The sequence below is a fragment of the Oreochromis aureus genome, linkage group 7 (genome assembly GCF_013358895.1).
Source record: "Oreochromis aureus strain Israel breed Guangdong linkage group 7, ZZ_aureus, whole genome shotgun sequence".
NCBI classification, from domain to species: domain Eukaryota; kingdom Metazoa; phylum Chordata; class Actinopteri; order Cichliformes; family Cichlidae; genus Oreochromis; species Oreochromis aureus.
This window is the reverse complement of record NC_052948.1, coordinates 16,600,357-16,734,253: the sequence shown is the minus strand read 5'-3', so window position 1 is coordinate 16,734,253 and position 133,897 is coordinate 16,600,357. Positions and strand designations below refer to the sequence as shown.

The 133,897-nt window shown below is 40.6% G+C and overlaps 2 protein-coding genes across 4 annotated transcripts; both read right to left on the bottom strand.

Moving 5' to 3' along the window:
* Window positions 1-25,383: 25,383 nt before the first annotated feature.
* On the bottom strand, window positions 25,384-47,454 carry LOC116332625 (zinc finger protein aebp2). The gene is made up of 9 exons (XM_031755636.2): window positions 46,811-47,454; window positions 46,028-46,238; window positions 44,712-44,819; window positions 44,403-44,589; window positions 42,905-43,029; window positions 36,418-36,485; window positions 29,235-29,348; window positions 27,893-27,922; window positions 25,384-26,894 (listed from the first exon to the last, which is right to left on the bottom strand). Exons 1-9 carry the CDS (start codon window positions 47,350-47,352, stop codon window positions 26,888-26,890), a joined length of 1,392 nt encoding a protein of 463 aa, XP_031611496.1. The 5' UTR covers window positions 47,353-47,454; the 3' UTR covers window positions 25,384-26,887.
* Window positions 47,455-48,722: 1,268 nt separating this feature from the next.
* Window positions 48,723-132,288, bottom strand: LOC116332631 (pleckstrin homology domain-containing family A member 5-like). 3 transcript variants are annotated; one of them, XM_031755646.2, is made up of 25 exons: window positions 132,145-132,288; window positions 131,944-132,020; window positions 129,726-129,783; window positions 85,208-85,291; window positions 76,749-76,869; window positions 76,501-76,605; window positions 74,594-74,666; window positions 72,887-72,987; window positions 71,538-71,653; window positions 69,076-69,570; window positions 67,379-67,859; window positions 66,138-66,221; window positions 60,998-61,060; window positions 60,830-60,910; window positions 60,075-60,224; window positions 59,847-59,948; window positions 57,678-57,836; window positions 55,482-55,602; window positions 54,704-54,819; window positions 52,061-52,276; window positions 51,784-51,945; window positions 51,020-51,153; window positions 50,496-50,638; window positions 50,095-50,197; window positions 48,723-49,876 (listed from the first exon to the last, which is right to left on the bottom strand). In XM_031755646.2, the coding sequence occupies exons 1-24, from the start codon at window positions 132,234-132,236 to the stop codon at window positions 50,103-50,105; spliced, it is 3,429 nt and encodes a 1,142-aa protein (XP_031611506.1). In that variant the 5' UTR covers window positions 132,237-132,288; the 3' UTR covers window positions 48,723-49,876; window positions 50,095-50,102. The 3 variants fall into 3 exon arrangements, with proteins under 3 accessions (XP_031611506.1, XP_031611505.1, XP_031611507.1); XM_031755645.2 differs by having other exon boundaries at window positions 50,113-50,197; XM_031755647.2 differs by lacking the exons at window positions 129,726-129,783; window positions 131,944-132,020; window positions 132,145-132,288 and adding an exon at window positions 96,198-96,702 and having other exon boundaries at window positions 50,113-50,197.
* Between the last annotated feature and the right edge of the window lie 1,609 nt (window positions 132,289-133,897).

Sequence of the window (133,897 nt, the reverse complement as noted above, 5' to 3'; positions counted from 1 at the left end):
GACATGCTGTAAATGTCAGATCACTATCACATAGAGTTCATGTTCAAAGTGGTATGCTGCAGCAGTACAGTGTCTACTGTGACCCTCTCCTCCTCAGTCACGTTGCATCACGGCTGGCTGATGTAAGCCGGTGAACACAAAGCAAAGCACAGTGGCGGCATCCATCCCAGTCCTCTCCTCTTGTACCCAGCATCATTAGCTAGGAGAAGTGTGTCCTGCTGTTTTTGTTGTCCTCTAACATTTTTCACGGAGACAACCAGACACCACTCCAAACATCTGCCTGCATCTGGCTGCGCCATTTCTGGTAAGATCGGGGCTCCATGCAGCCAAGTGGCGGACAGGATGTTGATGACAGTCTAGAGCGAAACTCAATGCAATATGAGAAAAGTATTAAAACATTCTTTCATTACTCTAAAAAGAAAACAATAACAAATGTGGTGAAAAAGAGGAATCCATACATGATTGTAAAGAACAAGAAGATCAAAATTTGGGTGGTTGAGTCTCCCAGTTCTACCGGAGGTCGACGCTATTCAACACAGCTGTCTCTGCATAAAGTTACGACTGCCAAATTCTGCGACACATCTAAGAGTTGGCATCACGTCCTCATCTGAGTTCAATGAAATGGAAAAAAGTGGGCCTTCCAATTTTATTCATATGAATCCCACCCAAACCCACTGAACTTCACCATTGCCTGATTTTCTACTTCAAAGGAATATTGAAAGAGTGGCCCTTTTTTGTGCTTGGCCGTAAAGGTTCCAATCAGTTTGGGGCTTGGACAAGGTTTACTCTAAGACTGACTGTGAATGTGAAATCAGGCATTGAAAATTTCTATTAGAAAAAATGCTCTCTGTTCCAGTGCAGCTCTCTGTGGATGTGGTGTACTCTTGACAGTACCTCAGGGATAAATGCTGTCATAAAAACCAAAAACCAGAAAAAGCTTAACTTTGTATTAGAAGTAATGCATATTAGGAAAGTTTCAAACTGACCTGCTGACTTATTTGACCTATTTTAAAAGCCTCTACAGCTAGTATAATTATACATAATATTTCAAAATCAAAAAAAGAACCAGCAAATAAGACGCAAAACAAAAAAAGCAACAGAAAAAGTTACAAATGAGCTAGCTTTACCGGAGGCACCCACCCATCTATCTATCTATCTATCTATCGAAATCTGCAAAGGTTGGATGCTAGTACACATCTAAGAAGGAAATATTGTGGGCACGTGCATTGCAAATATCTTCACTACATTGGTGTATATTGTGTGTAGAGCACTCTTATCTTCATGTAAACAGGATTTTTTTTTTACCAGTGATAGACTGATGACCTGTCAAATATGTGTGTTCCCCTATGCTGGCTGGGATATTCACCCCCATACCGCGATCTTGAACTGGATAAGGCCACAGAAAATGGAGAGACTGATGGATGGATGTTTTTCGTTAAATACTGGTCACTTACAATTACCATTAGGAGGTGGTATGACTATAAATGCAGTTCTGATACATGGATGTGTAACTCCAGGAATACACTGAGCATGATGGATATGAGGGGTGGGGGCTGATTTTAATGCATGCAAAGTTCCAGCCGCTTGGAAATATGGTTCATTTGGAAATTTGGAAGAACCTCGTGCATTTGATTTTGGTCCTAAAAATGATAAAAGCATTCTGAGCTTGTAGGCTCACTAATACGCAGTATAAATATAACCACCATCACAAGTTAAGAGTCTTGATCAAACAGCTGTCCGGGGGTTGGTACCTCCATATTCATCCATCATCCACACTCTGGGTCTACTGCCCACCTGTGAAAACATGCCACAGCCAAGCTCGCCTCTCCCTTCATTACTGGAGGAGGTGGTGCAGCAATGGAGCTCACTGGTTCCAAATTAACCTCACTAATGGTTTGACAGCAGGGATATTTTCCCATTATCAGTACTTAAATTTTTTTTTTCAACTAATGGCACAACTGTATCACAGACTGGTGAGTTTCAGTTTCATTTATTGCTCCCATTTGATTTTATTCTTATTCTGTTTGCAAAAGTAGAACTTTCTAATTATACTTACAAAGTCATTACATTTATTTTAATTCTAATTAGCACATTTGAAAAAAAGTTGTGAAATTTTTTGCATGACAATGTGAATTGAAATGGCTGCAATAAAAGTAGGAACAATTTAAAGCCAGACAAAAATACCAAACATTTGCTGGTACTCGTGAATAAAATGTTGTGTAACTTCCTCCCACTAATTATTAAATATCTTTTTTGGGGGATTTTTGGAAATTAGTTGCACTGAACAAGACAGGTGACAGTGTCAAATGGGGTTCTGGATAACTGATGGGCATTTGGCACTATTTTCAAAGCTACTATGAGTTACTGATTGAAATGACTGTATGAAATATTAAAGGCTGGAAAGAAAGGCAGCAATGTGTCCCAATGTGTATCCTCAGCTCATGTTGCACATCCCTACTCAAATATTCCGCTTTAAGATCTCATTAATTGATATTTTGTAGTATAAAGTAGGACGCACTCATTTGTGCACATGCAGCAAGTCTGATCCGAGCGTAGGAGAAGAGAAGAGAAGATGTATTAATGAGTGGTTGCTTGTTATAAGTAAAAAGAAAAGTGAGCACGTAAATAACCGATGTAGTGTAGCGTGTAGTGTGGCACTAAGGCATGTGCCCTGATAACTGATGTGCAGTTTTTGGAGGTGTGAAACATGAGAGCATTGCAGAGGCGCTGTAATCTCGACAGCTGTGCTTCTGCAACAGCTAAACACTACACATGCAAGTTCATGTGTGTGTATTTGAAGCCGGTCTGAGTACCGCATGAGAACAGCTTGGAATAACCTGGTGACGTCACAGGAACAGCCAGGTCTGCTATCTCACCCCAGCAGCAGCACCGTGCGTCATTCTTTACACGTCCAGCCAGCGAGGGAGAGCTGGAAGGAGAGAGGCAGGACGGGGAGGAGTCGAAGTCCCCTGGAGGATGCCTTGGATCATTTGGTAGAGCAAAATGGGACCTGGGCCAGAGCAACACTAAAGTGGAAGAGTTTTTAATAAGAAAAAGGAGGGACAGAGGGAGGAGAGGGGATGGAGGGGGGATTATGGAAAGGACTCTGATACAGTAAGTGGTAATCAGCAAGAGTGAGTGAGCGGGAGGACACAGAAAGAGCAGGGTAAACCTCTTTAGCAGAATAGAAATGCATTAAAAGAAGAAAGAGAAATAAAAGAAAATAATGAGAGATGGGTGCAGAAAGAGGTACTTACACTTACACTCGTAACGAGTATTGTTGCAACACATAGGAGCATGATTTGAAGAATCTGGAATAAGTTGTCATTGTGCTAAAGTGCACCAGCGTGTACTCTTCTAATTAAAGGCACTGTTGTACAATAATTAGCTTAGATTCGTGCTTATGTTTATGTTTGCAGAGGAAAATCTCTCCCTATAGGTTGCTTTCATCACATTGCTGCTTCTCATTTATGCTTTTGGAGATTATAGGCTTACATAAAATGAGATGATGAAAGAAAGTGGTGTGAAATGGGAATTAGAATGAAAGAGTGCAAGGTTGATATAGATTTTCAGGCAGTTACTTGGGTGCATTTAATAGTTGCTTGTGTGATCATTTCTGGGCTTTTAACCATTAATGCATATCTACCTCCATTAGATGCAAAACGGCAGACTGTGGGGTTCATTTGGTCAACATTACAGGAATGCGTGTGCTGGGGAAGCAGCTCCTGCCCTCAGTTCCCTCTCCATATCAATGAGCTTGCAGTGGGTTGTGCGTCATCAAAACAGATCACGCTGTTTACAGTGAACTTCACTGTCTGTCAGCGCAAGCTCATGTGAAAACTGCATCTAGCTGTTGCAACAATCCATCCGTGGCTGTTAAGAAAATGATATCAACGGTAAACACTATGGGTTTAAAAATGGTAATTGACTCTAGCTGACTAATTTTTTTTTAAAGCTAATTATATCCAGAATGTGTGCAAACAGAGCAATATGACAAATAAGCTCCCTAAGTTTCTACCTTACCTCTCTGAAAAGAATACAAAGGTTTTCAAAGAGCACTCCCTCATTAAGTAAAATTACTATTTCCGCACATGAATAAAGATACTTGATACCGAAATTGAACCTCTGGAGTCATTATCCACTATTATGACATTTTAAACCTCACTATTTAACTAGTAATATCAAAGGAGCATTTAACTAGCAATTTGCTCAACATTATTAGCCTTAGCCAGTTGTTAGCATGAGGTGTTACTAGCATAACACTCCTCTGCAGCACTTACCTGGTGCAAGTGATGCCTGGGCATGTTACATGCTAGGCCATGTCCTGCCCTCCTAGCTGCTATTTTTAGAATAGGCTACATAGCAATTTGAAATAAAATCCAAAACCTTTGATTTCTCCATTTTATGCTGTCAGGCTGTAACACTGCTTAACTAATACATTAATGCTAAGCTAGGTTTGAATAGTTAACATGTCAGAGCCCTTTGTCATTCACTGTGTAAATAAGATTTCTAGCATTACTGGTTCAGTGCAGACAGAAGTAGTGGACACATCTGGGTGTCATGTGGGTTATTTTTGACACTTGCAACTCAGTTACAGCATTGGCTAATGTAATATGTTGACCTGTGAGTCAAGGCTATCATTGAAGGCCATATGTAGCCCCCATAAAAACTGCAGATGTGTGCCACATTTGATGTGATGCAGTTTCCTACATCACTAATAAGGTCAGAGAAATGAGAAGAGAAAGAATGCTCAGCAGAAATTTACGAAAGAGTCCTGCACCAACCAAAGATGGCGGTAATCTCACAATTACCCCCAAAGGGCTAACCTTGAAACAAGACATTGTGTTGCTCTACAGGGAGGTTCATGACAGGTTCAGCTGCAGCAAAATGTACATTATTGTAATAAATATATAGGTAATATTTATACGTAGAATACTATGGCCAAGTGCACGATATGGTATTTGTTCGAGTGCGCTGGTGAGGTAAAATACAAAACAACAGATGTTGAGTTTGCACTCTTTTTGTGGTGAACTAAGTTGTACTGTTGTGTGACAGTATAATAAGCTTTGCGTTTTACAAAAAGCTTATCAAATTTCACTGGTGATTATTTACATACATTTTTTATACACAGTGACAAGTTGCAGCTTTTGCTAATTTTTAACATAAGGTTTTTATAATAACTGCATAGAGGCAAAACAAAAAAAGGGATGTGATTGGCAAGAGTTTGCACAAGTCCAAGTAGTTACTGAAAAAGTGCAATCAGATGTCTAAATGTGCTGATGAAGACCAAACTAGTGGTGGAAACTTTTGATATCAACAATATGGATAAAATGTTTTTCTTACACTGTTTTTTTGTTAGATTCCTTGTGAAAAACCATGAATCTTTGCTAGGCCTGGAGTGCATTACAATCACACAGTTTTCACATGTGCAATGCATTTGATGGTGAAGGCGGTTGGTTCTGTGGTCAAACACAGCAAAAACATGAGAAGGTCAGGTACATTGTAGGAGAAACAGTACGCCGTTGCCCTCAATCGGACCAGATGAATGATGAGTGATGAAAGATGAGAGGGAGGGGAAGAAGCAAACGGAGGAAAAGCAGGGGTGGGGAAAAGAAGAGACGCAGAATAAGAGAACAAGTGTGGAGAAGGAGCGTTTATTTGGCGAAGGGCGATTACAATCAGACAAGGTGAAGCAAGCACTTTTGTCAAGGGTGCAACTCCTGAAGAGAGGAAAACACTGAAAGGAAGAAGCCAGGAGAATACGTGAGAGGAGGGATAGGGAGACAGGGGGTATGAAGAGAACAAATACAGAGAGAGTGTCTGCTTTAAAAACATCTGGGAACCATCAGCGAGTGGAGAGAAAAACGCTGGACTCAGCTGAAACGCTTCGCTCCCATTGCTACGCTGCTTGCCTGCTCGTCTGCTTCATATCCAACTAACACCTTCCCCCAAAAGACACAAAGTAGAGGGAGGGTGAGTGCAGTCTATCAGGGAACCGAGAGAGTTCAGAGCTCTGCAAGCTCTCACTCCCGTCAGATTACAGGGACTGCTGTAAAAGTAGATCATGCATTGTTAACAAATGTGATTCATCTGAACAAAACACGTTGCAAAATGTTAGCGGTAAATGACATTCAGACACGCAACTTACCATGTCTGCGAATCAACTAAACCTGTAGCAAGAAGCACTGAAAACCTTCCACATGTGCAGCCATGTGAGGTCCCAGCGTACAACGTGCTTGCCTCCGTGTTGACCCCTGCACTCATTGATCATTTGAATAATTCAGCATTTGAGATTTAAGGACTCAGCGTAGTTCCACAGAAGGCTTCAGAAACTTCCAAAGGCTTTCGGTTGAAAACAGAGCGAGACATGGAGTTTCCTGTGTGGTCAGGGTGGTGTGGGCACAGGGTGGCATCTGTCCATGTCTTCATTGAAATGGCACGGCTCATATGATGACATTACCAGAAATGTCAGTCACCTAGTCTCAGAGGTTGTGTAAAGGGCAGACGTTCTTTCGCCATGCCACTAATGATGCCTTTCACTGAACCATCAGATTCCCTAACCATTCCTCTATTTCATATTTAAAGGATGAACCAGATATCAATGATTTATGCATATACACGATTATTGGGCAAAAATAAATAAATAAATAAAAATATTAATGAGCCTTCGACTGTCTGTGGCGTCAGTAGATTCAAGAGAAAGAAAATTTAAACGCAAAAGTTCCTTAAGGAAGTGATATAGCAATCAGGAGGTGTACCCTGGCAAGGCATTTTAGAAAAAAATCTTTAGAGTTCACCCAGGAACAACCGCGAGTATCTATAATAAAAAAAACTAGACAACCGTTTCAGCAGATTGAAAAGTTTGCCCAGCCACCTGTCCTCCAGTTGAAAGAGGTGCCAACTCATAACTTAGGGTTAATAATTTAACAATATTGGCTCCTCTCATCATCGCTGGTATTTGGGTGGTTACACAGTTTTGGTCCTTCAGGCGCTGTGCTTCAGCATAGTATTTGAAATAAAGTAATAAAACAATATCAATGGAACAAAATGACCGTCTCAGAAACAAAAGGAACAAGGAACCTAACATCAGGAGTACTTATTTTTCTTTCTTCATTGCAAGAAAGAAAAATAAGTAGTTTCTGCTTTTGTCCAAAAATCCTTGAACAATTTATAGTGAGCCCATATGGGGCATTTAGGTGACCCTCTTCTCACTCAAATGCATTCACGTCAAAAAGTATACATCTGCTGGAAGTTTGAAGTAGAAATTGTTTGAAAGAAGACAGAATATAAAGCTATGCTTGTAGAGTGAATATTATGGGACGGTAAGAGGTTAGAGAGAAAGTTTTCAGAATAATTTTTCTGCTTCTCACAATCTTGAACTAACTCTATTAGTTTGCCCACTCTGGCCTTCTTATTCACTTGATAGGAGAGATATTTGGGGGATTTTCTTGTGATATTACATAATTCAAAATTATAGCAGCCACTCGGCCACTATATTAAGTCTAAAAACATCATACCAGTGATTGACCTGAAATTCAGAATTGAATCAGTAAAAAGGCTTTTACATACACTGGTTACTGTGGAGTCCATTATTAAGGAGTGAGAGAATTAGTGTTTTAGTGAACGTGAGTGTTTTTAATGTTGCTCTTAATGATCTCACTTGTTTGTATGGAATATTGTATTTGTTTTTTACTTGCTGTGTTTTTATATGTGTAGTATTTGTCACTGGCCAGGCCTCTCTTGGAAATGTCAAAAGTCAATTCCAATGAGACTTATTATCTATCTTAATAAATAAAAGAGAATTAAGTAATTTATTAATTAAGGCAAATTCAGATTAATGTGAAGTTCTTGAGTTGTCTTGATAGACTGTAATCCATTTCTACTTATAGACCATTATCAAAATATTTCAACTTTGGAAACGACTGACTGCGGGGACAGCTCGCTTTAAAACGTTAAGACAATTAGTTTAAAAATTTTAAACTTTTTTTAAGGAAATATGACGACTTTTGTTCCAGAAGAAAAAAAACCCAAACATCCAAATACTGAGGAGTGTAGTTTTAGAGCCAATGTCAGGTATTGTTTATACCCCACAACTGACACATGCCATGTTACAAGGCTGAATTGCAGATTATGTTTTAATTTGCAAACAAATTGCAGTCATCGTGTAAGCTTTATTTTCTGTACATTTAGAGCAATTTTCCCTTCTCTCACAAAGGTCCATCTGGCACTGAAAAGAGGCTTTAATGTGTGGATGTGTATTTCATTTAATGATTAAACATGTATATACACATAAGCTCACAAGCACACATCCTCATTTTCCAACGTTACCTTCATTCATTAACTGCGGCGGGGGGATTAACATTCACCTCTCAAAGCTCAGTCAATCCTTGACAGTTTTGTCCTAGAAAGTTTAAACATGGCCAAGTTATCTCCCGGCACTATGATGGTAGCTTAACATCAGCATTCAGGAAGCTTTCCTTTATAAGCCATTTGTAGAACGCTTTTTTCCCCCCATCAAATCTGTAACAAGTCCAATTTCTGCTGGTAATCCCTCTCAGAAGGATCACATTGATATGTAAATTGTTGTCTCAGAATGGCAGAGTAGTTATTAAAAAGAGGAGACAGACTGAAAATGACTCAGGGGCGAACTCAGTAATTCATTCATACACTGCTGTCCTAACGTTCCTGATGTTACACATGCAATCGCAGGCCCTTTGATCGCAATCATGACAATATTCTGCTTGATACAGTTTCACTAGAGCGGCGTTATAACTGTTTAAATGTATCAGGGCACTCAGTTAAACATCCTTCGATCATAGACTCTGCGGAAGCGCCTGAGACTGAAAATAGATATTCGTGAAGCACAGTAAACTGTGAAAGGTGTTTCCTTGCTCAGTTTTCTAATGGCAGCTCCGTCTCGTCACCTCACACTGCGTCCTATGTGACCTGGGCATATATTGACATTTTTTTCTTCTCCTGCCTCTAACCTGTGAGCATTCACATCAATCTCAGTCACTAGATGGGATCAGCAGGAGGAGCAGTAAAGGTCGTAACCCCAGTGGTGTACTGGGACAACAATGACAGATACGTGAAGTGAGGATCTTCCAATGTAATAACTATCCAATCAAACCGTGGGCTTCAAAGGCTTATGTTAAACCAAATCCTGGTGACTCTGGCTGACCTCACCATGATGGAAGAATTCCTGAGGGAAGATGTACCTTTAAACATCCCGTATGGCCAAAGTGCTTCTATTTCCTGAGAGTGAAATGTGAGGAGAATGAGGATGGCAAGATTATCCGTGAGAATCTTTTCTGCCTGCTGAGTTCATAGGCTACGATTGCCAAAGATTTAGTCTACCAGAATGCACATGTAATTTCCAGCTTCTTATATGTATGATTTAAAACTTTCCTTCTGCAATGATCGATTTGTTCTCAAACCAAATTCCGGTCTTATTTGCATTTCATCATTTCTTTTGTACAAATTTCTCCACTTCCAAGCTGTTTCTCTCTTACTTCATCTTCCCTCCACATGCCATCCAGAAAAGGTAGTAGTGAGCATGACGATAATGGTGATGCACAGTCCAAACACAGTCCACGAAGGAGTCATGGAAGAAACAGGAGCATCATCATCACCATCATTGTCATCATCAGCCAGATGAGGAGAGCCAAACTTGAGCTCTGTCTGTCCCCATCAGGGTGGCTGACAGTCACAAACTCATCCCTCATTCACTCCACTCATCAATTATACACAGGCCAAAGGAGCCCTGTGAGGCAGGAGGCTGTAAAGGCCCCTCTTCACGTGTCTTCGTCCCGAGAACTGCAGTGCAAATACATCGTTCAGCGCTCATCGTCAGTGACCTTCTTTGTTCTCTCTGAAAGCAGGAGACAGCTTGTCATCATGCCTTCAACAACTGCTGCTACATGTGGATGTTATGTATCTCATTGTGAGGTTCGTTTTAAATCTAAGGCTGGCGTGATGATGGCACAGTATAGACCTGATTTTTCTGATTAATATTTCCTTTTGTTTTCAAGCTGAGATTTGCTGATGCACCCAGTCATCATTCAAGTTTTTTTTCTTTTTAAAGTACGATATTTATGTCAGCTTAAGCTCCTTTAATTTGGAATCAGAGGCTCCAGAATATGTGTCAGTGATTAGAACCTTTTTAAGAGACAGGTGGAACCTGATTTATTTAAATCTGACATCTGGTGTTCACTTTGCCACTGAAATGTGTGGTCTCATCATTCCAAGATCTAAAGAGCTCCTTCAGATCTTCAGGGGGGAAAAAACCCCAAAACGTTTATGCCTAAGAGTCTGGCAAAAGATTTAAAAAGATCTCCAAATGATAGCAAATAAATCACTCCGCTGCAGGGAACATCATCTGGCGTTCATTTCAAATGGCTGCAAGTTTAAGACTGACATCCCCAGCAAATTCACCATTAAGATCAGGTTATGTGATAAAAAAATTAAAAAAAAGCTCATCTAAAACACCCCAAATTTCATTACAGCATGCAGGTAAGTTTTGCAATTTTCGATGTCAAAGTGCATCTACAGCCAGAAAGAGACTGGATAGATCTGTGTTACACTGGAGAAGTGCCAGGAAAAAGTTACTGCTGTCCAAAAAGGAACTGTCTTCATTGTAAAAGTTTACTTTTACTCTAAAGGCCAGCACTTTAGCTGTGATAGTCAAATCAAAGAGGCAGAAACAGCAGACATGTTTCTCACAGACCAAAAGCAGCTTTTGAGGAGAAAAACCTCGTAATAACTGCAAACCACAGTGGTGGAAATGTTATTGTTTGGGGTTGCCTCGCTCCCTTGGGGACTTGGAAGTTAGCAGTAATTGAATCAGCCATGAATTCTGCATCATATCAAGGAGCGCTTGAAGGTATTGTGAAGGTGTCTGTTCAAAGGTTTACACTGAACCAGAAACAGATCTTTTAGCAGCAAAATGAACCAAAGCACACATGCAAATCCACCAGGACACAGATCAAAAATAACAAATGAAGTGTTATTTAATGGGCAGGTAAACGAATGCCACTGAAATGCTTTCGACTGAAGATCTGAAGCAGGTAGTTCATGTAAATGCATGCAGAGGGGATCAAAACCCTCAAACACCTTGAAACGACATTAATTTTAAAATGAAAGGGTTCAGTAGGCTAATATGGTAGACTGACGACAGTTATCCATAAGTTATTTCTCCTAAATTGGACATACTACTGTTCCCTATGAGGCCAAAGGTGTACTGGGGCGATCGTGGCTCAAGAGTTGGCAGTTCGTCTATCGGAAGGTTGCCGGTTCGAGCCCCGGCGCTGACAGTCTCGGTCGTTGTGTCCTTGGGCAAGACACTTCACCCGTTGCCTGCTGGTGGTGGTCAGAGGGCCCGGTGGCGCCAGTGTCCGGCAGCCTCGCCTCTGTCAGTGCGCCCCAGGGCAGCTGTGGCTACAATGTAGCTTGCCATCACCAGTGTGTGAATGCGTGTGTGAATGGGTGGATGACTGAATGTGTAAAGCGCTTTGGGGTCCTTAGGGACTAGTAAAGCGCTATACAAATACAGGCCATTTACCTGTTTATATTCTTGTTGAACGAGTTTAAGTGTTTAATGTTTGCTTGTTCCAGCGTACCAGAAAAGGAAGCAATTTCCACACGTGACGTCTCTCAAATATAATCAGCAATCTGCTGTCATGTGCAAAAGTCTTGAGCTGCCCTTCATTTCTTTATATTTTGCTTGGAAAATGAGAAACGTGTAAACAGACAAGGAAATACAGTCGAGAAAGGAAAAAACTAAGAAGAAAAAAGTTTGTACAATTTTAATAAGCTTAAAATGAATGTGAATATTTTGTCATGGCCGCCTTTATTATTCAAAACAACACAAACTCTCTTAAACAAGCTTTTTTATGCCTGCCTTTTGTTCTGTTCTCACACTGCTGCCATAATATTGTTGCTCTGGGGAGGCCAATCCATGACTCACAGTGTTCAGTTGTTTCGTCTTCTCGTTTGCATTTACTTTTACACAGTCTTCACTTCTTGTAGATATTTTTCAGGCTTTTAACTTGTTTCTTTTGTCCTCCACTTGTTCAGTTTCCTCAAATTATTTAATGGCACACCATGCTGAGATGTGTCACATTTTCACCTAAAAGGACTTAAGGAATCACCTTGTTGGTGCAAAATATTATTTTATGTCTGTCACCTTTGGCATTTTTCACACATTTAACCAACCAAATATTAAGACATTATGTGTTTTAGTGACTGGTTGCTAGTAACGGTGCTAAGCGCTCAAAGATACAATTTAAAATGTGTTCCTTGCTAAGTTGCCTGTTATGTGTAGACATGACACTGGTTCATATCTTGAGTTTGGTGCCATTTTTAATGCTTGAATGATTCTTGGGTCAGTGTTAAGTGGTTTAATAAACAAACAAACAGACAGACTTTCCTCTCAGAGGGACTGGACTTGAAATGAGTGAAAAAGCAGCCAAAGTCCAAAGAAAACCTTTGAAAGGCCTTCAGAAAACCTGGAGAACTATTGCTTAAGACCACTTTTTTAAAAATTACAACAAAGTCTGGCTTCTTGGAAGGAAAATATAAAGAAATGAGGGGTGACTCAGGACTTTTACACAGTACTGTAATTGTTCTTTGGATTTAAATCGACTGACAAAACAAAACAGCTGGAATAGCCAAAATTAACCCTGCTCAGGAATTTGTATGAGGCTTATTTTCTCTGTCCACATGCTAAAATATTATTTCCTCAGCTTTGATTTACCACACTAGTGGGGCCAATAACAACTAGAACACATGAAATATCGTCCTGGAAAATAGGTTTTGAAAAGAAAAGGAACTTTTAATATTTGAGGCAGTCCATCAGAATCTGTATGTTGAGGTTATATGAGCAACGTGTTGTCTTAAAGGGGGTTCAGATAGTTTTTCGTCATGGTGTTCAAGGGAAGAGCTTAAATATAAGAATAGCTAAGCCGCCTGATGTCATCTGGGCTTTCAGTTGGTCACTCCTAGCAATAAAGATGAGAGGCTAATGGTCAGGCTAGCAATTACCCGTGTGCAAACACTGCTAATTCAAACACATACCTACTATTTGGCAACATATCAGCTCTCACATTGTCTAGGGCTTGATGATCTTATTTCTAAAAATAGTTTAACAATAGTTTGTTGGTGTAAAAAACGTGTCAGCTCATACGCACAAACGCTTGTGTTACAGTCACTAGTTATTTCCATATCAGGCAATGCAGCTGGCCTCAGGGAGTTTATTCAAAGAAGTGGGCTGGCGCTTAGACGAACGGGTAGCATCCATGCCAGAGTTTGCGTGACATGCCCATTTCTTCTGTGTGTGTGTGTCTGTGTGTCTGGGAGAGAGATTGGTCACCACTCTATTAAGTAACGTGTCCTCAGCAGACAGCTAAACATTAACCTTACAAGTCAGTCACATCTAACCAGAAAAGTGGGATTGACAGAACTTTTTTTTGTCCACCTTGACTTCTTTTTGCTGTTTTTGACTTGTGATTTAGTGGATTGAGTGTTTTTCACACTATTTTGTTAGAGAGGCCTTTACTATTCTGTAATGATCAAATACTTCAACCTGCTTACTTTAGCACATTCATTTTCAGTTATGCGGTTGGTAACCACCTCATTAACAAATGCATTTGTATTTTACGCTTATTTGGCAACTTTATTAGGTACATCTTTCTAGTACCTTCAGAACTGCCTTGGTCTTCATGATATAGACTGAACATGGAGCTGGAGTAATTCATCAGAGGTTTTCACCCATAAATGATGGCACGCTGTGCCTGTAGATCTGTCGGCTGCGCATCTATGCTGCTCCACCATGTCCCAAAGGTGAATCGAAATCTGGTGACTGTGGAGGTCATTTGAGTACAATGAACTCATTGTCATGTTCAAAAAGGTGGTTTAAGCTTCGTGACGCAACGTATTGCCCTGCTGGAAGCAGCCATCAAAAAGTGGTCATGGTCATTTTATGCAGTAATGGACATGGTCAGCAACAGTACTCAGGGAGGCTGTGGTGTTCAATCTATGCTCAAGTGCTAGAGACACAAAACGCCAAGAAAATATCCCCTACAACATTTTACCAGCCTGAACTGCTGATACAAGGCAGGATGGATCCATGCTTTGAGACGCATCACAACAGGCCATGTTGTCTGATTTTGGTGAGCCCGTCCAAATTGCAGGCTAAGTTTCCTGCTCTTACTTGACAGGCACCACACCTGGTGTGACGTGTTGTTTCTTTGTTGTTTGCTTTGTTTGGTCTGCATACCTTGGCTCTAACCAGTGTTGGAGCCATTACTCAGAAAAAGTAACGTATTACACATTATTTTATACTTTTATTAAAAATAATTCAATACATTACTTGGTGGAGAAACTGTCTTCGGTACTCCACCAGGCAGGTGGGTGGCGTGGACACCCAAGGTTTTGAATGTGATAACCCAGGAACAAGAAGACGTATGATTTTCAAACTGATAGCACTGGTGCATCAACTAAAAATCTCGGAAAAAGTGTCACCTTTGCACAAAAATGTAGACAAGGCCCAATTTTATCACACATAATGTGGTATTATAGATCAGAGTTCAGAGAAATTCTGACCTGAGCTGTGTTACTTATGCACAATCAGCGATCCATTTATTAACTACCAAATCTTCAATATACAGAAGCATATTTTGGGGGTTTTCAATGCATAAAATGGCAAAAACATGCTGTACAGCAAAAGATTAAGTCACACTCTTAAATCATACTCCATTTACTGTTGGCAGATCTGCTAAAGCCATATGGGACTGTTGGGCTTTCATCTTATTCTAAGATATTGCTTAATGTTAGGAGGAAATAGAGTTGTAGTTGTCAGAGCGTAATACTTGATATCACAAGATAATGAAGGGAGGAGAGAGGAGACAGACATGAAAAAAAAGACCACATAGAAAACTGGGCACAGACTCTGACAAATCACTGAAGCCTGGAAAATGGGAGGCCGCAAGAGAAGAGGTAGCAGGCCAATCATAGTTCAATGACAAATGTATTAAATCATCAGAGAAAAAAGGGAGGCGAGTGGGGGGATCCAGCTGGGAAAAAAGGGAAAATTCAACACAACCATAAAGCCTCATGTGCTTAACTGATGGTAATCATGAAGATGGGAGAGATGTAAATGTCGTGATGATTATTGTATAACTTGATGTCCCGTGAGTAATTTCTTTTGACATTATCTTGCGTTATCATTGTCACAGAGGGGTGTGTTTTTCGTTCTGTCTATGGCTAAGGATGATCTAAAGCAATCTGACGAGGGGGAATTGGTTGAGCTGATATGGCAACCTCAGTCATTCACACTTCCGTTCCCGGAGAGACCTACTGCATGTATGGGAAATATGGCACAGCACCCTAAGGACTGTAAAAGACTTATTTCACATGCAGTCTAAGAAAAGCTGATGCTCGGCATGGTTAATGTACCTATACTAATTGGTTTCCCCCTAGGCCTCAGTTCAGAATACAGAAAACATCCCAAAAGCTATACTTCTGCCTCTGTCTCCACTATATCATCCAGTCTGTTGACCTTGACCATCACGGATCAGCTCGTCAACCTGTCTGATGTGCTGCTGCCAGTTAGTCACACTGGGTCCAAAATAACTTCACGCTCTAATTTCTTCCTGTGTTTTTGCTGTAAATGTCTCATTTGCTGGCAAAATTCACAAATACATATCAGAAATATAAATCACAGGCCGGGGCCAGAGGCATAATTTAATGCCAGTCTAAAAGCAGCAAACTATTGCTCGGAGTTTATATTGGTGATTATTTGTCACATGATGATGACCAGCTGGAGGTCATACAGTTTTATGTCTGCACAATCTAGTCCCAGCAGATCCTGCCAAATTCCCACAAGAAGCAGAAAATAAACATGAAAGGAGAAACTGTATGATAAATGAACACATTCTTACAAACGAATCCAAAGACAGAGCATAACTCTGGGCTGAAAACAGGAACATCCTCAATCATATACGCTGCGACTCTTCCACTCCCCGTTGTTGCCGCTTTTTTCCTCCCAGTGCCTATGACATGCCGTGGAACTGATGAAATGTTATCAACTATAAATAAAAGCCGTTACTATTGTCTCGCTACGCAGTCTGCTGGGAAAGTGGAGCGTGAGGGCGGGTAAATGGCCAAAGGGCTACTGCGGTCGAGTCTGAATGTTGAAAGAGCAGTGACTGAGTCTTGGGCAAGCACAAAGGCAGGGCTTGATATTAACTCATTAATGCAGGCCTTCCCAGCGCTTCCAGGTCATCTGTAATGATGACTTATGTAATCTCTACATTCTGACTTTCCCCACTTTGAAGGGCTGTGATTGGACAATTCCAAGTCAACGGAGTCGACCGGGTTGGTTTAAGGAACAGTCATGTAGCTCTTTGGGAACATTCACATTGGTCACATTTGCTCTATAATTAAGGCAGAAAGATCAAAACCTCTCAAATACAAGCCACTTTATTAGGTACAGTATTAGTATTAGTACTGGGGGGCGATCGTGGCTCAAGAGTTGGGAGTTCGCCTTGTAATTGGAAGGTTGTCGGTTCGAGCCCCAGCTTGGACAGTCTCGGTCGTTGTGTCCTTGGGCAAGACACTTCACCCGTTGCCTACTGGTGGTGGTCAGAGGGCCCGGTGGCGCCAGTGTTCGGCAGCCTCGCCTCTGTCAGTGCGCCCCAGGGTGGCTGTGGCTACAATGTAGCTTGCCATCACCAGTGTGTGAATGGGTGGATGTCTGGATATGTAAAGCGCTTTGGGGTCCTTAGGGACTAGAAAGCGCTATATAAATACAGGCCATTTACCATTACTGTGTTAGACTCCATTTGTCTTCTGAATTAACTCTTTATGGCATCGATTCAACAAGGTGCTGGAAACATTCCTCAGATATTTTGGTTTCGTGTTGATGTGACAGCAGCACACAGTTCATGATGCAAGTCTTCCGTCCCACCACATCACAAGGGTGCTCTGTTGGATTGCGATCTGATGACTGCGGAGGCCATCCGAGTACAATGAACTCAAACCAGTGTGAGGTGATTTGAGCTTTGTGACTGAAGATGGGTGCACTGTGGTCATGAAGGGATGGACATGGTTAGCAACAATACCCATGTAGGCTGCGTATTTTAACCAATTTTCATTTGGTACTGAGAGGTCCAAAGTGTGCCAAGAAAATACCCCCCACACCAATACACCAGCAGCAGCCTGAACCAGTGTTACAAAGCAGGATGGATCCAATTCTGATACCAAATTCAGACCCTGCCATCCAAATGGCACGGCAGAAATTGAGACGCATCAGACCAGGCAATGTTTTCCGCAGTTTCCTGCTCAGTATGGTCTTTTCATGCTGTAGCCCATCTGCCTCATGGTTCAACATGTTGTGGATTCAGAGATGCTCTTTTGCATACTTTGGTTGTAATGAGTGGTTAGTTGAATTACTCTTGCTTTGCTATCAGCCCAAAGCAGTCTGCCCATTCTCCTCTGACTTGTGGGAGCATTTTGGCCCAGAGAACTGCCACTCACTGGATTTTTTCTCTTTTTCAGACCATTCTCCGTAAACCCCAAGAGATGCCTGTGTTTGGAAAATCCCCAGTGATCAGCAATTTCTGAAATACTCGGCTCATCTGGCACAAACAACCATGCAGTGTTCAAAGTCACTTAAATCACCTTTCTTCCCTGCTAGGTTGCTCAGTTTGAACTTCAGCAGCTCATCTTGACCATGTCTACCTGCTTAAATGCACTGGGGTTACTGCCATGCGATTGGTTGATTAGATAAAAGTGGAAAGGGGGCTTTTGAGTGTTTGCATTGGGTATTAAACTGCAGCCAGGATATGATTGGTTCCGGTTAGTACAGACAAAATGCAATATAAAAAACAGCAACAACAATTTTGGTTTTCATAAGTAGCTAATTTCAGAAAAACAACTACATAGCATGTTGTTTATGACTATGCATTTGGGGCGTTAAATGTAAATTTGGAGACCAGTCAGACTCCTAACATTATAAGGACACGTAAAAGCCTTAAAGACATACAGGTATTCACCTTCTTTGGAAATGTGTTATGAACAGTTTATACCATATTTCAATAAACTAAGATATATACACATCTTTACAAAGGAAAGAAGAAACAGCAATCAGGACAATAGTGATAAAAGTTTGTAGAGTTTGCAGAAAAAAAAGTTTCTTCTGTTTTTTAAAGCAGAGCTATGAAAAACTGAAGAAAGGGAAATTAGTAAAATGGAAAACTACGACACAAGAAGCATAATTTATACCCACAATACAATAAATGTGGAGGCTGTATTTGAGTAAAGATGGATGTTACATGATTGGAAACTATTTCTACATCACTGTTATGAAATGTTTCAACATTACATTATTATTATTGTTTCAAATGTTCATAGTGATGGTAAAAGTTATAAGACGCTCACCGTGCCAGCTAATTGGTAGAGCTTAAAGTGGATATTGATCTCTTTTTATGTTTGACAGAAAAATAGCCAAACAAAATTATGTTAAAGGTGCTTGTTGTAGTTCTTATGCAAAATGTAACTAAACCCTTCATCAGGTTGAAAGTGCTGTTCCCTGAAAACTCTGGGTTTTCTTATCCACATAGAGAGCTAATTTAAACCATGAGTTAGTTACCTCGGTAACAGACTCTTGAGTAAGACAGAGTCCTGTCAGTGGGGGGTCAGAATTCGGGGTCACCACATGGATCATGTAGACTTAGTGCTTAGCAGGCAGCTGGAATGTGTGTTGATCACAGACAGACTTGCTTTTTAACTTCTTACCTTTTAAAAATGCATCTCAAATTTCTGTGCTGCTATATCTCTATGGTATAGCTAGCGTATGTTGCTAACTTTTGGAACTATTGCAAGGCACCATGATCCAAAAAAATTGGCCACTGGAGTGAACAGCGATGGCACGACTCACAGAGCACAGAAATCTTTACAAACATTATGATCCCATTTACATTTCTTATATTTAACATGAGCGTCAGGCAGTGTAAAACTCAAACTTGACCCAGTAATTTTAAATAACCTAATCTGTATGGAGCTTTATGCAGATAAAACAATAATCAGTGAATAATCATTTATCATGCTATAAATGCCCCACAGTTTCTTAATCCAAGCTGCTGAGACATTCTTTTCAAACACAAATGACCAAAATCAGTCGTGCTGACCAAAAGTCAAAGTTTGTGGGCGATCGTGGCTCAAGAGTTGGCAGTTCGCCTTGTAATCGGAAGGTTGCCGGTTCGAGCCCCGGCTCAGACAGTCTTGGTCGTTGTGTCCTTGGGCGAGACACTTCACCTACCGCTTACTGGTGATGGCCAGAGGGGCCGATGGCGCGATATGACAGCCTCGCTTCTGTCAGTCTGCCCCAGGGCAGCCGTGGCTACAACTGTAGCTTGCCTCCACCAGTGTGTGAATGAATATTGGAATTGTAAAGCGCTTCGAGGGTCTCGAAAAGCCCTAAATTAATGCAATCCATTATTATTAAAGTCTACATATGTACAGTCTTATTTGCAGTAGCTACCATCTGTATTTTGTCCCTGTCAAATTACAGCTAACAGCTAAGTTAACATGTTCGGCGAGATTCCAGCTCGACCCGTTGAGTAAAAGTAAGACAAACATGAGGGTCCAGATTGAAAGACATTCATATTCCTCCATTCATCGGATTAAAAAGGAGATTCTGCTCTTTAGTTACCTGTTGCCATGGTGAATCATTACATCAGAGCTCTTCTGATGAGTGCTTTCTTTCACTAGTAAACAACCTGTTTAACTCACTCAGAGTTGACTCTGAGGAGCTGGGATCAACTAAAAACTCTGAGTTTCCATGTCTGCATTATTCAACTTGAAGTTTATTTGTAGACTCAGAGTTTGTTCAGCCAGCTTCCTGGAACGGGGCCCAGATGTGTGCAGATGTTTACAATGACATATTTGTCATTGTAAACATCTACAAGAGGTTTTGCTTTTTTCCATTGTAAATAAGACTGTGATCTTACCGACTTGCCTGGTCATTGAGTGCTTCCGCTCACTACACCATCTTGTGGTACAAACTGGTACTGCACAAAAGTACAGCCGGGCCTTAGTTCAACTTAAACTGATATCACAATACGCAGATTTGTTAGACGTGAAGTCACAGCAGCAGTTACTTCACAGATGTTGCATTTAGCTCACTGTAGATATATTATCAGTGTTAATACACAACATCTGAAACTGATGGGAGGGATACATGGCACTATAACACTGAGTATTCACTTGTTTCCCTAGCTGGAGGATGCTAAGACAGGATCAGGTCGTTGTGTTAACAGGAGGGGTCAACAGTCAGGGCCACTTGAGGACAGCCTATTGAGTGCTTCTCTGGTGCGCTTTCTGCGCTAATGGAAGGGTCCAGAGCTGTCAAAATATATTTGTGCACAAAGCCTAAACAAATGCACAATCCCTCAGAATGAATAATACAAGGACAGGAAGCTTTGGACAGACAGCCGTGTCACAACACTGACTTGCAACATCTAGAACAGAGTCAAACAAAAAAAGACGGATGAGGAGCTCGCTCAATAAAAAGACCATTAGGGCTTCTTGACGCGGCGTAAGAATCACAAACATGATTGAAAACTGCTGAAAACGATATCCACAAAACAAAGAGTTATCAAAACATTTTCCCCAACGGTCGCTCACGCTTTAGAGGCCGTATGTGAAAATGTCATGTTTGTGTAAAGGTTTTCTGGATTCTGTCGTTTACAATCGCTGTTTTCAAAGCTGAGATGTTGTTTATGAGGCTCCGGGGCTTGTGAAAAAGAACGTGTTGGCCAACAAGCTTATATGACTAACATATTTTGCCACAAATTGAAATGCTGTTTTATGAAGTGACCAATATCCAAATGTGCTGTTCACAAGACTGTGATAATTGCTCACAGTTTTACAAAAGCATTTGAGAGTCCACATTAATGATTTGGTTGAACATAATGAAACTGTTCATTCATATATTTTGTGCAACTGCCTTTTTTAATTTAATGTTTTTTTTACAGTTCATAGCTCAAAAAATCTAGTCTGTTAATCCATTACAGTATTTCTAATTTCTTTTTACATACACGTGTTTTCTTGTGAAAGGTTTGTTCATGTATGCACCCAAATCTTACCTGGGGCTCCTTTTCCATGGAGGCGATCATGCCTGCAGCATTGCCGACGTGTTACTGTAGCCCAGGTTGCTTTGATAACGACCTTCAGCTCATCTTTATTTTTGGGTCAGGTGTTTCTTACCCTCTACAGATTCTCTGTGGGGTTCAAGGGAGTTGGCTGATCAATCAAGAAGCAATAACATGGGCAGCAAATGATTTGGTAGTAGTTTTTGTAGTAGTAGTCTGTTGGTGTTTGCTCCACCACCAACAGAGTGCAGAAACTTCACACTGGACTTCAAACACCCTGGATTCTGTGCCTCTCCATTTTTCCATTTTTCCTCCAGACTCAAGGATGAAGTGCAAACATGGTCACAGACCTGCTGACGTTCAAACCCAAGATCAGAATGAGGAAGAACGGTGACTGTCATGACTTTCATCTGAAAAGAGGACCACAGAGCAGCACTCCTGTTCTTCTTCTTCTTCTTTGAGATGTTTCTGACATCGTCTCTGGTTCAGGAGTGGCTTGATAATAGAAATACAAGAGCTGCAGCTCCTTTCCTGAAGATGGCTGTGCGTGGTGGCTCAATACTGTAACACCAGTCTTAGCTCAGTCCACTCCTTTTGAAGCTCTCCCAAGTTCTTGAGTCAACTTTATTTGACAGTCCTTAGGCTTTGGTCCCTTTTGCTTGTGCACCTTTTCCCTTCCAGACAACTTTTGTATCAATGCAGCCCTCTTATCACAGCCCACCTTTTCGTCAATGCCATTCTGCGGCGTATTCCCGTTGTGGAGGGTGTCGATGATCATCATCTGGTCAACTGTCAAGTCAGCAGGCCTCCCTATGAGCCTGAAAAAGTGTTTACAGTGTTTATACTGTATTAATTTTAATTACAAATTAAATATTCTAATAATTTTAGATTCTTGAATTTCTGATTTTGCTGAGCTGTAAGCCACAACTCAAAAAACAACTTTAAATAATTAAAGCCTTGGAATTTTTCACGAATAGAGAATTTCAGAAAGTGTATCTTTTTTAGAGTTTTTTCACAACGTTCTCTTTTTTCTTTTCCTTTTTTTTAATATAGAAACTTTTCAGCGTTATTGTGAACTAGTCAGACTTTGTTCCTACCATTTCTCTCTTTGAAAAACATTAAAGACCGAGGAAAAACAATTCCAGGCTGGAATTTAGAGAAGGGCCTCATTGTTTTTGTTTTTGATGAAATGCCTCCATTCCTCACTGAGACAACAGCGCATGTAGCCAATGCAAAGGGAAGATTTTGTGCACAAAGAGAAACTCAGATGGCTGATTCAGGACCAAAGCAGACACACAGACAATAGAAAGGGTCCAGATTTGAAGAAATACCGACCTAACAGGCAACACTTACAGATACAGTGTGACACAAGACTAAAGGGCCTGCTTTTTCATAACTCGTAGACTGATATTAGAGAATGAAAAACACAACTGTTAACTGCTTATCTGGGCTTTTCCAGTGGAGACAGAGTCAAAGGGATTGGCATCACACTGGGTGTTTAGAGGAAGAGAAGGAAGGAGGGAGAATCGTCTTGTGGGTTGAGTGTGCAGACGTCACATCAGGGTAAAAAGCCAGCGTTTCCTTCACAGGCAGGCTGAGGCAGGATTAGGGTCTGCAGGCAGAGCTCCTGTCCGTTTTCTAAACACGCCTGCTGGTCGTGTCGGTCTGTTTGTCACTTCTGGAGTCGTGATTTGAACAAACCTTAACAATGTTTGGGTGCTTCATTCAAAACACACTGCAAATAATCAGTGCTGGAAATATAATGCGTTAGAGATATGGAGACATTAAGAAAACATGGTACTCACTCCACGGAAAGAATTATTAGGCCAAGAAGCATTCCCAAAGTTATATGTTGCTGGTGCTTTGAATGTTATTATGTAATTTATATTAATATTAAATTCGAGGATTCCAGGTCAGCTATATCACATGCTTATAAAAGCGATTAATCTACGAAATAATTCAATAATGATCTGCATTTTCAAGTGGAAAACTCATAACAGGGTGATAAACGGACTCTGCAGTAATGACCAGCACTGAATTGAAAAGAATTTCACTGACTTCCACAATAAACAACTTACTGAGAGTTACTGTAACTGATGCACTGACCGAACTCACATTACAGGATTTCTTAATGACAAATTCCTGCTTATCAGTGGATTTAAATTTGCTGCAGTTTTGTTCATGATTTTTTTGGACAAAGACACAGTTTTTGTGGTTTTGCCTCTGTACACCAACACAATGGATTTTAAACCAAGCAATCAAGATGTGATTGAAGTGCAGATTTTCAGCTTTAATTCAAGGGGTTTTACACAAGTATCACATTAACTGTTTAGGTTACATCCTTTTTTATTCACAGTCCCTCATTTTCACAGACTCAAAATTCATTGGACACCCTGACATGATTTTAACTATACGGATTCTTTTTTGTACTTGCATGAAAAACCTCTGTAGTCATTGACTGCCTGAAGTCTAGAACACAGGGACATCATCAAATGCTGATAGGCCTAGACTGCCTTCACATTCAGTTACTGCTTGTATAGGTCTTTCTACATTCAGTTTTGTGTTTAATAACTCTAACGCATGCTCTGTTGGTTTTAAATCAGGTGACTGATCTGGCCATTGAAGAACATATCATTTCTTTACCTTGAGGTTGCTTCTGTATGATCAGTTTAACAGCATTTGGCTGAATATGATCAGACAGTACAGCCACTTCAGAATTCATCCTTCAGCTTCATCATCAGTTAACACTAATGATCTGGTTCCACCATCAGCCATACACAACCATGCCATAACACTGCCTCCACCACGTTTAACAGATAGTGTGGTGTCTCTCTCATTCTCCATACTTTTTCATTCTCCCATCATCCTGGTACAAGTGTACCATTGTTTCATCTGTCCAAAGATTTTATTTACAGACCTGTGCAGACTCTTTTAGATGGTTTCTGGCAAAGTCTAATCGGGCCTCATTGTTCTTGAACATAATTTGTAGTTTTCACCTTGTTGTAATCCCGTCATTGACACTGAGAGTGTTCTTGACTTGGTTCGATGTCGTGAAGCTATTATTCCTAACCATCGAAATAATTCTGTCATCATGGTCTTTGAAGCCTTTTTGTGAGCCGAGTTGGACACTTGATTCATTCAGAAACCAGATTATTGATTTTTCTCTGATAGGTTTTATTTGGAAAAGTGGCGTCGCCTGGACATGAAACTGCCCATTAAGTAAACTGTCCAGTTACATTCAAATCTCTGAAAATGGGGGACTGTGTATAAAAAAAAAAAATACAAAATCATCCAAATTAAAGGCAAAAGAATGAACTTCAGTGACATATTGTTTGATTTGCACAGAGGCAAAACTACAAAAATACTGACTCTAAGGCTACGTTCACACTGCAGGCGAAAGCGCATCAAATCCGATTTTTTCGCCCCTATGCGACCCGTATCCGATCTTGGTATGACAGTGTGAACGGCACAAATCCGATATTTTCAAATCCGATCTGGGTCACTTTCGTATGTGGTACTGAATCCGATACGTATCCGATGTTTTAGAAAGCGACTGCTGTGTGAACGGTCAAGTCGCATTAAATCCGTCTTTTACGTCACTGACACAAGACAGACGCCAATTATCAGCGCCGGAGAAGCGCCCGATAGGACATCGCGAACGATTTCCTACCATCCGGTGAAACTGTTGGGAAGACAACGTTGGAGAAATGTGAACATTTTATTTTTACTGTATTTTCTGCAGATTCTGACAGAAATCTGCAACTATCCTTTGAAGCACCGCTCCTCTAAAACAGCAAAAAGGATCATTATTAGGTCATCTACATTATTATGTAAATAACAAAATAACTTAAAGCAAAAATCTGGAAACATAAAGTCCGAAGTCTTTATATTAAGGGCCATCAGTCAAACAATACTGTTTGCTCTGGGTCTAAACAGAGCGAGTTGTGTGTGACATCTTCTTTTGCGCATGCGGGCCGCTTTGAGCGTTCACACTGGAGAGCGTTTGATGTCGCATTTTATGTGTAGTGTGAACAAGCAGACAAAAAAAATCGGATTTGATCAAAGAATCGGAATTGAGCATTAAGACCTGCAGTGTGAACGTAGCCTTAGAACACACAGAAGAAAGTAACTCTTCTTTTTAAACACTCGAATAGCTAAAAATGACCAGAATATTTGAGTGAACAGCTTTAAAAAAAAACACAAATCTTGATCCAAGGACCCACAAAGAAACAAAACAGAAACATTTATTTATTTACGTATCAAAAGGTTCACATATTAGTACCAAAAATGTAAACTGGTCCAGTAATGGCACTATGAAGATTTCGTGCTGACTGACACCGTGCTGCCTACATTATTAGAACATTACATTATTATCAATTTGCCATCAAACATTTCTATAAGCTTCAACAGACCATTGCAGATATTAGAAACGCTCACAAAAGCAAACCTTCAGCCACACCGTTTCACACGCTGGAGTCCAAGAAGAATTTTGTATGTGTGACCAGTGCATGAAATATTGACGAGCAGGACAGCCACACTGTAGCAGACCTCTCCCTGAACTCGGTTTTCTCTGCAGGCATGTTCACCAACATTTGAGGCTGGCAGTGGCCCTGCTCTGCCAGCCCAGTCATTAGCTTCTCCACAGCAGGCTCCCAAAGCTGTTCTGCTAATGGACGCCAAGTAACCCAGCCAATCCCTCCAGCACACCCTTAAAGAACTTATACTCCACTACAGCCACGCAACAGTGGATAGTGCCATTGCCAATGTAGCCCCTTGGATCATTACAGATACAAGTTCAATTCATTTACATCATTTCCCCAATTTTATTACAAACACAATATTTAATTTCAAACATTACGTAGAAAACACTTACCAATACTTCTTGAGTGCTTAAATAGCGGTAATGTTAATAAATGAACATTTAACAACTATGATACATACAGTTCGTGTTACTTGTGGAAGAGGAGGCCGGGTTAGTTGTTGCGATTTAAACATTTTACATGCCTGCCTTTTATTTTATGGCACGCCGTCTACAGTTTAGGTGAGATTAAGAGCTACACTGTAGTGTCCTTAACTACTGAGTTATTGCTCCAGAAAGCATTTGAACTGTCTGAACCACCGGCACAGCCTCACTCTTCACCGTCGCACACATAGTTAACAGTACTGCATTCAGTAACTATAAATAGGATAATTTGTTAAGACTTATGTCACGTACAACGTAATTACAACTAGAAAGTCTCCAAGTATCCCTACAGGTGACAGCTTACATATATTATCACAGTAAATACGGTTCTATTTAAAACCTTCACAGAAATCCACAGTACACCAGTATTTTCAAGGTATAAAAATAAGTTACAAATCTGGATAAATATTTTACACAAAACAGCTATAAAATTATGCTGTGTTATCTGACAAGCTTGCACAAAAACAGGTTTTTTGTTGCCGTTTTTTACACTACAAGGAGTTAATATGTTTGGTGCTTGTTTAAAAAAAAAACACAACAACATTCATTTCATTTTCTGTTAAACACAAAGGTTTTAAAAATTGTCAGTCCCATTTGACATCACACTTGGCTACAACAATCATTTTATATACAAAGCTGGAGAGGGAAAAGGAGAACTGCAGAAAAGCTTGTTTCCTTTTATCGCCATGTCACTCCCCCCATTCAGCAGAGACGGATGAAGAGCGTCCCATACAGGAACTTCGACTTAAGTATCAAGTCCAAAGATGACTCCTTACAGGCTGAGCACAAAGACAGGAGAGAAACACAGATGGAGATTCGAGTTTTTAAATCTGCCAGCAAAGAGATTTCAGTAAGAAAAAACTGGATCTATCCTCAGTGTTCAGACACTGAGCTGACTTCCTTACATTAAGAGCTTTTAGTGCATTCTTTTCTTTTTTGGATGTACTTCACTACTGCGGTCAATTAATGGAATAATAAACAAAGTCCAAATAAGAGCTATGTTTGAATGAGGTTAACAATTGCCAAAGGCTGTGGCTTCAAAATGGCCTGTTTCTCAGTTAACTGGCTTCATGCTACACAGGAACCGCCGAGCTGTGGGCGATAAGTAATCCTCTGTAATGATATTTCACTACAGGGAAGTCACAGCCACGGGTAGCCACACTGCAGACGCACGAACATTATCGTCAGTGCATCATTTGATCTACGTCACAGCGGGAAGAAAAAAGACATTTCAACTGCGTATGTGTCTTTAACAGCCGAGGTGGCGAGCAAGAATGAGGCAGCAGTTCTGTCTTATCTGCATACACGCACCAACACCACAGTGAACTTCAAAAGCCATGCACTCATCTTGATACAAGAGTCTGATGTGACTTCAATGATTCACACATCTATGTTTTAAGCGTGTCTTGAGACTTTTTGCACATCTCTGAAAACATGTTGCTGCTGCAAACTTTCACAAAGCTCCCACTTTAAATACTTCACTAAAATAATTCGTATAAACACAGTGTGTGTGTATTAATAAAGCTGTAGTAAGATGTAGTAAACTACATAAAATATATTATTATCCAGTTGCTACTTTAAGTCCTGTACTGTTCATTTGTAGCTCAGGTTCACATTAATAGCCTATTTAAATTACTTGTGTACCTGCTGTAATTGATTAACACGACTACTAGTTGGCTTTGAGCCAACATACATGCCTTTGTATATAGTAGAGAGTGTTTAGAATCCATTTTTAAAATGATTTTATTTATAGTTCACAAATACATGTTCAGCTTACCTGCGCTTCAGACGCTTTTGAGGAAGTGCTCTGAAAAGAAAGAAACATTTTTTAGGACATCCCACAGAGTTGAGTCTGTTCATCTGCACGTAGCGTTTTTAGTGGGAGAAACGTTGTAGATAGAAAACACTACGTCCAGATGAACACAATCAACTTTTTGGGTTATCTTTGCCTGAACGACTGAGCATGCATCAAGACACTTTTTCAAGAGAATCTTTTTTTTTTTTTTGGCTATTCATGTGCTTGAGCTGATTTCAGGCGGATACATTTCATCACGGAAGCACTGCCACTATGACAGTCTTTTATTCCATCTCATGTACATGAACAGGAGTCCAAACACATAATATCTGCTGCCATAAGCAGCAGCTACCACATTTGTTTTGGGATTTCATGCACGAGGACAACCTTGACATAAATTGGCTAGGTGCTGACGGTTATATTCAACTATGAAACCAGAGTCCAGCAGCAGCCTCTGCAGTTACTGAGCCTTCACCTCTAATTAAAATCAGCCAGCCTGTGTGCTGATTAGCACACTTGTGTGCCATATATCTCTGGTAAGATGACCACTTTGTTATTTTAGGCACATTGTTCCTCTTTCAGGATTCATTTTCAGACTTTTATGGGGTGCCATAAAGTTACCCTTGTTTTCTCATGTCAGTGACGAGTGCAAGTCTAGAAGAGCTGTGCAGGACTCAAATAATATCATAGCTAATGTTTAGTGGTGTGTGGTGCACTTGAAGACAGAAAATGTGGTCCATTGAGTTGCATTTGCACAACAGCAGGAAATTACTTTTTCCTGTATTAAAACTGTATTGTGATAAGTTCCATTTCTAAAAAAATAAAAAATAAAAGTCATGTGGAGAGCAACACTAACAACTTATTATTCATTTTATGAATTTATCAGCTGAACAGTAAAATGCAATCTACATATATGCAAGTAACAGAAAAATGCATCTGTACTTCAACTAAAAGCTGACCTCTCTGACCAGGCTGCACAACAGATAATGTTTTTTGCCTTACAAGGAACACAAAAAGTGTTTTCTCTGTATCAGGCTTTTGAATCCAATCTGCTAAAATCATGAGTTGGTGCCACCTGCTGGAAGAATGGTAAAGCACATGGACACAAACAACCTGACAGACCTACTTCCACAAATTCTCACATACACACGGGTGTGCAGGCAAAAACCTTAAACACTCACATGTCACTTTAATTAGGTAATATTTACCCATGGGTAACATGTATTTGACTGCAGTAAAACACTGATCTGCAGCACTGTGCCATTGTGCATTCATACATGCATGCATGCAAACAAAAAGGTCACTGGCATTGTCACACACTCACCGATAGATGTTGGGATCTAATAGCATGGCTGTGTCCTGTGGCAACTGGGATAAGTGCACCACTTTAGTCTTCAGCTGAGATCGCTCGGTTTCATTCACCCACACGTCGGGCAGTCTGCGAGACAGCACACACATGCAGAAAGAGGACATGTGGTCAGGTTTCAAGGTTACAAGACGAAGATAAGGATACTGAGGACGGAGTGGGAGTAGGGTCGAATGGAGCAGGGTGGGAAAGATGTAGCCTCAGTGAGTTAAATGAACATGTTAACACCTTTCTCTGAAGACTAGGTAGGTTTCTATAAGTAACCAAACCACAGAAACAGACATACGTGCACAAGTGAGCAGACCAGCACACACAAAGGGTGGAAAAAGTGTACCTTCCTCTCATTTGCACGATCAGATCGTATGTGTCAGTGATTTCTTTTGCAAATTTTACTACAAAATGGAAAAACTGGCTTAGAAGTAAAACGAGAACACACTGATTATATTCCCCCTTAAAATTCAATTAGAGAGTGCTGATTACTTCAGAGTGACACGTGAGCTTATATTAAGTGCTGAACTGAGCAGTAGCACCTTATTGCACCCACAGTATGGGAGTGTGTCGAGTAATGGCGTGGCAAGTTGAGGCGCAAAAGAAAGAAACAAAGAGCTTAGCAAGTCTGCTGTGCTTCCCCTCCTTCCTACAGCCCCCACCTCCCCGTCTCCACCCCCAGCGTTCCCCCGTCACTATGTGCGTCATCACAGGAGCCCCCAGAGACAGACACACACACACACACACACACACACACACACACACACACACACACACACACACACACACACACACACACACACACACACACACACACACACACACACACACACACACACACACACACACACACACACACACACACACACACACACACACACACACACACACACAGACACACACACACACACACAGCAGGCGGCTGCTAGGCAAGCATGCAGTCACCAAGCCAAATCAGTCATTCACATGCCTAGTCAGCCCATTCAGCATTATGGTGTGCAGGTATCGCTTCAGATGTAGCAGAGTTGAAAGTAGAGGTGAGGCACTAAAGAGAGCAAATATAATGCAAAACTGACAAATGAAGGACAGGAAACTATGGAAGGAGGAAAAGAAAAGTGAAGAGGCACTGGAGGCGGGGGTGGCTCACATTAAAGTAAAATGATTCACTTCAGTGGTTGCAAAAATCCTTTTATGGTATGTTTAAGTGCCTGGAAGGTGCTGCTAGCTGCATAATGTATATATATGCTTTTGCCCAAGTGTGTGGTTGCAAAGGGCTAATACCCAAAATCATGCAAAAACATAACTTGCTCATGCAAGTGCTGTTCCAATCATTGTTAGATAAGGGCATATACTGTCTGTGTGCTTTGGGTTTTTTTTAAGTTTGAAAAAAGCAAAGAAGTGTGATGCTAAGTTGTTTTCCTTTTTGATTCTGCAGTGCACAAAGTCCCTCTATCCCCTTTAATGGTGGGGAGAGAAGAAAGAGGAAGCTGAGAAGAGGCAGAGACACAACGAGAAACAGCCCCCTTCAAAGCAGCTTTACAGTTTGGATTACTCTTGAGTTAGTGTCCTTCTCCAAAGCAAACCTCAAATGACAGAGGTGGACCTGCGGAGTGTTAAAAATGCAGTAAACACCCGTGTGTGTGTGTGTGTGTGTGTGTGTGTGTGTGTGTGTGTGTGTGTGTGTGTGTGTGTGTGTGTGCGCACTCACACATGTAAACATCTCACAGTAAGTGTGCTGTGGTACTGATGACTTATTATATCCTTGTGTCTGGGAAACGCACAGGAAGGCTGCACTGGGGGGAGTGGAAGCAGCATGTTGCACGTGCCGAAAATACACACACTAACATACACACTCCCAAAGTGCTCATATCATTCACAAACACGCGTGCACATTTTCAAAGCCCTAAAAGATCGAAAAACCCCCATTCAGTCACATAAACCAAATAAAGACAAATGGATTTGTTTTATTTTCCGGAGGAGAATCGGGAAGGTTATTTGCCTCGCTTCTTTATGAGCCAGAAATGTATATTGTGCGGGAGGCCCTCTGTTGAGAAAGCTACTGGGGAACGCCTGCCAGAGTGAAGCTCGTCTTCAACCCTGAATTGATGGCTGGCTCCAGGCCTTGAGGCTCCCAGTGGTGACAGGAGCAAAAGGTTTATCATAAACCACTAAAGAGTATAATCAGATTGCTAAAATATTAAATGGCTTCATATGAAGTGTCCTGATAAACTACAAAGGACAGGAGGCTCAGAAAGCCGGTTCATTGACTATAAAACTCACTGCAGCCTAAAGAGATGCTACACCCCATCAGCACCCCAACTTCCTATTGCGATTTTACACCACAATGCTTTAGGAATGGTTCTAACATATTTAAAATACAATATACTTTTATATATTCTTAAAAACGAATTTAAACTTCTGAAATTCTGAGATTTCAGATGTATTTTGTCTTCCCAGAGATCACGTTACTCCTTGCTTAGTCAGGTTTACACCACAGAAAAGTTGTGATTGGATTCAAACCCAAGACCCTGTTGCTAAAAATAGCAACAGTGCTAACCAAAATCAGTTTAACAATTAAAAAACAAATTAATCAACATGATAAATGCTCAAAGAAAAATCTCCTCCTTCACTCTATTATGCTTACTGCCAAGGAGTCATGTCACACCTACTCTACTCTCAGCCAGGAAAAACCCATTCATAGTAAATAGAACACGGGTTACATCAAATGGACATGCACACTAATTTTTCCTAAAATAAAAATCATTTTTTTCTCTTTTTTTTTTGGGGGGTACATACATGTCTACTACAGACAGAACGCGTGGAAGGAAGTGGATGTTTTTGACATGGTCTTTTTCTTCCTATCAGATCAATTTAGCAGCTCTTCTTGAGTTTCACAAGCAAACTCAGAAATGGCAGTGATGCAGGTTTATGCATTTATTCTTTTGCCTCATGTGTCAAAATTTATGGTGCAGAAGTAACTGGTCAGAGACCCACCAGACAATCCCCCCGGTGCGCTTTCAAAATGTAGTCAGACATCATAGATCAAAGCTACATTGATGATTAGTACATTTAGAGACAATTCTGCAAGCTTACTCTTGCAAGCTTGTGACAAAGTTCCCCAGGGCAGACTGAAAACAGAGCAGGGAAAAAAAAACAAAAATCTAATTTTACACTTGTTTTTCTTTTCTACACAGTGAATACCTTGAATACCCCCCTTTTTTTTCTTTTTATAAAACTGTTTCTGCTTAAGTGACTAAAATAAATATTAAAGGTGCTTCTTTTGGAAACTGTTGCTTTTTTGTTAGATCCCCACTAGCTTGTATGGCAGCTGCCTAAAAGTAAACAAAGAAATAAAAAAAAATAATAATTTGGGACAAAAAACATACCAGACATTTAAGAGATAAATCCATGTTGGGAAATATGAGCTCTGTCTAGTTTTTTCATAACTGTGTGCAGGACAGATTCGGTGGCTGGAGGTGTTCATTGTCAGTGACTGTGTATTCTAGTGTTAGTTATTCAAAAGCAATCAACAGCGTGCAGGGGAATCCACTCACCCATCCATCAAAGATTAGACTCCAATTATGGTTCTCTCGCTCTCTCTCCCAGCCCTCCCATCCCCCTTTTCCTCCTCAGTGAACTGCTGGTAAATCTCAGTTCATAATGGCTCATGTTAATCAGTTACTCATTAATCCAAATGGAGTTAATGAGTGTCAGTCACACAGTGAATGGTTAGCTCGAGCATTAATAAACATGACTTCCCACATTCACACAGCTAATCATTGACTCAGTGGCTGAGAAACATATGTGCACACATGCACATTACAGCCTATATGCTTACATTTTTCCTTATCCTTAGGGTATTATACCAAATTACACATTTAGAGCTGCCTCAGATGTGTGTAGGACAAATGATGATATAGTGACTTTCAACACTTTGTCTGCTTTATCATCATTTACAGTTCCCCACAAACTAGGCAGTGTGTGCTGTGGCTTTTTAAAACATACTCTAAATATGATTTTCATCCTATAAGTGATGTCATCACTTACAGTCTAATTCCTTGCACTATCCCACAGATGTGATGACATGTTTTTCACTCATTGTTGAGTGTTTCTCATTTCGGGCTGATCTGCTGCTCTTTTCTCTCCACCAGGTTTCTTTTTCTTATGGTCCATTAGTCTGTATTTCATATCACCTTGGTGTCAAAACTCCCCCCGAGACCCACAATGAGCCTGTCGGTGGAAAAGATATCAGGCACCTCCGTTAGTTCACTTTGTTTTAACCTCATTGTCACTCCCATGGAAACACTTTGCGCCTTTTCTGACTTCCAACTTGTCTTCTCTCCCAGTTTTTAGCTTTAGCAGTGCACACTTCGTTCTTACAACATCCACACCAAGTTCTCCACTTCTCCTCAAGGTAAATGTGCTTTCTTAAAAAGAGAAATAAGGCCAGACTCCAAGCAACGAGCACACCCCTGCTGATTTAAAATGATTCTGAACTCAAACATACGTGTGGCGGTAAGACTACGGTGGTCAGTGTGCAAGTCTAATAAATCCAAGGGTAGTTTTTCATGAGCATTCACTTCTTGTGCAGGGTAAGAACATTTCTATGCATGTATTAGTGAACGAGGCCGAATGAGATTAAGTGTTCTTTTCTTACTTCTCTTGCTAGTTAACGAGACCTGGCACAGGTTCTTGGCTATGGATGAAAAGCTTCTTGTCTGAAATCATATTTATTGTTTCACAAACCGGTAAATGTGCCCCGAAAATCAATGTAAACTAAAAAATGTGCCCCTGTAAGAAGAAAGCCTGACAGACTAAAGAACTTTATCCAACAAGAGGTGGAATTTGGCAAAATAGTCACCTCTAAACTTAATAGAAAAGACAGCCTAGCAAATGTCGTACAAGCAAACTTAGTTCAGTCCCCTGGTCAACTTTCATCTGTTTAGAGGTACTCAAGCCACCCTCACAACCACACGGCTTAAGACATTACTGTAACCCCCCTCCGTAATGGGATAATTATCCATATTAATGACCCAAGCACTCCTCTGGCCCAAGGCAAATATATGACTCAGTACTACCACTGCCTTCTCCTGCATGAACCAAGGCGTCTCATTCTTGCCTTCCATCTTTCTGTTAAATCCCCTCCCTATCATTCATTCCCTCTGATTTCATTCTGCCTCTTCCTCACATTTCTCACTCCCACAGCCATTTTGCTCCCACTCCTATTTCTCACTTTCCTCCTATCTCTGTCCCTCCTATTCTTTTCCTCATCTATTCTGCCTGCATCTGTCTTTGGGGTCTCAGCATCAATCTCCATCTTTGTCTCTCTGTTTGGAATTAATTTGAGAAATGTTTCCTAATCACCAAACTTCATCTCTCTCTTCCTTTCCCCACTCCCTTATTATTTCTCCCCACATTAGATTAAACTCCCACATGCATGGAAAGCAGAAGGCTGTAGAGGTGGATCGGAGATGGGAAAAGGAAAGAAGAGGAGGATGGACTGCAGAAACCTCAGAGAATAAAGATTTTTCTACAGTCTGTTCACTGGAAGCTTTTAGCAGACAGCTGAATTTGCAAACTCGTGCCAGTACTCCCGTCTTTGCCAGGTCCCTTTGTTTTCAAACTATTTCTTTGCCACCTTGTTCTCGCTCCCCTTCCTTCTCTGTTTCTAGTTCTTTCCCGCTTATCTCTCGTCATCCTTGTTCTCTTTCTCAGTCGGCTCTCTGATCATTTTCAGATGCCTTTCAGTCAAAACCTTTAATAGGAGTGTGGGAGAGTTGGGAGTTTGGTTGGATCTACCCGTGAGCAAAAGTCCTGCTGATAATCACAGAGTTCTGTGAAGCTCTCTCTCTCTTTGCTTCCAATGTTCACCTCCAGTGGACTGAGCCCAGGAAGGCTAAGCTGGCAAAAGGCATTTAAACGGGTGATGACTGTGCAGAACGGTCCAAGTCTCAGTGGGCTTAGTACAAGTTTATCCATTCATTCAGCCAAGTAAGGAAGATTTATAACAAGCCCCGACATGAAGGAAGCCCAGATCGCCGCATGTGCAGCTGGATGACACATACTCGTACGAACTGCTACAGCTCAAAGAGGTAAATTTTGTACAAGTGGTTCAGTCTTTGGATTGTTACAGATGTGGAGGTTTGTACAAGAGGTGTTGAGCTGCCTTGTTGTACACTGGTTACATTTACATATTATAGCTTATAAATATTACTATAAATTTATATTATTGTGTGGCCATGGCTGAGGTGGTAAAACATCCTGCAAACCTGCCCTTGGACAAGACACCAAATCAGATGGTAGGTGAACACCTTGCATGGCTGCTCTGCCACCATTAGTGTGCATGTGTGCGAATGAGAAACAAGGATAAATGGGACTATATCAGTGCAGACCATTACCCCGAAGCACCTTGTAACTTGAGTTTTGCAAGGTCCTATAGAAAAAAAGTCTATTACTTTTTAACATTCCACATTAATTATTAACAAATGTCAGAGTGCATGTCTTCTCCTTCTCAGTGGGGTTAAACTAGTGAATAAGTTCATCTCGTAGTCGACGTAGCACGACAAGGTTACTACAACAACTTAAAGACTGTCCAGTTTACAAGGCAGACATGTAAGTGGTCAGGTTCAGTTTCAATTCAAAACCCAAGATGGTTCATAAAGACGTCCCTGAAGCATGAATAGTCTCACAATTTAGAAGTCAGAGGAGGCCTGCAAAACATCTTTAAAATATGCTGGCACTTATTTTTTGGCTTATACAGAGTCTATCAAAAACAATCATCCCATTTCAAAAGGATATATTTTTGAAAGTAATGGACATAGAAGCCTGCAGTAAATTTTAAAATACATATCTAAATATAAAGCTTACAAAATGTGTCTCCCTCCGGACTCATGGCATATATCCATACGATAGTCAAACCCATCCCAGGAGACACTGCAGTCGTTATGCTACATACTGGCAACCACATGAAATTCATAAATCCCCCCTTTTTAACAGTATGTGTTTCGATCTTTGCCAGTGAACAGCTAAGGAACTAAAGGAACTAAAGCACTATGAAATCGAAAGCTTCCTTTTGATACACCCTGTATATTATTTAATATAAGGCAAATGCTCATGCAGATGTATAATAAAATGTAGGAAAAGTTTTACTCACATGTCCTCAGGTGTCCAATGCAGAAGAACCTTGACCTTGCCAGACCCCTCTTTCCTTTTGGCTAGCACCTACACAGACAATCAAGGGAGGAAAAAACAAAACAAAACATTGAGCTGGCTTCAGCAAGGAAGATTCAGAACAAAGTATTTACACAGGCATATAATTTAACCCAAATGGTTGTTAACTTTTACATTTCAAGCCCCTTTTGTTGCTTTACATGTGCACAGACGTATCAGGTTTAGTCTGTATTGCAGCATTCTCTCGCATCTGTGGAGAAAAGGCTTCAAAGATGTGCCTTATTTCTGGCCACATCTCTCTAATGAATAATACGGTTACATGCTTCAAACATCCTACCAAGTGATTCAGTGCTCATTTTGCTTGTTAGTGTAATCATCAGCCGGTCTTAATAATGCATGTGAGAGCTCAGTGAGATTTCTATTTTCAGGGTGATCTATGCCCTGCAACGCACTGCAAGACCAAGAAACTAATTCAGACAGAAGATAAAGCACATGAGACATTACCATCGTCACAAAGTCACTGCTCCTGTTGCAGCTTATGTCACAACCGGATGCTTCAACACATTAGGCAGGAATGCGTCTAGTGGAGACCAACTCCTACAGAGTAATGTTTGCATCGCAAACCTGTGCTCATTTTTGCTTTGGTTTCTAGTTTCAATACAAACCTTTTGCACAGCCACTGCAGCTACAAACTTCAAGGCTTTTCTTCTTTGAAAATACAGTTGAGACTATACCAGACTTCCTGCCTATCTAGCCCTTTTCATGCATAGCATTTCATCTTTCATGCTGTGTTGGTTTATAGTAAAACTGGTGTGGAATTCACAAATATTGTCAGTAGGGAAAAGAAAAGCAAGAAAAATAACCAGGAGAGGCAAAAATAGCCACAGATATAACCTCTTGCGTCAATTGCCTTTTTTTTGAGAGGGTCTGTTTTTAGGATCGTGAATGAGCTCACATGTGAAGAACTTCTCTTACGCACATGAATTTTTGAGATTATTTTTGTGACTCCAGGGACTAGCTCTGGCATTGATGGAAACTGGTTTGAGGACAGGAAGGAGCAGGCTCCACTGAGACAAGACACAGAGACAGAGGCATAGACTCGCTCTCCTCCTCTTCCAACGGCTCCTGCATTTCACAAAACACATAATGATTTTTGTGTTTTAAGTAGCTTCAATCTGTTTTATTTATCTGAGATCCCACTAACCTCAATGATAAACAGATACAGCTAATTGATGGATAATCTGACAAATTATATATTTTCATCTTCCTCCACCTTTGTGGTGTTTGGCAAACGTTTTGAGGAAAGCAAGGAGGACAAAAACATGTCTAGTAATAAACTGATTAACTGTAAAATAAACAAAACAAAAAAATGAAACAGAAAAACAAAATAAGGACTATTTAGGCTAGGTTAGGTGAGATTAATTTTGTTGTTTCTGGACTTGTGCCTTAACATTTGTCTGCTAGAAGCTTTGCAAACAGCAGCCAAGTTGGCAGATCAACCATGTTCCCTTTGTCTGCAATACAGTCTGCAGACACACAAGTCTTGACAAACACAAGGAGGGATATCAAAGGAACTAAAACAGGGTGATTGATTAATAGCTTGGGGAATTAAAAGAGTTACTTACCATATGATCATATCTCGAATCACTGCCCGTGATAACAGGCAGTTCTAAACGGTATCACAATGATACAGTGTGATACACTGAAATGTGATATACAGTGATATAAATCAGGAAGTCTGCAAATGTCACAGCTGCAAACAGCCGTGAGATAACTGCCAGTTTAAGTCACTTTAAAATATTCATTATTATTGACAAAGCACTGATTTTGGAGTTTGTTAGTCTTCCCTGTGCCAGCGGGGGTCCCTCCTCCCAAGAACTTGCATGAAAGGTTAAGTCCCGATCTAAAATTAACTGCAGGTGTGGCTGTGAGAGCATGTGGTTATCTGTCGCTCTGCGTTTTCTCTCTGTTGGACTGCTGACCGGTCCAGGATGTGACAGCTGGGATTGGCTCCAGCCACCCAAGTGACCCCAAGTAGTTAGCAGTTTTTGACAATTCAAATTAGAGGAAAAGTCTGGAGCACCTGTTTATATATTATAGGAGGAAGTGATACAGTACATTTCCCTACCGATATTATATCTCGCTCAAACAAAAACAAACAATCAAAACAGACTTGCACCTCTTTGCTAACTGGATTCTACTTAAAATGCTCTCAAGATGTGCGCCTTCCAACTTTCTAACTTAGTCCTCAGAAGATGTAAAAACTCCTTTCCAACTTTTTAGACTATTAGTCACACCTCATAAATAAGCACTGTATCTCATTTGTTCTTGCTTATCTCGCTCTTCCTTTATCTGCTAGCTCTCCGGCTTCGTAAATTCACATGGAGAGGAACAGAGTTTCTCAGAGACAACAGCAGGGCTTGGATACGAGAGTCAAACTCCTGTGCTAGCTGGAGCGAGGCCTACTTGAGTGTCTTAAGCCCCGCGGGTAAGACTCAGTGCACTAACCAGCCGCTTTACTGCTTTTTTAATTAAAAATGCATAGCTGTTAACCTATGCCCTCAGGCACCTTGTAGCACCAGGTCAATAATCACAAGCCAAGCCTACACTTGAAAGGGCCATGGACATGTATGTAAAGAAGTGGGCTTGTGTTTAAGCAGCATGAAGTGATTTGTGAGCTGAGTGGTCTGATGATGGCAGTCGGTGCTTTAAGGGACAGATCCTAATCCTCTATAAACCCAGGGGAGGATGGTAAGAGAGGGGGAAGTAAAAGAATGGGAGGGAGAGAGAGCAGGAGGACTTAGGGAGTGAACAGCAGATATTAATGTGGCTCCAAAACAAAGCAGTGAAAACTGCAGGAATACAGCTGGGGGAGGACAGGCCTGCTAAAACTGGGTGCCTGTCTAGTGTCACGGGGTCAAGCTGTGGATGACGCAGATTGGTGCAATAACAAAAATATCCCATCATAAACATGACTGAGTTGCTCCAACAGGTCAGCAGACCCACTGGCCAAGCTCCACAGAACCCCCCACGGCTTTGCTCCATCTCCCCGGACCTAGGAGGGTCCACTGGGGCCTGGGGTCTAACTCAGCATCGCAGCCCGTCACCACAATCCTTCAGAGATTAGAGAGAAAGAAAATCTATGCCCAACTGGCCAGATCTCCTTCCGATTCCATGACCCTAACCTTCACTTAACCCCTGTTCCCTGTCCTCACTCTCCAAGTCTGTTTCTCTCCATTTGTTACTCTCCCTCCCTTGACTGGTTCTTCCTCCTTCTGACTCTGTGTCCAAATATGCAGTTACCTCTCTTAACCTCTTCCCAAGCTTTATCTTCACTTTTTTCCCTCCCCGTCTTTAAATTCTTGGCTGCTGCTGCTGACCGGTTGAGGTTTATAGAGGCAATGCAAAGCAGAAAAGAGCTGAACGGGAGTCGTGTAAAATACTCCTCAGCTGCACCCACTTTATGAGTAGATGCTTCAATTATTTACTTCAAAAAGAAAAAAACAAAAAAATCTAACAAATAATGAAGGGCTGGGTGTTGCTATAGTTGACATGCAAGCATTACAGAGGTACAGTGAATGCAAAAAGTGTAAACACCCCTGTCAGTAATCAAAAGGTACATCAAGAAAGTATTAGTTTAGGGGTGTGCACACTAATGCACACCCAAATGGCCAGATTTGTTTGTTTTTCCATTGAATTGTACCACATATATTTGTGATTTATTGTGCGCTCATTTACTAACATCACAAAAACTTGCATTACACTGGATGAATCATTGTTGTCATCACTGAGACAACCACAAATCTGTTGTACAAAATACCCTTTTTAAACATTTTACCAAAACCGGCCTCTGTTTTTAAACGACCCTTTTATTCCTGTGTGTTTTTCATGGTGGTTAAAACCCTCTCCATAAAGGCTGGTTTTATTTTGAGGCTAAAGGGGAGACGTTTTGTTTCCCGTTTCTGATCAGCCAGTGCTGATGCTCTACAACAACGCTTTATGAATTGTTATATCTTTTTGGGAAAATGTCAAATGGAAATATTTCATAGCTAGAGTGCTACAGGCAGGTAAAATAGAGTAGATTTCTGCCTGGAGATAACAGGTGTAAACAGAATTACTGACACTTGCAGGAAAACTGCTGCTTTACAAATGTAAAGAGAGACTGCGCCGAGAATGGAGTGGGACTGTGTGTGTTTTATGTACACCATGTGAACAAAAGAGGATTAGGCAGCAGATGATCCTTACTTTCCCCCCCAATCTTTTCAAGTACACCACATCACTCAGTCTGAACTGGAGTCAGAGTGCTCCCTTGTGGAAATGCATTAGAATAGCAGCTACAGTTAAGTTTTCTTAACAGAAAATCCATTTATATAAGGCATTTTTGTCAGAAAAAAGATTTTTCTTCCTACGAGAGCTCACATGTGGCTCCAGTTTAAGGTGAAAAAGGCACTTTACCACACATTAATAATGTATTCTGCACAAGGCCAAAATGGGGAAAGCTGCACACATAAAACACACCAATTGTCTTTCCTGTGAAGCCCGATTTAGAGAAAAACAACATCAGGCCTTGGGCTGTTTCTACAGGTTCAATTCAAGTGCAAAGAGGGGAAAAAAATCTGCAATCCTTGGAGGATTTCAATTGATGACTCTTTCATGTCCCGTCTTATTTATATGGATTTTTTTATTCTATATATAAATGTGGGGTGTACAAAAAGTCTTACTTGGAAGAAGACTTCTGTGAGTACGTTACATTACAGTGCCATAAATTTACAAAGGAGCAGCTTTATTGGTGTCCCTGAAGGGAAGACGGGAGATTTAGATGACGCTGAAGACAAAGTCAGCTTCAAATTTTATTGCTCATTATGATGATGAAGGTCTAAACCATCTTTGAAAATGTCATTAATTTCTTATGTGTTCTTTTGGATAAATGATTTTGGGAAAGTTCATCTGTGTTTCCTGAAAATATTCTTTATCTTATTTGATCTTGGTGCTCTGACACACAAGGTTTCCACCCTTGTTTTCTTATTTACTGCATTATAGAGTTAAAGATTTTTTGGTTTATCAAATCATTAGAAATGGCAGCAAAAAGCTCAATTTTCTATAAAATTATGTAACCAACTCAATGCCTTAACTGTACACTGACCAGCTGCACATTTGCACTCAATCACAAAAGGCATATTTTGAGCCATTATATAAGAAATAGACTTTTAACATATACAAGTAGCGAGAACCCAGAGACCAACTAGTAAGGGTGTATAACTTGTGGGCAACAGTCCAGTAAGCAGTCGAATCCGACTGTGTTTGTCAACCTTTTAATCTCAAGTAGCAACTTCCAAGACACAAAAAATTAACTCTGAAAGGCCAAAAACTGCAGTACCTCTAACAGCCACTTGTTCCAAATGCAAGTCAATCCCCAAAGCACAACTATGTGCAAATGCACAACTAAAAAACATGAAAAAGCACATTTACTGTTTGTTCTCCATGTGTCGTTTCTCCTTTCACAACAACTGAGTGACTTTTATTTTATTTTTAATGTATCATCCGAGAGTTAAACTGATAGGACTGAAAATGAAGGCCGTCTCTGCTTTGACTGCCAGGCGTATGGACAAAGGCCTTAATTCTGCTAATTCAAGGCCGTGAACTGGACCGCTAGACCATCTCACATATGACCATGACAGCCACCAGGCTTTTTCATTCTCATACAAATATCTGATGAGCAAATGTCAGACATACAAATTTCCATCTGAAATCAAAAAAGCTATTCTTATTGCCTTTGTTTGCCATTGTATGTGTTGTTGTGATTTTTAAACCATTTTTAATGGCTTCATTTTCCAGATAATGCACCCTGCAGTGTGCCCAAAAAGTGTTTTTCAATCAGGTGAAAGAATTCCTAGTGGTTTATTAATCTTGGCACTAATTAGCCGATATATAAATTTCTGCATTGAGAACATACAGTTTACAGACACACAAACAAGGTAGCAAAGGCAAAACTACTACTGTTCAAGTTTAAAGAGACCAAGTGCTGAGCTATAAAATAAGATTAAATAAAAATTATAAACACATAAATACTGACTTGTGGAGTAAACAGTTTTAAGCAAGAACAGATTAACATTTTTAAGACAAACTGATTTCCTCACAATACTCTAACTGTAAATTATTTTTTTTATATTACATAAGTAAACAGTGTTTTAGATATGACCAAAGGGAGCCAAAATTGTTTCTGGTCTAACTTTAAAACAAACTTAATATTTTACATATATTTCCCTTCTGCGTGTTTGATTTAATCTCTCTACTCTTCCAGTCTTTAACAAACACAGCAAGGCCAATTAAAGCTGGACATGAAGAAGAGGAAAGCATAAAAAAGGAGAAAGCCTGCTCTCTCTGAACCGTCCCCTCCCCCGTTGTGTGTAAACCCATTAAAATGGAAAAAGACACTAGAAAAACTACAAGACATTCAGTAAAGCACATACCGTACTGTGAAAGACAACACTGTGGCCATTGCCCACACTTTCAATGTGGGTGGCGAGGTTGAGGCAGATGGCTCTGTGCCGAATAGCATCCATGGTCTGGGCATCAAAGAAGTCATGGGGTCTCGCTGGAGGGTGGGGGGTGGGGGTGGAGGCAGAAAACAGGAGTAAAGTCAAAATCCCATACATCTAGACACATGTTTATATAAAACCATTAATCCAATTTTGGGCCCCCCAAATCATCTCACAGCTGAAAAATGCTAATCTTTTGTAACAACAGCTCCCATACAAGTTAAAGAAATGACAGCTCTCCATTGAAAGCTGTATGAAACTAGAAAAATTTGCATTTCCTGCAAAAATGCAGTGTGAATACTTTACAGCACTCACACAATAAATGACTGTTTTAGTTTCTCTGAATAACTGACAGAATTCAGTAGAAAGAAAACTCTGACCTCTTAACATCTGAAGTTGTCATCATCGTGTTTTCTAAAATACTTACACAGCGCTCTGCAGTCTTTGAAAGGAAAAACATTATTATGAAAAAAATCACCAGAAGTATACATTTAGGAGAAAGGAAATTTTCATACCTTTACTTGATTTGGGCTAGACAACCAAACGAGGAAAATATGGCAATTATTAACTATTACACGACTTTGCATTTTGTAACAGTATTTTTTTCCCCTCAGCTAAACCGTAAAAACTTAGAAACCACTGCCACGTATGACTCACGACCAGCGAACGTATGCGTAGGTGACTATCAGCAGAAAGTGTGAACGGCACAATATTACCTTCGATTGCATTAGAATACAGGTCAAATGTCTCAGTTCAGATTTGGATTTTCTTAATTCATATTATTGCAATCTAGTTGCCATTTAAGAAAAGTATGTTTTATATATTAATAGTTGGTAATAATGGCAAGTATACACAATTTACAAATTGACTGGAATATGCGAAACTCCTGACAAAAGACTCTTAAATCACCTAAAGACTCAAGATTTCTTGGTGGATGGGTGGTTTACTACTGCACAAATCACATCTGTATCCAAGGTCACAAACTGAAAATGTTGTACATGTGTTGTTAAACTCCCTCTTGTTTAGAGAATTAAGACAAACAGAGGTGTAGAAATGAAAAATAATACCTGCATAATGCATAAACAGGCCATCTAAGGCAAAACCTGCCATAAGGTAGTGATCTGCACCTGTCCAAGCATTGAGAAACTACACTTATACATGAAACACTTCCTACTGAAATGCAGCGCTTTGCCATGTGGAAAGTGTGTCTGTCTAGCTGGCAGCAGTTCCTGTTTGTGTTGGTGTTTGTGTGTGTGGTCCAGCTCTCACTTTTCCAACAAAGACATGTGGGAGTTTAGAAGCAAAACAAGCACAGCGCGACCTCAAAAACGTGCTCAGGTTGTAATCCTTTTCAACACAGAAAGGAGAGAAAAGCACAATGAGAAGCATTTTGGAATAAGATCGGTGCGTGCGCCTGTAAGGTACGTACGTAAGGAGCACCTGCGTTTGTTCCTGAGCTTCTTCCTCTTGTTGAGTCCAGCCTTAGAAGGGGAGTCCTCCTTGAGTTTGGCCTGACCAGACATTCTCGAGGAGTTCTGCTGACTGAAGTGACTGGGTACGTGACGAGCCAGTCCACCTTGAGAAGCAAAGCTGGCATTGCAGCCACCAACTACACACTGCAGCAGAGAAGCAGAAACGAGAAAAACACATGGCCCTGTCAGGATATTACCCATACTACAAAGGATAATGAGACAATGAAGAGAAGAGCGGGACATTAAGTCTTAGATACTGGTTTTACCTTGAAGGGCTTATCCCCACTGTGGGTCAGCATGTGTCTCTGGAGCCAGCTCTGACTGGTGGATGGCGTGTTATACACCTTGCAACCCTTCCATAGACACACAAACACCTGAGGAACACAGACAGGCAAGCATGACAAAATAAAAAGAGATTACAGAGAGAAAAAAATAGTTCATAACAGAATATTGAACAGAGGATAAAGACTCCTGAAGAAAGGCATTTTTAAGATCATGTGTGAAATGATCTAAACCTAACTTTCTCTAAAGACCAACGTTATTATAGTTAACTAAAACTAAACGAACATTAGATGTAAGAAACATTTTAGTTCAACGAGACAAAAATAACATCAGCCTTTTAAGGCAAACACACGACTGGGAACTTGGAAAATGGCCTAAAGTAATATAAAAACATAGAGGAAATATCATTAGTATTTGTTAGTTTGATAAAAAGGTTATTACAACTTGCCTGACAAGGCACTGATGGATCTGTTTATTGAGACTCTGGATGTCTGCAGTGTGAGTCAACTGCTTTCAAAAAAGTTAGATTTTTCTATTGCAACAGCTTTGCTGATTTTCCTAAATCTTGCCTCTGACCATATGCCCTCCATACAAAAAAAAAAAACAATTACAAAGACTAAAACTAACACCGAAACTAATAAACTAAAAAAACCTAAAGATTTTCAAACAGTAAAAGCTAAACTAAAACAAGAAAATCCACTCTGGAAAGTAACTGACACTAAGCTAAACTAAAGTCAAAATGAAATAAAAGTAAAAACTAATTACAAAATACAAAACTTTCAATAACCTTTTCTCAAATGGCACCAACAGATGAAAGATGTCAGTATGACTTGTGAAACTGCTTGAATTCAAACTGCATAAATGGTACATTAATTGATTCACGGGATATAGAAAAAAGTCATTATGTTACAAAAGTGGCGACAAAAATTTGCTTTGGTTACAAAAAAAAAAAAAGATCCAGTGTTTGGTGAAAAAGCAGTTAAACATTCACTTTAATCAGATTATAGGCGCATAAGGTGCTTTATGAGTGTACAGTGGCATACTGGATGTCACTAGGAATTAGTAAGAAAATGAATTTTGCAGCTCACTTTAACAAAAGAAGGATTCAGATGACCTTTATTTTAGATTTGCCAGGGTGTTGAAGTGCTGAAGTGAAAATGGCCAACTATAAATTTAAATTAAAGTGGTCCAATTACAGAAAATTGCTCTACTGTGATTTGGCTCTCTTCACAGTCAGTGTTGAGCTAGAGCAAAAAGGGGCACCAGTCTACTAGGCTACAGAACTTTTAAGTCTACTGACCCCTCCTCTCTGCCCATCCACATGAATCCCCCTGATGTGCTCTGCCAGATCAGGACTAGAGTTGAAGCACTCTGGACAGAGGTCCCAGCAACACTGGTAAGCCATCGACTTGTTCCCAGAGCGGCTGGCACTACCCTGTCCATTCATCATGGCAGGGGTGGAGCGCCCGCTGGATACTAGGCTCTCCATCTCCATCAAGGTACTGCTGATACTGAGCAAGGAGAGGGCAAGGAGGAATTCAGTGTCACAGTTATAAAACAAAGATGGCTTTGCACAGCCATAAAGAACAGGTGCTGATATTACATACTTGCTATGCGTGAAAGCCTTCAGGCTGAAAGGGATTTTCCATGCATGCCACAAACACTCATGCCAAATCAACTTTATGAGTGCAGTACACATAGCTTCTTAGCATGGTATTACAAATTTGCTGTGCTTCCATCAAAGGGCTCACAGTCAACAGTGTTCTCACAAAACAAATAAGGGTTAAAATTTCAAGTGGCTACAATTTGATTAGTTCAGCATTAACAACCTTTTACTAGATACATCCCCACACTTCACACTGATCTGAAAAGCCACTGAAAAGTTGTTTTTCCCATCCAGCAGCTGGAGGTTAAAGGCCCTCTGTGCTTACCTTTAAATGTGAGATTAAAACTTTAACACTAAAAACAAAAAACTTTAAAAACAAAGACTGGATTTATCTGCCATCCTGCACTCGTTCAGTCACTACTTGGGTGGGTGGGTACTACAACAGCACCTACTACAAGAGTTATTCCGCCGACCAACCTGTCCTCTGAGTCCATACGGCTCAAGGGTTCACCATCCGAGGATGATATCTCCACACTCGCCCGCCTCTTGTCGCCCAGCTCCCCGCCGCCAGCGCTGGCTTTATCACCATCTTCGCTGACAGTTTTGCTCTTCTCGCTGTCTGTCCCCGAACTCCGGCTATCCTCTCCTGTCTCCTCCTTAGCATCTTTTATCGTGCTATCGCCTGTAGGTTCGCTGTGACCGTCTCCCGGGCTCTGCCGTGACTCCGTTACTTGCTCTGGCTCTCCGGGACCGTTTGTCACCTCCTTGTCGCCCAAAGGAACACCGTCGTCTGACACCACCTCGCTCGCGGCCTTGTCTGAATCTGCAGCGGGCTTCTCCTCGCCGACCTCCGCCTCCACCGCTTCCATTTTCGGCTCTACGCTACCGTCTGGCTGTTCCGTTTCCGGTTCGGTAGGGCCATTTTCCTTCTCCTCGCCATTGCCGTTGTTTGTGGCAGCCGAGGGTACGTCGTTCTCGTCGCTCAGCGTGGGTGTTTCTTCTGTAGCCGCAGAAGCCATTTCTGCGGCGGACGTAGCCGGGAATACTTTCGGTATTAAAATTTACTCATGCCACCGTCAAAAGCTTCTCTGCAGAAGGAGGGCTGGCTAAATTCAGTCCGCTCCCTGATTGGACAGAGACGGCACGGCGAAACTATGACGTAGTATTTAAAGTTTCCTCGTGTTTCCGAAAGCACATGGTTTTCCTTTTTAATAAAAAACTGGAGTATTAGTATTATAGCTTATAAGTAGCTTTGAAATATTAAGTTTAATGAATAAATAAATGTACTCATAGTTGGATAGTTACAGCGCTACAAATGATTTTATAACCGATTCATGAGAATAACTTTGGGGTTTCCAGGTCTCCTTCAAATATATGGATTTAGCAGTTTGTCAGTAGGACGTTGCATCTTTTTAGACATGGTGTAGATAATAGTTTTTAGACCAGGGATGTCAAACTCATTTTACATCATCGGGCACATACAGCACATGCACTTTGATCCTAAGTGGGCTGGACCATTGAGACTCCTGCTTCTATCAGTGTGAAGACGTTTAACTACACATTGAATCCTTGAGTTAGCCTAATATAAGAAAAAGAAGTGTAAATTCACCTGTACATCTTAGTTTTCCTACATGATAAAAAGATGCTGCTTTATAGTTTTAATATTTTAAACTATGTTTTTATCTCTTCATTCTCATTTTCTATTGGCCTCAAATTGCGTGTACATTGTTTACGGAGTTCTTATTAGCCAGGCATTCACATGTAAATGGCTTTGATTTACAACATTTCCATCATGCACCAAAGAGCTTTAATTTTTTTGCTAGAATGCCAAACAGGAAGGTAAGTACGTGTATTTCTACAACATGGCCACCCAAAAGTGGCCTATTAATCATTTATGAATGTTATGATTAATGTTAGAAACCTGTTATGAATGCAAAAATATGGTCCATGATGCTACAGCTAGATGACCACCAGAGGGAGCCACAGCCCCTCATTTAAACTGCCATTCATGCTTGTTAAATCAAATGAAATCACATCTTATATTTGATTGTTTATGATTACTATTTGAACCAGAGGCATACAATTTTAGATGAGGGACTCAACAATTCAAAAGATCCCGAAGTGAACTCATGGTAAAAGTGTAACCGTCATGGGGGAAAAGCTTTTTAAATCTATATTTTGGAGTCAATTTAAGACTTTCAATGCATGCAATTTTTATGTTTTGGGGTTTATTTAAGCTGGAGTTCATTTAAACATGTAAAATTCTTTCAGTCCAGAGTTGATGAGAATGTAATCTTTGACTATGTTGCAGGCTTGAGTCAAACTCCCTTTTGGTCAGCATCTCTACTACATGTAGCTACAGGGGAGATAAGGAGCATAACACAACCACTCATTAGGAACAGCAACATTTATTTAACATGATATAAAACAGATGGGATATGAACATTTGCAAATTAAATCTAGTATGTAACTGTATGTTGAACATATCCTCCCATCCAGATATACCATGTACATTATATACACAGTAAATCTCTGATAATTACACTTTGTACACACAAAAAAATTATCTCAGATTCAGAAAGGGGTTATTTCTATTGCTTTTTACACATACTTATCCTGTTTTCTTTTAGTTCCAGGGCTCCAAACCAACATGTCATAAATGTTCTCGATTTTTTGTCATAAAATATAATCAAGATCTATTTTTTCCATCTCTCAGTTTAAATATATCTCTCAGCAATTAAAAAAAAGGACAGTATAGATTGACTCAAGTCAGAACATTCACATATGCATTGGCAACAAAGTGCCAGGGACTTCAGATCCCATCTTTAAATAATTAGAGCTCAGAAGTATGAGAAATTACAAATACTCTTAGTCTGCAGCAATAAAATGGTTCCTCCTTATATAATAATGGAGGGATCTATATCTTTTATCTACTCATCTTTAGCATAGACACATGTTCTTTACAATAAATGGATAAATATGCCTGGTTAGTTGATGTCGAATGTGTGGGGGGAAAAAAATTAAGTGAATTATTAAAGGCTTAATTAAATGCAGAGAAAATGTGAAACTTGCTTCTGAAACTTTTTCGAACAGGTGATGAAACATGAATGAAAATGTATAACAGACCAACATACTCTGCCACAGGCTATCAGTCTCAGAACAGAGCTCAGTCTATTAGCCTCCTGTATATACAGATAGACTTTGGCCCACATTCGAACACAAAAACCTAATAAAACCATATAAATAATAAAAATGATTATAAAAGCCTTGTAAAAACTGAAACTGCAGCAGTAAAACGGTATGAATCCATGTGCTGTCTTGCCAGGTTGAGGAGAGTGTTGCCCCCCAAAGAGGGAGGAGCTTAAGACGTCACAGTGAGCAATACAGAAGTCAGAGGTTGAGACCCGTGAGTATGAAGTAGGCAGTTTCACTCTGTAGCCAAAGGCCTTGTGCTGAACTCTTTAGGGAAGTCCTCAGGAGCCGCTTCAGGCCTCCCCAGCTGTTTCCTTCATGTGTAGGTTTTCACTGAGGCCAGAGCCTGGGCTGAAGCAGAACAAAAGGACAGAAGTGAAATTATAGTAAGATTCCCTCATAGTTCTGCTATACAACACATAGAGAACAAACTCCCCGCATTGTTACGTGAAATGAACCCAACTAATTATCCTGAAATGCTTTTTTAAAACCACAGAAATCAAATTTAACAATCAAAACACTTCAGCGGTATGAGTATGAGTGAAAAAAGGGTGGATGAAGGCCCTTACTGGTGCTACTACACACACATGAAGTGAGAACCGTCAGTGAGCTGGGGGGGTGCGGTGGTGGGAGACTGCGGATGGGGTGGGGAAGAGGACGACAGGCTTTTCACTGCAACGAAACGACAACATGGTGAGTACAGGCGCACGCATGAAATGACAAAACAACAAATTAGATCAGTTGATAATGAGTGAATGGCTAAATAAAACAGAAATAATCACTAAATTGAGTGAAATTACTGAAAAAGCTACTGAGTAAACAACCACAAGTAAATTACCTAACACATACACAATGAAAGCAGCTACAGTTTGTTTCTAAGAACAGGCTCCCACATGCTTTTGTTTTATTGCATGCGTTTTCTTTGATCCAACCACCCCACCTCCACCCTCTCGTCTCTCTAGAGACGTACCTGCTACCAGCTTGCTGCGTTTGGAGGCCTCGGCTGCCAGCTCGTAGGAGATATTAATCATCTTCTCCTTTTCCTGTACAGTAACCTCCTCTTCAGTCTCCTCCTCAGGGCTTAGAGCCAGACTAGGCAGCACATTCTGCATGCTGGGAGCAAACACAAAACAGCAAGGTTTTTTCTACAGCATGCGACGGACAACTTCTAATTACCAACAAACAGGCCATTTTTAAAAAATCAATATGAGGGCACTGACATTTAGAATAAAATGCCACAGTGGCTCAGAGATGAGCAAATAGACCTTTTCTGCGCATTTGAGGCATGGATCTGCATGCAAAGAGCATGAGACATCTATGCTATGACCCCAAACTTACCTCTAACTTTTAGAAAGAATTTCATGCACGACATCTGCTCACCTGCAAAGCTGGCCCTTTCACCGTAGTATCCTTATCTAATATTCAGGGCTTGAGCAGACCTGTCCATGCTAATAACCGATTACTGATTTAGATGGATCATGACAGTGTGCTTACCTGTTTTTGGCTATGAGGGCTTTGATGCGGTCGACTTTCCTCTGCTTATCAGCCTCCTGCTCAGGACTCAGAGCCTCCTCGGGGTCCGATTCAATGTAACGCTCAGGAATGAGCACTTTGTCAGGCACAGAAAGCTGAGGAACAACCACCAGACAAGAAACACGTATTTAGCACATTTGGTACAAATGAATGGTTTTCTAAACTGAGACAGAAAATTACACTAAAAGTGCAAACAATGCAAATATGCAGGTATAAATGAGAAAATTCCACTTCTGTGCAAACAACATTATTACCCTGATCTATGAGCAGGAAGACTATTTCACATTTTGGGTGTTTAGAAGTAAATGGAGTGTCACTGTCAATTACTCTGAGGCATTCTGTACTACACAGAGATCAACTGTAAGGAGTTCACCGATGTAATCTAAAGCAAGGCCGTGAACTCTGCTAAAGGCAGCAAGTCATGCAAATCATGTTGGTAGCTTATGAGCAGCCCATGAAAAGATTTTGGCACAGAGGCCTTTGTGTAATGTTCAGTTAGCCAGAACAACGCTTATACAGTTATATAAGAGTTGTTAACTTCTCCATTCCAGTTGAAACTTTGTTTTTTCTGCAGTATTAACAATCGAATCGACAATACATGATGCTCTGTTGGTAAACGGCACCTTCATATTAATTTGCCCACGATAGTATTAGCCTTCTGAGTAATGGCTTGTAAAAAAAAAACAGCAGGCTGATGGGAAGGACAGCTAACTGCTGTGCCGTACCTCTCGGTCGACATTAAAGTGATCAGCCTGGGAGGATTCTTTGAGACGAGCTATCTCCTCAGCGGGCGTCTCCTGCTCCCCCACCACCTCCTGCTGCCTGAGAGAGGCCTCCAGCTCCTGAATGTCACTGCTTATCACCTCATCTCTGCGCCTCATTTGAAACTAAAAGAAATAAATAATGAAACATAAAAGAAGCAGAGACATTATATCATATGAACATCTTCTGACTTCAGAGCTACCCTAATGTCAAATAGTGTCTGAGTCACTCAGCCAGTACCTGCGTGTTGCGGTAATGGTTTTCTTTAGTAAATGAGTGGCTACGAGAGGGTGTGTTCTCCTGGCTGCTACCCCTGATGCTGAGGCTTTTTTTCTTCTCCCTGAGGGTACCCTGCTGGTGGCGACGGATCCTCTCCAGCTGCTCCTCCACGCTCATCCTGGGTCGGCTGCTCTCCACAGCACACAGCTGCTGCTCCACTGCACTGCGTGGACGCTCCTGTTGGCCAGAGACGACAACAGAATATAATTTAATAATGATATAGCATTACTTTGAAGACATTCAGCATTATGAGGTTGCCGCCATGGTAACTTTTTTTTACTGTCATCCCCAATTTTGTGCATAGTAGGGGTCTGAAGTTACATGGTGTCATTGCCTGCTTGGGTCGTTTCACATGATGCAGCATTTGCAGCGCTAGGCACTGTTAAAAAAAAAGTCTAAACTTGACAAAGAAGAATAATCTCTAGCCTTAATGTATGAACTGGAAAACGCTTTACTTTTTTAAACAAAAGTAACAAACAGGACAGACACTTTGGACGTAATATAATAACTGAGAAATATTTGCTCTCTTTGAGCTACACTTGGCAAAAGGCCAAACAACCTGGCTGTTGTGCGCTTGCACGCTCCCGCTGGAACACATGGGTGCACTCAGAGCGGCTGGGGGCTTGTTAATGCCTGAGCAGGAGAGGCTGATGTGAAGTGAACTGAGGAGAAGTTGTTCATTCTCAGGTCTGTGCCATACTGGAGGGTAGGCAGATGTGAACTCAGTCCAGAGGCCAAGGACATAGTCCCCACTGTCCACACTGTTCAAGATATCCTGGGACCTTAGTTGAACTCTATAGGCCCTGGGCATGCTCTTTTAATACCATAGGCTAAAGTACATAAGCCTGGAGGGAGTTTGTGCAGTCACCTATTTTCATTACACATCGATCCATGTTCATACTCACTCTGACACACTAAAGCAGGACACACCTGGCAGTGTGTACAACAACCTCAGTTTTATCCAAATTCAGAAGCAGGAAATTAGAGCTCATCCAGGTCTTTATGTCCTTAAGACGTTCCTGCAGTTTAACCAATTTGTGTGGGTCATCTAACTTTAATGTCAGATGAAGCTGGGTGTCACGTGCATAGCAATGAAAATGTATGCTATGCCTTCATATGATCTTGCCTAAGAGAAGCACCTATAATGTAAACAGAATTGGTCCTAGCATGGAACCCTGTGGAACTATATAATTAAGGTTGATGTGTGAAGAAGACCCCCCATTTACATCAACAAATTGCTGTTCATTAGATAGATATGATTCAAACCACTCCAGTGCAGTATCTTTAATAAATATGACATGCACTATATATCTCTGTAATAAAATATTATGGTCAACAGTACTGAACGCTGCACTGAGGTCTAACAGGACAAGCACAGACATGAGACCACTGAAACTCGTTTGTCATTTCTCCCAGGATCTAAGTTGAACTCTTAGGCCTTAGGCATGCTCTCTTAGCACCAAAGCCAATAAGCCTAGAGGAAGATTGTCCGTTTATCTATTTTCATTTGTACTACATGTCCATTGACGGTCAAACAAAGTCACACAGGCGCACCAAAAACAGGACACACCCTGCAGTGTGGTGCACTAATGATATGGTTAGTATGTTTAAGTTGATAGGATTTGTGGCTGGAAACTGTTTAAATACAGCTTGGCATCTCCTTTATGGCAGCATGAGTCACACCCTCACCAAGTGACAGCTGGCCTTTACTGCACATGTGAGTTTTCAACCAGCAGCTTACAAGCAAAACAGCCAATTAGGAGAGGAGTAATCACAGTTCAAAATTAACTGTGGTTAGTTCACAGCTGCCCATAATCATTATTAACTGAGAAAGCGTTAGTTCAGGCAGACCACAAAGCCAAGAAATGATTAAGGCAAGCCAAACACAGTGCCGGGCCACATCAACTAAGGGCTCAGCTGATACTCCTCTACACAACTGGCAATCTGCAGATAGCACAAACAATTAAGCCTGGCCATAGTTGCTGCACACCTGCAAGCTGCCTTACAACCCACTTCTAGTTCAGCTCCAACTTTCTTGCTGTATCTCAGCGGTCCCCAACCTTTTTTGCGCCACGGACCGGTTTATGTCCGACAATATTTTCATGGACCGGCCTTTAAGGTGTCGTGGATAAATACAACGAAATAAAACCAGTAGCGGTACAAAAAAACCAGAAGATTTATTCATAACACACGGGAAAAGACCCAGGGAAACTGAGTTAACGATAAAAACCATAAGAAAATAATGATAAAAACCCTGAAAACCATAAATTTCACACCCAAGCCACAACTATCGTGGCCCGGTACCAAACGACTCATGGATCAGTACCGGTCCGTGACCCGGGGGTGGGGACCGCTGCTATATCTGACTTAATTCCTGCTCGTTTCCCCTTTGCTGGGGTCTTCCTCCAAGTATGTATATAGGAACGCAGGAAGGTCAGAAAGCCATACTACCAAATCTAAATGACTGCAGATGTATATACCAGTCGTTTTTTGACAATAGTCCTGATCGTGACTGTATTTCGTTTGTTTTTCTATTGTCCGGTAGATCCAAATCTACAAATGCTAAGAACATTTTATAGTTATTTTTAAAGCCCAAGGTCTCACCGTTCTAGGGTCAGGCTTCCTGCTCTTTCTTAATGTAACATATGAAGCTATGGAGGAGGAATCAGGCACTGGAGATTTGGTCCTTGGTGGGACGATACCAACTGGATAAGACATACCTACCCACAGAAAAGGAGACAAGAGATCAATAAAAGGTAAAACTGATATCACATTATAATAAAAAATTAGACAGCGTCAATTACAGGTAGTATTTTAATTAATACTTTCCATCCAACAAAAAAACACCTGCAAGCTCTTCAATAAATGTAGATCGATTTCCATTTTGTGGTAAATTCAGCTCATCTATTCACAGCACATGTTTGGTGGCAGAAAGTTTAAATACAGTAAAACAAATATTATAGCTCACATGTTTTGGCCAAGTTTAAAAAAAAATGTATGCAGGTGCAAATCTCACTGTATCCATGGTAACCAGCATATGATAAATTACGGTTGCCATGAGAGTTACTTTGTGATACACTGACCTAGATCCAAATAATCCAAATGCCAACTCAAATTGTGTTAGAGACAAGGTTTGCGTCAGAAATCACTCCATATTTACAGCATAGTGCACTCCATATGCTGTTCACCTTCTGAGCGTGTAAATGTTTCCACTAGAGAGCCTCCAAATACTCTAAAAGGGAGCGATCACAATGTGTAGACTACTTCTCTGTTAATCCCGTGATAAAAAGCTCCAGTTTTATACAGACTAAAATGACCACTCTATTGTATTTTTATACACTAGGCTTCACTGCGAAACTGCACCAGTATCTCTCCAAAGTACCTTTGTTTCCAACATGTTCTCTATCAGATGGATATTCAGATCTGTCTTCTCCATTGTTCTCATCCACTTCGGCCACTGTGGTGAGTTCTGGCTCACTTTTGTACAGCCTGTAGTCAGGACCCTGGAGACGAGAAATTGGGGGGTAAAAAAAAAAGAGGTCAACACAAATGAGAAAAACCCTGAGTTATGCAGAGTTTGTTTACAAACTGACTACATTTCAGAGTGTCATTATGTCTTACAGAATGACTTAAGATGAAAAAATAAAATAAAATTCTTCATTGACCAGGGTTTTTTCTGCTTTGAGATGTTTTGGTGCCCCCTACAGAGGAAAATAAAAAGCATTGTAATAGAAATGTTTTCTTTTAATCATATAGACTTACAGTTTATCGACGCCTCAGAAATAACATGAAAACAAATAGATTTAAGCAATAAAAACTGTTTGCCTGTACTGCACATGAGGCGACTGTACTAATTCATCTCCAAAATGCCTGTTCGGAAAACAGGAAAAACCCTGTAGACTGAGCCACCTTAAATTTAAATGTGTGAAATTTGTTGAAATACTCAAACAAAAGGTAGGCAGACACATTCAAACTCAGATATGGCGAAACATACAGACCCAAAAAAATATTACATTTCAACATAAAGGATGAGACAGAAAAGGGGGATGTGGTAATTTAGTCAAAAACAAAATTAAAAAAAATTAAATAAAAACACAAGCTGGACTTCAACCAAATAACTGAAAATTAAATTATGCAGTACAATGACGGGAACAAATGGAAAAAAATGTAACAGACACGAGATATTTATGGAAATCAAAGTGAACTCATCAGCATGGACATGGGATGATACAGCTGAGGGCAGGGTCAACCAAGAGGTCAACAGGCTTACGCTGTGCGTGCTATTCCTGTGATTGGCCTTCCTGTCCTCTGGCTTGTGGAGTGATGAAGGGCGCACGCCAGGATGAGACGGCATAGGGGGCACGGTGGGGGGGTTGGGCTCGTAGGACTGGGGTAGGGGTGGCCGTGGGGGTACAGAGTCCTCCTCCTGGGGATTATATTGGGTATGACAGCACAGGAAGCAAGGTGACACATGGCGCCACCATACAGGCTCAGGGCTACAGCCATCTGGTATAGAGTAGCTCTGGGCCACAGGATGGGCTAAACAGTTGATTAGCCAGAGAGAGCGATCCAGATGCTGTTATGGCTTGAGAGACACATTCCTCCAGACACCACTACTCACACCATCCATGAGTGGGGTGGGCATTTAGAGCCCTCAGCTTACGTCGATTATCATCTTCAAAACTGCTGGTGATGTGGGTTTATTTTTTATGATCAATATTCCCCATTAATTAATTCCAATAAAAGGTGAAAAAAGTACAGTTAAGCTCACATCTTTAATCTGCTTGTAATGACAACCACCTGTCCAAAACCTTACACAGGCCTAGAGACTAGTCAGCAACTCCTAAACAACCGCTGATTGCTGACTGTGGTCACGCGAAAACGATTACAAAGAGAACACTGCACAAAAAACCTTGCGACTGCTTTAGTAACCTACAGATTGTAGTGGCATTTTGCAGGAAAGTTGCCAACTGGTTTGCAAACGCTAGATATTTTCAACAGAGGCGAAACTTGGAAAAAGTGTTACACGACCTCAAACCCTCACCTTCAAACTAAAAGTTGTGCCTCAACTCTTCAACCAATGCATTTCAAATGGCGGAACTTTTACTTTAAAGGGAAATGGTCTTCGTTTCTGGTTCGTTTCAGTACCGCTTGGCATGCAATTTGTTTTTGCAGCCAAGTCGGCGTCCTCCTTACAAACTACAGGCAACCTACTAACAACCAAACTATAGACCTCTTTGACACTAACTTCACACTGGTGACTGCCAGTAAGGTCACTGGCTAGTCTCCAGGTCTGTTTGATTGGGACTTCAGCAATTAATTTCACACCAATTGCCTCCAATCACTCATGACCGGTCAGGTAATACACTTTTTCTGCCTCACAACCGGCAATTGCCAGATGGTTGCTAATCAGTTTTCAGGCCTGTGTGACTGAAGCCTTAGGCAGAAAAAAAAAGAAAAACTCTTTCTCACATTTGAAAAGCTAGGAACAGTAAACGATGATTTAAAAACACCTTATTGTTTCAGCATCCTGTCAGACCAGGTGTTCTGTTTTCTTTTTCTAGCAGTGGTGCCTCACCTCGTTTTTGTGCTTACTGAAGTTGGCTTTGGGCCCATAGAAACTCATCCCATCAAGAGCATTTCTCTGGGCTTTGTGTTTATTCAGGGCCTCCATCACATCTTGAATCCTCCACAGCTCCTTCTGGATGCGGACATGCTGCTGGCTGGGTGGTTCTGTCTGGGTGTGCACAGAAAACAGACGCACATCAACAAACAACAACAACAACAAAAAAAAAACACCTACAGACTGAGATCTAAGGTGGAGGTCTATAGCAAATAAAACTAACACACAGAAGGCAGACAGAAAGCTGCAGTGAAAAAATGAGCATGATGGCATCGTAAAAGAACAGTAAAAGGGTAATGTCTGTATCTGCTAAGGTGTGCAGTCAGTGGAGACACAGATCTGATCAGGCTCCTACTGTCTGCGAGAGATACTAGCCTCACAACACGATAATCAGAGGAGAGATTAGGATTGGAAAAGGGGAAGAAGAGCAAGAGAAAAAGACAGGTAATTATCTCCCCCTCGCTGTTGGCAGGTTGGTCTTTGTGAGATGGACTTAAGAAGAGGATGTCCAGACTCCCTGCTGGCCCTCTGACTTCTCTATTCTAAATTATCATTACTCAGTACAAGCCAGGAATAACTGCTGGAACAATTTCTTTTTGTCTCTGCACCTCTTCCTTGATGAAAGAGAAGATAAAAGACAAACTTAATTAAGACCTGCTCCATCCTTGCAACGGTCATCAATCACCCCCCTGTGTTGCTTTGATCTCCATTTACTTCTCTCCATATTTTTCTCCCAAAGTCAGAAAAAGTGTCTGCAAAAAGGTTGAGTAGGTTTACAGATTTCTCTGCAGCTCTGCAGTGTATGAATCTGCAAGTATGCCAAGCAGGTCAGCCGCAGTATCAGATTTTCACTACACCATTACTTTAGCCAAAAGGAATTCACAAGAATGATGATATCATGATAGCTACTGAGAGCGTGCTTCCTTAAGAAACCCTATTGGGCAAAAAAATCATGACGCTAAACCAGAGAACCACGACTACAGTGACTCAACCAGAACAAGAGCACTTCTGAAAACACACCTTTGGGTCAAGATGAAAGGCACAGCTGCTACCGCTAGCCTAGAGCACTGTGGGACGTCTTCTTTTGCCAAATCGGTAATTAAATTAAGAATCAAGTCCCCAGCAGTTCATCCTTCTGCACCCATCATTCAATCACATAGCAACAGCCGAACTCTTCCCGCGTGAGTGACTCGGTCTAACCTAACGGGTTAAGTGTGGGAAGTGAGTATATATTACTTACTGAAAGGCTTAGCCATGACAAACTAAACAGAGAGCTTGGAACATCAACTGTGTCAGTGCTGGATTGTTTACAAAATTATCAGCATATTTCTACACACTTAATGTCGAGTCAGAGTTAAGGTCTTTACACATGGACGTGAAAAATTTGTGTGTTAAAAATATTTTTCAGACTCATCCATGCTTAACGCAGCCGTTCACACTGACTGTATAATCTCACAGGATGAAGTTGTTGCCTTAAATAAAATAGGTTAATAGGTTAAAATAGGTTTTTCAGAGTTTTTACCTGCAAATAAACCGATCTGACCGATCTGACCACTGCGTTTGGCAACAAAGTAGCTCAAAACGCTCACCGGTACTGAAGATACAATGCTTCTGAAGTAGTAAAATAATACCATTTAACTTCAGACACACAGCTAGTCATTGCTATTGGCTCTCCGAAATAGTTTCTCTGCCTCTTCAGATGTGGTTCCGACTCTGCCAACAAGAGTTCAAACTGCCCCGCTGACATCCTGAAATATGTACGAAAGCAGCCGCGATGCAGCTTCAACTCCTGGATCAAACCATGAAACTCTCCCTGCTGCTGCCTTCTCTTGAGAATTGGCTGAATCCAGAATTTCAGTTTCTTCCTTTTCTTGTTTAAAAACACCAGGACCAGCTCATCATTGCCTGATTTTTGCTTCATTTTTTCCCCACAGTGTGATTCTTGAGGACTGATTTTCTCTGGAACGTGGTCAGTGTGTGTATATATATATATATATGTTACACATTACAAGATCATTTCTGAACTATGCCAAAATTTGTGCTGTTTTTTCCCCAACATGCTCAGAGTTTAATGGCCTTTAGAGAGAAGAAGTTGAGCAGACTCATTGTCAAAAATGTTCCTACCTGAGGGCTTCCCAGTGCTTCTAGCTGCTCCAGCAGGTTGTTCTTAGCCATAGTCACATCTCCTTCCATCCTGTCATATTCCCTCCATAACCGCTCCACCTCCTGGGGAGGGTAGAAACAACAATTATACAACAAACATAAAGACAAAGTACCATATTATTAATACTCCTGAAAAACAAAACCCCAAGAGGCCCATTGTCTGGGGTGTGAAATCACTGTACGACTTACAGCAGTAACTCTGGACACCTCTCTGCAAGTGCTGAGGAGGCCGCTCTGCAGCAAGTCTCTCTGCTGCATGACGCTCTGCATGGCAGCCGGATTGTCGGAGCCCAACTCTATCTCCTGGCTAGCTGACAGAAGTGCTGTCTCCAGAGTGTGCTGAAGCAACACGCATCATGTCAAATACACATATAGCACAACAGTCATCATTAAAACTTAAGTAAGACTATTTCAGTATAGTAGATTATTATTAAATATTTCCTGAGCATGACTGTTTTGTCACTAAACAAGAGGTTATCCCATCTTTAAAATGTCAAAACTAATCACAAATGCCCATCAGCCCCTCTCAGAGCCTAAAGAAAGCATTTAAAACTACTTATTTGTCTTATCCAAAGTTCAAAGGGCACAGCTGTGACTCAAAATTGACTAGAAATGATTTTATATATTTTTTCTATATACCTACAATCGCTGCACATCAACTAGTAACATAAAACAGTCAGTGAGATGTGCTGACTATGACAAAGCAATGCAAACCAGACAAGTCTTTCCAGCTGATGATGGTAGTTATACTTACAGGCTATAGTTAGTTATAGTTACAGACTTTGTCCCCTATCTTGCTGTTTCATGCTTAGAAACTTTACTCTTAGCAACTGCAAACTGTGCATTCCTTCAGATTTACATTTTTTGCACATGATACCAAATCTTTGTAAGCATGCTTAGACAATGTTTTGGGTGAACATGACGACAAATGCAGTATTAGTCACCTTCTCTCTGTACAGCTGCTGCAGTTTGTCCTCCTGTATCCTCACCATTTTGTCCTGCTCACACAGCCTGCTAAGTTTAGTCTGAAGAGAAACCAATAACGAGTCATTAACCACTGTGTACAGCTAAAAGGAACATTATGTCATGCAAGTCTGCAACACCAAACTTACATCGGTGTCCACTTCTTCTGGCATGCATGTATAGGCTTGTTCCCTGTAGTCCTCTGGACTCATCTGTTGAGAGAGACAGCATTAGACAGGGGCACTAAATCTGTGCATACACATTAGAATCTGGAGATCTAATGCAGTGTCAAGACCAAGCTCTCTCACTGAGCCGCAGGATTTATCCTTCAGAAGGAACTCATATTTCACTAAATCAGACGATCTGCATTACCAAACCAGCAGTGGGACCTTGGCCAGTCTAAACAGAGTCTCTGCTGTTGACTCTTGCGCCTCGTGTTTCATCATGCACAGTCATTGTCTCCATCGGCACAATGGTTTTATGGAAAAACCTACAAAACAATCTGGCTTACTTCACTCTGAAGTTAGTGCATAAGCTTTGTCCACCAATCATGTATTCTACAGCATAATCTGGGGTTAACTAATGAGAGACTGTGTGTGTACGTGTGCATGCCAAAGCGCCCTGTTACTTTAGTTCAGTGCCTAAGTGTACGGTTATGGTTTCTACATTAATTTTACAACGTCAGTGTTTAGCCAGAAAACTCCAAAAGTCATCCATGTTTCCACTTGATATCATTCAGCTACTTCTCAAACAAAGGAAATCATTGCAGCTGCATTGGATCCCATGTTTCCAGAAAAATCAACAGATCACATAGTCATTCACCCACTCTGCTAAACCTATAATATTATAAGTACACACCACAGACATCAGGACAGTGACATATTTCTGTGTTATTTTGTGTTTTTAGTCACATTTGATATGAAATGACTCAATGACTATAGGCTCAAAGTGCCAAGTGTAAGATTTAATTCACTTCCTGGAAAGTGTACAACCTACAGACACAGCAGATCCTCTGTATAGTCACTTGAGACACTCTGCCAGAACTCGACTGGAGCCATTTCCTTATTGCTGGTTTTAAGCTTTCAGTCTGGTTTCCAGCAAACAAATATATCACATATCAGATAAAATACCTGTCAGGCCCTTATTAAAAAAAATCCTTGGTTGATATAACTGAAAAGGTTTAGATTCACCACCTAGCACTTTAACCTCAAAGACATGATTGAATTTCAAATCAAATGTGCCCAAAAATAGCAAAACAACAACAAAAAAAGTGACTCACTGTCCAAATACTTTCTGAATCAACATCCACACCTGCACTCTCTCACAAACACCTTTTTTTCGCAGCTGAACATAGTAAAGCTAAAAGCAGGTGGGGCTTAAAAACCACATGGCATTCCACACAGAACATGCAGACTCTCCCACAGCTTGAAGAGCTTCACTGTGGGTTTTGTGTGGCGTGGACTAATATACAAGAGACGTGGGGAGGAGGAGGAGGAGGAAGACAGATTTTTGTCAGCTGAACAGGTGGGAATGCAGCTGTTGTGGAGCCGGTATGCTAGTGAATGGGTGACGGGGTGAGTCTCAGCAACACTTTTACACCTCGAGGGGCGTCACAAAAGTGGCAATGTGATGTCATAGCCATCGGCACACACAAGCCGGCCCCTTTATCCTTTCCATCAGCAGAATGACCAGTGGGGGTGAAGGGGACGTAATGAAGACAGATAAATAAGTGCTAATCTAAATTAAAAAAATATGAGGATTCATCTTCGTCAGTATCGCCACCCCAGACTTTAGATATAGAGTCGATTCAGTGACTGAGGCTGTGGTGCTTAAGGTTATTAAGCTAATCCCTACATCTGAAAAATGTCTGGCTAACTTGCATAGGCCGCAAAAAAAAAGAAAAAAAATTAAGAAAAAGCAAGCTGAACATAAATTCTAAATGGGATGCTGAGATAGCGTGCATACTTTTCTCTTTAACTATAGCAGAATATTCATGCGTCATAGATGATAAACATGAAAATCTATTTATGTCATTTCACTCTAACAATCGCTCTTCTGCTGGCCCTTAATTGGGGCCGTTTTCAACAAAAACATTAATTATTTGGTAATAAACTAGACTGACAAGCAATAAGACTAGCAACACATAATTAAGTCACATTAATTAGAGTCATCTTATTAAGTTCAGGTGGCTTGGGTAATGAGAGGGAACACATTCTGCGCAGGATTATTGAAAAATAAATAAATAAATAAATAAATAAATAAATAAATTCAAACACCACAGTGAGGAAGAGATTTAACCCAACAGTGGAGCATTCATACATTCTCTGACTCTTAAAAGTCATGCTTGCATCAGCATGACTTCTCAATAATAAGAGGGAACAGTCATAAGCAATGGATGAAGAGGTGCTAGCAATACAAACGATACAGGGAGACCAGTCTCAAGATGCCGTGAGGACTTGGACATCGGAGGAGGAGCATTGCAAAACAGACCAAAAAGAACAACAGCGACTGGTGAGGATGAGGTGGAGCAAAGCCTTAGGCTGGCCTTACTTGCTGGTAAAGTTGAGGCCTTGGGGCAGAGTTCTCAATCAAAGTGTGAGTCATGACGATTAAAGGCTCATTTTCCTTCATCTAGTCCAGTGTGGAGAGGAGCGATATAGCAAGTGTCAGAAAGTTTACAGCAGCTTTTCATTTCTGAGACAACACCCACAGTGTGATTACACCTCACTCGCTCTCGCTTTCTCGCTCTCGGATGAGGTAGACTCACACAGAAACGTGCATCCAGAGACGACAGGGATGGTTAACAGCAACAGAGAGAAGACGCTCGGGAGCAGGAGCAGGAAGACACGGAAGTACAAAGCTCTAAGGTTCATTTTTATTAGCAGTGAAAAGTTCCCATTAAACGCTGATGTGTTGGAATGTAAAAAGAACTGCGTTTACAAGAGGTGCAAGAAATCGCAAATGCTAAGGCTCATCAGTCCAAGTGAAGGAAATGAAAATTACATATTTCTCAGTGGTTACACAAACCTAAGGCTTCCTTTTGCTATAATTATTAGAAAGGTTTAACTAGACCTTTGTGTGCTATATACAAAGCAATTAAAACTCACAAAGCACTTAAGATCATTAAAAAAAAAGCAGATGATGAAGCTTTAATATTCCTTTGCAAGCAATTAAACGTTAAATATGATACCTCCATCTCTACGTGTTCTTTATATGGCAGAAATAATGACTGTCCACAGTCATGATCAGTTATTTGGATAATGTGTGAGTAAATGAACTAGCGTGAGCTAAAAATGCTGCGATCTGAACTTTTAGGCATTGAGACTGCAAATCACTAAAACAGCCGCAGAGCAGGGATTAATACAATAATAGCAGAGGCATTAAATGAGGTCATGACAGAAGAAGACAGGGCATGCATTCATGCATTACCCCACCTGATTGTCCAAATACATGAGGTTCCTTTGGAGGTGGTGAGAAAGAATGTCGTTCTATCATCAGCAGCAAAAAGAGAGTAAAGAAAAGGCAAAAGGACAGTGAGACAAAAGAAAAAGCAAGTCACATTCTTTCACTGACGCTCTCTCTGTCACACTCTCTCTTACTTCCACAATCACACAAGCATGTCATGTACCCAAAGATAACCCAAGAGAAAGGAAAGCAGGACCAGTCAAGGTGAAGAAAACAGGTCAGGTACCAGGTGTACTTTCAAACGTAACAGAATGAGTACACTGCAGGACTAGTCTTGACTGAGTGCATGCAAAAAACAAAGACAATGGCAAGTCAAAGTACCACACAACGTGGTGCGTGTCCACTGACGCAAACATAAACTAATGAAGCAGGGCAACCGCATTTGGTTGTACAGGTACAAGGAAAACTCGCATTAAATGCACAGTAGTAGATTAAGAAAAACAACAACAACAACAACAAAAAACACTGTAAAATGGAAAAATCTTCAACAGTCCTGGTTGACCTACATCAGTAATGGTAAAATCTGCAGTCTGGCATTAAGTCTGGAGACTTAAAGTCCCAAAATCCTGAATTAACTTTTACGTATGCCAGTGGCCTTAGCCTCATTAGTCGGTCACTCTTTAAGCTCGCCAATGGCTTTAAGTTTCATCTGCGGATAACATCTGTCTATATTCTTTAGGGGCATAAATGACTCAATCAGCTGCTTGCCCTGCTGAAATGGCCCAAATCTAATTATCTGATGCACTGATTTAAGTCAGATGCTGGTCGCAAAATTATTTTGAAACTAGAAGAAGAGTGTTTTATTCCCACACATTTTGGGAAAAACTGATGAGAAGGTCGCTGGTCCACAAAAAACATGAAGCCATAAAGCATAGTCATGTTAGAAGAAAATGCTTTCTCCTTAAATCAGCCATGTGTGAAGACCAAACAAATCCTCCAGATCGAGATGGATAATGGAAGTGGATAAAGATGGCATACACACCACACGCTAACATACACGCCCGCAGAGATGTCCCTGGGGGCCTGACCTTTGGGTTGTCGCCATCCATGTTTAGTTGCATAAGCTGTGCTACAGTGTGCTCCCGGATACTGTTTAGCTCTGCCTGCTGCCGACGCAGCTTTATCAGCAGCAAAGTCAGTTCCTCAGGCTGCAAGGAGGAGGGAGGAAGAGGAGGAGGCGGGGGGGATGCATCGCCACAGTGAAACAGGGACACACCGCAGGGGTGAGGCAGGGATTGGGGGTGAGAAGAAGGGAGAGAGAGCACACCAGGATAGGAGATTTAGAGGTACCAGGATCCCAGTAGGTGAACAGTTGCTGCATTCTAGTCTTGTGTTTTCATGCAACTTAGCACCATGTTAGTTAGCAGCATGCACATTCTTTTATGTCCACTCAAAACAGCAGAACAGTTGGCACTTATTACAGAATTGACTTCACACTTTACGAGCTCAATGAGTACAGAGAACTGTGTGCAGCTCTGACATAAATTCTTGATCCTGGCTTAGAGAGTTTGAGTGACAGGGTTTTTAAGTCTCCACTGAAGTGAAGAGAGTCTAAGGAGCTCCTGAAGTGAACACACCCTAAATCCTACCACTTGGAACACAGATCTGCCTAAACCTGTCTCGAAAAAGTTCTGTCACAATGTCTTGGAGGGAAGTGAAGGACAGAAAGAGGGAGAAGGGTAGGGTAGGTGGCATCATCAGAAAACAGCATTGTCCTTGAAAGAGATCCAGTTAAACCCAGACTGTATAGTTGTACAGAAACCAAGAATGAAGTATCTCAGCTGAACACCACAGTGATACAAATCTAGGTAGATGAAGACTTACTGTTTTGCCTTGTAAAGACTGGGCAGTGATGGTCTGGATTGGGATCCCTGCTGGCATAGACCTCCTATCAGGCAGGTAAGCATACTGCAGAACACAAAGATTTAATATGAAAAAAGCCCTGTCATGTGCAGCATTAAATATCTTTGATATAATAGTCAACGACAGCCACGGGGTTCATCCAAGTACAAAGAAACATTTGCTACCCTTGATGCATATTTTTGTATATATTCATCTCATATTTCTGTCACTATAAATATGCTCAAAGCTGAATGTAATTTTGTTTGCACTGCTTAAAAACAAATGAAACACATGACCTCATTTTTGAACTTTGGGAACTAAAGTAGGCAAAAACAGGGTTTTCACAATTCTGATGAGTCTGAAGATCAGTATTTGGTATGACCACATTTACTCTTCAGCACAGCCTGAACTCTCTTAGTCAAGCTTTCTTGTAATTTCTATATGTTGTCTTCAGGAATAGTTCTCCAGGCTTCTTGAAGGACATTCAAAGCTCTTCGTTGGATGTTGTCCTGCTGAACAATGATCCCAATCAGATGCTTTACAGATGGTATAGCAAAGTGGATCAAAACCAGAAAGTACTTTTCTGCATCCATAATGTTGTACATCTCTCCTGATCTCCTCCATACTGATGATCATCGCTCCATAAGACCAGCTGCTACTGATTTTCAGTCCAGCTCTATTGTCATTTAAAATACCTGAATCTTTTCTCCTCATTGCTCTTTGTTAAGAATGGCTTCTTACAGCCACTCTTCCACTGAGACCATTTCTGATGAGGCTTCAGATTGTGTTCCTTTGCTGTAAATCTTACTTTTAGGCCTGCCATTTCTTTTTTTTCCTTTTTTTTGCAACAAGCTGTTAGTAACACAGTGTGTAATGATATCTTTAAAATAGACTCTTTGCCAAGTTGTCTGCTATCCGTAGACACAACATTGGTCACTGGTTCTGGCGTTAGGTGCCTTTCTCAGTGTTAAATGGCCTGACAAACAAAAAAACACTCCTTTGAAAATGGTCAATTATAAGGACTGGACTGAAAATGATGGAAAAAGCAGCCAGTGTCCAAAGAAAAAATGTGATAGACCTTCAGAAAGCCTGGAGAACTATTCTGGCTCCTTGGAAGCAAAATATAAAGAAATAAGGGGTGACTGAAGACTTTTGCATAGTAGGCGATTTTGTTATTATGAGGGTGAACTGAACACTTCCTGTTTATGCATCTCTTAGCTGACCTTGTTGACTGGTGGCCTCTGCCGTCTCTCAACAGTCATGTCTCTTCGGTAGATGGGAGAGGAAATTTCAGAGCGAGTGTTGCCCATGTTGTAAGATCTCATTGGAGAGTAGCCGCCGTACATCGACAGGGAGCCATGGGAGGGCGAGGGGGGGATGGAGTGGCTCGGTGCAGCATGCTCTGACAAGTTGATCATGGTTTTGGGACTGGCCATATTGCTGTACAGCCCTGGCTGCCTGCCGTAGGCCTGCCTTTGCTGCCACTCGTACAACTGCCACATGGTGTCATCGCGCATGGAGCGGCGTTTGTCAGTCATTGCAGGACCCATGGCCTGTTCATATACTGATGGGGACATGCTGCAGATGCTGTCCCGCTGTGCCATGCTATTTCTGGGCATACTGCAATATCCATCTCCATAATGAGGCATGTAGGGTACCCGATGGCTTGGCAAATTTCTAGGCAGCGTCTGGTACGATGTGATGCTGGGGGAAAAGAAAAAACAGATAATTAATCATGTATGATACAGTAGATGACCTGCATGGTGTTATACCAACACAGACCTAAAATGATCTGTGTTGGTATAACAATTTGATAATTCTTCATATATTCCAGACACAAAAGCAGATGAAAGTGGTTTTAGGCTCTGTCGGATTCGAAGTATGCAACAAGTTGTTTATAGTTGAAAAAAATCTCATTGGATTTCTTTCATTTTGATTATAACCAGTCAAAAACATCAGTTATCAAAGCAATGCCATGTTATGAATCTTTTCATTTGTTGGTTTGGTTTAAACTTTGTAGTTGAAAAGCACTTCATGCTGAGTATCATTCTAATTAAGTATCAAACAAGGATGATTCTTATTTTATCTGTTTACATGTGTGTCTTTAGGGAATCTCACAAAGCAATTCCCTACTCAGAAACAAATTAGACCTTACTATTGACAGCAAGGCTTTAAGAAGTTCCACTTCCTCAGTGAGTTCAAAGTCAGTACGGAGAGCTTAATAATAAGACGGCCTGACAGATCCGGGCTAAAACACTCACTGGTCTTTAAATCCCAGTATAGCAGCGTTACAATAAAGGCTTGTGACTGCTACACATCAGTCTAGAGAACATGCATGTCATGACAAAAGGAGCTGAAAGAGATTAATGGAGAGAGAATTAAATGTTTACCACAGAGGGCCAACACAAAAATATTTACTGAGGCCTTATTAGTTTTACCCATGGTATCCTCTAAAAAGAGTGTGTATGTCTATTTGTTGAAAAAATAAATAATAACCACAGAATGAGGCAAAGCTGTGTCAAATATGAACACAAGCCTGATGACAAACATATCTCTCTTGACTAAAACATGTATTTTTTAACAAAAATGTGAACACCAGGGATGGGAATCAAGAACCAGCTTATTAAATCCTCTCATCAAAACCTCATCAATATTCTTAACTACTTAGAACTAAGAGGAGACCAACGTCATACTTTCCACCCAATAAAGCCAAATTTGACTTCATGTTGTGGAAACGGTCTAAGATTTGACTCTTGTGGAATAATCTGAAAATAATTGGTGCTACTGTACAGACTGCAGCGCCATCTGAATAGCACTGTTTCTCTTCTTGCAGTGTATGCATGTTATAATCAAACAATTACATTTAAAGCTTATACAATATCATGTCAAAGTGGGTTTTTTGGCATAGCACTAAACCAACCTTCTGGTATCGTCGTCCTGGCCACGTCCTCTCTGTGTGCGAACCCACTGCTCCAGCTGCTGCATCGAGCTGGTCCGACTCAGGCTGCGATCCGGCTCATGTGGGGAACTTTGCCGAGGAGGGACTCCAGTCCCATTAGCTGGACGCTGTTCTCCAGATCCATTAACTTGGGGGCTGTGTTGTGATCCGTCAACCTCGGTCTGAGGCTGCGGCGAGGTCATATTAGCCTTGATGGCTGCCGCCTGTGCTGGCTGCAGTTTGATACTGTTTATTTTGGTGAGTGGACGTTCACGGTCGGCCCCATCCTTCTGGAAGCCGTAGCGCTCTGCATCTCGCTGCTTTCTCTCCTCTTCTTCTGTGGTGGGGGAGACGGCTGCGTGCTCACGGTCAACCTCACGGTTGCGCTCATTCTTCTGGATTTCGGTTTCTGTTCTATGGTTGGCCACATGGTTGATCTCTTGAGGTCCACACTGCTCCATTTTTAGTTTGTCCAACCTAAAAGAGACAAGAAGGTTCAGGCTTGAAAAATCTTGAACCTTTTAAGTTCATTCACCTTTTTACCTCTTTGTCCCAAGTGCAGCTAAATAAAACACTGGAACTCTTTCAATAGACATTTTGGATTATCCAGACTTAAGATACGCTTGTCTTCAAGTGAAATCTGACATTGGGGTGTTGTTTTATCTTCCTGCCTTTCTAATCTGTTTACAACCCCCCTGAAAGCACTGTTAACTTAATTCTACAGCCTGTATTAAACTGCATGAACTGTTAACTGGAGTCTTGTTGATATGAATATGAAACCAATGAGGCCTAAAGTAGCTACTGATGCTGAAAAGTGCCCTTCTAGTTTTCTGAATGGATCCATAAACGGTTTCCACGTTTGTATTGTATTCCACACAGTATTTGGCTTGGTCTTCTGTTGTGTTTGTATTTTTTTCCAATTTAGCCACGTTTGAGCAGAGAAGCATTGCTGTTCGTCTTGCTTGGCTGATGTCATACAAGCACATGTGGAAGTTTGCACTAAAGTATTCAGGTATCGTTCCTTTCATTTGTTGTTCATGTAAAAACTCTGTTACAACCTCAGGCTAAATGTCTTTAATGTGATTAACCCTTACCAGAACACCCGTAAATCTGGGTGAGATGATTCATGTCCAACTAATTATTGGGTTAGAATTGCTGTAAACAATGTTTGATTTAAATTTTTAGGTTTATACTACAATATACTACACAACTAATGTGCTACCTTTGTGAATTCAGTTCAAACTAAAGCAAAGTGCACAATGCCTCTTCCAGCTGCCAGAGAAGGGGAGGCGTGTAAAAGGAAATCAGATATCTCCAGTAAAACAATACCTCAGCTGAGACACTTCAGAAAAGTGGTGCTCAGATCCCAGTAATCCATTTGCTTCTCTCTTTTGCCTCCTTTCTAGAAGACCTGCATTCCACTCTGTGGTCCCTAGGGAGTTATCTAGAGGTAATAGATGCCACTATGCCTTGACCTTAGACAGACATAAGGTCACAACTTCAAAGTTTGGCAAATTCCTCTCAGCAGCATGGCTCACTGGGTTAGCAATACGAGAGCTGCAGAAAAGGCATTCCTTCAGAGTTTCCACTTGTATACTTTCAAATAGCAGCACTAGTCACTTAATGACTTCTCCATCTTTCTGTGCCTCCACCAACCAAGCAGAGCACATATTTAGCCCTGTGAAAAGTCTGCGAGCATTCAAGTTACACAACTGCAAAACAAATGATGAAGTAAATTTAAAAAAAGATGAAATTACAGAACCTTTTTGTTTTGATCAATGTGTAGTTATATAAGATAATCTTATAGCACCATCACACGGTCCCATTTAGCAGAGACTTTCAGAGGATTTCAGGCACTACTGCTCTGTGTAATTACACTGCTCGTTACCATTACGCTTCTGCTCGCCCATGTAAAAGCAGGGCATTAGACAGGCAGCCTGCCAAATGGCAGATATTTAACATAGCTTAAAAAAGAAGAAAAAAAAACCAAAACCCTGTCCTGATGAGTCAGTGATCCTGATCAGCCAGCGCAGCTGTGCACATCATCCCTTAAACCACCTGCATCATGCCTTCACAGTGCACCCACAGTCTTATGTATGTTACTCCACAATAAACTTTAGCGCTTGAAACAGTTACATAACATGAAAGAACATCGTAGTTTCTTCAACAAACCCAGAGACCAGAGATGTCAAAAGTGGGTGTTGAACTGTTACCGAAGAAGTTAACAGGCTTAACAGGGAATTTAAAAGTACCCTCTTCCAGTACAAACACAGAAAAACAGAAATCAGAGTCTAGAAATGAACCACGTGATGCACAGCTGTTAGTACTAGTTAGAAGAACTGTCCTCAAATGGCTTTTTCAAACCCCCCCCACCCCGCGCTCACAATTCAAAAATGACACACCCACTCAGCAAACATGACTTTATTGGCAAAGCTCTTACAAACCTTTTGACTGGTTCTGACTGCACGAGTGCAGCATCTGTCATCACTTTCATCCAAGATTCCATCTCTTTGGCTGTGTCTGTGCAAAAGTAGTACGTCCTCATGTTGGGATGTGTCGCCTGTTTTGACAGTACACGGGATCAAGGACAGGAAGAGTTATCCACACAGTTACCTGAAAGAGAGAAGACAAAAACTGGTTGACTAGGATTTTTAAGGTTTCCTCAAAATAACAGGAGGGTAGAATATTGCAGTTTGTTTTTAGCAACTAATGGCAATTGGTGCTGACTTGTGAGATATTCTCTGCAGTTAATGATAATAAATCAAACCCTTAAGTCATCCTTAAGTCATGCTAGATTAGGGAAGTAAATCTGCCACAATACTTACCATTCAGTGCATTGTATGGCAGACACATGGTTGGTTGTCTCTTGGTTCCCTCGTGGTGAACAAACCAATATATTGTTAAAACAAACACAGGAAAAGACATAATGCTTCGTGAACAACCTCAATATGCAGTTTGCCAATGTTTAAAAGAAACAAGACTATAATTTTCTAATTGCTTCACAATAATTTTCAGAAATAACACACTTACTGATATGACCTTTGGCCACAACAAGAGACAGGAAAAGTTAAGAATGAAAAATATACAGTCAAAAGGTCATCCCATTTCTGAGTGAATCACTGAACTGAAGAGTTCGTGTCCTGCTCTCATGCTTTTCTCGGTCTTGTTTTTCTTTTTTTTCAGCCTGAATCTAAGTTGGAAAAGGAGTGGGCTGTGTGGTTGGAGAGACCTTGAGCAGACTCCTGGGCGTCTGTGTTTGGCTGTGCTTGGCAGGACAACTTTGTTGTCTCTTTGGGTTTATGAAGAACCCACAGTCAAATCCTTTACACACCACTGTGATCTCATATTATAAGTTCGTTGCCCTGCAACTTGAATCCTGCGAGTCAACTTATAGCATCATAGTACTGTAGTCCTACCTCACTGCTGTCAGTAGTCAGTGTAGAAATATGAGACATAGTTTAGTTGTTAGCATTAGCAACTAAACACCTCACTTTGTCAATGAACCAAAACTTCTGAAGTAACAACCAAGCGTGTTAAATAGGAAATAAAACCTAGAAACTGCCTAACATGTCTAAAAATACACATATATATTGTGAGATCACTATAAGAACCACTGCAGCACCAGTTTTCAAATGTACCTTCCGTGAGACTTGCACATTTATTTTTATGGCCTTATCTACAAGTTTTTCCATTTTCTCTAGAAAACTAATTCCCGTCTTTTCTTCTTTAAGTGTAACAAACCTTAAAATATGCAGCCTAACAAAGTCTGACAGGAATGAAAACATGCACTGACCTTGAAGGCATATTTTCTGGTAATGTGATCGTCCACAGACAACATGGATATACGAAAGCTTGGCAGGAGGATACTGCCGAGAATCCCCTCCTCTTTTTCATCTACAGAGGAAAAACAAAACACAGTATATTACTATATTGTCAACTCTTATCTTAAAGCGTTATTTGTAAACAGGACGCAAGTCAAGTGGACTGTGAGAGGAAAAACTGTGCAGTGTTTTGGTCAGATAAATATAGGATACCAAGTCAAAACACTGGAAAAGATGAGCACTGATTCAGTGCCGTATGCAGCTAGGCTGCTCTAATCCTCATTAAGTTAACAGACAGGGGTCCACATTGACAATTGTGCACACTCCACATGGGGGGGATTAGATTGGGTCCCAAGTTTAAGCAGAGTAGCTTACTCTCCAAATTCCATAAAAGCAAACTGTACTGCTTATCCAAAACAGTGCAGGAAAACAAAACAGTGACTGCTGCAATCCCATATGGGCATTGACTTTGTCTGGTTTATGTGCAAGTTTGCATGTGTGTTACTCAAAACCATTATGTTAGAGTCAAAGTCTCTTAACACATATTGGTGATGATGGAATGAATAAGGCTGATCATGAATAAGGTTCAACATTATGAGTAGAGACCTGCTTCCCTTAACTGATGTTCAAAAGAGGGGCGGATGGATTTTTGACAGTGTCACCTGTCTGCAACCAGCTGGGCTCTTTGCCACTGCCTCTTTCAAAAAACACTAAAGGCAGAGGCTTCAGCAGAGCAGTCTCATCATGGGATATCCTGATGCGCAGAAATAGCGTGCTAACTACAACAGCAGATAACGGATGTGTTCAGATGAAGCAGCAGAGTTCACGACCTCTCTGCCCACTCTCTGCTGATGGATACAGTTTCTCAACATATCCATCTGGATAAAGCCTTTGGGTCCGCCGCTGTCTGCGGCTTTTGTCAGTCAGTGGGTGGAAAGAAGGCGACGGGAATGGCAGACACCAGAAATAACACAGACTGGATGTCATCCTGATCAGCAGAAATGACGACTACATCTGCATAAAGCGGCGGCACTGGGAAGTGCAGCCTTGTACAAAGGTAAGGCTTGTATTTTCTCACAGTTTCAAACAGCAGACCTAGTTTACACTTGGTCTATACTTTAAATATTCTCCAAACAGAGATGTGTCAAAATTAGATGTAAAGATTGGTCCAACATGAGAGAACAGCCATTAAATCACATTTTAATCAATAACAGATTATATGAAATCGATAAATCGGATCGAAATGTCCACACATTTTACAAAAATGCAAACTACACTAACTGAGTGTAACTACTACTAACACTACTTTCAGACTCCCATCATGTAAAAGCATGAATGATGACATGACTTGCATAAAAAGGAATCATTCAATAAACTGGTTTCATCTTGTTTCATCATGACTTGACATTAGTGTGAAATCCTATTTGTTAGTATGCTTTAACGTTTAACTCTGCATCCAAGTCTTGCGTAAGGACCTGGCTTTGCTTGGTGGAAAAAAAAGGTGATGTTGCAAGCTTTTTCACCTGATAAGTCTCCTCAGTTGGTCCTGACATGTTCTTTATCACAGGGACTCAGACATAACAATGATGAGAAAAAGCATCGCTTGTTGTTGAAGGTCACAACAGCACTTGAACTATTAATCGAAAACCGGTGCCGCTAGATGACAGGACTGAACTCACCTCTGTAGTAGAAGAGGCAGAGGTCAGAAAGGACAAACCACCTCTTCTTCCATAGCTTCATCCCTGTGCTGTCCTGAAAAGACACCAGAGCAATAGGGGACATTAACTCCACAAAAGTTTGGGGTTTTGATTTTTTTATATCTTTGTCTTTTTTATCCTATTCAGCATGTGCTGTAGTCCTATGATATAATCCTTTCCATGTGATCAATTGTTTGCTACATCATCTCTAAGGATTAACAGCCAATCACTTCTTTGTTGTATAACATAATTGTGTATGACTTTCTACATTTCGAGCTGAGACAGGTCACCATTTTGCATTTGTGATCCAAAATGCCTCTCTGAACTTTGGAAATTATGAAATAAGCCCTTGCTTAAATGAAGACGGGTTATGGAAGTCATCCGATCAGCACTGCAAAATTTCCGACTCTCAAATTTAGCTATTTTTGGCCTGAGATGGGAAAATTTAATTTGTGGCATGAAACAAAGACAATACAACACACACACAAACTTCCTCTGCTTAAGTTGTTCTTCAGTATCAGCTCAAAGCCTTTAACGCTGCTGCCTGAAAAGGATGAAGGGTGAAGTAAAGGGTATTAACTCTCCGGTTTACTTTAATGGAAAACTTGAGCAGAGTCCTTAATCGTAGCCTCCACCAGGAGACAAAAGCAGGAGGGGGGATCTTAACAACTCTGTCATTATGGTCAAACGGCATGTGGGCTGCAGTTTACTTGAAATGGAAATTCACTTCCACAAACCAGAATGTTTAAAACATTAGTATCAAGAGAGATTCAAAATACCAGATGCTGCACCGTATGTTCATAAAAGAGGTAGATCTGAAATGTAACAAGTTTTAAACATCTTGTGTCCACCACCTTTCCTCAATTAAATCCAGGTCTTAACCCCCCCCCCCCTTTTTTGAATGTCAGTAGCAGAAGAATAAATAAACTTTATCAAAAGTTCTGTCTAATCTTGCTCTCTGGAGGCTTTCGCTATCACATCAATCACTGCGGCACTTTGTTCTAGTAGCGGACCAACCGAAGGACTGCAGCTTCCCCTCAGCCAAGGACTTCAATGGCTTCCAGTTTTCAATGAGGCAGGGAAATAAAAGTGCAAATCCAGCTTTTATTCAGGCTAGCAGATTTGTGAGTCTTTTGCTTGATCTACGTCACCCTGATTGATGTTTCCAAAGAAAAAAGCAGCTGGCAGCTGCACCAAAGGAGCCCATCGTGTGCTCACAAAACTGCACTGGGCGCCTGCAATCACCGCTAAATGAAACTCCCAGTTAGGAACCACAAGGGTGTCCGGTCTGGCCCCTTTTTACTCCTCTGTAAGTAACCAGGGAGATTTGCATTCATACAGTGGCCCTGCTGGATGAGCAAAAACAGAGATGCACAAAGAAATGCTGAGATTGTGCTCATCTTCAGACTACTGCTGCTGCTGCGTAACCACTTGCAGTTAAAAATGGAACAGACCCAACACTGTTTTATATTATCACCTTTGTATAGCCAAGCTTTTCCTTGCCTCTGACTCCAAAGATAATACTATCCAGCAGAAATCAGAGGTGCTGCTGACGTTAGCATCCTCGGACTAATAATGCTAACATGCTATTTAACATATTTTTTCCATGTTTATCAACTTTTTTGATATTTTGCACTTTCACACAAATTATTAACAGGGTGGTGTAAGACAAAAAGTCAGGGTTCAACCAAAATTTTGTTTTTCTTTTTTACAAGTTTCCGCAAAAATCCATCCGCACGTTGAAACATTTCAGTTATAACCACAGTGGTTCAAAAATATTGATACACACATACGTCAAAGAAAAGAAAATTATATGATCTGTCCTTTAAATTTCTGATTTCTGCATTTTTTGCGGTAAAAATTACCTGAAGTCATGCACTCCTACTCACCTGTTTATACAGCCAGTTTCTCTTGATAACCGGGGCACCGGGATTCCTCCTGATGGAGTTGGATCGTTTCCCAAAGTTGTGAATTTTTTTAGAAGGTCTTGAGGGCTACAAGTTAAATCAAATTAAGCTCAACACACACACGGAAAAGAAACATCTAGATGTTTTAAGCCATTAAAATGTGATCCACTTGTTTTTCCCATTATTTTCTAACACAACAGGCATGAATCATAAGCCCCCCTGTCACTCACCCTTCCTCCGGGGCTACTGGGGGTTGCAGCGTGCTCCGAGCCGCCCGTGTAGTTAGAGGCCTCACTCATGGTGCTTACTGGTCGTTCCTTCTTCTCATTCGCCGGCACTTTGGAAGCAGATCTAAACAAAACACACAACATGCCAAGAGCAGACAAGCAAGTCGTTAATCAGAAATACACACTGTGTTATATCCAACATATTTATCTCCAGTGACCTTCAGAGGAGCGGAAACTGAGCAGGCAGCCCTTATCATATGTTTCCCTGTCTTTCCTCTGAAGTTCAAGCTCTGTTATAATGAGATCTCAACATGGGCTTATGAATCAAACCAATTACTCCCACCCTGTCACTGCTGATACATTTTAAGCTCTTGGAGAACTTAAAGTGAATGCCCTGCAAAGTCCGCCTGACATATCCAGAAGCAGCAGCTGCAGCAGTGAACAGGGTCAGGATGTTTCTTAAAAGACAAAATCTGTTTTGTTTTTAAAGCAAAAGCATAGCAGGATCAGTAATTGTGCCATATGACAGAACACCACGTGAATAACCAGTACACGACCCATGGAGATGTCCTACATTCACTAAGATAGGAACAATGTTGTGGTCCAGTGGGAACAAGGCATAAAAACCAAAGGTGATCAAAAATACCGCAGCAGTGATATCTCCACAGATCTAGTGATTCTGCTGTATGTAAGGGCAGAAACTGCTGACTCTGCATTGCAAACTCCCCGATCTAACCAAGCCATGTGATCAACAATATAACATTCGGACGGTCCTGATCATGTTTTACCACCAAGTTCCATCTTTCAGTGCAACCGTCTGTTAGAAATGGAACAAGACAACACGAGCGTTCGTTTAGAAACAGTTCAAACCATGCGGTCATACCCAAGGTGCACAAACACAAAAAGGGGATCACGATGGACGACCCCACGTGACACAAACAGGATGTTCATTCCTGTGCAGCAAAGGGACAGGTCTGATGTCACCTGGAAACGATGACAATCACAGACAGACCTGTATTTAGAAGGAAAGCTACGTACAGTAGTTAGTTAGAAAAAGCTGCAGTATGTTATTAATGTCTTCTGATAATTTCAGATATGAAAGTATGTGACTAGATATATGTATACACATACATAAGTGACAAGTGACTAACTCATTTATCTAAAGAAAAGGCGCTTTTACAGATGGGTGAGTAGCTACTGAGATTTACCTTCTTCTCAGTCCAATACATTTGCTTCTGAAAATGAGGTCTAAACGTTTTGAGCACTTCCACTGACTCATGAAATCCTTATTAAAGCATAATCAATGGTGAGTCAAATTGTCATCTAATAAAGGTCGGGAAGGGTGGAACGTGTGAAATGACTGCACTGTAAGAGATATAGTGCTTTATTTGATGCTCTATTTGGCATCACGCCACGTCTAGGCTCTCGGCTGCAGATAATTAGTTTGGAAGTGATAATCATTCCGCATGCAATCAAACCGAGAAGATGCAAGTGTGTCAATTTGATAGCTTTAATGTAAGAGCTGGCCTTCGACTATAGGCACATTAAAAACAAATTGAGAAATTACTTTGCATTACAGCCCTGACACAACCTAAAACATCCACACTACAATACATATTCTATTTGGACATTTCAGTGCTTATTGGAAAAGCAAAGAGAACACAACATAAAAATCAAATCTAATATGAAAAATAAAGAACATGTAATCATTAGACATCTTTTTACGTGACTGAATGTAAAAGAAAAAACAAAAAATATTCCTAATCACACTAGAAACATGTACGGAAGATGTGCAGAATACCAAACCAACACCAGTCATTTGCAGTTTACCAACACGGGGAAAAATAACAAAACAATTCTATAATCAATAGTGTTCTTCTCTGATCAGCATCCTAAAAATTAAGGATGCATCACTATGAAACATTTTACTGAAACCAGTATTTAAAAGAAAGAACTCAACAATAAGGTTCGGGAGTAAAAATCCATTTCATACTCTCCACAAGGAGTTATACGCCATAAAGCTCATATGGTGTGACACTTATATAACCTCTTTCTACTCAAACCTTTGCAGTGAAAGCACTTTCTACCACAAGCTTCATTCATCCATTCATACAGTGATTTATCTGCACCAAAAGCACTTATCAAACATTCACATAGAGTCACACTCCGATAGACGCATCAGGGACAACTTGGGGTTCAGCATCTTCCCCAAGGCTAGTTTGACACATAGACTGGAGGAGCCGAGGAGCAACCCACTGACCTTCCGATCTGCCGGACAACCTGTTCAACCACCTGAGCCGCATCCGCCCCAAGAGCCTTTCAGCTCTTCACCAAACTTTGAACATTTAGCCTGTGCAAAATTGATGTGACACAGCAGATAAATATCATCCACCGCCATCAGTAAATGCCATCTTACTTGCAGATAGACCGGCATCAGCCTTCAAAGTGTTACACACAGGATGTTCAGCTAATATCAGCTGATATCAATACTCGGTCGATGAATTGAGCATTCCTGCTTTAAAGTCCACAGATCTTCATAAAAGACAGAAAAGCAGAGTACATCCAAAGGTTTACTTAACAAGTAGCAACCGTGAAAACAGCAGCATATTATTGCTAAACAGAACACAGAGCTGCTTCAGTTTCCGTTTCAAATATCTTGATTAACTAATGTGCTAACAAAAACAGTTTTTGTACCTAAAGTTTCGAAGATTCAGATTCAGACAACAACTCTTCATTTTCAAGTGTTTCCAGGGCCGCACCAGTAATTATTTCACAGTTATTTAGAGAAACCAACACATTGCTATATTTTGACATAAAGTTTAACTATTTCCTATAAAATTATACCATAAAACCCACATGGCTTATGCCACTATTCATACTCTTATCATGTTGTTTTGAATGCCTGTCTGTTTTAAATTACTGTTGTCTGGCTTAGGACGGGGCTTGCCTCCTGACAGCACTGCCCACAGTGAAAATGACTGTAATGTGAAATACCACGGGCAACACTCGCCGCTGTGTTCACCAGAGCTCAATGTCAACAACAAAGTCAATGAACCCAAAAGTGAAGCTGAAAAGGCCATGTGACGTTCTGTTTTCAGCAATGTCGTTTCAAACATTAATACACACAGAGCTGACGGTTACCTACGGGAAGGAAGGTCTGTACAGCGTGCCAGTCTGTCTTAAGATCAATGTCGCGGCAACAGTTTTTCCATTTTAGTTTTTGCCAGTTTCGTTATAGTTTTCAACACTAAACACTCTCAAATGAGACAGAACTGAATATCATAGATCTTAAGGTTGCGGTGAACTCTCAAATATTCCGCAGAGAGTAAAAGTTGAAATTAGGCGAAACGGTTTCAATCAACCTTTTGTCTAATAGAGTCATTATGGTAGACAAACAAAATAGATGTTGCTGCATCAATTCAACAAACTTACATGTGTTAAAAGCGACAGATACAGGCTGCCCCTTGCATGGATTTTCTGTGTCTGTGTAAATGTGGGGTCTGTGTGTGCAGAAAGAGTGAGCAGGGATTAGACTGTCACTGAAGCCTAGCACTCTAAGCACACTGGGGGGAAAAAAAACAAAACACTGAACCGAGAGGCTGAGGGCGCATTTTAAAATGACCACACAGCATTTCTAAAGAGACAAGGCGGCTCTAAAACACCTTTGTGTGCTGCTGAACTGCGCCTTTATCTTTTTAATGAACAAAAGATTGGAACACAAGAGAAGCATAATCAGATCTGTAACAGTGTAACTAGGTCCACTGGTGTAGAGCAGAACAGAGCTGGATCATGCATCAAAGATTTACAGATACTAAAAGTTCTAAACTGAGATCAACTAAACCCTTTTTGCTGTGGGTCCATATTCCCATTTCATAGTATCCCACCAGCCTGCATTACACCTGCTGTCTTACAGAACTAATAACATATGAAACCGTGGAGCCTTAACCGGTAATGACATTCATAAAACATGAGCACTCACTCTCTGGGCATTATTTACTTACTGCTCTGGGAACAGTATTTTGTATATTATTATTATTATTTGTTCTTTTTAAGAACTTCGGAAGTTTATAGGGCAGTGCAGCGGCCTTTTGTAATTAGCCCTTTTGAAACCCATTTTAATATGCTTGACATTAAAGTATGTATTTGTACCTTTTTTTATCCATCTTTTTTTATCTATTTTTTAGTTATGCAGCTAGAGTAGAGTCTGTGGTGTTCAAAACAGGTGCGTTGTCAGCAGGGAAGCTGCAAAGTGCCACTTATAACATGACTGAAGGGTTTTTCTCCCATTTCTTCATTAATGTTTTCATTTTCTTTTATCAGCTGTAATAAATGCTAATACAGATGGATTGGCAAAAGGCTAATATTGGCCAATTATATTGGTCCACAGACTTAAAAAAAAAAACAGTAAGAAGAGTCAGTGGTACAAAAGTTGATTTGTCTGACAGCTCGGCTTTTATAAAGGATATGCAGCTTGACTTTAGCTCAGGAAAAGTTAGTAATGATCTCCCTGGGGTCCGTTCATAAAGTTTAGATGAACAAAACAAATGTTTCAGACAGTTAAATACACTTTATGGGATTTTGTAGTACAAGTATATTGCAGGTCAACAGGAAACATGACTCTTAGCACTCACAGTCTATGATTAGTGCGCAACAACGACGAATATTAACAGACAAACACATTTAAGTTGTTTTACATTAAAAGAAACGGTGCAGTCATCCATCTGCGCTTGACATCACATTACCTGCTAAATGCTGAGAGAGACACATTTCCACATATAAAACAGAGGGAAAACAAATTTGGGTTTTGAGGACTACTGTAATCAGGTTACATTTGCTCAAGTACTACTCGGTCAGCAAAAGTTTATCTCAGCCTCGTGCAAGTCCAGTTATTAAAAAGAAGAACTTTATTTGACAGTGTGAGCTAAGCAATTTTTATGTCGAGCCTAACACCCAGTCTCTTCCACACAGTCAGGACTAAAGCTTAATAAATTGACACTTTGTTCAGTAACTGGTATTGACAGATACTTAAAGCTAAGCTATCTGTATTATTACTAGAACTGAAAGAGTCGGATCGATGCATCACTACTTAGAAGCAAGTGACAGTGCATTTGATTTTGCATCATGTCATTATGTATCAAGATAGTGACAAGTAAGCTGAAAATTATTAAAGTAGCAAATTTAGCTAAAGGACAACCTGTAATAAGAAAAAACAACCCAACACTGCTCTGTTTTTAACATTGCCCCTAACACTCTAATGGACACATACATTTTAAATGAACAGCTAGTGCAGTATGCAGTAAACTGCACTGTGAAACAGCTGACACGCTGAACACGTGGTGAGACTGCGTTTTGGTCAACATTTTTACATGTGAGTTGTTGTAAACAAATACCTCCTGTTAGCCTGCACATGATCACGCAGAACACTGAAAACAGGAAAACACTTACACAGTATAACAGAATGGTAAAGCTGACAATGACAGATATGGGTCAAGTCACATGGCACATAGAGCACTTTAGTGGTAACTTCGCACATCGCACCACAGCTGTATGTATGACACATGAGTAATACAGCCTCTTAATGAATATTATAGCAGTTGGAGAACACTAATGTGCAAATAATAGCTTTAATTATACCCTGCGTAGCAATGTAGCAGTGACAGTGTCATGTGTTCCTGTCACACATTTATGTAACTGAAGACTACAAACTGAACCTTAAGTGAAACTCACAATAAGTAAAGAAATAGAGAAATAAAGAAAGGGAAACTGTTCCTGGTTACTCTTCTTGGCTATGTTAATGTAAAGAGCAGCTTCGTTTTGTTAATACTTTTCAGAATGTGAAAGACTACTCGGACTCTTGATAAGTGACAGCTTTCCAGAACAAAGTGGTATAATTACAGTACAGTATTATTAGAATTTCCTATTAAAAGTGTAGCAATTGACCAGCCAGAGACTGGAATTGGTTAATTTCCAGTGTGCACAGCATGAACTGGTGACCAGCCGGTCAGCCTCTCATGTCTGATTGCCAGCTGATCTGTTTTTACTCACGTGCAGGTCCTGTACACACTCACAGCCACATGCTAACATGTTGTTATCGTGGGAGCTCTTCACTGTGACTGAAGACCCAGAGTTCAGCAAAGTAAAACACAGGGAGACCGGCGCAAAAACAATTCTAACGACAAACCTAATGAGACATTTAAATCACCCTAACCCGGCTCAACGTGAACATTTTAAAGACACTAACAAAGAAAAACAGCTAAAGCTATCCAGCACTCAGGGCCATCCACAAGCCAATAGCCTCAATATGAGCCTCAGTATGAGCGGTCAATGGATCAAAGCGATTATGAGGGAAATTACAAGGGACAAGAGAAAAAGAGAGAAAGTTAAAAGGTAACATGTAGGCACAGGCTTGGAGTGGAGCTAAACCCGGACCTCTGCAGTAGCCTTTCGGCATATGGATCAGTTGCTCAACCAGTGATCTAGAGAAGCACCCCATTATCTGGCAAAGTTACAAAAATACTTGAAAATGATGTAACTAACTGACATTTGTTTTGTTACATAAATCAGCAGTTTATTATTTGTACCTCTTTCCAGCAGCAGAGCTCTTTTTTGAGAGCTGTTTAAGGGAAAGAAGATCCTGTAACTTACTGCAGTTTAAGTGTTCATAATAAAGCTTCACATATCATTGCTATATCTACCCTAATGGGACACAAATAGGGACTCAAAGTAAACATGGCCGCTTGTCTTCTCCAATCCATTAACTCAAATCTAATCTAGGTTTCCTTTACCTGAATTACTCACTTTTTATTCCATCTTAAAGGTGGGCTGAGGCAGGCTTTATGTTATACTAAACTGATTATAATGCCAAACTGAGGCAAAGATTTGTGTTTTGAGTGCATTTAAAGTGCAGAGCAGATTAAGCGGAGATTTTCAGCAAGGCCTCTTTATCCCTGTGGCAGCTTAAATCCGTCTTTGCCTTTTATTACTCGTCCACGGTGAAGATTTTGGCCTCGTACTATTTTTACTAAAACACAGCCAACTATTGGACGAAATGCTCTGTAATAAACTTCAAATTGTGAGTCATGTAGGTTTACCACTTTTCTGTGTTGCCTTCACTAACTGGACCTGATGTACGTTCTTTCTTTCTTTTTTTTGCAGATTCTGTAAACGATTAAACTCTAATTGCTATATTAGATATCATCTAGCACTGACATGTTGTGCTTCTTAGCGTGAAAAGCAGCAGAAATGTGTGAGCAACACAGTGGAGAGAGGAATGTGTCAAGAGAGTGCAGTGTCACAGTTCTGGTACAACAAGCTTCTTCACAAACTTTTTTTTTCCTGATTATTCAATCTATACTGAAGAAAAGTGCTGCTCAGAAGATTTTAGGGAGACAAATAGGTCACTACAGCATGCTCTGGAAAAAACTTTATTTCTAACCCACATATTGGAAAAAGCTGAAACTGGTACTCATAAAGAACGACTGGGGGATTTCTTCTTTATTGCTGAACCACTTGAGAGTGAAATTATACGTCTTGGAGCAGAACGTGTTTCAATCAGTATTCGGTGCTAAAATAAGTGACACCAGTTGTGATGGCATGATTTTAGTGGAACAATCTAGATCATCAAACAATGAATGGGGTTTAAAATCTAACTGAGAAACTGAGCAGAGCTGAAACATGCTATGCAGCATTAAGCTATGATGACTAGGGTAAACCATGAAAGCGCTGTGGGCTGTGATGTAAACTGTCTTATGCGTGTATATTTAGCAATCTTACAGACTGAAGTAAATCAGAATGGGAAGTAGTTAAGGAGGGCAGTGGAGCAGACAGATATTTGTCCTCACTTTCGACATGCTGCGGACTTAAGCAGTCAATCAGGAAGGTTATGAAGTTAGATGATGGTAATGAAAATACTGGACAGAGTCATAGTGTTGATCTCCTGTGAGTAAAAGCCTGAGATGACTGACATCTGATTCAGTCATGTGGGCAAAAATGTGGTGACTGAAAGAAGTGTAGATGATCGCATGGACGTCACACAGTTGACCCTGTACTGTATATGAAAAGGACATGAACTTGTGTCCAGGTCAAAACAACAGCAAAAATGTGATTCATCACGTTTTCCACTATTTGATGTATGCCTGAAATAATAATGTTTTTTACTCTGGGGCCTTAGCACCAGCACTAAAATTTAAGTCTTTGAAATATGAAAAGTTACTTACAAATGTTTTTTTCTTGACAGAACTTTCCTTCTTAGTGCTGAGAAATTTCTTTATGAAACCGCATAACTGAGGATGCATTGAATAGAGGCTTTGAATTCAAAGGGCAGAACTGCAAATAGACGATGGCACGGCAACAACTTATGCAATGTTGCCTACACATGAGGAGTTTCAACAGCATACTGTAGTGCTAAAAATGCTGCACAGTGGCATTCTGAGAGAAAGAAAAGAAAAAAACAAGAGACTTACTGTTCGTTGATGACAAAGATGCAGTTGTCTTGCGAGGGTAAGCCTGACACAGGATGCTTGCAGGTCACCTTCCGTTCATTGTGGCTAACGAGGAGGACGACAGGGAAGAAAAAAATAAGACTGAGCATTGTTTTGGTCAAAAAATAAGTCTGTCAATAATAGATCTCTCCATTTATATGTATTTTTAAAAATATCTAATAGACATGCTGCTTAACAGCTTAAACTCAGAAGAATTTCAGAAAAATTAAAATTTTTGCTTTTAATTTGAAACTTTTACTAGCAAAACGTAAGAGAATCAAACATTTGATATTGTGCATGGTAAAGAAAACTGCATACACAGTACGGAAGTAGTAGCAAGCCACACCAATTAAGAAACTGACCACACTTGATATGACAAGAGTTTAAGCCAGAAAATTTGTACCGGTAGGTGTTGGGACTGATAACACATTGCCATGGAAACAACAAAACTACTGTATTAAAGGGAAAATGTAAAAGTCGATAACAATTCTGTATAAAACTAAGCATGTATCAAACTTTAGAGCCTTATGTAGAATTTTCTTGTCAACTTATACCTCCTTAAATTATCTACTGTCTTTAATTGTTGGGTTCAACCTTTCAAACAAGTCTTATTACCCCCCCCCGCCAAAAAAAAAGGCATTCGCATTACTGCTGGTAATTCTCAGCACACTAATAATAGACCTTTTCTCAAGCCCCACATCATGAAACATCAGTCCCATCTTGACACAAAATCACTGACAATGTGCTGACCAACAGCCAACCCAATCAATTGAGTTGTAAATAGCAGTAGTCCACTGGTTGCTAGCATGAGAGCTAACATTGCATGGAAAGCTTGCGAGCTAACAGCAAAGCGACAGCAGCTTGGAGGCATTTCAATCCAACTAGTTTCGAGGATTAAAGACTTCTTCTTTAATGAGAAGAATGTAGAGCTGGCATTTGTGAGCACTGCTTCTGAGCCTGCTCAGTAGACTGTGAACTTCATACATATTATAATTCCATAAAAATCAACTAGAAGAAATAGTGGAAACTGACCTAACTTGATATACATTGTTCAAATTATTCAGTTCACCAGAATATGCACTCTAGGTACTATGGCTGCTCAATAGGGGCAAAAATTCTTATGGCATGTCTACTTGGGATGGGCTTGGGAGAGAAGAGGCGTTTAAATAAAAAGTATGGCAGTAGTTCCCTTAAACAAAAACAAACAAAAATGTATATATTTAAGTTAAAACATGTCAGTTTTTCCTCTTATAACTTAGAAAATAGAGGATATTTGGTACATCCAAAATCATTTGAAATCCCATTTGAAGAAATGATGAAAATGATCATTAAAAAAGGGTCCCAGCAGGCTGTTGTGCTAACGTACGCTCAAAATCTAATAACAGAGGAACAAATGATGCCACTATCCTGTTGGCCAGTTAGAGTGGCCAGCAGTCACTTCCACCCTGACATAATTAGAACACCAGGACAGCGACCTCACAGTCCTTGAAGAACAGCAGCATACTAGTAAAGTAGACAGCGGTCAGTGTGAATGGCCTCGGGGTGAGGAAGCCCACTAAACTCACTGATTGGCTTTAGTGTCATTCATGTTAATCATTTGTTGCTTTAACAGTGTTGGTGGAATACTGCCAAGACTGTAAATTTAACATCAACATACAATTTAGCTTCCTATCACATAACCTGCAATTTAGAAATAGAAACTGATAGTTATTTAGTGACTGATACAGTGATGGGGCGCAACTGAGTATTTTATACATATATTAATCAACATAATAACAAAAATGGAGACTTAACAAAACATATGTCGGTATGGGTAAAGAGAAGACTTGCAATGTCAACAAAGGCATCAAAGCTACTCCTGCCTTTATGTTCTGGATAGTTATTCTATACTTTAACTCAGTCAGGCTGTACTATAAACACAAGAGACTCAAGCTACAGCCCAAAAATAACACAGCGTTTAAACACGGAAGAAACGACCAAATACCAAGTATAAAATAGGGGGTTTAGTTTCATTTTAGCCTGAAGAGCAACAGTATCCACAGCCCTGGTCTATAATTACTGGAGGCTCTGTTGGCAGCAGAGCACTCTGTGCGGTCTTCGGGCAAGCCAGCGGCACCATATTTCTTTGGCATCCCTCACACATGCCTATGCTGGTCTGCATAGGTTGGCTACAAATACCAGAGAGAGAAAAAGTATAGATACACAAAATAGTGGAACACAAAAAAGAACATTCCTTTGCACAACAGTCCCAATAATGATTTCTACTACAGAATCAGCTCCAATCAATCACATTTTTTCACATTTCTAAGTTTGGATACTGACTATGATTGCTGTCAGTTCAGATGCCCTGTCATCTCCAAAAAACTCTATGAATGGCAGAGAGAAAACTCTCCACGCTTGCTCTACCAAACTCCAATAACCCGAAAACATCCCGTCCTGGTCGTACTGTCAGTCTAGGCCAGTACATTTCTGGAGAGCAATCATCCAGGACGGCATGGGTCAAGCCAGACTCACCACATAAAGAGCAGACAATGGGCATAGCTAGGCACAGCACTCAATTGTAAAATGGTGGTAGAATGACGGCAGAGGCTCTGCTCCCAGCTAAAAATCACCCAAACCAAATTCAGCTACATTCACCTGCGGTTGGCCTTCCTTCATCAAGGATCAGAGCTGTATCATTATCAACTCTAATCTGGGAGATGAGAGCATTAAGGAAGGGTCACCGTCAATTTGCCAAAAACTTCTTCAGAGCTCCTGACGAAGTGACTTCCTTACGGTGGCACATTATACAACAGCGATTTCTGCATGCGCTATGCTGCATTATGCAAGCAACAGTACACAACAAAAACAGTAGTGCATTTTCACTAAAGCAGTCTTAAAGAAAATGCAGAAATATTTTCTTTATTCGCTTTAAACTATGTAAATTTCCCATCAAAGTTAAGCCATTCAAATGCTGGCAGATTCAAGGAAAAAAGATAATAACAACAATTGCAACGTTTTAAAGCCCTGATCACCACGTAGTGCTTTCTTACTGCTAAGTTGCTCTATTTGTGGTGCAGGTACAGCTGAGAATTTCTCAAAAAGTGCTGCTTGTGCTGGCTTGTACAGCAAAGGCACAGTGAGCTAAACAAAATGCATACATGTGGTCAATCTGTAGTGGGGCTCTAGGGCAACGACAACATCCATTACCTCCCACATCTGAGGATGTTTGCAATAAACACAAACACACATACATAGCAGCGGGACACTCTTTAAATGCTGCAGGAAGACTAACTTGCTGTTTCAGTGCAATTAAATACATTTTATATAAGAACAATTCACAAGAATAACAATGTCAAAGCCATTCATATTGTAAGGTAAAGACCCTAGAGCATTATTTTACCTCATTAGTACACATTAACCTACACTTTTTGGGTGAATGCATCATAAAGAACTTTGTATGTGTCAAGATACACTTCTTTGAGTGCAATAATTTTGCAGTAAAACAAAAACGCACTGAATGAAAACACAAAAACACTGTCTAGTGTTAAAAGATTGCTCAGACTGCCAGTCCCACTCCCAAACCAGCTCCCTATTTACAACTTTTCAGCTTCTTTCAGCTCATTGTTTTGGTTTGGCAGTCTGTGTGGTAAAATGCCGGAGGTTCTGAAAGATGGTACAGTAAAGTAGGGGCTTGCTCGACACACAGCTCAAAGAAGTCAATTATACATTAGTTGCGCAATGAAACTGGCAAAAAAAATGGACAAACAAAAAGGAGTCAAACATCTGCTGTAGCAAGCCAAAAGACACCAGACATTTCCCAGTAGTTCGGAGACCAAACCAAGGATGTGAGGCAACTCTACATAGAGAGGACCCCTACACAGTCTTTGCTAAAATAATCAAGCTCCAATGATGCCCATCACAATCTGTTTCTGTGTATAGTAAGAAATGTTAAATAGGTACATGAGGGAAAAAAATAACATTAGAAACTTAACACTGAAACATGGATTAAAAACAAAATTATCAAAAATGATTTTTTTGGAAATGCAATCCAGAAAGACAGATGAACTCAATTGACTTAGGGCTGTGTATTTACATGTCTGTAATTAATCCACCTGAATCTGAAAAATAAATATATTACCTCTATTAAAAGAAATATTAAACTATTGAAGTATTCTTGAGAGATGACAAGCTACAAGGCTGTTAGAGCGGCACAAGTGCTGATCCTTAAACACATACCACACCCTCCTGACATCCACCAGGTTACCACTGAAATATCTAGGGCAGGGGTGTCCAACTCCAGGCCTCAAAGGCCGGTGTCCTGCAGGTTTTAAGATCTCACCCTGGGTCAACACACCTGAATCAAGTGTTTAGTTCATTACCAGGCTTCTGGAGAACTTGAAGACATGTTGAGGAGGTAATTTAGCCATTTAAATCAGCTGTGGACAACCTGCAGGACACTGGCCCTCGAGACCTGGAGTTGGACACCCCTGGTAGGGTGTTAAGGCTGCCGTACAATAACAAACAAAAAAGAAAACAAACTAAGAGATGGTGCCTTTCAAATGAAGCCCCATACATTCATGTTGATATTAGATTTTTATGGTTTAAAGCTTTTCTGTTTTTTCCCTTATGGGTGAAAATTCTGAAAAAAAGTGGTGGACGTTGATTAACCCTAACCCTAGGTGTTATCTTAATATTCTAAACCATACCGATATAAATTACATTTTCAAAGACAGCTGAAGTACCACGCTAAAAATGAACCTGACTAGGGCTCTTTCATGTAAGGGTACAAACTATGTACCCTTACATGAAAGGGTTGCTCTCACAGAGGTTTATAGAGATGGGCAAGCTGACACAAGTCAGAGGTCAGTGTCTGTATAGCACACCTTTACGGACAGAAGTCATTTGAGAAGATCCTAAACATTCCCATCACGACCATCTGTGCCTGTATGCAGGCCAAAAAAGGTATGATGATACAATATACTTTTTCTGACCTTTTTAAAAAAGGAAGGTCCTTTTTTAAAGCAACCTACAAAGGAGCTACCCTTTCCATCTATTCAAGCTATACCAAAGAAACATTCACAACATGATTGACAGCCTTGACAATAGTGAGAAAAATTTCCTCAAAATCAATTTTGCTGTATCCATATGGCACTGGGAGCTAAATTCAACCATGACAGGAACACGCTACAGAACAATTACTGGCAAGAAATGTGGCTCGATTTCCTTGTTGTACACAACATGAGGGCCTTCCGAAAATATCACTAAACCTTAGTCCTTAATGAATGTTGATGGCAATCATTGTTTTAACAAAAAAAAAAAAAATCAACTTTTACTGTGACCTCCTAACTTTGAGTAAATATGTTTTCCACCTCATCCAGCTAATCTTAGATTGCAACAACATTTAAAATAGTCACACATGTTCTGCAGGATGTGGTCCGTGGTCAATACGGTCCAGATTAAATTAGCTTAAAATCACAGTGTTTTACTGTAAGACGGGCATGTGGTAGTAGAGCAGAGACGCATTGTTTCCTCTACATTTTAGTGTAAGCTCTCTCCCTTTGTTTGTTCATGGGGTGGGTATGGGTGAAGTGCACCCACAGGATCTTCTGCAGATGTACAAAAGGTGCGGGACTAGGAGTGGGAGTAATGACCGACCACCCTGCAGTGAGGAGGGTTGGGGAGTTTTCTGTCTCCTGAACTGTCCTGTCCACAATAATTAGCAGTGAGCTGCAGTAATGAAGAGCTTAAGGTCTGGGAGGGGGGTCACTCCAGCACTCCACAGGCTAAGCTTTTTATTGCTCCGGGTGGGACTTTGATCCCTCGCTCTCGTTCCACTGCAGTTTAACCACAAATAACTAAGAGGCTGCAAGAAAGATCCATACCATTATAGAGAGAGGGATAGGGCTCCATGAGTTTTGACAACATATAATTGGATTTTAACACCAGAACTTAGGAACCCTGTTGAAATCTCATAAAATATCTTTGATGTTTATTCAACAATCTTGAGCTTAATAAAGGATTTAATACAGTGATCCTACGTTTGGTTAATTTAAAAATGAATAACTTAATAATTAAGATTATTAAATCCTTAGTTTCTACATGCCAATAAAAATATTAAGAAAAAACAATATAAACACTGGTGGTTATCATATATTTTGCTGTCAGTAAAAAAGGAGGGGAAAAAGCCACTGAAGGGGATTTCCTCATTCTGTGTTCTGTTGAAAAACTGGAAGAAATTCCCCCCAAGTCATGGTGCAGAGTTTAAAAAACCACTGTGGCAAATTTAGATTTTGAAAAAGGGCTTTTCAAACAAACTCTGCAACACAAAGGTAACCTTGCAAGGGTAAAAGACGAAAAACTGTCCCAGGAAGACTTGAACTGATGGCACTTGATGATTTAGTGACTTTACAACACAAAATCACATCAATTAAACAACTTGAAATGGTAAAATGTTCCACTTCTCCAGACAGAAAATTCAAATTCTGCATTTTCTGTAACTGCTTTCTAATTCTGGGAAAGCTCAAGCAAAGAAACCCATGTCGCTTTCTCTCTCCTCACAACTTCTATAAATACACACTGCCTGACCACAGCAAATGCATCCTATTTTTAATTGAATGCCTTTATAACTGCCTCAAGGTCTCTACAGACTGGGCATTCAAGTGTGCAGGCAGGTCAGAGGAGTCAAGCTATCTAGCCTGCATTCTTAAAGACATGAACCAATTATAGTGATGCTTTAATCACAGGATAAGTGAGAGCATTTGGTTTTTGTTTTTTTGTTTATAAAAAAATATCACACACAGCCTAGTAAAATGATCCTACAAGTGCTCGAGTAATAACATATACATATACTACTCAAGTAGACCACATGGTAGACAACTCATCAAGAGTTACCATCATAAATAGATTATATATCTGCAGCACATTTAACCGCAATTATTTGTTGCTATCTGGCAACCTTCACCCCTAGTAAAGCCCCACCGATATACGTATGGGCACAGCCGATATTAGATGTTTGTCAGTATATCAGTATTAGCATGGGCACTCTGCAACTTCCCTGACAGCACACATTTGGAACGCCATAAACACAACACAGTTGATCAGAGTAGACGCAGACGGAGCGCAAACGAGTGATCCACAACTCGTGAGAATAAAACAAGTTTATTTTTAAGTGTAGTTATCTTCTCTCATATCTCATAAATAATGACACATAAGACATGTCAGGGAAAAAGTCATCAGTCTGATTTATAAATCACCAAATACGGTATTGGTATCAGGCTAAACGCAACTTCATACTTGTAATACTAGAGGATCACACTGTTTTTTTTGTTTTGTTTTTTAAATTGACAGGATATTAAAGGAAAAGAATTTAAAAATTTTGCTTGGTCTCTTAAACAAATGAAACTTCAGCTCATCAAACAGACCCTCATAATGATAATTCTTTTGGCAAAGCTCAAAAATCTAATCCCATTACATGAGAAGGAAGCTGAACATCGGACAAAGCCCATGAGTGCCAATTAGGGTTTTCGTGCCATCAGGTAAGTACTCCTAGCAAGCATGAAAAGAGTTAGGGCTGGTATGGTACTCTCCAATACCACATGGATGCTGACCAGAGGTATGAATAGCCCTCCTCACAATAGCTGAGCTGAATAGGCAGAATAGGCAGTTTATGAGAGGGCGTGTGTGGGGCAGTGGGAGAAAAGACAATAAAGGACAAAATAGGGGCTCTGCAGTCCACACAAGTCACAGGACAGACAGTGTTCCAAACTGTAGTGATGTGCTATAACATGAAGAAAACACACTGTGCTAAAGCACAAATACTGCAGAAAACAGAACCCAGAGCTCTAACCTGTTTAGCTTAGACCTTCACCTTAGACCTTTAAACGTATTCACAGAAAACAGCTGCTCATTCGGGCAATAAATCTGATTTTTTGCACAAATAATTTAATTAGCAGCTCAACTGAGGCAGCTGTGACTGCGAGCAAAGTGTGTCAAGGTGACACAGCTGAACGGGCAATTCAAGCAGATTTCAGAGTCATGGAAACAAGCTGCCTTATTGTGGAAAGAAAAAAAAAAACAGACACAAAGGCTGAAAGAAGTGAAACCAAGAATTTATGGGGAAAATTTAGGAAGTATGCTGGAGGTAAACACCTATGTTTGTAGACTAACCTACACTGTGACCTTCTGCCAGAGGCCAGTCCCAGCTGTTCCTCATTAAACAAAAGGAATGGTTCCTTAAAGGTCTGCTGATGAACCAAATACTACCTTCCCACTCATACACTTGCCACATATCTAAAGTTTCTACCTTCACTTTCAGTGTTGTGAAACTTCCCTTATTAACTACTCCATGTTCAATTTCAAGCTTCATTAAAGACAACACTAGGCTTGCATACAAAACGGCTATATCAGAAAAACGCTGTATTTATATTTGCGCATATAGAAATTATGTCTATATACCATCACTATCACTATTTGTAGAGCTACCACAGCTATTTAGGTCTGTTGCAGGACAAAGAGCATAAGTGTGGCACCCCAAAATAACACAGACTCTAATCAAGGTCAGCTCCTTAAAGAAATAGTGAGAGAGGCTGTGGTGGTGGTGGTGGAGTAGTCAATCAAATGCAAAATTAAGAACCGGACTATTGACTACCATTTTTTTTTATATGTTCAAATTTCTAAACCTTAAAAGGTTAAACTTAAAGTCAGAAGTAAGAACAGCTTTTACGTGTTCATTCCCCTTTTTTTGCTACATACTAGAGTAAAGAGCCAAATTTGAAATCATGCAGAACTGAAAATGTTTCCTCACCACAGGCTGCCTGCACATGAGCCCGAGCCTTTCCTCTGGTGCTTTTTTTTTTCTCCCTACTTACAAAATGCATGAACACATTTTTGCTACTGCTGCCATCACACCAACTACATGTGAATCTAAAAGACAGAGTTTGAAAAGGAAATGCTTTGAAACCTTTCACTCATTGTTTTCTATCCATATATCTCTGTAAAAATGTAAACAGTACACATTAACAATTGGGTTGTACACAACTGCATTTCAACGGGCTGACATCCATCTCAAGTTTTTGCCATTTTGCTGGTTTATCTCTCATGAGTCGATGATTGAAAACAAATGGGGCCCCGCCCTTGCCTCTCCTTGATGTCTTCTGCTCAGTGACTGCTGGGGCTGGATCAGCAGAGATCATCAGGGCATCTGTTTATCTCCATTATTCTGGGCCTGGCCTGTGCCTCCCATTCATAACATTTATTTGGATAGCCTATCTAAAGCTACCTGCCCATCCAAAATTTTCAAATCAACTCTTTATACCTTTAAAATTCCAGCTGAAATGTCCAAAAGTCCTGCAGGAATGGTCCAATTTATATTAAATCACACCGATTGGTTAAAGAGACATTAGCTTGTGAATGCTGTTAACGTTTTGCAGAGGACAAGTTTAAGTTGATGGAGTGCTCCAGCCCCAGAGTAGATCCCATTCATAAAACAACAGTGGGTATATGGACTGAATACACTCACAAGCAAAGTGAATGAATACTAACAACAGAATGGCTATTCTTCTCCTTTTCGATTTGACAAGTGTCTCATCCTTACTGTGATACGCCACTATGTTCCACGTCTGTATGCCAACATCCAATTAATGCTCTCCACTCTAACTTTATCCCATAATCACTTAAACCACACAGAGTCCTGACCACACTAGTCCCCCCACAGATATACCATTTATATGTTGTTCAATTGTAAGGGAAAAATACAGAAAAACTCCATCTCCAGTCTAATTGCAATCAAATCCAAAAACTACCTTTACAGATGATGCTTGAGTATGACCCGCAGCTCATACATGAATGTAGAAATAAGGAAGACAGTGAACAGCATGAATAAAAACACATCTGATAAGGATAGGAGGAAAAGGCTCAACTCCTTAATTGTTTGCTTATTCCAAGAAATTCTGGCATAAACCACAAAATCCAAATTAAAAAAATAAAATCCAGTCTGTCGCAACGTAGAGCTTAGCAGTTTATTAAAAGAGTGCATGGTCTTGGTCACTGCTGGAAAGACTGTAATTGTGGCTCTACTAACTGTGATGGACAGATAAAAGGGTTTTAAAGATCACCCAGAACCACTGCTCAGATCAGTACTGTAAGGAATTAAAAGACAAAAAAAACAAACTAATACAACAAAAACGGAGCCATGAGGGTGAGAACTGCCAGGCTTGGGGACTGCTTGCAGTTAAGTGATGGAAAAATCTGAAAAAGTGAGATGGAAATGCTTCTTCAATAGCTGCAAAGAGTGGTTTAAAACTTGCACCATGAAACCATGATAATACACTCGGAAAAGCATGAAACTCGATTTGCATCAGCAGCATTCAAAAACTAAAACGCAGAATGAGAAAGTCTCAGATTTTATTCAAGTATTTCCCCTGATGTGGCTTACTTAAACTGCTGTCTCCATCAAAACTCCAGTTATCACATTTGACCACCAGTAAAACATTTTAAAAAAGAATAACATATTTGAATTCAACTGCTTTGATCCAAAGTAGAGTAGGAAAGAAGCGTTCCTCACACCAAGCTTGAACCATTGCACTTAACCATAAGGATGATCTATTACATGTCTTTAACAAAAACACTCGAAATAGATCAAAGATACCACATAAGGGGTCGCATAAGCACCACAGCATGTGTGCCATTACACAAACAAGAACCCCAACTAAGATAAAATGCGGTATTATGGAGAATGGTAGTGCCCAGCATAAAGCCATGTAAAGAACAAAACGCTGACTGGGAGCCTGCTCGGAGCTGATTAGAGCTGCAATACAGTACAGGCAATCACGGGGGCTGCATCTCAATAGCCTTTTGCTAGCATCAGCCATCAGCGTCAATACATTTCACATCCCGAATATCCCAAATCACTACCGCCTTACTTCACAGTAAATCCCGTTCAGTGCATGTGGCACGCAGTACTGCCTGAGGTCTGCTTGCCTTTTTTACTTACAAAGAAACGCTTCCATGAATGTCCAGGCGGCTTCAAATCGCGGTGAAGTCAACCAGGCGAGAAAATGAGCAGGTAAAAAAAAACAAAAAAACAACAACAACAACAACGACGACCGTCTTATCCAGATGTGAACGTCGCAAAAAACGACGTGAACAGTTTGTCAGTGAAGAACAAGCGTGCGTCGTGGAGTGCGCTTTCCCCGTCCGCGGCTGCTCTGCTCTCACACACGGCTCAGTGTGGACTGCTGACTGCCGCGTGCGCCCTGTAGTAGGGACACAGTGAAACACGAGAGGCGATGATGTCACGGTCCGGGTTTAAAGAAAGGAAGGTAGCCGGTGGCGTTCTCTTTTTTTAATATATAGAAGAGCACAGCGGTTCCAAACCCGCCAATACCACGCTGGCACAGTCTGACTCACGCAGGCTGAAAGACTGGAAGGGCTCCCGTGTGATGAAGGCGAAATTAAAAAACAAACGGAAGACTGATGGACTTTTCTCCACAGTAGCCACGCAGGATTTATTCTTGAAACGCAGTTTGCACATTTCCCAAACTCCTCCGCTCATATGGGATGGGATGGGATGGGATGGGGTGGGGGGTAATATAACTGCATGGAAAAATACGGGGAGCCCAGTAACAGCTGGACACATTTATAACTAAACCACATCTGAGATGGAAACATACACCATCCCTCCGATGTTTATTTAGGAATGTATCCAGGCAGGTCAATAATGTGAATATCAATGAGTCTGAGCGCTGTAGCTCCTGGGTGAGCCGAGCTGTGTTATTTCTGGCATTTACTGCCTTAAATATGAATGTGGGTAGGTGCGCCTCCTTCAGCTCATTCTTCAACAAGTCCTGACAAAGGGCTGTGTTGAAAGTGAACTCAGCCTCATCCTGAAAATATTTTTTGGATCATAGCGATAAAAGTTGCTGTGAACATGTGGAAAACATTGAAGCCATTGTGTAAGCGCGCTTAAAATATTAAACTAGTTTTCTCTTAGCTCTGGTTTTCGATTCCTTTGCATCCCAGTTACTGGAGCTGTACTATCTCTGGTTGAGGCTTGTTAGTTTCAATAGGAAAGAGCAAGAGAAAGAAGTGAATATCAAGTAGGTTCAGCAGGGAGCCCGCAGCTATTGAGGACATGAAAGCATGGACAATGACCCCAGCCTCTACCAAGAAGCCAAACAGCTCTTCCACTCATCAACCTGCTGGGTGCAGTGAATGGTGCAGGAAGACACCCAGGGACAGTCAATGCACTCTTAGCGGCTGCTTTTCTCTCCCTTTTGCCTCTGTTTAATAATACTTCAACACTCCTTAAGGAGTATACTGTATCTCTCAAAGAGACAGATTAAGAAAAAATGCCTTCAAATACTGAATGTATTTTTTATAGGAAGAAAACGCAGTAAAGCGGTATTACACATTATAACGCCATCTGTAATATGTGAACTACCTTGACCAGCTACATAAATAATGCATCGAGCTTCCATTACAAAGAGAGCAGTGAAGGGGGGGTATTCACTCCTTCAGCCATCCTTGGTCCTCCAGGGAGAGCCTCCATGTTGGCGCTCAGAGCTAGGGGATATGGCCACCACCTGGGGCACAGAACAGACACCATACCCCAGGAGAAAGCAGAGGGAGATGGGGAATAATGAGTATTTGGCAGATATATGATAAGATATTTAGTGACCCAATCCTAGGAAGATGAATCCATGGCGAATGAAGATCTTGTGCTCCAACACCCACAAAAAAAAAAAAAGTGTCAGAGGGGAAAGTCAAAGCAAGCTGTTCAGCCATCTGCGTATGTGCTGTGTGGTGAACATGGTGGTTTTATCCAGGATGACTACATCAGTGTTTGCTTTCAGTGCCCAAATCAAACAGCAAACAGCAGTCTATTAATCTACACAAAAGTCTTTCCACTGCCAAGGTCTTCACTTTGTTACATAAAAGTGTGACAGGGTGGTTACAGACAACAGCGCATCCACACATTTGATTCCCACAAGAACCGAGCTCTGTTTAACAAGTTTTATCAAAGCGCTCCCTTGGAAAAAAAAATGTTTCTATCTGCTCGCTGGTTGTAAAGCTTGATTTATAGTCTTGTGTTGAATCCTATGCTGTAGTGGGAGAGAGAAACTGAGATAATCATGTTGCACTCTGAGCCGAAACACTGAACAAAAGTTACTCTTACTGCAGGAAACAGAGAAGACTTCAGAATCGATTTAGTCTATAGTCTATCTAGAGCTATGAAAACAAATAAAAACAGCTTATGTGCCTGGAATAATACTAGCTATTGCATTAGCTGTGCACCAGTCTGCTTTGCTGAGATGTGTACTGTGAGCTCTATGAATCATGCTTAATTCCATTTAAGGGCATCTATGAGAATAAAAAGAAAATGTAGCCCTTGCAACCATCAAGTCTGTCTCAATTACCCCAAGGCACAGATCTGCAGGATGTTTTCAAAATCATACATGTCGCAACTTCAGTAGCTCAGATTTGTGTGCCTGGCGGCTTAAAAAAAATGAAACCAGTCCCAATCAACCCAGCCACTAATCTTTTGTTACAATTGCAACAGCATGCTATTTGTTGTAATTTCCATTTTTTATAAATTAGGAAGCATGCCAAAGTTAAATCTCACAGCAGAAAAACCCCAGAGTAGTTTCAGTGGGAGTGAGAGTCCTAAAAACTGTTCCAAGAATTAGTTTAAGTGGGGGTATAGCCAAACCAAGGTCATACAGAGTCTGTTTCATCCCAAACCAAAACTCAGCTACACTTAATTTTATGGCAGTGCACCATTAAGCTTTATGAGCGAAAGGCTAACACAGTGGGGCAAGCTCAGATCTGTTGATGTTATCACAGCAGAATTATTTAACTTCACCCCTCCTGTCTGGCTTTCCAAGCTGAAAGCCTTTAAAGAAACAATGCACCTTCTGTGGAAACAGATACAGAGGCTGTGAACAATAGCAACATCTGTCCAACATAATGCAACTTGAACAACAAACCTGTAATACACCAACTTTAAAAAGGATCCTTTGGAATTGCACTGTATCAGGCAGGTGATGAGTTATGTGTTAATGGTTTTCTGTTTTTGACTTATAACGAAGAGAGAACCCCTCTGGACCTTTATTATTTAAAAAAGTTAAAGGTTTCATAGTGTGCATGACATGCTATGTTAAGAGTATAGTAAGTATTTTTTGAGGTTACTTAACTTGGATTGGATAATAGAAAAAAAAGAATGTCAGTTCAATTCCATTTTATTTATGTAGTGCCACATCACAACAACAGTTGCCTTGTAGAAGTTTATATTGTAAGGTGAAGACTCTACAGAGAAAAAGCCCCAAAAATCAACCCACCACTTTGAGCAAGCATTTGGCAACAACAGGGAGTAAAAACCCCTTCTTAACAGGAAGAAACATCCAGCAGAACCAGGCTTGGTCAGGTGTCACAGCTTGATTGCATTGCCACATCATATGAGAGTTTACGGTCCAACAATTTTAAATCTACTTCAAAGAAGTTTCAGTAATCCTGGCTAACAGCAGCTAACAGACGCTAACAGCAGCAAAAAACTTAACTTCTTAAAAACAGAAAAGTCTCATTGACGTGTATCTCACTCCTGTCACAAAGGTTTAGAGTCTCCTCTAGAGTAAATAGATGTTAACATTTGGCATACTGACAGCTGAGGTAAACAGTGGACTGACTGCCCACACTCACCACGGATGAACAGTGGCCAGAGTTGTTTGTCCTACAGCGGCCATCCTAGCTAGGATTATGCACTTGAATTGGAAGAGTTAAGAAAACAGAATTCATTTGACAGCAATCTACAATGTACTGACATCTAGTGGTGAGATTTTACACACTGTAACTTTAAAGTACATTTTGGGTACCATGAGGAGCTAACTGTGCTTTATTCTGTTCTAAAAGCATAATAATACTGCTCAGTCTAATAACATGTGGTAATGTGCATTACAGGACCTTTGGAGCCACATAGTAACCTAACAAAGAAGCTAAAAAGTAGAAAGACATTTAAAAACTTCTATACATTGGACTGATTATTAGTGGGCAACGGAGTGCTTCTCTTCAGGTGTAGCTGGAACTAGAAGTTTCATCTCGTTCTCGGCTGACAGATCTCAGGGAGAAGCTTTCAGACTCATTAACTGCCCACTCAGAGTCAGTGAGAGACAGGAAGGGAGAGGAAATCGCTAAGTGTTCACACTGTTTATCCACTCTCAAAGGAGCCTCTGCTACCTGCCCACTCGCTCTCGTCTTTGGCTCTTTCCTCTTCCACCTACACTCCCAAGCTCTCTCCTTTGTCGCCAAGGTGCAGATTATTACCTGCTGGTGTTCTGAAATGCTGCACGTACAATGGCTGCAACTAGCAGTAGCCTGAGGTTCTACTGTGAAGAAGCCACACAGAATCAGAGCGGCACGTTTTCCAGCACTCTGCGGGGGCCTCTGTTCCTACTGTGTGACAGCGAATAAAATACTGCATGCATAAACAGTTCAATTCCCAGCTTGTCCCCAGGGAGCCGGTGAGAAGACGGGCTGAAATGGCCACCCTCTTGGTGTGTCAGTGTGTGAGAATGGGGGTGTCTCCCGCTCCAGTAATTAGCTGAGTGTGTCAGATGGAGCTGAAAAACATTTGACTCCTGTGTGCCTGAGTGAGCGCATCCAGACACACAAGACCAAGATAAAGTTACTCTAATAACATCAGTGAATTACATTTTTTTTTATTCAATAAAGGAATCGGTGAACACTGAACTTGACTGATTAGCACTGATTAAACCAAGGGATCCGAGTCAAAGGACTTGAATTTGGGAAGTGTAATCTGGAATGAAAAACTATGCATCTTTCAGTGCATTCAAAGGACTTCTTGCTAATTTGCGATAAGGCATGGTATGCTGCCCGAGGAGATACCAGCCACCAGTGATGCTATCCAATATGATACCAGAAGAGCAGCAAAAGAGAGAGACTACCAGAGCTGTTTCTATCTTTGTGTAGGAGAAATGGTTGACAGGAACTGAGAAATCCCTCAACAACATAGGGTCTTATCATCTGCTTGGGTTACAACAACGAAAGCATTTACATCTGATGCAAACAAGAAAGCATTTCTGAGGAACCAAACTGACTGCAGTCATTGTGTTTTCACTGAATGAAAACAGTCAACTTGTACGATTTTTTACATAATTTGTTTTTGGTGTATTGAACTTATGTAAAGATCTTGCACTTAGCATTTTGAACTACAATGGATTTCTTTGTTAGCGGATACAATGAAATAAAGATTAGTTTAAATCAACACACACACACAAAAACAACAAAAAGAACATGGCTAATTTTGCAGAGGCAAACAAGTAACTCAGTCAATAATAAGTCAAACTCACAGTCTGGCAGGAAGTCTGGGAAAAGTGAATGGCAGTGTAGAATCCTACTGACTGTATAAGCTGGCTAGAAATCCCTGTCCCAATGACATGTTCAGTCTGCAGCACATATTGTAATTGGAGGAACAAGCTATGTTAATGTTCATGTTCATGGACCAAGATGCTAAAGTCACAACAACCAAGGGATGGAATGAAATTTATGTCAGCAGGGCAGTGAACCTGCAGTATTTCTTAACCACAGTGTGGGCGTAGTGAGTGACATCACAGGTAAGCATGTGAACAGAGGGGGCTGGACTGACTCACCTCACTGCTCAGGCATGTTGTGAGCATTAGCAGTGCTGACAGTGACAAATTCCAAAGTTTACTAGTCAAAATACCAACAGTGATGCACTCTTGCAAAGAGGCCTCACCCAGCCCTTGTTGCAATCGTGTCTACATGCTGACCGGGGTTGACTTTCTTCCCCCCCACACACTAAATGTAGAGTACCAGCAAAAAGTGCAGGTGCTGCCAATCCCTATCGTTAAAGAAATATGTACTGATGCTTTACATCCATCATCAAACAACTGTCAGCATCAGCCTGTCGACTTTTGTTTACACCAGCGAGGCAACCAAACACAGAGGTAATTATTTGGACATGAATAATTTATAGTTCAACGCTCAAAGTAAACTTTAAAACCTTTAGGTAAGCACAGCATCAATCCACTGGGCTTCAGTTGTGCAGAATGATGAGCCAAGTGTATTATACTGTATGTACCCCTAGAAAATAAGTTGCTTAGATTTAGCAATATACAGTATATTTTTTCCAGAAAAAATATACTTACTGGTTCTGCATAATTAATACAAAGAGGACATTTGTGCCTTTATTAAAAAGTAATACATAGCACTACCTCTTATTTGGCACTTAGATCTTTAAATCCTACTTTATATTACTTTGCCTGAGATCACACAGAAATGTCCCAGTTTCGTGTAATTTGAAGGTAATCTGAAAGTTTGGGACTTGTAAAGATGTTTAAGATGAAGAAAGTGAAGAAATGGTGCGAACTATTTCATGCAAAAGATGAAAGTTTGCATCCTGGAATTTTATCCATCCAACTGAACCGCACTCAGGTAGACTGAATCGCCTCAGCAGAGGCTTGTTTATGTAATAAAATATGGCTGTACCACCAAGTCTACACACAATATTGCCTACAGGCTGCAATTGTGATAGTGGATAAAATAACATCAGTTTAAGAGTCACAAATCAAACCACAGTGGTTGAAAACACTACGGTTGTGTTTCCCCATTCACAGTTCTTAAATGGTTTAATAATGGAGTTTCAGAGCATAACAAAAATATTTCGATTACATAAATTACATAAATATCAAGTAATCAGATGAAAAAATGGTCAAATTGCCTACCAGACACTAGAGCACAAACAGAAACAGGCTATGCATAATAAGAAATAGTGGGCACACTTTCTGTGAGCAAATGCTGGTATTACAGTATAATATTAAGCATCAGAAGTCAGGTCTTATTCTTGCTGTGTTTCCTAAATCGACACACAAGTTGCACACAGTTCATCACTGCGAGCCTAATGAACACATTAACTCTTGTCTTTGAGCATAATAAGCCTGTCAGGAGAAGATAATGCAAGCTGAAAAACTGATTTGTTAGAGCCAGTAACGACAACCTCTTCCACATACACAAGGAGCCTCTGTAACCAACCACAAAACTGATGATTATACAACAATGGAGAGCCACAGTGCAGCATGAATAATACTGTGGCTCACTCTATCAGCTTATTTCCTTCCTGAGATTATTATTTTAGTTACAGATTGATCACAGAGAACGGATGCCGGATCAGCTTTGCCACACGAATGCCCACCAAACACTACAGCAAGTGAGCAGAGTCAAATTTTACGCTGTGAATGCAATCAGCTCTGCTGCATCAACCTTCACGCAATATATGTCTGCATGTACTACGTTATTAGTTTTATTTACGATTTATATATGTGTATAAAAAACATGAATGTGATCTCCTTTTCAAACATCAATTGCTTTATTTTCTCTGCTTTCTACACAACGTTCCTTTATTGCAGCCTGAGGGACGATCTACTGACTCCAAAGGCCAATTTTTCTCTCATAAGTGCTTCTTCATTGTTCACAACAAAAGATCTGAATGAAACACTTCAGGGACTACAACACCAGCTGAAATACCCTACAATAAAACTTGTATGACACTCACTGAAGACTAAGCTAACTGTCTGAAGCCATATAAACAGGAACAAAGACTGAAATGGTAAAATGTGTCTTTTGACTTGTTTAGAGAAAACCTTAGAACAGCTTCTGATACACTTCGTGTTATCTGCATGGGTCGATCATGGCTCTTTGAGATGTTATTCTGCTTTGGTTTCACTGAATACAACCTATCCAACTACGTCTTTAATTCTGCCTTATCTATAAATAAAAGAGAGCTACAACTACTAGATAATTAAAGAGTATAGATATTTAATTCATTAGGCATTTCAAAGCCCAAATATTACATCATTTCAGCATCCCTAATATGATCATTTGCTGACTACTTTGCCTTTTGAGTTAGTAATAGATTATCTTCACAATTGAAACTGGAGAACTAATAACTAATTTAAAGACTTCAAGGCCAAAAATACTCAAAACACTGAGTAGAAATGCCAGTGACAGTAAAGCTTACCATAGCCAAAACCCTCGAATAAAGCATTGACATATCATTTTTAATTCATGTGTTGTCTCCTTCTTTGTCTGAATCAACAAGCCTGTGCTGTGACAGACAGAAAGAGAGGGAAATGTCTAAAACAAGGTTTCGATCCACTACGTCGCCCACAGCAGTGCTGAGCATGCTCAGTAAGGCTGCCAGGGGGCCAGGCTCCTGCTTTGGCCTACTTCTGATAAAACCAATAATGTCATGGAAAGTTTCTTTGCACTGTGTGTGTGTGTGTGTGTGTGTGTGTGTGTGTGTGTGTGTGTGTGTGTGTGTGTGTGTGTGTGTGTGTGTGTGTGTGTGTGTGTCTGACAGACAATGAGTGACAGAGAGGAGAGTGTGTGGCCTCAATATATGGGTAAAAATCCAATTTAATCAGCCAAAGCAACAAACAAAAAAATATCACCCCTGACGGGGATTATTGGTCTGTCCAACATCCAGAATTTTAACAGGCAAAGACTGCAGTTAAAGGACAAAGCACAACTTAAATTGCAGCTGAAGGAAAACAACTTTCATTCTAGAGCAACAGAAAGATTTAAAGAACGGCAGCCTTTAACCGACAATGTAATGAAACGCCATACAGGATCTGTTCAGCTCTACTTCCTCTGGTCCTCAAGCAAGGATAGCAGCTAGCGTGAGCAGAGACATGGCGCGGCAGTGCCGCTCTCACTTTGGTGCAGCTGATTATAGAAAAGCTGACCAATGCAAGTGGGTCAGCCGCAAGAGTGACATACCAAGATACCCAAGAGACAGCAAGAAAGAAAGAGAGATGGCAGAAGTTCATGTGAGGTTAAAACTTCAGAAGATTTCCATGTTGAAAATTAGAAGGAGGCAGACTTGAGGAGTAAACAGTGTTTGTTTACATCTAAAAGAGTCAGTAATCATGGACAATATTTACTAAAATATGAGTGGCACCTTAAAATTACATGTATATTTGTTTATTAGAATCACATTTTCTAAGCTCTTTTTTCCTTTTCCTTCTTTTTTTTTCTTTTTTTTAAACAAGATGAGCTCTCTGGCAACAAGAATAAGGACACTCATCGTATGCTGTGGATTGTCAAATATTATCAGCTTCAGGCTGAAGAACGCAAACAGCAGATGACTAAACAAACATTGTGGAAAGCACATACTCAGTCTCTTGCCTGCAGTTTCAGTGCCTAAAAAAACCCCCAGCATATAAAGTTACTGAATCTGCTGTAGAGACTAATTTTTGAAGGCCTATTTGTTTCCTCTGTTGTGCAATTACTGAATTATGTATAACATGTATTAGATAAAGCAAGTAGACTGGAACTGAAAAGCAAAAGAACCCTCCCAAAAACAGAAAGCTTAATATAAGACAGGAGCTGTGAACAGACATAAACCCCAATAGAGATACAGACTTCAGTGCAGCAACAAACAATTCAGTCATGGACGCTCCATCCAAGAAGAAATGGATTGGTCACAGCTTCAAAACTTCAACCTGACTGCTGTCTCTTCAGCAGGCCTAATCTGAGCCAGCAGATAAACAGAGGACACAGAGAGGCAGCGGTGAACTTGAAAAATAAGCTGACCCAGAACATCACCGCTCCACAGTCAGAGGTCATCATATGTACTTAGTTTTTCAGTCAACACATCCCGCTGTGTTATTAATATGTGTAGAGGCATTTTGACGCAGTTTCCATAATGGTATCTGAGATAGTCAGTATATCTGTGGAAGCCTTAAAATAGACAAGAAACACAAAAAAAGCTCAAGTAATATTTATTTTAATGTAACATGAAAACATTAAAATAAATCTGAAATGTTTGGACTTGTAATCTTACTTTAAGCTTTTGTTTTCAGTGCATTAGCTTGTTTGTTTTTATTGTCTAAAAATGGTCGGCTTCAGTCTGGTTTTCATTAGTTTCACTGTTAGTTTCAGTCTTTTTAAAGATCACAATAAAGAGGGTGTTTATCAAGGGCAGGACTTATGAAGTTCAGATTAGATATTACAACACAAGCATATAAGATTTTGAAGGCAGCTGACTCACAGTGATGTAGACATACCACATCTCAGTAAACAGGCTAGTTGTGTTGACATATTTAACCACACTGACAAAGTCTAAAACTAAGGACATTACTCTATCGTTTTCATTTATTTTAGTTGGTTTTGTAAGAACAAAAAGCTTTCATTTATTATTTTTTTCAGTTAAGGACATTGCTCAACAACTACAATGTTAACTACATTAACAAAAAGTCAGTTAAGCTCCAGGAAAGGCCCTACAATAATACAAATTTCAACAATCAAATGACCCCTGATGAACAAGCACTTGGCAATAGTGGGAAGGAAAAACTCCCTTTTAACAGGAAGAAACCTCCAGTAGTACCGGGTTCAGGAAAGGGCAGACATCTGCCACAACTGGTTGGGTTGAGGGGAGGTTTATATAATGTAGAATAGAGTGAGGGATTCTCCCAAATCCAAACTGGTTCCACAGAAGAGGGGCCTGGAAGCTGAAGGCACTGTCTCCCATTCTACTTTTAAATACCCTAGGAACCACAAGTAAGGCAGCAGTCTGAGAGTGAAGTCCTCTATTGTAGTGGTATGGTATTATGAGGTCTTAAAGATAAGATGGGGCCTGATTATTCAAGACCTTGTATGTAAGGAGAAGGATTTTAAATTACATTCTTGATTTAACGGGGAGAGAAACCAATATGGGAGAGATATGGGTTCTCTTTTTTCAGTCCCCCTCAGTATTCTTGCAGCAGCATTTTGGATGAACTGAAAGTGACAACAAGTGCACTTGAAAGGCACCAAGACAACCCCCAGAAGGGAATGTTTTTACAGGTGGTGGTCACAGACCATTGCTCTTTCCTTATCCCACCTGACTGATTTTTCTCTAGTTTTGCTTTTTTGCTGGTACCACTACAGTACCACCAGCACATTCAGGTTGCTCAGGTAGTCCAGCTTCCTCAAGGATGACATATCCTTGCATACTGCCACAAGTAATTATGCTGTCTTTCTCAGCAGACTCTGAAGAGTATGGAGGAGATACCAGGAGATGGATCATTAGACAGGAAGAGTGGGACAGGGCAGTAGAAGGTCATCAGCCCAGCAGCAGGACCAGTATCTGCTCTTTTGTACCAGGAGAAACAGGAAGAGCAGGAGGAGCACTGCCAGAGCCATGCAGAATCACAAGCAGGCTACTCACAGCCATGTTTCTGACCAAAATGTGAGACACAGACTTTATGAAAATGGCTGGCGTCTTTTAGTGGAAACTGTGCTCACAGCCCAGCACAGAGCACTGGCATTTAACAGACTACACCAAAACCATTTCTCAAAGGAGCAGATACCAGTCCTGCTGCTGGTCTGATACCCTTTGACTGCCCTGTCCAGCACTCCCTCTGCAATGTTGTGCCAAAGCAGGTAAAACGCATTCAGAATTGTTTCTGCTTCCTCACTGGACAGATTGAACTCACTTTGTGTTACACTATGATAAAAAAGTGTAATATGTTCTTAACACTTAGCTTTAGGTTTAAGATTAGTGCAGTGCAGGTCAGCACAATAACCTTAAATTAATAACTCCAAGTAACACTAAGTGTAATTTATGTATATATGACTTTTTTAGTGGAATGCATAAATAAATTCCCAAAGATGGACAATTTCAGCAACCAGTAATGCTGTTGCAGTAGCTCAGTGTGTTACATAATTTAAGGGTTATCATGTAAAAAGGCTAAATAATCATCATAAGAAAAAAATGGCCATTATGAGAAAATCAACAAGCCAAATTCCTCAGTTCCATAACCAGCCGAATCATATCAGCTGTGCTAACACAATCAGTTAGAGACTTAATATGATAAGCTTGCATTAGGTAACATGACGTGCAATTAGAGCAAGAGTGATGGTTGTTAAAAGTAGGCTTTTAAATGCTTACAGAAATTAACAGATATTTATAGCCTTATGATCAACTTACACTGCATTAGATGAAAACAAATGTTCCTTTTTTAAAACGTTTTCAAGGTAAACTCAAGCTTTAGAATATGTCTTGTGAGATCTATAGGTCTTATGATTTAGTCATGAAAGCTGCATCTTTGCAGTTTTCTCGTGCAACCTATTTATAAGGATTAGGTATAAATTATAAATATTAAAGTAAACAGAAAGCATAAAACTTTACTTCTTTTACTTCATGAATGAATCATGAGGTTTATGAGAGTACAGCACAGACATGCACGGTTGGCAGGAAGGGGAAAAATCTTTCCATTTATTTTCCATGCAGGAAATAAGCATTGCAACAACAACAAAAAAAGGTGAAATAAAAATGCGGGGTCATAAGAGCAAGCCAAACAAACGGCATACTCACTGAGGCTTCTTACGTCCTGATTTGACCCTCTATTATAGCATCCTGTTAATCCATATTTGAAATGGGGCCAATCAATGCCACTCTAAAACAAGGGCTGGGAGTGTGCAGAGGAAGGCACAGCTGACAAATTGAGGACAGCTCTCTGTGCTGAGCAGTCAACTGAGTTAGTGACTCAGTCTAATGGCACTTCATGCATCTTTCGCCTTGTCACCTTCCCTCATAGTCCTCATTCATATCAACAAAGTATATCTCCACAGCGTGAAAGACATTTGTAAAGCTTTAAATCAGGAGGATATTATCAATATGGCTGTCTTAAGTATTTTCCAGATTTTTCAGCTCTTTTATAAACAAGCCCTTAAAGCCAAGAAGCCAAATCTCAGTCTGTTTTACAAGGTGTGTCTCCTCTTAGGTCCCCTGGTGCTATTTCTGTAGGTGCAGCTGCATTTCTCAAATGCGCTTCTGAGAAAAAGGACAACAAGCTTTTCTTGTTGACTTTCAAATCTTGTTTCTTTGCAGCTTTGCACGCCTACAAGCAAGCGGTGAGATCCAGCGTATTTATGATAACTGTGAAAGGACAATATTGTTTCATTATCAACACCCTCCGCGAGAGCAGTTTTAAATTTAACGGGCCGCACCTCCCTCCTGGTTGCAGCCCTCCCACCGACAGCTGCATATGTCAGGTGTAGAGTTGTAAGGGGTCACAAGGCAATTCATCAACATCCCGACAGCCACATAGATTACGGGAAGGGAGGGAACGACTAGGAAAGGCGGGAGAGAATGGGGAGTGAGATGGAGTAAATCGGGTGAATGGTTCAGTGTAGCTGGCTGAACTAGAAAAACATTGTAAAAAGTAAAGTGCAAATGTCACCCAATTCCCTGTTAAGGAGGTGAAACTACAAAGACCTACAAAAAAGGATTCAGGACGAACTGTTTCTGCAGCCACATCCACAGGGCGGCTCCTCTAAAAACCGAGTTAGCAGCTGTGTGAGAGGCAGACAGCAGTTAAAACAGCAGGGAGAAATGTTCCCTGTTAGACACCACACTCTACTGTAAGCACCTCAAGGTAAAACACACAGTCATCCTCCTACTCTCAGCAGAGCAGCGCTTTTTAGTTTTTAAGTGAAACATCTTCCTAAGTGCCACTTACATGGATTGATGATGCAAGAAGCGCACAAAAAGACAACCAAGGTGGGAGAGAAAATAAAAGCAAAGAACAACAAAAAAACGTCTGTTGCAACCCAACAGTAGGAAGTGCTGTGAGTCATCCTACACAGACACACACAACACAAGCATGCACAAAAAACTTAATAAATCTGCACACACACTCTAATAGAGGCATGTTTTTTATATATATATATAATGAAGAAAAGTTTAATGCAATAATAACAGCTACACTGAAGCAGTGACCTCAGGGATGCTAGATGTTAAAATCCAACACTGCCCCCCAATGGCAAGAACAATTTGTTACACATTTTCTAAATAAAAAAAAAACAGACCCAGGCAATTTGAATCAAGTCAGAATAAATATATCAATGCGCCGAAGCAACCTGCTTCAAGAACCTTTAAGGCATAAATTATTGATGCCAACCAAAGCTGTGCAATTACATCACCAAATAAAAGTAAGCTACCTTCCAGGGCTCCAATATTCACAAGGGGTCTTCTCAGCAGGTAGCTCCACATGTTTGATTTAGCTTTTTTCTTTTTTTTTCTTCCCCCCGGGCGTAACCACCAAGGTCTGTGTCTCCTCCAGAGATCGAACAGGGGATCTTAGACTTGTCAGGTGAATGATGAGACATAAACTACAATACAGGCCTCTTATGTTATGAACCTGTTCTCTACATTTGTGCTAGATCTCCATCCCTCTCCTCCCTTCAGGTTGTAAAGGAGGGGTGTACATTGTATCAGAGGAGGCGGGGGCTCTGTGATTGATTCACTCAAAGAGACTGCAGCTTCTGGATTGCACCACTGGATGACAGCAGATCTTTTGTTTTAAAACCCCAGCTCACATCCACCTCACTTTGCAAGCAGTGCGCTATAAATATAAGCAAACCTGCAAGCACGTAGCAGGAGAGAGAAGCCCTTTGTTGAATAGCTTCTTTCCCTTTTTTGGAGCTTAGGTTAGCAACTTGTCATTTGTTTAGAGCATTTCTCAGCTCTGAAGCTAACAAAGAGGCACTCTAGACATCGATTCGCACTGTTCAATAAGCCTTTCTTTGGAGTGGAAATGTGGGGGATTCACACAGCATGTTATGTCTAGGTTTCCCCTAGAGCAGGGATGTAACACGAAGATTAAAGAATTAAAAAAACCACTGAGATAAAACACCTAATTTTAAACACAACTGGAACTAAAGTCTATTTTAATTCAAACTGACAATCTGACTAAGATCTCTCTCACTTTCTCTGCAGTTGCAGTTCTGGCCTTTTTTCAGCTACTATGATGCCCTCTGCTGGATAAAATATCCAATTACACCATTAGCGAGCACAATTATAACATGCAGGCTGACATCTGGTCCTAATCTCAATGCTAATTTGTCACTTTCAGCAGCACAGCGCGCTACCCCTGCAGCTGGAATGGGATACAGAATAAAATCAGTCTCTGAAGAAGAGCAAAGGGATGCATGCGGGCATAAACAATAAACGGCACATGGTAGGAGGCCAGGATGATCCCAGTAAATCTATTCACATTCATCAAAGAGATCACAATGAAGGCGATTTATGAGCACAGCTGCTTGACTGTTAAGACTCATCCGTGTTTGGAGAAGAAGCCTTACAAATAGATGGAGACAAATCCAAAGCACAAACGAGCCTTTTTCCCTCTCCTTTTTGTAAACCACCTCTTCCCTGCAGTAAAACCCAACACTGCTGTATTTCAGTGTACTTTTAGTAACAAGATTCAATGCGATCACAAATCCAGAAAAATGCTGAGTTCATCCAGTATTTCATGGTTATTTTTGGCAAAGACAAAAAATATATATGACAGCAGGACAAAACATACTGACCTAATGAGAAAAGACATTATACTGTGCAGAAATGCAAAGCTAATGTCACAAAACGTACTATAAAAAATGCTACTGTTTATTCAAACAAAAGCAAAGTGTACATAGACAAAATCCACCAGGGATTCTGAGTTTTATTTTCAAAAGTTTTATTTTGCTTTTTTTAAATAAAAATCAAACTTTTATGGATTTTCTATTCCCACAGAGGCACAGATATTATTTAGATCAAAGAATAGACAAATGTTTAAACTCAATCAGACAATGTCAGAAACTAAACCTTGATCAAAGGAACAGCCCCCATTTAATTTTTTAAAATAACTTCAGTCAAATAATGAAACCTCAAAATAATTTAGATCAAAGAGCCTTTCATCTCTCTACCCCCCGCACACATGTAGATGTGCAGCTCGTTCTGCTAATGGCTGTGCTGGAGGAAAATAAAACAAGCACATGTCACTAAGACAATCAGGAGCGCACGCTCTTGCAGCCCCTGAGTAGTCAAAAAACTGCTTTCATGAGCTCCGCCCTATTAGGATCATCAATTAATTCTCTTATTTATCTCCATTCCAGACGCCTGCAGAGAGTCTCGGCAGTGTTTCACCAGCAGGTTTTTTCCGAGCTGCTTGTAGGGGATCCCTGGGTGCCAGCAGGCCAGTTTTAACATTAGACCCTCTCCACTGAGTCATAAGTCATCTATCAGTCATCTGTTAACAACCGAAAGTAAACCTGGAGGCATTATCCTTTCCACATGCCTGAATCACTTCATATTGCTCAATACAGAGTGAATCAGCTGTGCTGCTCCATGGTCCAGCGGGGGGTCACTGAACTCCACCTGTCATCATGACAAACGATGCAAGCTTCTATTTTTTGACTGTTTGCCTCTCTGGCATTATGTCTGACCAGAGGTGAAGGTTGGTACAGATGTTTTGTTTTAAATCAACCACATTGAACTGCTGCTCCCTCTCTCTCTCTCATCCACAATAAAACAGTAAGTCGCATACAAACTACAGACCGGTTAAACCACCATAGAAAGTATCAGACCTTATTCTGACCACACCTCAGCAGCAGGAATAAAACACGTTGGCCTCAGGTGGGGCTTAACATGTGGCATCAGAAACAGAGACAGTGAACACGCGACCAGGCTGAAAGCGTGTAAAGACCACACGGCTTGAAGCTCCTACGGTTTCTCCTTATCTAAATCCCTGACAATCTACCAGGTCTTGTACCATTTCTTTTCTTTACAATAAAGATTTCCAGCAGAGATAATATGTTGGATATTTCTCATTGAGGCAATCATACATTCACAAATAGGTAGTTAAATCTATTTGGGAATAGTGGTGATTTTCCAATATATTTGCTGAGCCTCGTTGCCAATTACCGGCATGATAGCAATACAATGGCATTAATCAATGTCAGTTGCAGATGCTATCTGTTGTCTCACATCAATTTTCTGCTCGTTCAGTGTTCAGTGACAGTGTAATAAAGAACTGAATGATTTCTACACAACTATTTTTAATATAGAAAATTTAATATAGAAAAAAGCAACAAAACAAGAAAGAAGAAAAAAACATATCAGTATCAGCAATCAAGATATCAGGCAAATTGTTGTTTTAAACACTGCAAGGCTATTTTTAAACCGCATTTTCATATTATCTTAGTATATATAACAAATGGAGAAATCTGTTGATGTTCTGTGTATCTGAAAGGGAAAAAAATGTCAGCTGACATATTAGATTTAAAAAAAAAGATTAAATATCAGTATCCATCTTAAAAATTCTATGCCAGGGTTAAAAAGCAAACAAACAAATAAAAAACCCACACACATCAAAAGTATACTTAAACCTGTCATATTACTGACTTAAGGTCATATCAGCATAGTTGATAAGACTACTAATAGGAATGAAAACACTACACACCTAGATCTAGACAATCACCAACTAAAAAATGCACCTAACAGTAAGACAAGGTAACATCTGTCTGAGAAGTGTCCATTAGTTTACAGTGTGTAAGCCTCACCGTGACGAGACTGTGACGGAGAGGTGATAAGTTCTCCAGACAGAACCTAAAATTGTTCCCAATAGACCATGATTCATTTCCTCAGGAGAGTTATAAACAAGCCTAACTATAAACCAAGGTGGTAATCAAGATCTGATTCAAGGGAAGAGGAATTCACATATGCTCACAGACATCAGAAAACCATTACGCAGCCAAGTACCAAATCTACAGTCTAAGGCACCTTGAAACACTTTCTATGTAAAACAAAACAGAACATGTCCTACACACAAGCCTTCATCGACTCAGCTGCAGTGAAACGTTATGCAGTACCTGTTAGGTTCTGTTAAAAGAACAATGAAAACTAGAGAAATATGGACTAATGGGTATACCATGAGTACGACATGACTAATCAGTCGATCAGCAAAGCACTCACAGTACTAAAATGTTTGAATTGGCACATCCATGTGATTTCATATCTCCCACACAGTTACCTCCCATATCGCAAGAGTGCATTGCACTTTTGATATAGGTAAGAACTATTAAAGAATATATGAAAACCACAGAAATAATGTTTCTGCTGACTGGTCTTTTTAGCTGCTACTATTCATGGTTTTTCTGTCCATTAACAATCCATCAAAGTCGCTACTCAATGAGCAGAAACACGAACGATTGTGTAAAGTAAAATATCCCTTTTGGGTGCTATTCTTTTTTTTTCATGTCAAGTTAACTAAGGTTCACATGTACAGGCTCTTTCATTGATGCCAATTCCCAAAAGCTAAATGCACCAAGGTTTCTTCTGTCAGTTTTTAAAATTGTCTGCTGTGTTGCAATGATGCGTGGGAGTATAAGAGAGAAAAGCTGGCCTAATTCACACATACCTCTCTTATCCTTCCTTGCAGAAGGCTCTATCGATATCTCATTAGCTGAATGCCTCTGCTAGCATCGCCGACAGCATAGCCAACACGGTTATGGATCGTTATTGGTCCCTGGCTTTTACATAAAGATCAGTTGATGCTTCAAAAAGGAAGACAGAGCGTGCAGGAGTTAAAGTCCTGTGCTTTTAGGGTGATGGAAGCTTGAACCAATATGTGTGGACAGCACTAAAATGCCTACAGCCAGGTTTGACATAAACAGGGACCACAAGAATCACGCTCAACCAAGAGACACAGACACCAGTTTCTGGGTCTCATCTAACCCAGAAACCCCAAATGAGGGCCCTTTCCCCTCAAATAAAAAATGCTGAGAAAGTCAAATAGTGCCGGTGGCGTTATTATTTTATCGTTATTTAACTGGGGAAAAAAGACTTAAGAGTCTAAAACTTCTTCTGCAAGATTGGCCACAAAACAGCATCAGCTAAATCACAGTGATTACACACCAGTAAAGTGAAATGCATACAATAAGCACACATACACATAAACTGAAGCATGAAATACAGAGCCATCAGGATTATGATCATTACGACTGCATGGATATCTCACATTTGGTCAGGCGAAAGTCACAAGCCAGTATAGGCCGCCTTGAAGTCATTTAAAATTGCTTAAATTAAATGAAACCAGCTTTCCAAGATTCAGTTCATTTACCAGCTGATTCAACAAGACAGATATTCAGATGTGTTCAGTCTTATTGCCACAGATGTATCAACTCAAGCACCTGGTTATGCAGTCTACACATAATGGGTCGCTCTAAAGAGCTCACTGAATTCAATAATGCTACGGTAATATGATGCCCTTTCTGCAACAAGTCAGTTTGTGAAATTTCTTCCCTCCCATTCAACGGTAAGTGGTATTACTGCAAAGTGGAAGCATTTAGGAACCACAGCAACTCAGCCACAAAGCAGCAGACCACATAAAGTTACAGAGCGGGGTCTCCAATGTTGATGCGTTTAGTGTGTAAAAGTCCCCGACGCTCGGCTGACTCAACATCTGCAGAGCTCCAAACCTCCTCCAGCATTAACATCAGCACAAAAACTGTGCGCTGAGCTTCATGGCATGGATTTCCACAGCCAAGCAGGTGTAATGTGTAGATGAACCACTACTTTTGTCCAGCAATTGTATCACACCAGCTGAGAGAAAGCACACCATCCAATTAGATCATACAATGTGCAATTTACGAAAGCAGTTGTGGTAAACAGCTGTCTCCATGAAAAGCATAAATAGCCCTCTCATTCAGAGCCACTTTGGGTATCACTGAAGCTCATAACTATGAGCAACACAAACAGTATTTCAGTTGTATGACTCTTTGTAGTTTACTAAAATGCTGCTTTGGAGTCACAGCAGACTGTTTCTCTGTTATTAAGGAAAGACGCTTTGACATTCAGTCAAAGACATTTTAAAACACTGTTGTACTAACAATCCAAATGTGGAAGTTTCAAACCCAACGAGGCACCAGGAGTGCTCAAAAGAAAGCCCATTCTCATCCCTGGGGGTGCCAATGAGTACTGCCTTGTCAAAGCCGCTAGCTAATTTAGGCACAAAGTGTCCACTGTTGTAAACAGGTATGTTTTAACCCAAACCAAATAGGTTTTAGTGCCTAAACTAGCTAACAAGTGGAAAGTGTAAAAAGAAAGAAAAAGGCCCAGCATGAAGCTAAACCAGGGTCTCCTGGCTGTTAACCCTGGGAATTATTCTACCAGCAGGTCTCCAACTCCTAATGAAGCCTCTCTGTTAAATGTGCCCATTGGCTGTCAGAGACCAATATAGCCATTTCCAGAGCTTTAGAGCACAAAGAATCCCACCCAGCTACATAACAGAGAGATGCAGGAGGCACCTGATCAGGCAGCATTACTATCATACTAGTCTTTAACTAGTAAACTGTGAAAATGATATGGTTTAGGTAAATACATTACCAAGTTGGAGGAATGTAACCACAATCAAGTCTTAGCCAGCACAATCCTTCTGCTTCAAAGAAATGTCTTTGAAGCATTGTGCTGGCTAAGTTTCTAAATATGAATAAACATGTATTTTTTGAACATTGCCATTTTGAGTGTGGGTAGGGGTGAAGCCAATTTTAAGCTTGGCAGTGAGCCACCTTCAACTGTGCTTTAGTTCTTGGCAAAGAGCTAACTTCTTGTGTACACATTTGCGCTGTCACACTGAATGACTAATGAGCCTCCCTCCTCCATAAATAAACAATGAAAACAAACGGGACGAGTGGCAACTCTAACAGCTTACAGTCCACTTACAGCTAGTTCTAAATCATTACACGAAAACCTGCTATAGATGTGGAGGGAGGTTTTGGATTTTTCAGACATATTCCAGGCCGGAGCCCACATTTATCAAGCACTTCACCGCTCAGAACTCATTAAGTCTGACTTGGACCAAAAATACAAAGTTGCTCGAGAGTTAGACACGAAGCTTAAGGCACAGACTGTCAATAAGGAAACATGATGTCTCATTTTTTATTCTGACTGTTAAGACTGGTAGGATGGAAAACAGCAAACTGAGATTCATTGCTGGTGTATCATATCAAATCCAATTTTAACTAGCAGGCCATGAAAGCATTTACTCAACCAGCAACTAACCTGAAAAACAAATTTACATGCAAATCTGTATGCTCTCTATCAGCGCTCTCAATTCCTATCAATGATAAGGTAATCTGCACATGTACTCCTATAATAATAAGCTCACTCATACTGTATATGCTCACTGTACTCTAAGGTAAGACCAACTCACACAGCTGAGAAACGGTCAAATTTGTAACTGTTAATCACTTGGAAATATGTTAATTTTTCACCAATCAGCTAACCCTAGCAGCTCTAATCATCACACTCTGCACTCTCAGCATGCGTCAACATGTGCACAGTGCACATTATGTGAGGTGACAAAATCAACCTTGTGGTGGCACTAACTGTATAATCAGAATGATATCATAGCCCATCTATTCACCATTCTGACATTTACACAGGTTATATTTCCCATCCTTTTCGAACACACAGTGCATTGAATACACACAGTAAGGACCCTCAGACTAGTGGCAGGCAGCAATAAAGCCATCACACGGGGAGACATTTTGAAGCATTCTCTAAGAGATTTATTTATCCAGCCACCTTACATGAGAAGCAGAGGTGCATTTATCTGCACCACCAGCAGGGGTCTTACAGTGGAAAACAGTGGGTTTCCTCTCATTCAGAGGAGGAGGAGGAATGCCTGCACACATCACTTTGTGAATTGCAGCACAAATGTGGGAAGGCTGCATTTATCCTTGAGCAAGTACCGTTGATATTTAAAGCAGACCCTCGACTTCTAGAAGCATTCGTCGCTGAATGCTGTAGAAACATACCGCGGAGGGCTGACAGCTGATTAGACTGATGGATCAATATGAGGTGCAGCCATTACTACAGTTATGAAGCCCCTGTCAGCTCACACCACTCTGGCCTCATCTCTCACACACAGCCTCCCAACAAAACTGAAAGCAGGCTGTGTGGAGCTGATACGCCGTATGAAAAGGAGGAAAAGATTGATTTCATTGCAGCTAGTCTCTAAAGGTAACATATGGAGCTTTTTCAACTGCTACTGGCAATGCAATCCCGAGGACGAGGGCACATTTCTGCAAAGTGCAGTAAATGTCTGGAGGTGGTGCTGTATTATAAAGGCTGAAAGATAACAGTAAATCTAATGTAAAGGGGAGGTTTTCAAATGTTTCATGGCACATTAGCGTTTAAGATGCATACTAACGGTGACACATATAAAACTTTTGACTAGCCCTCATACTAGAAAGGCAGCTTCAACAAAATGCCTTCCAACATGCTATTAAAAAAACAAAAGAAAACAAAAAAACCCCACCTTGAATTCAAAAGAACATCCAAAGTGAGAGTTTGGGTTAAGGTTATGTCTAGTACCCAGGCATGCATCTCTTTCTAGCTAACTGTGAATCACCTGATCTCAAACAGGCGGCTCAAACTCCAGGATGCAGAAACCCAGCAGGCTTCCATGGCACAGATTTAGATCAAGGGATACACATTTAGCAGTTTGTCGTCCCCTGGGCTTTGTGTGTTTGTTTTTTTATATGTCGTTTCACTGTGGCAAATTCCTCCCGTGTGGTAACTCAGGTGATGCCATTCAGCATGCGATACAAACAAATCAATCACAGCAGCACAGATTATTCAAAGACAGACCTGGCACACAGTTCAAATATTTGTTTAGGCAGGGACAGCTGAGGACAGAGTGTGGGAGGAGCAACTCGCCCACAGAGGAGCAACAAAAGGCACTGTATGCAATCAGTGCTACTGTCAGTGCTCATCTCTCTGTCCCACATAAAGTGAACCAAATCCCCTGAAAGTAACTGGCTGTGGATACTATATAGATGCTGATTTATTTTCAACAAGTTTTTAAATATCTCTACTCTCTGAAGAAGTCGTGAGAAACTGCTACTATTTATATCCGTGAGTGCCCCATCTAGTAGCAGTGCACTCAAGTCACGATGGGCCTTGCGCTAAAGTGCATGCACACTGGCACATGGTGGGGGGGACTGATGCGCTTGTTAAAAAAAATAAATACATTTTTAAAAATGAAGTGAGGCCGATGCTCAATAATAGCTATGGAAACCCTTCGCACAGGTACGATTTATATATAGATGAAGGGCTTTTACAAATGCCAGCAACGCAGATGGGCTAAAGGCTAAGCATCAAGCTCTCTCTCCTAGAAGTGAACAAACAATTACTAGAGATTAGGTAAGGGTTATCAATGTACAAATGAGGCAGTGATATCAAAGGCTCACACCTAGGGAGACTAAGGCATTTGTGCTGTGGCTGAGCTTAAGAAACACAGACGAGAGCCATGAAAGGATTAAAAACTTAAGGGGAGAGCCACAAAGAGAAACAATGTCCTGCTAATAGCATGCAAGATGCAGAGCCTGAATAATGCCTACCTATGAAAGCCCACTGTGGGACTGTAGGGGTTGCAGAGGGACAGCGTTGGAAACACTGTTGCCAGGAGAGAGACAGAGAGACGAAAAAGCAAAGCCACAGTATCAATAGGACCAAGAGGGTATTAACAGCAGTGTTGAAGGGATATCATTTCTACCACTTTTCCTTTTATTTTAACTCTCTGGAAATGTGTGAAACGACAATATGGCACAATAGTTTAGTGGACCCTTTTCACATGAAGGCTTCACTGTGAAAACAGAGATTTGGTTCCTCTTTATAAATAAAGCTGAAGAAAAAAGACAATTTAAAAAAAAGAAAAGAAAGAGGTAACCCCCTGCTTGCTTGGATTTGTTAAAGACAAATTCAGAAGTTTAATTTATCTGTTTTAGTGGTCCGGAGTCCTCTGTGGACATTTTAACACGGTGCTCCAAGAGCTCACAGCTGTAGAGCATTTGAGCAGAATGATGGCTTCCAAAAGCTCCCTAATCATCACAGACCATCTGGAAAACAACTGGGCCGTGCACTGTCCACTGGACCGAGGTAGACAGACAAGAGAGGCAGAGAGAGAAAGATAAAGCTGGGGAAAGAAAGTAAAAGATTTTTCAGGGCATGATATGAAAGCGGTAACATGTTAAGAGCGTAAGAGATATCCACCACTAACAGATCAGAGAACTGATAACATGGGGAAAAAGTAAAGTATTTCAGTTGCAAATAAAAGTCGCTTTCCCCTTCGTCACTCACTGATCAGCTTGCTTTATTTCCACAGATTTCTCTACCATGGGCACCCTGGAAAACAGCTATGAGTAGAAGCTTTATAGATCTCCTCGGGCCTTTCAGAAGCAGCCTGTACGGATTTGAAATGTTCTAAATTGTCCTTGTGACTTAAGACTTCATAGCCCTCTGTAACGTACAACTATACACATTGCAATCAAGGAAAATTGACTATAGTGAAGCGAATGCAGAATGAGACTTAAGCATAACCCTCGAAAATCAGAATCTGAAAAACTACAACACAGCCAGCATACCAAGTTTTCATACGTAAACCAAAGCATTTGTGGGGTAATAGCAGACTAGAGCATGACCTCCATGGAGGCAGCTGTCCCTGGATTCAACCTGACACAACATCAGCAAAGGATGGCTCATTGCAGATTAATACAGGGATTAATCAGGTTCAACAGCTCTCTCAGCATTAAATGAAAGACGCCGCATAACTAAGAGGCTTTAGGACCAAAGAATTACTGTCATCTATATGCTCCCTTACTTAACCCAAAGGGGTGGGTCTACATTTGCTTTATATATTCTGTAAGATTTAACCAGAAAGGGCTCAATTACAGAAATAACTATAAAACAATCACAACATCTGATCACCAGCAAGGCTTGTGTGGACTAGAGTGAAGTCAATGTGTAAACACATACATATCACACCTAAAACGCCATAGAAGGTGAGGTATGATTATGTTAAAACCCCGCCCATATTTTTTGTCCTCCATTTTTTCTCATGGGATGAAAGGAGAAGCAATCACTGTGCACACAATTTGTAAACAACATGTACATTACAAAAGGGCTAACTTGGTCTGATGTGGCTTTACACTGAGAAACTGTCTTAATCAGCACCTGGGGCAGCCACCAACATCAGAGCATCTCTTACACATATGTTCACACGCAGAGCATCTAAACAGATACACACTTTACCCCCCCTCCCTCCCAATAGAAGCCAGATGGTGAGGACCCCACCGAGACTTCAAGGCGTGAGAGCAGTGCGAGCAGCTCAAAGCTCGCCTCGCTGACTGTCTGTCTCCCAGTCAGCACCCAGCCACACAACAGAGAGTTATAGATGTGGAGATCAGGATGATGTACAGCAGTCTGGTCTCCCTCTTAAATCACATTACACACACAAGTGCTCTGCAAGAGTACCGAGCACAGACAGTGTTAGTGAGTCAGCAGTCACACACATCAGAGCCTCCCCCTGCCAAGAGGATGAGTAAATATTCTCTCAGCACTTTGCAGTTTGAATAAGACATTGTCCCGTGTGCCTTTTCTTAAAGTTAGTCACGTGTAATGGCCAGCTTACAAACAATAACATAATAGGCTTTGATGTTATGACTGAAAACAAAAATCTGGTTTTCATTTGACTCAGAGTTTGTAATTGTCTCAAATCAAAAATAAGGACATAATTTCATAATGTGCTAAAGAAAGTCAGAGTGACACGGCATTTCATTCACCTCTGTGTAATCTGCAACCATGAGCTGTATGTTCTGTCCTGCTGCTCCTCTCTGTTGCTCATAGATCTCTTCCTGAAAGAAGCGGGCAGTTCCACCTAATGCTGCTGATACTGGAACACCGTCAAAACCAAGGGTGTGATTTTTTGTGGTGAAACTTGAAAAATGCACGTGTGACTAACATCAGTTTGTCTTAAAGTGGTAAACAGAGGGAACTTCAAAGCTTCTTTTTTTTTGAACAGGCCACCCCACATGGAAAGCAGTTTTGACATCCGTCATTCACCACAGACTTGCATTCAATCTAAGCTATCAATCAACACTGGCTTTTAGACACGCAGGACTCTTAACCTGTGTGCTGTGTATAAATAAATAAAACGAATAAACCCAATACACACAGACGCTGATCTCTTCCTGCTGCGTCCACATGCAGAACATTTTCATACATTTCTGATGTCAGCCTGGTGAAGAGAGTTTGCCCAGAAGTAGCTCATTGTTTTAATATATGACACGAGGAGCAAGAGCTGGATCTGACTGAGAAACCGCACACTCACTGGATGGCAACTTGTGGTTTTCTAATTCTAATTCTAATAATGACCATAATCTCCAAAATTAACTAAAGGTTTTATTAACATGACCTGAAACCAGTAAAGGCACAAATTCACGAGGAAAATGTTTACAGTGGTCACGGAGCGAGGGAGCTGGGAGGCGCTTTCACAGTCGCAGACATCTAAATAACCACAGGAGTTGCTGTCGGCTGGCCCCTGAAGAAGAATGCAGGTTTTTCCATGGGTTCACTTTTCAGACCCAGAAGGTTCATACATCTTTTATACTGCCTGTGATGAGGGACTACAACTCAAAGGACAGATACAAGCATATCGCTACATCATCCAGTTGTGTGCATGCAGCATCCCCTGTTTACCACTAGCATCTGTGGTGTGATGAGGTCGATCTAACCTTATGAATGTCATAAAAATTGAATGTTTTTTCTTGTAAATTTGTGGCTTTATTTCATAAATTTGCATCTTTAATCTCAGAAACTCAGGAGTTTGTTTCTAAATATTAACTCCCTTCTTCTGGCTTTATAATTAATTTTTCTGTGCACTGTCACAATTCTTTATCACTGACATAGAGATGGCCGAATGACAATCCTCCTCAATAGTTTCTTGTGTGGACTCCCAGTAAAAGGTTTGTGTGTCACCTCAATTTTTAACAGGTGCTCAAATTTCCTACAATGTACAAGGAGGAAGTTAGTAGAATCAGAAATGAATTACCTTGTACGTGTGATTGTGGTCATCTGTCTTTGTGAGACAGACTGGCAGGCTTTCCTATGCGCACCCTGCTTCTCATACAATGTCTTGTGGAACAAGCTACGGCTCTTACAATACAAATGAAAGGAACTGGCTTTACTTGTTCCCTCTATAATAAATCTCTTGATATACTACGAGCCAGGGCACATATGGTAAAAAGGCCTTCTCTGCATGACTGGTCACAGCTTCGTTTTCACAAGTCAGGGTTTAAATAACCTGTAGGTGTTATCAGACAATTTAATATACAACCTTAACTTGCATGTATTTATTTTCAAGTCCAAGCGCTTGATTCTGCGCCTCCCTCTCACTTCCATGACTGGATTTTCAGGGTTACATAATCAGGGCTGATATAAGGCTTTGCTCACAGTTATGAGCATGGTTTATTCCCTGGAGAGAAGGGAGTGTCTTTAAATGTCTGCCATAACTGTCATTCTCATAGTTAAGGAAGGTTCATAGGGACTCCCATCGTTCTTACACAGAAGGATTAGGACCTCAACTCTGAGTTCCTACAAAGCTACTGACAATGATGCCGCAAACCCAGGTAGACAGAAATGAGAAATAGAGTGAAGTCATTCTTCAATTTAAAAAAAAAAAAAAATCATTTTCACTCTGGTCAATAAAAACAAACTCCCCCACCCCTACCCCATCTTCGAGGGATGTGACTTTTTAATCTCGGTCTTACGATCGCTGATAAGACGCCTGGGTTTACTGAAACTCCAGATGTCATTGTCTGAAAATGATACTTTAAAAGAGACAAGGCAAGCCAAAAACACTGGTAAAGGTGAATGCATCGAACGCAATAAAACGTTTGTGAACCCATTCGAATTACCAGGACTTCTGCATTGATTATTTGTAATTAGTGCTCTGACTTTCATCCATTGTATGTTTCAGCTGAGGCAAAGGACTGCTCAACACCTTGGAGTCACTGAAAGAGCAGTACCATAAAATTGTGTCAGTAAACTTTTCAGGATACTGTCAGGGCAGCAGTCCATGACCTAAAGCTTAAGAGAGGTTGGGAGATGCAGTAAGATCACAATCCCAAAGCATACAGTCAAATCAGTGACACGAATGGTTAAAAATGAAGAAAAATCCTGTGTTAGTATTGCAAAACTGACCTTAGCCCAATTGGGATGCTGTGGCATGACCTGAAGAAGGCTGTTGAATGAAGACATCCCAGAAATACTGATGAACTGAGGCAGTTTTTTAGGAAGAAAAGATCCAAAATTCCTCCTCATCATTGTGCAAGTCTCATAAGCAGCTACAGGAAATGTCTGAGAAAGGTTGCTGCTGCTGGAGTAGGCTCAACTTTAAATCTAAAAGTTTACTTACGTTTTTTTTTTTTACCCTGCAAGGACATGAAAACTGTTTGGGTGTTATTACTTTAGTCAGACATGTCTATAACTGTTACTTAGATGACACTGACATTCAGCCAGCTTGCCAACTTTAAAGGTTGTAATATTTCTGTTGTGTTCACAGCTTGTTTCTACTGTCATTGCAACTATGCAGAGGTAAATAAAAATTAAGATATAAAAATACTATTAGCTCATCAACTGGGGATGAACCCCTACGGTCACTCCTGCAAGTGGTGCACCCAAAGGAGGGTGGACCATGTAGGCCTCCAGACAGACGGATTGGTGCAGCATCCTCCTGTGACGTTATACTAGTCTGTTGTGATAAAGAGTAAGACAACAAATCTACAGTTCTATCCTCATCTATGGTCATAAACTCTGGGTAGTGACTGAAAGAATGAGATCAAGGATACAAACGGTGGAAATGAGGTTCCTCCAAAGGGTGGCTGTACTCTCCCTTAGAAACAGGGTGAAGAGCTCAATAATTTGGGAGGGGCTCAGAGTGGAGCCTCTACTCCTCCACATGGAAAGGAGCCAGCTGATGTGGTTCAGGCATCTAACTAGGATGCCTCCTAGAAAGTGTTTTTTCAGGCATGTGCTACCAGCAGGAGGCCCCAGGATAGAACATAATGGAGAGACTTTATCTCTTGTTCGATAATGTGTCAGTCTCCTCAGGGATGAGCTGGAGGAGGTGGTCGGTGAGGGAGGCCTGGGCATCTCTGCTTAGACTGCTGCCCCAGTGACCTGAACCTGGATAACCAGCCGAGCCGGAGGGAGGGAGGATAGTTGGATGTATACTAACATAATTTCAAACAGAACATCATCTTTAGGTTCAAAGTGTATTTCTTTTGAACAAGCGATTTATTGTGAGGCAGTATGAAAAATATTGACTTATTACAGGCCAGTATCAACGATGCTAACTGATATCAACATATTAGCATATAACATATCATTTATAGATGTCAGCAGCTGTACCACACAAGATTTGCCCCATACAAATGTCAAAGATGCGGTGATACAGAGCTAAAAGCTTTTTTTTAAATAATGAAGATCCCTCCCTTGCACAAAACATGGAACAGATAATTAACATAGCAAATAAGCAGAACAAAAAAAAAAAAAAACACTCTGCATCAGCAATCAGTCAGATTGTTATTTTAAACACCGATGTTGCTGCATCCCAACAGGAAACCTATTATAAGCAGAATCTAGGTTATCAATTCAAAAAAACACAGTCATTAAAAAGATTATTATATGAACTTCATTATTTAGTTTTGATGGACATTTACCACAAATGAATATTGGTTTGTAACCTGAGTAACCTGATACGTGAGTACACGAGCTTTTAAAGCAGAGAAAGCCAACAGCTAAACACAGATCCACTGAGGAGATTTTTGTCATAATTGACGACATTTTAATTGACATGCTTTCTTCTGCTCTGAGTGATGAATTATGCAGCAGCAGAAGTGAATAGCCTAATGAAAATGGTAGTTGGAGAGCAGACTAGCACGATATGTATATTTTATGTTGCATTTCACACTGATAAGCTATTGGCAACAGTAAGTTGTCCTCAAAGGACACTTGCAAAACGTCATCAAATGAAACATTACTAACTGGACAGCCATCAAGCAAAACTGTGGGGTCACATGCAGACTGCTTATTACTCACTCATTAGGCTTCAAAACAAGATAACAGCAATGTCATTGCCAAACCTAGTGCAATTATCCCTGAGTTCAGCAGTTTGCGTTTTTTTTTTTTCCCTCCATTCCCAGACAAAATTAATGAGACAAGAATAGCAAACAAAGACCGGGAACTGACTTCTGCACCTGTCTTTCATAAACATAATTACACTTCCAGCATCTACGAGGCAGCAAACTTACAATTAGGGTCACCGCTTTCCTACTATATATTAATGCTATGACACCTTTGCTTCACTCAAAGTCACTTCACCTAAGCTGTCCTGACACACACTTCTGAGAGGTTTTCACAGGTCATTAGCAAAATGTGACAAAACACAGCAAAAAGTGCCTAAATCACAGGCCCACTTCTTGTTCACAATGAGGCTTGAGTTAGAATCTGGGATTATGTGCTATGGAGATAAAATGAAAAACACAAATCTGCCAGATGGACCAGTCTCATAAAATACTGTTTCATCACAAATAATAACAAGCTGAACAGATTTGGGTGGCTGCTGGATTTACTCATAGACACAAGGGAGAGAAAATGTCTTAAAATAAAAGTAGAAATGCTTGACTTTGGCTGCAGTAGTCTGCACAGAGCAATGCATATAGTTTTTGTGCTTGCATGTACTTTCTAAAAATATGTATCTTCAGCATCCAGGAGTGCAAAGAGATTAAGTTAATGAGAGATAGGACCCAACTTCTAAGGGGTCTACTATTCTTATATGTGCATTATCATCTCAAAGTATAAAAGCAGGAGAATAGCTGGCGTGTTCTCTGATTTATTACCAAGTTCAATGGCTGTGAAGGTGGCCAAAACTCCTGACTTAAAAATTTGGCTGCAGTCGTACTTAGGTACATCTGGCATTTTTACTGAAGCATCTTAGCAAAAAAGACCGGCACACTTTCAGTGCCTGGAGTCCTGTCAGACATGGAAGCAAAGCACTCGCACTGCACTGACTGTTTTGACTGTCTGTGAATGAAATTAACAAGTTAACAGCTTGCTGATTTATACCTCACAAGGATCTCTGTTACTTGGGTAGCGAGCACCCACCACCTGCCAGTTGGAACATACCACAAACTTTGAAAAAAGAAAAAACAAAATCCTATTTTTGCATCAGGCAACCCAGAAACCAATCCAGAAAAGTGGTGCGAGTCTGAGGAGAGCAGTAAGCTATGATTGATTCAATTAACATCTCCAATGACCTTCACTCATTCAGAACTCACGGCGCCACAAACTAATCAAATCTTGGGACGGAGCATGCCTCTAGTCCACACTATCACACCAACAACCTGCAATTCATCCTTCCCAGCACATCTCATCAGAGGACAGCCTGCGTCAGCACAATCTGCTCCTTGATGCTCACACTGTGTAACCTGACGGTAACAGCCAAGCCACACAGCCAGCATGTGAATAAGCCAGATCCTTTGGCACAAGGTTTTTTTTTTTCCTCTTTCTAGCAAAACAGCCACAGAAATTGATCAATAAACTTGTCTATATTTCACACAAGTGTGTGTTTAAAGCCACTGTTTGAATATAACAAAATATCTCCAAACTTGTGCTATTTATTTACAAAATTGATGACAAAGCAATAATAACCTACTGTAAAACATAAGAACAGCTGTCACTGGGCTAATTGTACTGGAGAGCTTTCAGAGGCTTTTACTGGCAACCTCACACAAAGCCTCAAAATGCCTCAAGGACCGTCCAAGACAGTTATCGCATAAAGCTATCAACAAAGCTCTATGTCAAAACATGAGTCACAATGAAATTAACAGGCATGGTTTTACGCAGCCTCGTAACTTAAAGCATAAAAACACCTTAAAGATGTCTTGATCGCTGATCTTGTGCCTTAAGTTGACCAAATACTTTTCCAGCATGTGCCACCATCTTTAAAACACTCGCAGTTCTGACGACATGACTCAAATTCTAAAAGCTCTTGCTAAGTTAAAACAACAAAAGGAGCAAATCCGTTCCCAAGAAACAGGATGGGGAAAATGTTTACTTACTACAAGAGGACACAGAAGGAAGACGGTGAAAGTGTCGGTCAAATGTTGGTCACATTGCTCTGTGTTACTAGATTTTCATTACTGTTTTAGTGTTTTCAAAAAGGGGGAATTGCTATTGAAGGTCAACAGAAGAGAGAATCAGTATGCTGAAGCCGTTTCTCTGTGTATTTTACTTGCTTCGCTTCAGTTTAGGACAAGCTCAGTTGAATCAGCCATCCGCATATTTTTGTTTACTCTGACCCTGCTGAAGCGCCGGTATGCCAGTATATGAGATAAAAGGCTATCATTTAAAATGCTTTTTACTTTTCACAGTTTTGGCTAAAATTCAACCTACGGCTTAAACCAAATGTGTTTTTCCTCGCAAAAATGCAGATGGCCTGCTTTGTGGGAGGGCAGGATGATTAGTTTGCGAGTTGTTTTACAGGCAACATTACCATGTCATTGGACTGTGCCAAAATCACAGTGATCATCTAATGAATGTCTTCCTCAAGTCTGTTTTGCACCAAGAAGCTGAGATAAAATACTGGAATATAAAATTACTGCCTTTCAGTCCGACTGCCTGGCAGCCTGCCACATGAAGCTCCTCAAATTCATGAGGAAGTCAAAGGAGAGAGGATTCGATGAGAATAATAGGGTATAATATCCTATTTTCATATGGCGTGTATGCTATATCCTCAGTCATTCAGAAGCCTTCTTGTACTTTTGCAGAGATGTTCACGTACTACGCATCTATACGTGCCGTGCAACGTAATTGCAAGAGAACATGCAAAATAACAACATATTTCCCCCCTCATACCCTTGGATTTGGAGGACAGATGATGAATCAGACCCCAATGAATGACAGCACTTGTGATCTCTTTTGATTAGCCGCATGCATCAGGCTACTGGGGGAAGAGAGCAAAATGTGAAATTTACTGTATTTCAAAGACTATGGCCGACTGCTCACGTAATTCATGCAGAACCTGGGCTTCACACGGAGAGGGTCACGAACTGAACAAAGTGTTTTAGTGGACACGGAGGATATATCACATTCTCCCCTGCCCACACAGCCACAAGAAATTAGCATACCTGAGATATGATGTAGGAATAAAAAAATGTCAAAATAAAATCACTGGAAGGAGACTTTGAATGAGAAGCCATTTACGTTTCCTTTAGCGGAGTGGACTGGCATGTAGTATTTCGGAAATATTTTCCAGCATCTATTTAGGGACAAGTGTCATTCTGAAATGTGAGGAGCCGTATAAACCCAAACAGTGAGGATAACTGTCAGAAAAAGAGAACGCATTATACTTTGGCTCAATTCTTCAAGCAGACTCAGCTTTGAGCAGGGTAAGTCTGAATAAATACAAACAGCTTGCAAGAGGAAAGCAAGCACACTGTGTCCATGTCTGCCCGTTATTTGCACAATGTAGCTGTGTAATCATTAACTTTTGGGATAGGCCACACAAAAAGGGAGTAAAGGTTCCAAATTTACAACCTCTTTATATTGACACATCCACCACAAGGCGTGTTTTCAGGAGCTGCAGACTATCGAGAGGAGCGTTTCATTCCTCTGAGGTGACTTAAGTGGAAATAAATTAATTTATACTTGTAATCGAGGTACTGTGGTGGCGCGCAACAGGGAAGTGTTTTGAATTTAGATGACATGTTTGTATGCAGAGGTCCTAAGGTTGCGATGGGCATGCGTGTCATGCGGTAAAATAGGCGGGAAACTCACTTGATAAAGCACCGTGCTCCCTCAAACGTATATCCCTCCTCCCATCCAGTGGGTAAGTCTGTGAAAGAAGGAAAGGTGGACAAATATGTGAACAATCATGCAGCCATCAGCCACATTAAAAATCACTGAGAGGTGAAGCAAATAACATTGATCATGTCATTACGATGCTATGTTCTGTTGGGGTTCTGTTGGGCCTCTTGGGTCCTGACATTCATAAAGATGCAGACCGAGCACACACCACCATGAAAAAGACAATTCCTGATGGGACGACTTGCGCTGCAGACTGCAAATACTTCTCGAGAATGGTCTTTAAAGTTCCATGAGTGAGCACCAGAACAAGTCTAGTCCGTGGAAGCCCCGCTCAGCAATCCACACAACCTAAACTACCTGCAGCCAGCGTCATAGCAGCTGATGCTATACAACACCTCCAGCACGCATGTATGAGTGTATGTCCCAGAAAGTTAAAGGTGTTTTGGCCAGACATGAGAGACCCACTTACCCAAAACTAGGCAACCACCTTGAAAATTTAGAGTTTCTAGGATTTTCAAACTAATTTCGAAAGTTCCAGTTTGTTAAAAAGGAGAAATTTCTAAAAATTTGAAAAAAAAAGGTTTTGACAGAAATCAATAGGAGGCAAAGAATAAATAAATAAAACTGCTATGAAATTAGAATATGAAAATTGGCAGCTCTCCTCCTAACACCCTCCGATCAGACAAATGCAGGCATCTGCTCGTGTTTCACAGAAGCTAAAACTCACTCAAAGCTGAGCTTCACATGGGATTCAAAAACTGCTCTGCTTTGTAAAAGTCCTCTACTTAACCCATCGCACTACTACATATTTTCTGCACAAACTTCACTTTTTGCCCAAGTACTTCATTACAAGCTAGATTTTCTAGTGCCCTGAATGAGAGCCCAGAAAAAGTGCAAGTTTACTCCCCTCTTCATCCACATGAATTACAGTATGATGAAAGGGCGTTACAAATCTTTTTTGCTTAGTGACACCAAAAATATGCTGCCTCTGCCAGCTTTATGCATCACCTTTAGGGTTGGAACTAATTATTCCGCCTGTGCTCAATTTGTCACTCAGTTTCTTGATAAATCAGTTCAGTCATCTGGTCAATAAACTGACTGAGAATACAATCAAATTTTGTGGTTTTGCCCCCGGAAACCACAAAAAAATATCTCATTTACTATTACACAACGCTAATAAAAGCATATCATTGCAAATGAAAAGAACAGAGCTATATCATGATATTAGTAATTATTTTTTTAGAATAGCTGCCTGCCTTCTGGGCTTCAGCTCTGTGGTGAAATACTGATGGACATTTTTCAATTTTTGATACTAATAGAATACAATTTTTTTAAAGGAAAGAAAATGTATGAACTCACACATTATTTAAAAAAAACCCTCATTGGTTGCAGCCATATTCAGATGAAGCAGACACTCTTAACAGGAGAGGGGGGTGCTTGAAGTTAAAGAAGAGCTTGCTGCTGTATATAGTTGCATCATAATCGCACCAGAAAAACGCACTAAGCAGCTAATTTTACCATGTCTTTAAGATAAGTCAAGCTTTTTCTAGGAATACATATATATATATATATATATATATATATATATATATATATATATATATATATATATAAAAGCTCACTGTAAAAATTAATGACGAAATTCAGCAGATCTATACTTCAATCTACTACAGTTTTCCTGCTTACCTGTCACACAGGAGCTTACTGTTAAGTACGGTCCTGTGTCAAAACACTTCAGTGCACTAATCTTACTCCCCTGCACGGCCAACATAATGCGTTAGGTTATTCAAAGCCAAAACAAAAACAAAAAAACGGCTTCCTACATTTGTTTACGTGCTTTAGTTGCTATTAGGCTAAAGGTCGCCTCTTCACTAGTTCTCGGGCGATATTGGCTAGTGTCCACTCTTCAACTCACTGACTGACCAACCTGGGGAGAGGAAGCTGCGGAGGAAGTGGCACTAGCTGGGCAGAGGTGGGCACGAGAGGGCTCAATTTTCACAGCACGAGCGACAAAAGCCCACTCGTGTGTTAAGAAACACGGCGTGGATATCACAGCCTCTCTCTCTCACACACACACACGCACAGCGTGGGAAGTGTTCGCTTTTGGGTAACACAACAACAACACACTGCCGGGGCGAACACGAAAGGCGTTCAAGATAAGAGAAAAACTTGACAGTGACATCTTTACCTGGAGTTTTCCTGTGCCCGGTTATAACTGCCTCACCACTTACTGGATGCAGCCAGGTTGTACTCTTGGCTTCTTCGCTGTTGAGAGGGAGAGACAGAGAGAAAGAGCGAGAAATGCGTTCATTAAATCCAGCGGTGACTTTGTTCGAAATAGAAACGAGCACAATGACTTGAAGCGTTTGCCTTTGGAAGGGATATTTACTTAACGAAGAAGACACGTCCATCCCGAGTAACACCATAACTCCAGGAAGACGGGAGACAAGAAATCCACTCGGGTTGTAGCTCCGCCGCCATGTCTGGCAGTACTGTATGACAATCGCGCGGCTCCGCTCTCCCAGGCAGCGCATACACGGAAACCTTGGCAACGGCGGGTGGCTGAGAGCAGGGTGTAGAGCAGGCAGGTAAAGTCCATTCATTTGTATGGGAGAATAATGGCTGGACAGCCGAGGGGAGGCGGGGTGGGGGTTATTTTAGTTTAGTTTAGTTTATTCTATTTTATTTTATTTTATTTCTTGACTGACACAATAAAAGAGTTATTTTACTTTTAGGTAAGTTTTTGCATCGCTGTGTACATGGCTTTAGTCAAAAAAGTCCTTTTGGATTTATGGTTCTTTATGGTTCTCTACGACTTAAATATACAACCAGGATATTAAACCACATGTCCAATCAGCAAACTCACATGACAGCAACTCGGTGCATTTAGGCATGTAGACATAGTCGGGGCGACCTGCTGAAGTTGAAAACTGATTATCAGTCTCCCAGCAGCGACTTTTTAAGTGGTATGGTTGTTGGTGCCACATGGGCTGGTCTGGGTATTTCAGAAACTCCTGATCGTCTGTGGTTGAGTGGGATTTTCCCCGAAGATCCATCTCTGGCGTTTACAGAAAATGTAAAAACATATACTCTGCGCAACAATGTCTTATTGCCAGAAGTGAGAGGAGACTGCTTTAAGCTGCGCACCTGGGTTGTAACTAAATGTGTTGGTGTAATGGTGTAGGATTAGATATTTTCTAAGTACACGTAGTGACGCTCAAATCATATCAAACTGTTTTTTGTTTTTTTGTTTGTTTGGGGCTTCTTCTTTTTTTCTTTTTTCTTTTTTTTTTACATTAAATTGGTCTCCAGAGTCAGCAGATCTCAATCCAGTAGAGCAGCTTTGGGATGTGATGGAAGAGATCTGCATCATGGATGTACAGCCAACAAATCTGCAGCAACTGAGTGATGCTATCATATCGATATGGACCAAAATCTCTGAGCAGTGTTTCCAGCACCTTGTTGAACCTATGTCATGAAGACGTAGGATAGTTCTGAAGGCAAAATGGAGTCCAACCCGGTACTAGCAAGGTGTACCTAACAAAGTGTTCAACGAGTTCATATTTTTTGTTTTGCACCCTTACACTGTTCACATTCTTTATGTTTTTTTCTTCTTCTATGTCTCATCTGTGGGATCTTTGCTACATCATAGTACAGATGTCAGTGGTGAATGCAGGCTCCCATCTCACACATTTGTTCCCACCAATAATAACATAACTACTAAGCATGTTGAACTGGCACCTGATGACTGATTTTAATTTTTTCTTCTATATAAAAAAAAGACATTTCTATCATAAATGGGGGCAGAAAAGGTCTAAAATTCACCAGAAGGAAATTAAGTGTCTGACATTCAATAATTCCTCGGGGAGGGTCTCGAGACCTTCTGCTTAATCCTCACCCCCCAGTGCTCAAACAAAACCTGTGCCCATGGCTGTGGCTGTACAAAGGCACATTAAGCGGGGGGGGCAGGGACGGATTAACCTGCCACTAGGGCCCCAGGACAAAATTGATCTGCTGGACCTCCAAAAGCCTTTTTTCACTTTAGACATTTTTAATCAAAACTAAACTCCTCTCTCCTCTTCATGTTCAAATAGTGTCCCCGAGTCACATCGGCTAATAGCAGGAACCACTTTGAGGTTCTT

Excerpts from the sequence above, each read along its gene's own strand:
- LOC116332625 (XM_031755636.2), bottom strand. The coding sequence starts at position 47,352 with ATGGCTTCTGCGGCTACAGAAGAAACACCCACGCTGAGCGACGAGAAC. Across the intron at positions 44,820-46,027 it reads TGGATGGGCAGAGAGGAGGG|GTGTTTGTGTGTCTATGGAA; the intron begins GTCAGTAGACTT and ends TGTGTTCCTCAG. Across the intron at positions 27,923-29,234 it reads TTAGATCCCAACATCTATCG|AGCACTTCCTCAAAAGCGTC; the intron begins GTGAGTGTGTGA and ends CTTTCTTTTCAG.
- LOC116332631 (XM_031755645.2), bottom strand. The coding sequence starts at position 132,236 with ATGGCGGCGGAGCTACAACCCGAGTGGATTTCTTGTCTCCCGTCTTCC. Across the intron at positions 61,061-66,137 it reads AGTCTTTACAAGGCAAAACA|ATGAGTCCAGAGGACTACAG; the intron begins GTAAGTCTTCAT and ends CTCTCTCAACAG. Across the intron at positions 55,603-57,677 it reads TCAGTAAGCACAAAAACGAG|GGTCCTGACTACAGGCTGTA; the intron begins GTGAGGCACCAC and ends TCTCGTCTCCAG.